Here is a 144,179-nt window from a genome sequence, read left to right as displayed (position 1 = left end):
TCTCTTTTTGACTTACTTCACTCTGTATGACAGTCTCTAGGTCCATCCACATCTCTACAAATGACCCAATTTCGTTCCTTTTTATGGCTGAGTAATACTCCATTGTATATATGTACCACATCTTCTTTATCCATTAGTCTGTCGATGGGCATTTAGGTTGCTTCCATGTCTTGGCTATTGTAAATAGTGCTGCAGTGAACATTGGGGTGCATGTGTTGTTTTGAATTATGGTTTTCTCTGGGTATATGCCCAGTAGTGGGATTGCTGGGTCATATGGTAATTCTATTTTTAGTTTTTTAAGGAACCTCCATACTGTTCTCCATAGTGGCTGTATCAATTTACATTCCCACCAACAGTGCAAGAGGGTTCCCTTTTCTCCACACCCTCTAGAATCCCAAGTCTTTCTTACTGGCTGCTGGAACCGCTAGTGACTTTGAGAAAGTGAATTGGCCTTTCTGAGCCTTAGTTTATCTTTATCATCTGCAAAGAAGAAGATAATATAACCTACTCCTGGGGATTGTTGTGAAGATTAAGTAAGATGCTGGCCGAGAGCACTGGTACATTCTAGGTGTTCAGTAATTGGTACCTCTTGTTGTTATTATCTTCCTGTGTGATGGCGAGGGGTGTCAGCATTGCTAACATGGGGCCTGTGACCAAGGGTTACCCGAGTCTGTGGAACAGATGTTTACAGTAGAGCTTTGCTCTGTGTTTAAGGATCATCTATAGGGGGCAGGGAGAAAGCATTGCTTAACCCAGCTCTGTGACCCAGGGCAAGTCACTTAGCCTTAGTAACCTCATTACTGAGGCCTTGCCTCCAGCTCCAGGGCACTGGGTCATCTCTGATATAGGGATCACAATAATCCCCATAGGGTTGACCTGGGGATCAGGTGAGATAATGTCTGTGAAAGTACTTGGTAAACTTGGAGCACAATCTAAATGCACTGCTGTGGATGTGAGGCAGAGGGAACATTTACTCTGTCCCATTCATGAGGTTCAAATATAAACTCTCCATTCCTCAGCATTCAGCAGAGAGCAAACACATTCTATTTGGCTTTGGCATTGAATGAAAAGTAAACAGTACCTTTTCAGTTGCTTTGCTTCCTCTCTTTGCCCTTCAAAACAAAGCCAGGCCCTTTAAGTGCTTCCTGCTGAGTTGAGAAAGAGACGCTGGATTACAAATCTAGCCCCAGGTCATAGGGCCTTGGAGGAGGGGAAAATTGGGATGTCAGAACAAGGACATCCAAAGACTCGTACACCTGGTTCTTAGTTAAGGGATTGGCCTTTTCTCAATCCCCAAACCAGGGCTAAGTACCCTCAAGACAATTGCCTTCTTCTTCCATGGGGGTAATGCCAGAACACATAGGAAAGCACTTGGACAATAGCACAGCTGGATTGTATCCAGTGTTACTATGAGGATGAGGCTGAGGTGCCCTGGGGCTGGCCTGGGAAGTTTGGTCCAGCAGCTTGACTTTGGATCATGCCTTTCAGGATTACTGTGAGAAGATTCCTAAGTGAATCCAAAGTCCTGTGAGTTTTGTCCTTGAAATGTCTGTCACTTCCCTTCTGTTGCCATTCTCCATCTGAGGACCTTCAGTCTCTTTCCTCCAATCTCACCAGTCCATCCTATGTGTCCTGAATACTGCCTTTGTGATGGGAATTAGGATCTTCACAATCTAGACTAGCCTACTTTTCCTGCCTAAGTCCCAAACAGACTCATGGCCCCATCACATCTGTGCCGTAGCTCTCACCGTCACTCCCTCTGGAGGTGCCCTTTTTTCTCTCTTACTGTTCACACCCTCACATCCTTCAGGACACTGTGTTTCCCTCCTCATGAAGCCTTTTGTGACACTTCAATCCCACTGCTCTTCCTGCCTTCCTTGGTGATCCTCCCAAACCATACACAAAATTGTGTATGTTTGTACATGTGCATTTTGGTGGGAAAATGTCCCTAGCTTCCATCAGATTTCAAAGAACTCCATGATTCAAAAACAATTCAGAACCACCATGAGACTTTTTTAATTCATTTAGTCATTCAACGATATTTACTGAATACCCACTATGTATGGGTCAAGAATTTTATACAGATAAACTCTGTCCCTCCCTGCCTTTAAGGAGTTTACAGTTAAGAGTCATGAGTAAAAAACTGCAGTGTGTTGTGAATTTGTGTGTTACCACAGTAATTACATACATCAGAGAGAAAGCTTGTTGTGTGAAGAAGAAAGCAGAAGATTCCTAGAGTGGAGGTGAACATGATAGAATCATTGCAGGGAAAAGAGTCAGGAATCTAGGACATAAATTTCCTGACTTTCATGTGTTACCGGCAGTCAGCTGCTCCATTGCTGGAGAAGACAGTGCGGGTTCTGCCCTGGACAGAAGTGCCTGCCGATGTGTGTGTGTGTGTGTGTGTGAGGGGTGGGATGGGGAGTGAGGAAATGCACCTGGCTCTCCCCTTACCAGGTGGAGCTCTGCCTACCTCGAGGGGCTCTTTCTTCTAATTTGCTCAAATGTTCTGTGCGTGCTGCCAGCCCCATGTGGTGCTGCTAGACAGTGTCAAATTTCCCTTTGGTAGTTTTGCTGTTAAACTTTAAAGTGGATCAGCTCGAGTCCTGAAAAAAAAGTGTGCTCTTTACTCCATTGATCTCTTAGTGGACGTGATCAAGATGACAGTTGGATTTCTGTGTTGACAGTGTTTTGAAAATAAAGAAGGTGTCTTCCAGGCAGTTAGCAAGGCGAATTGGAAAAATCCTGAAGCCGGAGGGGATTTGGGGTATTGTGTATCTCCGTCCTCTCATTTTATAGATGAAGACCCTGGGGCCCAGTTATGTGACTTCTCTGAGGTTCCGCGGCTGTTCCTCAAGCACGGGCTGCCATTGATAAATAAAGCAGCTACAGAGCGGGTGGCTCATGAAGGCACACTCTGGATGATTCACTCTCATGGCTGTGAGCGCTGAACAGTAGGAAAGGGCCTCTGTGCAGTCAATCCCATTTCTGCCGGCCCTGCCCACAGTGACCGGCTCCACCTGCCCCATCACATCTCGGGGGCCAGAGCCTGTGCATGTTTATTCTTTCCAATTCCGCACTTTGCTCTTTTATTTTTACTGGCCCTGCGGTTGTGTTTGTTCCTGGAGCTCTCTTCATACATATTGCAGGCGGCCCTGTGTTTACTTGAGCTCAGGACTAAATATAACCTCTGCTATCGCCAGAGACATCCTTACATGTCAGCCCCTTTCCAGTGTGTGTGCAAACGCCACTGCAGCCTGCAGACCCGGGACGGGTACAAATGCTGCTTTCATTTCACGGGAGTTCACTTTAAAATGGAAACTGTGACCGCAAACACGGATGGCCGGGTTCAGGAAGAAATTAGTTCTTATCACAGGCGGCTCTCATGCGTTGTCTCTCGTGTGCAGAAAGCCCAGTCTCCAAATCATAGGTGGGACAGGGCCCTCTTCTCCATGTAACAGCAGGGCAGGTGCCCCTTGTCCACCCTGTGGGCCCTTCAAAGGGAAATAGAAAGTGTCTGTAGCATCTGTCACATCCTTCCGTCCTTTAGGACCTTCTAAAGTATCCCTGGAAGAGCCTGGTTAGTGGCTTTCCATAGTGCCAGAGACCTGAGACCCAAGTTCTCAGGAAATCGCCACTGCAGTCCACGGAGCACCAGGACGAGCTTCCAACCCCACAGCTTCCCTCCGGGAAGCTCCCCCTCACTCTCCTATCAACCTTGCTCTCTGCCGTCTATAGCAATACTGTGCTGGTTAAAAGTTGTCTGTATGGTTCATAAATTATTTTGTGGTTTTAATCTGCAAAATGAGAGTGAAACTCATCAGAATTGTAGTCTGTGTCTCCTTACCTTTACCCATTCACTCTAGTCACTGCTGAGAAAACAGTTGCTTGCCAACTTCCCATCTTCTTGAGAACATGGAAGAAAATTCAAGCTGGCATTTCCCCTCTTCTCTGAACCTGGTAGAATCTGCTATAGCCTCCATTACAGGGCTGGTGAACTGTGGGCAAGAAGAGGTGGCCTCGAGTGACGGCAGGACCTCTTCTAAAATACACTTAGTGAGAGAAGAAAGAGGGCCCTGCTCAGCTGGTCGACCTAGGGACAGTGGATAACAGAACTGGAAACCACATTGCCTTCATATCCTCAAAGTGGGTCTGAAATCAGATCCTTTAAAATTTCTCCAAGGTTCATAATGTCAGAGATTCACTCCTTTGAAAGAATACTATATGCAGTGATATCATTTCCCAAACCAGCCTCCCTTCCTTCTAGCAGTTATTCAGCATCTACTATGTACAATGCCCTGGGTCAGCAAGGCAGGCCAACATGTACTTCTTCTACTCATGGCGTTTACTATCTAGGAGAAAAGACTTAACCACCAACATGTTAGAAGGACTTAGAAAGGACCATTACATAAGCTGTCTGGGCTGCTTCGGGGGTTGTCAGGAGAGCAATTTGGATGTTTAGAAGCAAAATACACTTTGGCAGGGGTTCAGGGAGAGTAAGAAAGTAGAGAAAGAAGATGGTTTTGTTTGTTTGGTTTTTGAGCTTGTTTCTACCCCAGGAAGGAAGCAAGTGGAGGAGGTAAGATTGCAGGTCCTGGAGAAGGCATGGGAGGGGCAGCAAATGTGATCCCCCCGGACAGAGAGAGAACACATGGGGGAGGGGCAGCACCGGCCACGCTTCGTGTGCTTCTCAGTCAGGATTATTCCTCATCGTCTTGGCTATAGATGGCTAACTAGCGAATTTTCTGCATGGCTGACCAGCCAGCTACTAAGCCTGTTCTTCAGAAGTTCTTCTCCATTTTTGTGTTCGCTGTGGGTGAGGAAGGGAAATCATTCTTGCTCTTTGCCCTCAGTTGTATTTACAGGGTCACCCTCCCTGCTATCAGGACCTGAATGAGGACACAGTGTCCCACACTGTTCATCAGAACAACCGTCTGGTCAGTGTGCATCTACCACTGGCTGCAGGGCTGTTGCTGGGGATACGGTGGGTGCTGATGGTCAGAACTGGAGAGTCTCTCTGGCTGTGACATCCAACAGCAGACAGTGGGCCTCAGGGGGCCTGAGGAGGGTGTCCTTAGGTGCCACTGAGAACACAGAGGACGGGAGCCTGTTGACAAGGAGGTGGGGCTGGCTGTGAGCTCAAGATGGGGCCTCTTGATTTTCAGTGATTCATTGTCAGAACCGGAATTTCAGGGTTCCTGTGGCCTGGGATCTACAGGCGTTTGAAAACTAGAATTACTGGGTCATTAGGTGGTATTCAGTGTGGCTATGTCCAGAGTGTGAAAGCTTTCCCCCAGAATACAAAGCAGGATCTTATCTCTACTGCATCAGTCAGACAAGATATTACACTGGCTGTAAGATAACAGCCCGCATCTCCCTTGGAAACAGGCAGAAATGTCTATAAACAATAAATGCAGATGAAAAATGCTCAGCTTGTGTTTTAAATCAGATTGAAGACCAATTCATTTTGTTCACCGGCATATAGTCTTTGTTATCCCACAGCCCACGTACAATGAGAAAACAGGAGTCGTGGGTAGCCGAGCACCTGGTAGATGCTTAGAAATGCTAGTTACCTCTTGACCCCCAACCCCATTTCGCTTGTTCCTGAAGGAAGAAAGTCTCAGCCCCATACACTTGGAGGCTTTTTTCACAACCCGCTTCCTTTTTTTGCGTTCAGTAAAACACCAATTATGTGCTAGGGGATGAGATGAAGTCCCCACCCTTGTGGAATTTAGATTCTAGTAGGAGAGAAAGTCAAGAAACAAAGTGTATAATGTCAGACAGTGAAAAGAACAATGGAAAAAAAAAAAAAAGAACAGGGTAAGGGGAGATAGCAACTGCTTTTATATCTTTATTGGGTGCATTTCAGCAATTTCTTTCCCCAGAAATGCTTCCTGACTCCCCTTACCCTTATCTCTCCCACCTTTGTTATGTTGTCATTGATTCAGATCTCATTGCTGTTTGGATTTTTCCATTTGGGTTCAATTTCCTTTGTAAAGTTCACCCTTTTCCTTGAGGGGCAGTGAGTAGTTACATTCTTCCAGTCTTTGTCTGACTGTATCTTTTTTATCTTTTGCTTAGTAGCTTAGACCTGTATAGATTCTAGATTAAAAGGGTTTTCCTGTGGCACTTGGAAATATTATTCCACTGTCTTCCACTGTCTCCCAAAGCTGGTGAGCAGCTTTTTATTAGGATAATTGCTGTCCTTTGCATAATTTGTCTTTTTCTCTCATTTTTTCTCTTCTCTTCCCTCTGTTTTTTTTTTCTACCTCACTTTTTCCTTTAGCTGCTTTGAAGTTTTTAAAAATTATGTGTGTGTGTGTGTTCTGTAGCTTCACCATGGGTCATGTTGGTATACGTTTATTTTTCTCTGTTCTGTTCGGGACTAATGACTTCATATCTTCAGATATGAATCCTTATTCGTTCTCCCAAAGCTTAAACTCCAATGAAATGTTGGTCCTTCTTTTCTTCTTTTATTTCTTTTAATACTCTAATATTTTCTACCTCTTTATCTCTCTGGCTTCATAGTTGGTAATCTATGCGTATCTATTTCCCAATTACAAATTACAGTGACCTATTTTACAATTCACATAGTCTCTCTTCAGTTTTGCTAATCTGCAATTAAACCGTACATTGCATTTTAATCTTAATGATGACATTTGTTCATTTTTAGAAAAAAAATTTCAAATCTTTTCCGTTTTTTCATAATGCCTAATATTTTCTTGGAGTTTTGGCCTTTTTTGGAGGGGTCTATATTTAGTCATTTCAAATATTTCTTTTAGAGTCTCTTTCAGATTGATGTTCTATGCTCTAATGCCTAATTCTTCATTTTGTTTTGTTTTCTCAGTCTCAAAAATGGTGGGTTGTTTCCTTATGTATTTTATAATATATATTTTAAATCTAATAGAGATTGTGTGTGTGTGAAAAGCTCCTGTGGCATGGATTTTGAGAACATCTTTCTCATGGTTGCCTCTGTTTCTGCCAAGGACTCTGGGTATCACTGGCCCAGAACCAGGTCTTTACATTAATTCCTGGACTTAGGGTTTTCTAGATCACACAGGTAAATTTGAATCCCTCATCTATGCAAGACACAGACTAGAGTTCCTGTTTTTCAGGGGAGACTTCATTTCCCCAACCAGAGTCCAGCCAGAAACAGAAAAACTTTCTTGTAGTATCTTGGTACTGATGGGTAGATTTTTCTAGTCTATCTTTTACCTGAGGAGGGAAGTCTATTAGGGTCCCGTCTTAATGCAGGAATTTCACTTCCCAGCTCCACATCTCTATCAGACTCAAAAAGCCTTGTTGAAGTCTAATACATTGGCTAAATATTTACTTTATAACCCAGTGCTGCACCAGGGACCTCCAGCAGCATCTTGGAGGTTGTTAGAAACACAGAATCTCAGTCTCACCCAGAGCTATAGAATCAGAATCTTCATTTTAACAAGATCCCAGGTGATTCATGTGCACATTGCAGTTTGAGAAGCACTGGATCACCATGTTATATAATGCTCCTTCTTCCAACCCCTCCCCTAGAGAAGGGACAGTGTCAGCTCATGTGTTTTCTGGTTTTGTTTTGTTTTGTTTTGTTTTGTTTTGTTTTGAATTTTCCTCCGCATTTTTGGGAAATGAGAATTTCACTGTCTTTCTTGGGAGCTCACCTATGCATTTAAAAACACTTGTGTTAAAACCTTCTTAGTCTGCCGTATCACCAGGCCTGGAAGGCCAATCCTACTGTCTTCACAGTCCGGCATTGAGTATTTCGCAGCTTCCTATTACCAGCCCCTTGCTTACTGCTTTTGTATGCAGACAATCAGTAACTGTAGCTGCCACATTCCAATGATAGGTTAGAACTGGTCTTTTGAAAGTTGCAGAGTAAAATGGATAATTTTTGCTTAGTTTTCTTCCCTTGCATGGTGGTCTCTTTTTTATATACTAATGCTTTTGAGACAGGCTGGGACCTGGGACCCTTTACTGCAGTGCCTGCACCTGGACAAACGTCTCCTTGAGCAACACAATACAAAGAAACTATAAGGGACTAAAAATAACCGTGTGCATGCGCAGTTGGGGCAAATTGTGAACAATAAGACACAAAAAGGCCAAAACCTAACTGCCACTTCTGAGGTGCCAGGAAGCAAAAGCAGGATCTTGTGCACAATCCCTGCACACAGCACCACCAAGGGGGTGGGCAGACCACCTAAGCACCCCTCTGGCCGGATCCATCTATCTGCTCCCACCCTCATCCCACTTAAGGAACCAGGTCACCCACTGCCTGGGGGAGTGAACAAGGGAAACTGTTACTTGTTTTCTCTCCCTCCAGTCCCAGTAAAGCCTTGCCTGAATTCCTCATCTGGCCTCTTATCAATTTCTGTTGGTTGATAAGTCCAAGAACCCAGGTCTGTAACACTTTGACCCATTACATCCTCTGGTCCTACTATGTACTTTTTTTTTTTTAAACTTATTTATTTTTGGCTGTGTTGGGTCTTCCTTGCTGCGCGCGTGCAGGCTTTCTCTAGTTGTGGTGAGCGGGGGCTGCTCTTCGCTGTGGTGCGCGGGCTTCTCATTGCAGTGGCTTTTCTTGTTGCAGAGCACGGGCTCTAGGTGCACAGGCTTCAGTAGTTGTGGCACATGGGCTCAGTAGTTGTGACTCGTGGGCTCTAGAGCGCAGGCTCAGTAGTTGTGGCGCACGGGCTTAGTTGCTCCAAGGCATGTGGGATCTTCCCGGACCAGGGCTCGAACCCGTGTCCCCTGCATTGGCAGGCGGATTCTCAACCACTGCACCGCCAGGGAAGCCCCCTACTATGTACTTTTTATAGAGCTGGGTCCGGCTCAAGGTTAGGCCCCCTCTCACGCACCATGGAGTCTCTGTAGTGAGAGAGGAGAAATCGGTTGTGCTCTCAGAGTCACAGACACCGAACTACACAGCAGGGGCCACTTTATCAGCAGACGCCCCTTTCAGAGCCCCAGTTGAACAGTGGGTTATCTCAGCCCGTGCCCAGTCAGCCTACATGTGCAGGCCAGTAAAAACAGCTGTGGAAGCAGCTCTCTCCAAATTCATTAACAGGCATTAATTATGCACTCGTCTATGGCATTGCAGTGTCTCACACTTTAGGGAAACCTGAAGGGGAGGAGGAAGCAGCCCCTGACTTTGGGCAGTTTATCATCATGCGGTAGTGAGGCATCCATACCCAAAAGAATGAGAAGAAAAATCTCGAGATGTTAGATAAGCAAGTGCCTCCTGGAGAGGTAGGGGCTGTACAGAAATGCTGAGGGAACCTCGATTAAGAGAAGGAACTGCAGAGGATGGCGCAGGGTGACATCATCCCTTCACTTATTAAATTGCCACTAAATCCTTATCCCCTGCCTGCTTCTTCTTGGAGAAGAAATCATTCTCCTTTGTTTCAGAGAGAAGTTAAGAGCACCTCTGCCCTCCCCTGCCTGGGTAATCCATCACATCAACCACAGAGACCTTGGCTTTCTAACACCATTTGGGGGGCTCTGCTTGGCATAAAAAAACATATCTTCCCTGCATGAGATGAGGAGAGATTTCTGCTTTCTTCCCACCTCCTGTAGGGTACATCTGGCCCACAGTCCCTGATCATTGTTTGCAGAGCTTTAATCCAAACGTGTACATTGTTTTTTGAATGGCAAAAGACTGGGCCAACAATAACCATAGGTCTTGATCTGCTCCGTTCATCTGGAGGGCAGGGTTATTATATGAAGCTCCCTTCCAGCCAGTCTGATGTGCTCTTTGTTTCCTGGGGAGCCAGGATCATTGCCTTTGAAACTTTGCTTACAGCGCACCCTCCCCTGGAATCCCTTACCCCATTCCTTTCCAAATCCTACCTGTTCTTGAATGCCCTCTTACACGGGTGACTTTGTATCTGCACTGATTTTTTGAAACTTCACTCATATTGAAGTTCATTAGGAATTGCTTTTTTTGTATCGTTAGGAATTGCTTTTTTGTCTTTCTAACTTATCTCCTGAAATGTATTTTAAGCTTTTTGAAGTCAGAGAACTTGTATCATGCAGCACAGTTGGCAGGCATAGAGCAAGTTCTCAAAGATCTCAAGAAAGTCTCTTGATTCCAAACTCATAAAATGACTCATTTTCAATATATACGATTATTCCCACGCTCCAATGAAACATTTCTATATGATGCCCAGGTTGTTGTGGAAATCATACCAAAGAGTGGCTAAGAACATAGGACTGTCTTGTTCATAATGGTTCTAGGAAATGAGCCAGGTTTTCCCTTGTAGGAAGTGGATTGCCTCACTAGTGCTTACCTAAACATAGTGCCCCCCTCCACCTGCCATCAACACTCCCTACCACCTTCTTTCTCATAATAAAATGAGAGATCATAAAATGTCCCATCTTCCTCATTTTATATATTTGGAAGCTCTGTTATTAGGTGCATACACATGGGTAATTGTTATGTCTTCCTGATAAATTGATACTTTTATCATTATGAAGTCAACTTCATCTGGTATTACTGCCACTTGGCCTTGTTATGCTTACTCTTTGCATGGTGTGTCTTTTTCCATTCTTTTACTTTACTTTTGCTTGCAACCTATCTATCTTTACAGTTACAGTGCCTCTCTTGTAGAAAGTGGGTATTTAGGTCTTGTTTTTTTTTAATCCATTATGACAACCCCTGCCTTTTAATTGGGATGTTCAGTCCATTAATACTTAATATAATTTTTCTTATGGTTGGGTTTAGGCCTACTATTTTCTACAGGCATACTTCAGAGATATTGTGGGTTGGGTTCCAGACCACTGCAATAAAGCAAATATCATAATAAAGTGAGTCACGCTAATGTTTTGGCTTGTGGATATAAAGGTTGTTTACACTATACTGTAGTCCATTAAGTATGCAGTAGCATTATGTCTAAAAAAACAATATATGTACATTAATTTAAAAAATACTTTATTGCTAAAAAATGCTAACCATCATCTGAGCTTTCAGTGAATCGTAGTATAACATCAGAGATCACTGATAACAGATCACTATAAGAAATATGATAATAATGAAAAAGTTTGAAATATTGCAAGAATTACCAAAATGTGACACAGAGATACAAAGTGAGCAAATACTGTTGGAAAAATGACACCTGTAGACTTGCTCAATGCAGGGTTGCCACAAACCTTCAATTTGTAAAAAGCACAATATTTGCAAAGTACAGTGAAGTGAAGCATAATAAAATGAGGTCTGCCTGTAATAATGACAGTTCATATATTCTTTGCTAGGCACAGTGCTAAATGTTCCATAAGCATGATCTCATTTAGCCCTCTCCAAAACCTTTAAATTCAGTATAACTATTACTCTCATTACGCAAGTGAATTAGCGAGACCTAAAATGATCAAGTGATTTGTCTCCAGTCACAGAGCTGAAAGTGTACGGAAGAAGGACTAAAGTCTGGATGTGCCTAAATTTAAGGCCTCTTTTCTTGTAAGCATAGAGTGGATATGGGTTTTACTTATCCTTCCCTGTAGACAAAACATGGTAGCATAGTTCGCCATGTAAATATATACCCTGAATATTTACTTTTCTGATTCCCTTGTCTCCTTCCTAAGTAGAGAGAATATCTAGGTCCAAGGGGCCCCTGCAGTGCCAGGAGCCCAAAAGGGAGGGAATCCCTGTGGATGGTGAAGACTTGCTTTCATCTGAGAGACGGGATCTGACTGCAGCCCTCATTGTTGCCAACTTCCGGTATGAGGTTGGGCAAGTCATCGTGCCTTTTTTTTTTTTTTTTTACCTCTGCTTCCTCATCAGTAAGTCTGGAGGAACTCTGAGATCTTTCCCAATACTACTTAGCCTAATTCTCAGGTTTATTTTTGGTGCCACGAACTAGATAGAAGACTCTTGGCAAAGTTTTGCTTGTGGACCATGAATTTAACAGTATCCATGGTAACTGTCCTTGATATCTTTAATACCCAGATATCTTCCAATAACTTAAATAATAAAACCAGGATCTCTCATTCTTAATATAGTATTTTTCAATCTCTGACTCCATCTAAAGCCTGCCTCCCCACCTGCATCTGTCATGTTCCACTTAGTGCTGTTGGCCTATCTGTCATTGCTTGGGAGAGCCAGGATCCTGGCTGGGTCACTTTTTGGTTTTCAGGCTCTAATTCTTACAGATGAAGCAAACTTAAGGGTGCAGTAGCCATCCATCTTGGTAGCCTGTGCTCTGGAGTTGAGTGGTTGACCTTTCCACCTAACAGAAAAAAATCCACCTGCTTAACCTACTCAGGATGGGCGGAAAAGGTTGTTTACTTTTTTCCAGTTCCCTCGTGGGGCTCAGTTTCCATGCCTGTACTTCAGTCACCACTTGCAGCCCTAGACTCACAACACAGTAGGCTGGATGTGGGGCCTGTTCTCCGAGGACTTCATCAATCTACAGGTATTCATTAAGTACATTAAAGAATTAAAGTCCTGACTGAAATGACTCCCTGTCACCAGCATTGTGTCAGTTTCTGGAATCAATAAGGCCCATCTCCCCCCTTCCTCACCCCCACGTTGCTTTTTTTTTTTTTTAAGATTTATTTGTTTTATTTATTTATCTGTTTATACTTATTTTTGGCTGTGTCGGGTCTTAGTTGCGGCACACAGGATCTTCACTGAAGCATGCGGGATCTTTCATTGCGGCGCACCGGCTTCTCTCTAGTTGTGGCGTGCGGGTTTTCTCTCTCCAGTTGTGGCGCGCAGGCTCCAGAGTGCGTGGGCTCTGTAGTTTGTGGCACACAGGCTCTCTAGTTGGGGAACGCGAGCTCGGTAGTTGTGGCATGGGGGCTTAGTTGCCCTGCGGCATGTGGGATCCTAGTTCCCTGACCAGGGATTGAACCCGCGTCCTCTGCATTGGAAGGCGGATTCTTTACCACTGGAAAACGACAGTTTGGGCAAGAGCTGGTGGAGGCCTTCGACTTCCTGATCTTTCCAGAAATGGTTCTCATAGGAGGAGTGTAAACCATACTTTCCTTTTGACTCACTGTGTAACTGTGGGAAATGAATTCAACCTTTCAGTGGTCCATGAGTGAATGATAGGTGCCCAGGTGTTGCCTCTCATAATTTTGTGACAGTGAAGACCCTTCAAATATTAGGAGAGTCTTAGAGAAAGAAAGTGACCTTACAAGGGTGACATTTCTGGTCACTGCTTAAAAGGATAACAATATTTAAATAGGACTTTCTGGTTTGTCATCAATTTATGGTCTCAATTTGCTCCGAGCCCGCACTCTCCAGGTCATTCTGGGGATGTCTAAATCAGATGTTGACATTTTACAGTCTGTGTGCCAGACATGGCAAGGACGGGACTTTCCCACACGAGGGGCCAGGTGTTGCCACTTTTGCTGATGACTTCTATTTGTCTTTTCCCTCTTCACACTTCTGCTGCTTCCCAGCTCTGCCACAGTTGCTAACCTAGACCTGCTGGGGGTTGGAGTCGCCAAACAAGAAGAGAAAGCCCTTATCTTGGCAAAACTTTTGAAAAGTTTCCACTTCCTTATCTAAAGAGGGAAAATATTCTTGCCTTAGAAGGAAGACTTAAGCTTTCCCAGGGCTGCTGAAGCAACCATCGGTGAATAATTAAATGCTGTCAAATTCTCACAGCAGGAATTTCCCAGAAGGGCAAAACGTATGCCATTTAACTTCTCTAGGCCTTAATTTTCTCATCCATAAAATGAGGCAATAGGAGGCACAGGGGGTCCAAGGTTCTTTCCTATCTCAACAGTCTGAGTCTGTCTTTTTACTATTATTGTGTTCAATTATCATTATCAAAGCTGGTGTTACTTAAAATTATTTATTTTATTACCTTTTTTTCCCCTAAACAAATTAATCTCCGAGCTCCTCTCCTTCCCCTTCTCACACTTTACTTTATAAAGTACTTTATAAAGTACTAAGATTAGTAAAAGCCCATGACTTCCGTCATGTTCTAGGTCAGCAGAAGACAGGAGGATTTCATCCTCCTAGGGAACTATTTCAGGCCTCATCACTGACTTGAGTTTTCCTTGGTATATATAGTATCGTGGGAGAATTTTTATTTCTAGCTAACACATCTCCTCTATGCTAAAGACCCACCCAAATATTCTAGCTTTATCTTCTCAGCAGAGTCCTATTCTTTTATTTCCAGCTTCCCATAGGAAATTTTCACTTAAGAAGAACATCTCACTCTAAGTCAATCAACAGGTATTTTTGAGCAGCTATTATAAATCCAACATTATGAGTAATCTAGAAGGTGCATTAGACATCACCCTTGCTCTTAAGGATCTTAAATTGAGACTGGGGAGAAAAAACTAAAGTACATCCAGTCAGGAAACACTTGTTGAGGGCCTCTTTGTGTGGGAAAACATGACGCCTGATGGGTAGTGTGGCAATATATCTCAATTTTCCAGGAACCGTCCTACTTATATATGTATTGGGATAATTATTAATTATTAATCAACCCTCTGACCTTCAGAAGCATCCTAGTTTGGGTGCAAAGTTATAAGCTTGCCTTAATGTTGGGGAATGACAGGGCCTTGGTATCCTCGCCCATGGGAGTTAGAACAACTGAGACGACTACCAAAGCAACTGAGAACTGTGAAGATTAGTGCTTTGTTAACAGAGGAAAGCCACTGTCACACCCTGGGCATTTTTTAGTTTGGATGAGGCAGTTCCTTTCATTACCTGAGATATTTGTATAGGCTATATTGTGTTGTTGGTTAATGTAATGCAAAAGGTTATTTTCTCCAGGTTAAAATTCTGATCAGCATTTATGTCTCTGAGATGGGCTTAACCTATTGCTGAGATGTGTCAGATCTTTTACTTATGGGAAATAGACCAAGAAGAAGCCTTAAGGAATGGGCAAGAAGTAAATGGCAGCAGCTTGTGTAGTCCACATAATGAAAAGGGGCCTGGGGTCTCATCAGCTCAGTTCAACACCATGCCCGAGTATCTACTCCAAGCCAAACACTGGCTTTTACTCAATAGGGCAGAAGGAATTTTATGAGCAAAGCCTAGAGGTAGGAGGTAGTGTGGGGAATGTGGGGACCGCCAGACAACTTGGCATCGGTGGGAGGTGAGTCAGCAGTTAGCAGGGAATGTGGCTATGGAGGTAGGCAGAAGCCAGATGCTGGAGAACCTACATCAAGAAGCAAAGTGCTTTTTAAGTTTGGAAATGAAATGTTACCTCAGATAGAGCTCCATCCCTAGGGCTCTCACTGCTCCGGCAGCCACCACATTTGCAGCAACGTGATCTGGTTTTCAGGGTTCCTGATGATCACTGAAAACCCTCTCTACCCGCTCCAGGGCTCTGTTCACATACATGCTGCTCATATTTTCAGACTTAACAGTGCTGATGAGATTGTTTCTGGAGATCCAGGACAAGCAATGCTAACCAGGAGGGAATAACCAGCCCGGGGCAGACAGCCCCATGTTTGATGTCACCTGCAAGTGCTACAGAGGAGCTGGAGCAGGAAGGACCATTGATTCACTGGGTCAAGGCAGTGGCGTTTGTGTTCTTCCTGAGTGTGCCACAGTTGCTGACAGTGCTGGGCTGGCACCGAGGATCCTGCTGGTTCTTCCATGGTTCCCCCAGTTGGTGGACGTGGATGGCCCCAAAGGCCATGTGACCCGGCATGGTGCACCACCCCCAAGCTGCTGGATCCTGGAGTCCCTCCCACTCTGAACTGCAGTGTACCAGTCAGATGATCATATTTACCCTGGCAACGCACGTTCTCAGCAGCAGAAGTGGAGCAGTATGGTTTGGTGCATAAACACAGGAAGTTAAAAAAAAGCTCACACCAGTTTGGACTGAGCCAGTAGAATCCACCGAAAAGGCGAAATGTAAAACTAGCAGGAAGAACTGACTCCAACCGTGTGAGAGAGACACGCCAACAGAAATTTTGTTCAAGTAATAGAGTTATTAACAAATAGACGACCAAGAACTTTTAAAATTGAATGCAGATGCTTGTTTTCCAGTTTGCTAGACACAAACACTAAGCATGGTATTTGTAAGAAACCTCCCTTTTAGGTACAGGGGAGGTTTTCCTTAAAGTTTTATGAAACTTTTTCCCTTCATTATTTCACTTAGACATGTTTCCTTAATTAGTATTTTTTCTTCTCCATTGCAAGAATCTAACCAGTGTTCATTTGGTGAAGAATTAGTGATGAACTATGGGAGTATAGAGAGGTGCTCCCTTCCTCTGAGGGCCATATGGATGCCAAGATGGAAACCATCCTGAACAGAGAAGGTCCATGAGGTTGTTGGTACTTGCAGCTTGCGCCGGGTCCCGTGGGTGCTGATCACTTTCATCCAGAATGTTTTGAGGAGTATATTCTGAACCGGACACTTGAGAATTATACGCTTATGACTATTTTTAACTGTGGCTCACAGGAGAGAACTCCAAGGTAACAGCCTGCTTTATGAAGTTTTCATCCATGTTTCACTGTCGCTATGACAGTCTCTGATGACATGAGGGGCTTGGTCCAGAATGTAAATCAACGTACTACTTCCTTCAAGGAGAAAGTCAGGCTTTGAAAAACCCATCAGCTGAACCACAGTGTGCTTTGCGAGGTGGTTGACGTGCAGTGTGGCGCAAGCCCCTTCTGATGTGGGAGGTAAAATCTGCAGAGTGCACTTGGACACGTGCTGACGTACACATTACTGTCACTTAGGTCACCATTTTTTTTTAATAAATGTATTTATTTATTTTTGGCTACTTTGGGTCTTCATTGCTGCATGTGGGCTTTCTCTAGTTGCATCGAGCAGGGGCTACTCTTTGTTGCCGTGCACAGGCTTCTCCTTGTGGTGGCTTCTCTTGTTGCAGAGCAGGGGCTCTAGTTGCGCGGGCTTCAGTAGTTGTGGCACGTGGGCTCAGTAGTTGTGGCTCGCAGGCTCTAGAGCTCAGGCTCAGTAGTTGTGGCCATGGGCTTAGTTGCTCCATGGCATGTGGGATCTTCCCAGACCAGGGCTCGAACCCGTCTCCTCTGCATTGACAGGCGGATTCTTAACCACTGCGCCACCAGGGAAGTCCCAGGTCATCTTTCTAATCTATAACTCTTAATCTGTCTTGATAGATTTTTTTGAAGTATAGTTGATTTACAATGTTGTGCCACTCTCTGCTGTACAGCAAAGTGACTCAGTTATACATGTATATACATTCTTTTTTAAAATATACTTTTCCGGGCTTCCCTGGTGGCGCAGTGGTTGAGAATCTGCCTGCTAATGCAGGGGACACGGGTTCGAGCCCTGGTCTGGGAAGATCACACATGCCGCGGAGCGGCTGGGCCCGTGAGCCACAATTGCTGAGCCTGCGCGTCTGGAGCCTGTGCCCCGCAGCGGGAGGGGCCGCGATAGAGAAAGGCCCGCGCACCGCGATGAAGAGCGGTCCCCGCACCGCGATGAAGAGTGGCCCCCGCTTGCCGCAACTGGAGAAAGCCCTCGCACGAACCGAAGACCCAACACAGCCAAAAATAAATAAAAATAAAATAAATAAATAAATAAATTAAAAAAAAAAAAAAAGTGACCTATTAATTAAAAAAAAAATAAATAAATAAAATAAAATATACTTTTCCATTATGGTTTATCCCAGGAGATTGGATATAGTTCCCTGTGCTGTACAGTGGGACCTTGTAGTTGATCCATTCTAAATGGAATAGTTTGCATCTGCTAATCCCAAACTCCCAGTCCATCCCTCTCACTCCCTGTAACTATTAATCTGTCTTAATTAAAAAAAATAAATTTTGTAACAATTTCAAACTTCAAAAAAGTTGCAAGAATAGAACAAAGAACTGTGTGTCTTTCACACAGACCTTTCCAAGTTTCACTCATAATGTGCTTGGTAGCAAACACACCAGTTCTCCACCACATGATCTAGTCTGTTTAGATCTTGAGTTTCATGCCCTTGACCTTTATGAAGATTACATTTCCTAGAATGACCCTTGGCTTAGGTTTATCCCGTGCTTCTTCATGATTAGCCCCAGGTTATGCACTTAGAGCAGGATTGTCATGAAAGTGACATTGTGTTCTTATTGTACCCTGTCAAATGGCCTGTGATGTCACTTTGTCCCGTTAACTTTGTGTCCCAGTGGTATCTCTGATCACTCGATTAAGAGAGTGTCTGTCCCATTTCTCCACTGGAAAGTTCCTTTTTTCTTTTGTAATTAATACATATCATGTAAATATCCCATTACTCATTCCACTTTCACATACTTGTTTTAGCACCCATTGATGTCTCTTGCCTGAATTTATTACCGTGATGTTTGCCAAATGGTAATTTTCTAATTGTATCCTTCTTACACACTGACTAGTTGGCATTCTATTGCAAGGAGGAATTCTCATCTCCCATTTGTAAATGTATCTGTTTATAAACAAATGAGTTATTATTCATTATAATCTAGTATTCAATGGGTTATTATCTGTTACTTTCATTAATTATTTTGATGCTCAAATTGACCCAGATTTTGACAGTAGGAGCTCTGCAAAACAGGCTTCTGTGTCATTTTGACATGGGCCCATCACTCTTGAGCACTGCCTTCACAACAAGCTGTTCCTGGCTTCTCTTGTACTTTCCCTGCCCCAGCTCTGGATCAGCCAGTTCTCTAAGGAAACTTGGTTCCTTTTCATGCAGAATATTTAGAAGCCAAGATCTGGGTGCTAAGTGTATGCAATGCTACTGGAGTGTTGCTTCTCCCAGGCCCTCCCAGTGGACAGAGCTAGGAAATATATGTTTTTGTTTTTGTTTTTTTAATATAGTTATTTATTTATTTATATTTATCTTTGGCTGTGTTGGGTCTTCTTTTCTGGGCGAGGGCTTTCTCCAGTTTCGGCGAGCGGGGGCCACTCTTCATCGCGGTGCACGGGCCTCTCACCGTCGTGGCCTCTCCCGTTGCGGAGCACAGGCTCCAGACGCGCAGGCTCAGTAGTTTTGGCTCACGGGCTTAGTCACTCTGTGGCATGTGGGATCTTCCCAGACCAGGGCTCGAACCCGTGTCCCCTGCATTGGCAGGCAGATTCTCAACCACTGCGCCACCAGGGAAGCCCAATATATGTATTTTTATACACACACTCAGGCATACACACATATGTATGTATGCATGCGTACCTTTACTTCTTTACTTCTGTCTGTTTCTCTGGGTCCCATTATCCTTAATATGCTTATTTGCTCAATCCGCTGTATGTAGCCATTCTCCCTAACTACATGAGGCTGCCTTTCCACGCTGCTCTGATACTATCCTTGTAAAGGTCATCATTCCTAGCTGTTGCAAGCCGCCCCTGTTACCTTGCTTTAATACCATCCTTGCCCAGGCCCTGTTAACCTCCTGCTTGTGCCTGCCCAATGACTGTTGGACTGAATTAGGAAGGAAGGGAAGAAAAGAAAATTTTTGTTTCTGTTTCTTTTTTTTTTTTAATTAAAAAAATTTTATTTATTTATTTGGCTGCACTGGGTTTTAGTTGCAGCACACAGGATCTTCGTTGCCGCGTGCAGGATCTTTAGTTGTGGCATGTGGGATCTTTAGTTGCGGCCTGTGGACTCTTAGTTGTGGCACACAGGATCTAGTTCCCTGACCGGGGATCGAACCCGGGCCCCTTGCATTGGGAGCATGGAGTCTGAACCACTGGACCACCAGGGAAGTCCCAAATTTTTGTTTCTTAATTAGAAGAAAAAGTAAGCAAAGGCTAAATGGAAATTATCTGCAATGGTTACTTTTTTGTTCGCTAGTACACTTCAGGATTTAAGCTGTAAGAAAGCCCATCTACCTTTATGGTATGACTATTGACATAAAAGGGTCTTAAATGCCTCTAAGTCTACTTCAGGACTGTAATTATGAGCAGGAGGCAGGGGAGAGGTAGGTGCTTGTGCCTTCTGTGCTGTATTTTGGCCTTGGCTGTAATAGCAGGGAAGGGGCTGTCAGCATAGAATGCTTGTCAGCTTGTCTAGACATGCATCATGCCTAATGAAAGAAGAAAAAAAAACGATTGATTTTTTCAGTGGTTCTCACCAAGAGGTTATACTTTTCACCTTCAAGGTGGCCTTGACCTCTGCTGAAATAAGCACCAGAAAAATGAACGTGTTCCCATAGTTGGTAATGACTGTTACCTAACTATGAGTTCACATTTCCTGTCACTTGGGCAATAAGTAATTGCCAGCCCTTCCAAGTTGATTGCAAGCTCCTTGAGGGTAAGGTGCAGGATGGTTACTTATGAAATCTCCCACAGAGACTTGCAGTTAGTGGCTGATTAGTAGTTGATGACTCAAGGTTTGATTCTCCCCACCCTCCACCCAGCCAGACCATTAACCATAATACTGGGCAAAGACTCACACCTATTTTTCTGTAGTGGTCTAGTCACCTCCATTGTTCACATGTTAGAGATTATTCAAATCTGTAAACTTCTGAACTGATTAGGGAGGCAAAAGCAGAAGTCAACCCTTTTTAATTTCATCTTCTCATCCTCCCTTCCTCCTTGCCTCCCTCCCTGCCCCTGATTCAAAGGCTGGCAGAAGTTGATGCAAGAATGACCTTGATCTAGGCAAGAAAATGGCTCCGCTGCTGAATTGTGCTTCTTCAAGTTCAGAGCCGGCCGAGTGGCAGGACATCCAGGCTTGGGACTGCAGTCGGAGCCCTGGTTGTAGGCTGGCTTCTGCTGGGAACGCTCTTGTTCAGCTTTCATCAGGTCTCCCAACCTCCCTGGGCCTCATTGTCTGCATCTGTAAAACTGGAGGTTGGATCTCATGATCTCTTTACAGCCTCTGGTTCTACAGTTGTCTTACTCGGGCCTTATGAAATACTGTGATTCATGGCCACATCCTGAACGATAGCACAAAGGTAGCAAAGTGACAAGGAAAACTGAGAGTGAAAGTGTAGTTTATGATAACACTAGAGAGACCATTCTCCGAAAACTCAAACCTAAACCTCTTTTTCTCAGTGTGTGTGTGTATATTTGCTTGCAATTACAGGAGGAACTATAGAAAGCCACTTACAGTTGCTGCTGGAGATTACTTTTTTTTTTTTTTAATTTTTTTTTATTCACATTTATTTATTATTTATTTATTTATTTATTTCTGTGTTGGGTCTTCGTTTCTGTGCGAGGGCTCTCTCTAGTTGTGGCGAGCAGGGGCCACTCTTCATCGCGGTGCGCGGGCCTCTCATTATCGCGGTCTCTCTTGTTGCGGAGCACAGGCTCCAGACGCGCAGGCTCAGTAGTTGTGGCTCACGGGCCTGGTTGCTCCACGGCATGTGGGATCTTCCCAGACCAGGGCTCGAACCCGTGTCCCCTGCATTGGCAGGCAGACTCTCAACCACTGCGCCACCAGGGAAGCCCTACTTTTTAATTTATATGGAAAACCAGTCCCTAGAATAGCTAAAACAATTGTGAAAAAGAATAACGTAGGAAGACTCACTACCTGGTATTAGGTCTGACCATACAGCTAGAGCGATCAAGGCTGTATGGTATTGGAGGAGGGATAGACAAATCCATCAGTGGAACAGAATAGAGAACCCAGAAATAAACCACACAAATATGCCCAACTGCTTTTCCATGAAGATGCAAATTAATTCAGTGGAGGGAAGAAAGCCTTTTCAGCCACTGGTGCTGAAACAAGTGGATATCTATAGGCAAAAAGAATGAACTTTGAGCTAAGCCTCTCATATAACAGTTAACTCAAAATGAATCATATATTTCAATTTAAAATGTGAAACTATAAAAATTTTAAAGGAAAACATAGGGGAAAATCTTTGGGATCTAGGGCTAGTCAGAGAATTCTTAGACTTGACCACCAAAAGCATGATTCCATAAAGGGGAAAACTGATAAACTGGTAAAAAGTAAAAAGTTTTGCTCTGGGAAAGTCCACGTGAAGAGGGTGAAAAGGCAACCTATAGATTAAGAGAAGATATTTTCAAACTACACATCTGACAAATAGTACCACCACCAAATCTGATAGGTTGTGGAGAAACTGGAAACGTCACCAGTGGCATTGTAAAATGGGGCAGCCGCTCTGGGAGACGCCTTGGCAGTTTCTCATAAAACCAAACACGGGACTACCATCTGACCCTGTAGTTTCAGTGGGCATTTACCCCAGATCAGTGAAAATTTATGTTCGCAGAAAAACCTGTACATGAATATTCATGACTGCTTTATTCCTAATAGTCCCAAATTAGAAACAACGGAAGTGCTCTTCAGTGTATTAATGGTTAACCAAACTGTGGGACATCTATACCATGGGATAATACTCAGCAATAAAAAGGAACACATTTGATCCATGGGACAAGTTGGCTGAATCTCCGGGGAAGTATGCTGAGTGGAAAAAGACAGTCCCCAAAGATTACATACTATATGATTCCATTTATACAACATTCTCGAAATGACAAAATTATAGAGAGGGAGAACAGAAGAGTGGTTGCCAGGGCCGAGGACCTGGGTTGGGTGGGAGGACGGGGTGGGAGGAGGCGGCATGCCTATAAAAGGACATGAGAGATCCTTGTGGTGGTGGAAAGGTTCTGTTTTGACTGCACCAATGTCAGCATCCTGAGTGGGACATTGTATTACAGTTTTGCCAGATGTTCCCATTGGGGGAAACTCAGTAAGAAGTAAATCGGCTCTCTCTATTATTTTTTAAAATTTCATGTGAATCTACAGTTATCTCAAAATAACAAAGTTTAATTTAAAATAAAGAAACATTGGCTTCTCTGTCTGGGCTCAGTTTGATACAAGTAAATGGAGTTAAAAATGTAGAATTTGGGGCTTCCCTGGTGGCGCAGTGGTTGAGAATCTGCCTACCAATGCAGGGGACCCGGGTTCGAGCCCTGGTCTGGGAAGATCCCACATGCTGCGGGGCAACTGGGCCCGTGAGCCACAATTACTGAGCCTGCGCGTCTGGAGCCTGTGCTCCGCAACAAGAGAGGCCGCGATGGTGAGAGGCCCGTGCACCGCGATGAAGAGTGGCCCCCGCTTGCCACAACTAGAGAAAGCCCTCGCACAGAAACGAAGACCCAACACAGCCATAAATAAATAAATAAACAAATACTTTAAAAAAAAATGTAGAATTTGGGAAAAGAAAAGACTAAAATAACCCTTGGAGGGATTGTAAATAGCTTGGTGACGGTGATATGTCTTTTTCTTTCTATATTCCCCAGAGTACTTGGCCCCAATCGTAAGCTTACCCATAGAAGCACTCAGTAATGTTGTTTTATGTATCACTGTTAGTATGGAGTAGAAGTTGCCTTGTCAAGCAGTTTAATTTTTGTATGTAAATGTTAAGACATGCACGTACCATAATAAGCAACTCAGATGTGGTTGGGTGTGAACAAGCCGATGATTTTTTGTGAAAGGTGATAATTAACCTTGATAACATAAACAAAACATAACTAAAGTCCTTTTGCATAATATGGAAGCAGGGGCAGTGTAACTCTGTGCTCTAAGGCAAAGGTTCTCGCCTCTATTTCTGGAGCCCAGGGCTCTTAGGAAGTGTCTCAGGAGTCTGGGGTTGGGGGAGATGGTTGTGGTCCCCTACTTCCAGCAGTATCCACCTTAGGCAGCTCTCTCTCTTGTCTATTTTGCAAATTGGGTTCTTGTAAGATTTGGTTTAAGAACCGATTCCGATGCTTTGTAAAACCTTTGAACCACCCGTCGTTTGCCGTTTTGCAGGGCTGAGGTTGCAGTTGGAACCCAGTGTCTCCAAATCCCCCTTCTGGGGAGATGGTGGAGAGGCTGAGCAGCTAAGGGTGAGGGTGCTGTGTAGGGGTGAAAGCACCAGTGGCATCTGGCATCACTCTTTCTCTCCTGCTGCAGTCACTGCCAGCAGTGTTGTGCATTCAGTGTTGCCTTTGCCCTGGCTGGGACACCACCACCTGCAGAAGCTCTGAGGCAGAAGCTCCCCATTTCAAAGCAGAAAAATGAACCAGTGTGAGAGGGAAGTTTGCAGAGAAAATACTTTTGGATTTTTCTTTTCAGTCTGTGTGTTGTGTATGTGCGTGTGTGTGTGTGTAGTAGTAGTAGTAGTAGTAGTAGTAGTAGTAGTAGTAGTAGTAGTAGTAGAAGTAACACACAAGTAACGTAAGTCATGAAGGACCCAAGGTGTGAGGTCATCGATCAGTTGATGAGAAAAGCAGCTGGGGACTGGAGAATTCAAACTAACAAATGCTTATTGCATGCGGAATGTGCAAAGCAGTGTGCAAAAAAGAATTTATGAAAATATTTGGGGGATATTTCAGTGTTTGTTTCAATAGGTAATTGATTAATGGCGAATAATTAATACTAAAATAAACTTTAGTAAAATGGTGTGATAAGAAGATCAGCAAAATGTCACTTGGCTAATTCCACATTCACATGGGACCAATATGTCCACCAGAGGGCAACTAACTCGGTGGCCCTGGGAGTGAGCCCAGCAGGTGGGGAGTCGCTTTCTGTCTGCAGTGCAGGTTGTGATGTGTGGTGTATCCATGTTCTCTGAAGAGGGATGAACCCGGGGAAGCTTAACCCACATCTGGTGGTGGAGAGCTCCCCTTGGATGTATCAGGGCTTCGTAAAACTTTTTCAAGTCGCTGCAGCACTAACACTGGGGTCCTCTCCACACTGCCGCCCCTCCTCCAGCACTGGGTGATGGTAAATGCCAGCCGTAGGAGGTGACAAAACTTAAAACGAAGAGCATGTGTGTCCACATCGCAAAGATGGCCATCAGGGAGGAAGAGGGGATCTTCAGGGCTGAGGCCTGGAGCGTTTTGGAGATGAATTTCTACTTCTTTGGTCTCCTGTGGTGCTTAAGGCCTTTTGAACTTGCTGGGCCGGAAAGAGATGAGCTGAGACCCTGTAGTTTGCAGAATTCCTGGGAGCACTGAAGTGGTACTTTCTGGGGACTGGGGCTTGGAATACTGCGAGATTCAGCCTGTGTCCCAGTCCACAATGAACAACTTTCTCTGGGAGCTTCGTGATGCCCTATTTTTGGGCACAAGGGTTGGGGTGGAGAGGTAGTAGGACATAAGCCCAAACCATTAATAACCCCTTTCCTTTTAAATTCTCTACTCTTAAGAGTGAATTGGCTGGGGTTTCCAGAGGGCTTTTGGCCATCAGCACTACAATTAGGAAGCAAAACCTAACCAACAAAAACACATCTAAACCACAGACAAAATCACCACTCTGTTATAACCCATCCACCCAGAAGCTCTACCCAGCCACAACTGATCCTGGCCCATGACTGGCCAGGGCTTTCTGAGCTCCCTGAGGGTCTAAGAAGATCCCACAGGCCCGGGACTGGTGAGCCCGACAGGCCCGGCACAGTAGGCTTGGCCCAGCTGCTGGCTTACACGGGTGTTCCAGGGTCATTCCGAGCGCCCCTAGTCATTCTCAAAAGCGTCCCAGTTTGGACGATAAATTATACGGTCTTTAAACAAACAAACTAAAAAGTGGACTCCAGGCCTCAGCTGAGGGTCTACAAGTCACCTCTGAAGTCTCACTCTTTCTATGTGACTCTTCAATCGGGGTCAGCAAACTATGGCCAGCAGGTCAAGTCCAGCCCTTGGCCTGTGTGTGTATGACCCACAGCAGAGAACGGTTTTTACATTAAAAAAATTTTTTTTTAAAAAAAGAAGAATATGTGACACGATCAAATATGATCTTCAAAGCCTAAAATATTTACTATCCGGCCCTTTACAGAAAAAGGTTGCCGAGCCCTGATCTAGCCGCCTGATCTTGCGTTTGGCGTAGAGGGCCAGGGGCCTGGATCATCATTGTCTTTGGCTCCAAAGAAAAGAGTATTATGTATCCCCATCCTACCTTGGCCAAACTCAAGTCCGGCAGAGGGCCTGGTGCCGGGGAAGTGCGTCAGTGTCTGTGGAATGAGTGTCAGCTACCAGAGAATCCCATGTGGACGAAGACCTCTGTTGAGATTCCCTGTCTCCTCTCCAAGGGTGGGTGATGGCAAAGCGGGAGGAACAAGGGTTGGGGCGTCCTGTGCTACAGGTGAAAGGCAGTGCTGGCCCCGCATCTAGCCCGTCTCCTCGAACACATGGGAAGCTACGGGGCCCTTTGGTGGTTTCCTTCCATCAATCACATCCTGCTGTCCAGCTGGGCCCTAGGATGCCCAAATCATTTAATGTTGACCTTTATGCTTTCGTGTCGTCAGTGGTCCTTGCCATGTGCCTTTTGTGTATAAAGATGCGTGTGTTCACCCCTCCCCTGGGGATCGCATCTTTCTAGCATGAGGAACTTCTTTTCAGAATCACCATTTTAGTCTCAGTTCTGTGAGAGAGACTCCACTTTGGGGTGACAGTTCTTGGAAAAAGAAAAGGAGACCCGCGTGTGTAGTCCTCTCAGCTTTGTCACCGACTGGCTCTGTGACTTCCGGGAAAACACCGAGTGCCTTCAACTCTTCACCCATAAAAAGTGCGCCCTGACAGCGCTTCCAGTGCGAACACTGATGGTTTTGTGAAGTCCAAGCTGTTGTCTGGAATGCTCTTCGTTCCTGTGATCCTTACAAAGAATGCAAATAGTGAATGTGGCACTTCTTACAAGTTTATATTTAGAACCATTTTAAAAACAAACACGTTGGCCAACTCTGAGAAGTACTCAGGGCACCGCCAGAGCCCCTAGTTACCTTATTCCCGCTGAAAACACTCAGAGCCCCGTCAGAGCAGTTGACAGGGGGTGGCAGGGTCAAGGCCAGAACCCAGGCTTTCTGACTGCTGATGCCTCTGGTAGCACCACCCACCACTTTACATGGCTCCCAGAGGACTCACCTAAAACATGACTGTCTCTTACAGGGTTGGGTAGAAACAGCACCTAGAAACAGCCTTGCGCACAAGCAATAAATGTTCCACTGAATTATTTGGATATTTGCTATTCTGGGGACATTGCTCTAGAAAAGTGGTTTGGTGGTTTTTTTGTTTTGTTTTGTTTCCTTTTTACTCCAGACATCTCTGGGATGTCTGTCTCACAAGTTAGAATTATGTAATGATTATGAAAACCACACTGAATTCTAAGTAGACATTCATAAAACCAGTGTTATTTTTTTTCCCCTTCCCATTTCTGTGGAGGCAAAAACGTGGGCAGTGTTTGCCAGGCTTGAGAAAGGCGGTCACGCATGTAGCTCACTTTGGGCGCTTATTGACCGGGTGCTAAGATTTTAAATGCTCTGACGTTCCACGGCAGAACCACCGCTGCCTTTCCCGGCGTGGCCGAGACTGATTGGCAGGAAACATCTGGCAGCAGTTTACCTCCCCTGCATCCCATCTTCTGAACTTGGAAATAAAACATCTCTGAAATCTTACTTAGGGTGAATGTCCTGTACCCAATGGAGACAGGGCCCCAACCGGGAGCTGCATGGTTTTGCCGGCTGCAGAGTTTGTCTGATCAAGCAGTGCAAAGCTACGATAGCTGCTTAGTGTTCCCACTGCTGCATACACACTAAGTCAGAAATATGCTTCAAGAGCAAGTGACACGGTAGGAAGAGACCTGCCCTTGGATCATTAAAAATGATTCAGAACAACACGGGCCCCTGTACCACTTCCCTGGCAATCACTCTCTTAGGTGTACTAAGCCTTGGCTGCTGTACAACTTAAGCAATTACCCCCCCTTCCTCTGAAACTTACAGCTTTTCTACTTAGCCATTAATTGTGTCCTGTCCCTTTTGGAAACCGGCATTCTAGATGTGGAAATACATAGACTGAAAATGTTCCTCCCCAGCCTTTAACTCTAAGAAGAGAGTCAGTTTTAAAATAGGACACTTTCAGTTTTGTTTTCAACCTTTATTACATTTTTGCATTTGAGATTCAAACCACTCTCTTATACCACACAAAAGGCATCCATTCTTGTGATTTTAAAGTGCATTTCCCCTTTAACTTTGTGTACAAAAATATGTATTTTTTTAAAACCTGTGGAACTTTCTCAACAAGGCACTTTTAGGCATGAAAATGAAGATGAGTCTCCGTTTCTACATTCACACACATAGAAGGAAGAGTGGACCACCACCATCACAGCTGCATTCTTGCTTGGAGTCTTCACGGGTCCAGCCGACTCGAGGAACTGATAAACAAGACTGTAAAAACATTCACAACCTTACAACCTGGGCTGCAACGCTTTACAACCATAACAAGGAAAAGCTGCCCGTCAGCACAGCTGTCCTTCCGCGTCCAGAGGTGTCCCACTTCAGGAAGCGAAGATACGCTGGCAAATCGTCTTCGATGACCCTGGGAGATCCCACTGTGTGTGTAACATCTTAGCGCCAATGTCAGTGATCATTTCGGGAGAGACAGGCCGTCAGGACCTCCCAGAGCCGACAGCCATGTGCTTTCTCCAGCACACCACATCCATTCGAGGGATTTAACATGAGGAAAACAGGAAAGACACCGAGGTTTCCACTCAGTGTCCATTGAGAGGGAAGACCTAGCCAACGGCGCTTCTGAAAAGTGAGCACTTTTTTGGTTTATAAACATATATATACAAGCCATTTAATGTCCCAGTGACTACAAGTAACGCTTGTTTTAAAAAAAGCAAATTATATGCAAAGATCAAAACCACAAAACATTCTTTTAGCAGTTCAAGATTTACATCTTTAAGAAACATTGAGAGAGTAATGTTTTGCCACCATTAAAATTAAATCTTAGAGAGAAATAAACTCTACCTTGACTCTGAAATTGTTTTCATTTCTGGAGAACTACATAACTCCATTGTTTCTCACCAGCTCTCCTATAACAAGAATACTTAAAAAAAGCAAACAAACTCACCCAAATGCTTCACATCTTCCAAGAAACACTGAAAGCTTATTGTTTAAAACCTGTCTTTAGATAGTCTAGCTTATTTATTGCACCTAATTTGCAAATGCTCCCCAGGACATATGGGGGAATAAATATGAAACAGAAATGGAGCTGCCTCCCCATCCATGGACAGCTGCACCAGCGGCAGAAGGCTGGTCCTTTGGGGGCAAGTTGGGAAGGGGGCCACGTGTCATCATAACCAAGAGCTGTCTGAGGGTCAAACCTACAGGTCAGGCTGCATTCGTATCTCCAACTAAGAAACCTGTCACTTTCCACGGGGAGGGGGAAGGGTAAGCTGGGACCAAGTGAGAGAGTGGCATGGACATATATACACTACCAAATGTAAAACAGATAGCTAGTGGGAAGCAGCTGCATAGCACAGGGAGATCAGCTTGGTGCTTTGTGTCCACCTAGAGGGGTGGGATAGGGAGGGTGGGAGGGAGACACAAGAGGGAGGACATACGGGATGTATGTATATGTAGAGCTGATTCACTATGTTATACAGCAGAACTAACACATCATTGTAAAGCAATTATACTCCAATAAAGATGTTAAAAAAAAAAAGGACAGCTGCAAAGCTCATTGGTGAGCCTATTTTTGGCTAGGTAAATGAATCATGGACACAAACAATATTAAAGTAATTCAGTTGAAAGAAAGCATACAACACACAAACTTGGGGGTAGAAAATGATTGTGGCCTTGAATTACCCACGTGCACAATCTCCTTTGCATGGAAAATTCCCTTTCTCCCTGCTCTTTGTCTGCTGTTGACCTGCTGTTATCAGTTCTGATTGGTTTTTTTCCCCACCTTTGTTTAGTACCAGTTGTAAGAATTATCAATTGAGTTTCAAGCTATTTCCACTGGAAGAAAAGAAAGCTGTATTTCTTAATTAAAATGGTGACATTATGACCTTGCAAGTGAGGAAAAAAAAAAAAAGAAACGGGTCACTTTCTGCAGTGTGTCACCTGTCTACTGCCGGTGAGCTAGGAACAAGGAGAAGGCCCGTAGGAGGAGCAGGTCCCGAGGCCATCTGCTGATTTCCTGGGACAGAACCACCCCAAAAGGAGACAGACTGATTGGTAAAGAGGAGACAGTATTTTTCAGACGCTGCAACCTCATTGCATTACGGTGCTGACGGGGAACTCGGGCGGGCACTTGCTTTAGTAGAGAAGGGTCTTTGCCAGCGGGTGAGGACTTGCCTGGTGGGGTGAGCAACCCAGGTGCACCGGCAGGGGGCTTGCAAGCAGTGCCCCTGGCAGAAAAGCAGGGGTCAGCTGGGAGGAAAGAGGGGTGGGGGAGCGTTTGTGGTGTGTTAAAAGACATACTTATCACTGAATTACCGTATTTCAAATTCTGACATAGGAATGCCTTAAGATCCTTATTACTGAAAACCATACAGAAGTCACTTGAGGCATTTTTCTTACGAACAGAGAACGATCTTGATACCTTTGGTCTGTTAATAGGGAAAGGACAGTACACCTTGTACCCTTCATAAACTGGAGGAGGAGGGTGGGGACTTCCTAAAGCAAAATAAATTCATGACCTATATAAGATCAGTTTTGCTCCCCATGGTGTAGATTTACACTATTATATAATAGTTCTGATCACCAGATTTGTAACACAGGGAGTACTGTCTGTGTACTTGATGTAAGACATGCTTAGATAAAACCCAGTTCTGCCCAATGTCAGCATAAAATAAAAAATGTGATTGTCCCATAAATTATCATGTAACCCCCAGTGCTGCCCACCTAGAGAGACATAAAAAATAAAGCAGTAGATTGCAGACTAGTCACAGCCAGATTTAGGAACAAGAACTCCGTGGAACACCACTTAAGAGCATTTAAAAAGTCAAAACTTTTTAAAGTTCAAAAAAGAAAAAACCCAACCACAAAACTCTAGGAGCCAAGACACTCCAGACCTGCTTGATACTAATTTACAAAGCCACAGAAGCTGGGAGGTCTCTTCCAACTGATCTGGATAATGCAAGCGAAAGAAGACTCTTTGCTTGCAGAGTCCAGGAGCTGTGCCCCCAAATCCAGGCAGTGGGGCATCCCTCTTCCTTCCTCCCTGAGGAAGACCTCACTTTAGTAAGGTCAGGCAAAAGAAAAATGAGGCAGTCATTTAGCTAAGCTCCAAAAACAAAAACAGAACAGAAAAAGACCCCAACCTTCTACAAATACACATGTAAAAATATTTTTAAACACCCCCAAGGACCAACCAATTTTGCCCAAGAAAAGTCACAGGGTTTGGGGGTCCATCTGACAAGGAAAGTCCCAGGAGTCTCACAACAGTATGAACAACAGACTTTTAATGCTTTAGTCCAATGTGGTTAAGAACAAATAATCTCTGGTATTTCAGAGTTGGCAAACAGCGAAAACGACATCTGAGAACTCGGTGAGGTTCTTCTCCCCTATCCCTTTACGTACCCACACACCATAGGTAAGAACAACCAAATCAAAGTCCGTGAGGGCTTGTAAGGTGCTGTTTACAACGTGGATATTGTAAATCACAGTCAAGATACAACCAAGCACTTCCTGAAGGTGCCGAGGATACACTTAATCTGCAAATCCAAACGTCCTGAGCACAGCGTAAAAGATGACTCTCCAGGAAAAGAGATCCTAAAATCCTTTTGTGAAGAAAGAGACACGGGCAAACCAGCTTGGCAAGTTACAGCAAGTCTTGTAATTGAGCCCTCGGGTGACTCAGGGTAAGTAAGAGTGCGTGCTTAGAAAGCTCCCCCCAGCGCCAAGAGGTGGAGCTAAAAGTGTCCCACTCCTGACTGTCCTGCCTGGCATCAGCCTGCCATGGGTGGTGACACCGCACAGGAGCCGGTTGACTTTTCATAGCTGGTGTGTTGTCCTCTGCTGGGATATCTAAGTGGGGTCAGAAAAAGGAAATGCTTGTCTCCGTCATGAGCTGATCTGCCTTTATTATCTTTTCCTGAACTGCAAATGAACTGTGGAAGAAAATCAAATGCACAGAGATAAAGTGTGAAGCCCACGTAGACACGGGGCAGCTGCAACAGGCAGGGAGGCCCTGGGTGGCCGGGGAAGACCACAAGAAGAGGGGGCTGGGGGCTTTCCAGGGGACTGACTTCCCACACCCGAGGGGAGAGGGGCTCCTCGTCACTGAGCCACCATCCTCCGGCCTGGCCAGCGCTGCCTGCAGGCCTGGGTCCTGTCCAGACCGTTTCCAGCACCATCCTGCTCAGACCCTCGCTGCCACCACGCGGGTGCCAAACAGACCGGCACACCCATCTCCTCTGAGTGTGAACCCAGTTCTGTGATCTAAGCCTGGCTGGCTTGGCTGCTTGAAGAAAAAAAGTGACTAGGATCCTTTCTTTTAGAAAACTGTGCCCGATGGCAGTTCAGCTTTTCTTTGGGCTTCCATCTCCATCCTGGGGTGATGCAGCTCGGCTCCATCCCAGGCCGTCACTAATAGTAGGGCCCCAGCTTCTCGTATCCTAAATAACTAGGCCACTCCGGAAACAGACCATAGGAACACCGAGGGCTTCCAAACTGGTCAAAGGCTATTCCAAAATCTGGTCCATTTGGTGGCTGGGCTGTTCCCTGGGTGGATTTCAACTCTGCCCGGATGATCCTATAGTTTTTGCCTTTATTGCTGTCCCAGTACGTCTGTCCGTTGCACTCATAGCACACGGCAAACTCCATCCTCTCATAAGACTGAATTTTTTCAGGCAAGCTGATTTCAAAGGAGAACGTGTCCTTGTCTGAACCTGCGTACGTGTCCTTCACGTACCAACAGGGAAAGTCTGTGAAGCTTTTCCAGGTGTCGAATGTCATTCTGACTTTCACCATTTTCTCGAATGCGAGGTTCTGCACCTTCACCGTGCCTGCAATGGCTCTGTCCTTCAAGACGCAGTTCTCCAGGCAGACGTGGTCGGTCCGAAGCCGATTTCTGAAGTCCAGGTAGTCTGCAGAGGGCTGTGAGAAATCCAGCACAAAGCTCTCGCTCTCTGCTGTTGTCAGACTCACAATGCTGTCCAGGAGCTCGGTGATGTTCAGTGGAATATCTAACGGGTCATCAAACTCGGAGAACACTTTGACCATTGTCAGGGCCAGCCCTTGGTTGTCTGCAAAGGACACCCGCTTCTTCACCTTCTTCTCCTGGACGGTCGGGGCCACCGTCCCACTGGCTTCATTCTTGCTGCTCAGCTGAATACAAGGCCTCAGGGGTTTGCTTGGCTTCGGAGAGATCTGGAAGGCAAACCGCTCTCTGCGCAAGGAGGGGGCCATGCAGCTGTACCTGCACTCAATGTCCACAGCCATCACGGGGTTAGAGCAGGCTAGAACCCTGGCCAAGGGGAAAGAAAGAAACAGCAAGGAGGTCAGAAAGATGTTCAGACTCATCCCAGGGACCAGCGAACTACGTTTGCCTTCATCGTTGCCCACGTGGCTACAGCTCAACATTAGCTCAAGTGTGGTCCAGTGTGACCTTGGTTTCAGGGGAGATTAAGAGTGTAAAGTGGGGGGCGGGGGGAAGAGGCCCAAGGTTAAAACAAACAAAGAAGTATGGAACCACTGGTTTTAAAACTAGTTCACGGGTTTCCCTGTCAGGACTTGTTGGGGCCTTCAGTATACTGATGGGCCATGGGGAATAATGAAAACAGCGTGCTGTTTGCAGAATTTCCTAAACTTATCCCAAACAAGGAAAGTCTTTTTTTTTTTCTGGTGGAGCACCTTGCTGAACGCAGTTTGGCAAATACTGCTTTCCTCCGATAAAAAGAAATTAATTCATCCCACAAATACTGATTGGTGTTTGCTATGTGCCAGGCATGGTGCCAGAGACTGGGAATCAGGAGTGAAGACAGACCCACACCTGCTTTCATTCAGTGTACAGTAGATTTTTAGATTCTAGTATATCTTACTTTTAAAAAGTGCCAGCAATTTAGTATTTTTAAATCTTTTATATCAGTGAATAATTGTGTTTTTCTACAGTGAAAATAGCCTCTATAAGAATAAAAAGCAAAGAGAATCATGCTAAAGATTAAATTAAATCTGACTTCATAGAAACAATGTTTTTCTATAAGTGAAAAGAATAAGTAAAACCAAAAAACCAAAGACTGGGAAAACATTTTCCAAAAAGCATAGCAGCAAACTGTTAATACTTTAATATATAAAGAGTTTTTATAAAATAATAACAAAGTCAAATATTCCATGTAGAAAAATGAGCAAGGAGCATGAATAGACAATTCATGAAAGAAATTTAAAAGTGCCTCATAAATATGCAAAATGTCCAGAATTACAAGTAATTTAAGAAATTCAGATTAAAAAACAATACCTGTTTTTACCTAGTGAGTTAGGAAAGAATTTTAAAAGATAATACAAATAGCTGTATTAGTCTTAATGGGCACAACCTTTCTAAATCATCATTTTGGGTTCTAATATCACATACAGGTATTAATCTTGGAAATAATTAAAATTGCACGAAGGTTAATGTACTAAAATGTTCAGTGCAACATTATGGGGGGAAAAGGGGTGAGAAAATAAACTAAATGACCAATAACAGGTATCCAATTAAATCAAGTACACCATATCCATGTGATACAATTTTATATCATCATTAAAACCATTATGTGGAAAAAGATTTAAATGGCATAAAAATTTATAATATATGATTAATATAGAAAATGGAGAAGATAAATTGTACATAGAGACTAGACTTCTAGGGGAAAATATTATGTATATGCACAGAAAAAAGACTAGTGATATAATTAAAACTGTCATAATTTTCCAGGTGATGGGATTTCAGGAAATTTCTGTTTTCCTGCTTTGTACTTTCTTGTATTTTCTAAAATAATAGACCTTCTCTAATCAAGAAAACAAAAGGAATCTAATAAAACACCTCAAATATTTTAAGATTTGCCAAAAACTCACCCAACACTATTGCCTCACTAAAGCCAAGCCATTTTTATTCTGATTACCATGGCAAATTGATATTCTGATTTGACAGTTCCAATGGGCTAACTGAAGAAGTCAGCGATGAAATCAGGATTAAAATCTCTAGTCTGAGAATCACAGAACACAGATCTGGATTAGCTGCCAAACACATCTCCCCTCACTACGGCAAAGGTGTCGGTGTGTGGTGGTGTGCTGGGGTACCAGCTCTCAGGCCTCCCGATCCCCCCCCTCCTGGGAGGTGCTGTGGGGTGATGGTGGTAGTTCAGGAGAAGGACAGGCAAAATGTCACTCATCATCTGACAAGAGTGGGGACCACTGGTCCAACAAATAATATCAGTCCAATAAATAATATCTCATTTTCAACTTCTGATTTCGTTTAATCAAATATATTTAAAAAATGAGAAAGGATGAAGACGTATTGGGCTTGATCTCATTTTCAAATAAAACCACCAAAAAACCCAGCACTTCTCCAAGATTCAGGAATCACTTAGTGATGACCAAGGTGGAGAAACACAGACATTCAGAGACAAAACAATAATAATACAAATACCTGTATTAGTCTGAAAAGGCCCAACCTTTCTAAATGTTCTTATCTTAATTTATAGCCATAATGTAGTTATCTAGACATGCATTTTAAAGGATATCTTATCCTTTAAATAAGGATATTTAAATATCCTTTAAAAATAAAGGATATTTGAGGATATTTAAAGGATAAGATATTTAAATATCCTTTAAATATCTTATCCTTTAAATATCCTTAAATAGCCTTATAGTTTCTCCTCTGACAAAGTTAAATGAGTAAAAATTTTAGGAGCAAATTGGCTATTATCTTTTCTTTTGTTTTTTAAATTTATCTATTCTTTTATTTATTTATTTTTGGCTGCGTTGGGTCTTCGTTGCTGCACGTGGGCTTTCTCTAGTTGCCACGAGCGGGGGCTACTCTTCGTTGCGGTGCGCGGGCTTCTCATTTCGGTGGCTTCTCTTGTTGCAAAGCATGGGCTATAGGTGCGTGTGCTTCAGTAGTTGTGGCACGTGGGCTCAGTAGTTGTGGCTTGCGGGCTCTAGAGCGCAGGCTCAGTAGTTGTGGTGCACGGGCCCAGTTGCTCCGTGGCATGTGGGATCTTCCTGGACCAGGGCTCAAACCCATGTCCCCTGCATTGGCAGGCGGATTCTTAACCACTGCGCCACCAAGGAAGTCCCTATTATCTTTTCTTATACCCATTCAATTGTTCTGGAAAGGAAAGTTCTGACTGAATTGGGCAAGAGAGATTTTAAAAAAAAAGTCAGTGGGTTCAACATAAAAAAACAAAACAAAAAACCTATACTTACAAAGTACTTGAATTTTTCTTTTCCCCGTTCATTGCAAAACTTTGTTAGAATGCATTGGAATCACACGTTCAGTTCTACTTTTAATACAGGTAGTTTTTGCTTTTTAAATTAAATGTTAATTAAAAATAACCAAACAGCAGGCAAAGCCTTGCATCCCAGCCCCTCCCATTCTGCCCACCCCTGACAACCTGGGTGTGAACTGAGGAAGGAGGGGTTCCTCCTCTGCCGTAGCCGCTTCCTCCCTGCCTGAGTCAGCACAAGGTCAACTGCAAGCTCTCTAAGAGTGTCCCGCAGGCCTGCAAACCACCCTCAGGCATGCTTTCCCACCACCTTAAAACAGCTCATTAGAAAATGACTGGGAAACTCGCAAGCTATTTTGGAAACAGAATTCTAAAACAAGGGGATCAGGCAAAGAATCTGCACACTTGCAGTCGACTACAGTCACTCTCAAGGTCTAATCCTGCAGGTTAGAAAGGCTTAGTTGAAGGCCTTGGTAAAGTTTCACTGTTTGGACCCAGCAGTATAAACGTGCCCCTGAGATCCCTTTTATCACCAAGCTTTAAGGACTGGGGGTGAGGAGGTGAAGCTGGAGTCGGAGCCAGAGGTAATTAAACAATTCCACTGGCACTTTCTGGAGCCGAATTGGTTTTGCAGCATTCTCCATGAAAGGCAAAAGGAAGGTGAACCACCTGGCGGCCCAGGCATTCTTCCCAGACTCCTGCTCCAGGCCCATTGCACAAGCACCCCTACCCAGAATCCCTTCACTTTTTTGGTGTCACCAGCACTGGCGGGGAGGTCACTAACCCCGATGGCTTCAGAAGAGGGTGCAATCTGACTCTTGGCTCCCTTGCCTATCCTCACAGGTAGATTCCAGCTTTTATTAACCAGATCGGTCTCCAAGAACTGGTGCACCGAAGTGCTGGTTTGGTGTAAGCCTTCCTGATCCTCTGCTCAGAAATTCCCACGTGGACCATCACAGGGACGACCAACACCCAGACGTACTCCTAGCCACGGAGACATGCAAGGTAATAGTTTCCTAAGTCGCTGAAAGGAAGGCACCTGGACGAGTGTTTTGTCCTCAAATGGCATGAAAATTATCAGTTCCAACACAGGACGCATCAGGCTGTACCTCAGGGCCCCTCTTGTGACAGACTCTTTGGCCACTCTGCCCTTTCCCACGCCCAAGCCAGGGAATATGAGTCACCAAGGTTGGTCTGGGAGAAAAACCAGAATGAGATGTGGACACACAGTTGAACCAGCACAGCATGACATGGGACCTGGATACCAGTTTGTTGCAGGACAGGGTCACGAGACTGTGAGTAGCTGTTACTCAGACCAGTATGGATTCTCAAAACCTTTGCTTCCAAATAGATGCCTAGGAGATCAATTTTGCCCCATGAGAGCCTGGACATGCCCAAGGGTAGATTTCAGTGTTTCTGGTCAAAAGAGGGCAAACCCTAACACGCCATACAAAAACAGAACATGGATAGTTTTGCATAAATGCTTTCCGTGTTCCTCTAGTGACAAACAACAGACCCTCTCAACCAGGATTAGATATTGTGGTGATTTTTCTCTAAAAACTATCAACTTGTACAGAAAATAACCCCATGACCTTCACAGTTCCAGGCGGCTGAGCTACTGACTCTCTGGCTGTGCCTTTTATAGGAAGCAAATCTTTCTCTTTTGTATTGAGGCCAACACATTGCCTCCTCCATTCTCTTGTACTCTGATAAGTAAAGACAGAAAAATCAGACGCACCAAGAACCCACCAGGAACACTGAAACAGCGTTAGGTAAGCGTTCGCAACCAGGTTACCAGGTATAATTTTTTAAAAGACAGGGCCACTTATCCCTTCGGCATTTCTTTATTCCCTCCAAAAAGGTTTGGCTGCCACAGTATGAGTAAAGTTGGCATCTTTCCCTTGGTACTCAGACCATGGGGCCCTTATTCACAGCCCTAGAAGCCACTTGGACTCCTCTATTCTGTCACCATCATCCAAAGCATCTTTGAGATAAATATCTGTGGATGAGGCTGCATATTATAGGAAAGAGATAAGTAAAATGGCAGTGTCTGCCATCTAAAAATGTCCAATGTGAGACACAGCGCACTGGCCTAGGAATGCCTGCACCTGGCTGTGCCACTTGGGGCAAGTCACTCAACCTCTCTGGGCTTGAGCTTTCTCCTCTGAGATCCCTTCCAGCTCTGACATTCCTGGTTGCTAATACTGCCTGATGGTTCTCTTCTCACTAACTTTTCCCTAAATACCTCAACTTTACTTTTGTGGTAAGTCCTCCAGCTGTCTTCACTTTAGTCTTGGCTCCTGGATAACCCTGCCAAGTGAACCATTTCCTCTTCTCTGCACCCCAGCCCCCAAAGCCCTAACACTCTCTTCTCCTGGACCCTGGGTCTCCCAAGGAGGCCTGACCACGCAGACCACAGGCTCCAACATCTTCTAGCAACTCTCCAAGTCCTCAAGTCTCTCCTCAACCTTCTCCTCCTCTGCGGGAAACAATACCAGGACAGAGCCCAAATCTTCTAGTATGTTCTGGGCCCCCTACCCCCTCTTTTGCACTGAGTCCCTTCCACACCCCTTTCTCTGGATTCAAAAGGGTGGCACGAACAGGACACAGGGGCAGACCAGAGCGTCCTGCCCTCTGTGTCCTGGTCCCACCAGGCCCGGGCTGCACCCCGCCCCCAACCCCTCCCCGAGGTCCTTCGCCTGTCCGGAACCCACCTGTTGGGCCGCGGGGAAGCCCCCTCTCCAGCTGTCTCGCTGCATCGGAAAGCCCGGAGGGAGGTGGCAGGGGAGGCTGCCGCTACCAGACTACGTGAGCCTCGGTGTGTCCGGGAGGCAGGCCTTGGGCTGGGTTCCCGGAGTTGTGACCGGCAGGGGGAGGAAGACGACGAGGAGGAGGAGCCCTAGTTATCACACCAGGGCGGGGCGGCAGGGCCACCCGAGGCGGAGCGGCGCCACGAGAGCGTCCCCGCGCGGCCACCTCGCCCCCGCTGGCCCGGGACAGCCCGTCTGGGGACCGGGAACCGGAGGTGGCTCTGCTCCGGGAGGCCCCGGCCGCCGCAGCGCCCTGTGTCCCGTCGCCCTCGGCGGCCTGCGAGATCACCAAGTGTGTTTCCCTACGTTGTACCGGGAAATCGAGGCCGGGGGAGCGACGAAGCGACTTTCCCTTGTGCTGAGACCCCATCGCTCAACTCCGGGGACACCCTCTAGAAGTGTCGGGTCCCAGGTGGAAAAGCCTTGTGTCAGGTTCGTACTCAGCACAATAGGGAGTAAGAGTATCTGAAGTCCCAGCCCCAGCCTCCGGGCCGCCCGTCGCGGCCGGGACCCCCACCTCGGTGCATCACGTGGGTCCGGCCAGGCTCCATCCCACCTCTGGTCCCTGGATTGCCCTCCCCACGTGGAAGCAACAGCCTCCTTGAGCCCTTCTAAAGTGTCCCACTCCCAGAGTGTAATTGCAAGTTGGACGGAGAAAGTGTAGGTGGCACGACCAAAGAGGGTCCCCGCTACGCGCCCTCGCCGCCGTTTCCGCGGCCGGGCAGCCGGCCTTGCGGGCTTGGGAGGGACGTACCTGGTACAGCTCATAAGCCCCGAGGTGCGGAGGCGCCAGCCCGCGGCAGCATCCGCGCCGGGGTGGCAGGGGCAGCGGCGGCGACGGCAGGAGCGGGGGCCGGGGCTCAGGTCGGCGCCCTTCACGGGCAGCCGCATCCGTCCGTGCGCGAGAGCTGCCCGCCCGCCTCCTCCCTGCGGCCCCTCACCCGGGACTCGGCCTCCCAGCCGCCGCGCGGCTCCCTTTAACTTTCCGACCACCTCTCCCCACTCGGGATGTTATCCCAGACCCCCTTTCACGTGAACGCCCCCCACAGCCAATGGGCGCGCCCGGGACGCGCGCCGTCGACCAATGGCCGTGGAGCCGCGGTCCTCCAGAGCACCGCCGCGCCACGTGATCGGCTGCGCGCCCGGAGTGATAGGGCTGGCGTCCAGGGCTTGCGAAGAGGGCGGTGGGTCACAATTTCATCAGAAGCCCGAGGACCGGCGCCAGGGGGCAGAGGCACTTTCCTACAGCCTAGCATCCCGTTACAGCAAGAGGGCTGGACGCCGGTGGCTGGCAGAGTTCCCTCTCCCTAGGCAAAGTTCTAGCCGGGCAAAGTCATCCTACACCCGCGGACCTGGTTGCGGTTGCATTCAGCCGTCCCGCCGCCCCGCCTTTGTCTTACACTTCAGCTACCGGGGGTTCGCAGATGACCGTTACTTCCCCCATCACACGTGGAGCCCAGAGGAGCCCCGAGAGAATGCCAAATGCGTTCCCCTCCGTTTTAGGTGGAGCCTTTTTGGGATCAGTATCCCCAGGTCCAGTGATAGTGTTGGAAGTAAGTAATTACTGAACGCTTGCTTTGTGCCCATCACGGTCCAGGTGTTACTGTGAAAGGAATACAGTAAAATCCTTTTTATGAAGTTGTTATTGGGGCAAAGGACCAATACCCATCTCACAGAATACCGCATATATAGTTGAGGGTTTCTCAGGTAGGTATATTTTCGAGGAAACTACCTGAATTGAATCTGTATGAACAGATTCAGCCTGTACCACAGGGCCTCAGTGATCTCTGTGCTATGCCTTGAGATCTGTAGAGAATGAGGAGCTTAGAAGAGAGCTTAGAAGCCCCTTGTCCCATATGAGATCAATTTAAATATGCATGTATATAGTCATATATATTATCTCCTTGGTGATCAGCTCTGTGCTAGCCACTTCAGGGATGAGAATCCCAGTTTTCCAGTTTTAATGAATTTTGGAAATTAACATAGGATTGCCAGCTTTCTAAAGTGCCAAGTAAAGACACTAAAACAAACAAATCCTACCATCTTCTGTTACCATCTTTTATTTTTAAAAGAAGTACTCTTTAACAGCAATAACAGTAAAATGCAGGAAGGGCATAATCTTGGAGTAGAGGCTAATCCTTCACATTGCATATGTTTAGCTTTATGAAAATTCATTACATTGACTATGGCATATGGGAATTTCTGCTGTAAGAGATTTTAAAGCAGCTTCTAATTTTACTAGGAATGTAAGACAAAAACGCTAGTCCATACAGTAATCCAGTCGAAGCCTTCAGCTCCGTGGAGAGCTTCCCCAGACTCAGTCTTCCCGTCTGAAGGGTGATCATTAGTCCTCTTCCTTCTCCTTCAATGGACAAATCTGATAAAGGACCACCTGTGAAATTAGCTATTGGTAGGCGATTGGCAAATAAAGTTTCTGTGCAATATTCCCTTTGCCAACTCTAAACCCCCTTTTATTAGCTGATGAGTAGGTTGAAGATTTATGATGCCAAGTGCTGGCTATGTTTCTCAAGTGGAGGGAGCATGCTGGAGGAGTGGGCAGAGATAAAGAGCCAACAGGTATTGCAAAACGTATGCAGGCAAAGGGCGATCTGAACCAAACTGGGAACGAGTTGGGACAAGTAAATACGATTTTATAGTGTTAGGTTTTGGAAGCATCTTCCTTACATAGATCTAGGAAATCATCCCTGTGGTTTAGGTGACTATTTCAGACCGGGAGAGTGGGGCTAAACTTAGTTGTGGCACACCACAGTCTTGGCAGGTAGGAGTGTAGCGTCTATGAGTTTGCAAAGAGCGCAGTCTTTGCTATCAGAATAGAGCTGGGATGCAAGCTCTGGAGAACTGTTCCAGTAGAATTCACAGCAGTCCCGAGTCCCAGAACCTGAGAGCTGGACTGGCCCTTAGACACAGTCTTGTTTCACCCTTTCATTTTATAGCAACAAAGAGGGAAACTGAAAATGGAAAATTTCAACCCTTTAGTCAATGCATACCAAGTTCCTTTTCTAATATGTGGCTTTGAATTGTAGCCTTAATTTCATTTAATAAGCCAACCCTCCTCCCCACAAAAACCAAGAAGCCTAACAGTGGCTAAGCATAGCTAATGATCATTTTGCCATAAGCTGTTCTTTTTCATGGCTGTTAGTAGCACTGTCTTCTTCTTGCGCTTGGGCTCATCTGTGACTTTTTCAGTTCTCTCTTACACATTTGTTCATTCATTCAACAGCACACTATTAACTACCGTAAACCTGGGTGCTGGAAATGGAAAAATGAGTGAAATATTATCTTACTCTCGAGAAGCTCTTAAGCTAATATATAATGATGTGGGATGAATGTGTGAAAGGCAAATCTCTCTTAGGGGAGCTAAGAGGAAGACTGTGCATGTCTGGCAGTGGGGCAGGGGAGGGGAAGGTCTGAGAAGGCTGACCTTTGAGAAGTGACCGTTGAGCAGGATCCTGAAGGGGGAGTTAGAGTTTAGGGGTAATGGGAAGAGAGCATGGCAGGAATTGGAAATGGCACAGAGTTCTATATGTTCCCCCAAAGAATTTCCACGCCATTGATTAAAAATTAGATCCTCTTTCTGGCTTAAATATTGGACGCTGCTTCCTTCTGCATGTGTAAACAGCAGCTTTTTTGCTCATCCAGAAAGTTTGAAAATATATTGTTAATGCCTTATCTCCTCCTCAACTGAACACATTTCAAAAACAGCTCAAATCATGCAAGATTCTGGAAGGGAAATCTTTTTCTTTCTTTTTTTCTTCTTCTTCTTCAAATTCTAACATTGCTTCTCTTTGAATGAAAGTGATTGCAAAGTGAATCTAAATAAAAATAACCAGCATCGAGTCAGAACTAAAGAAGAGAACATTCTTTTGCTAGATCAGAATAGAAAGTGGGAAAGACTGTTTCCAAACTGCTTAAATCCATTTATATTTAGACGAGTGGAGTTGTTTGCACCTGTCAGAGCTGCAGACGTGCTCTGGGTGCATCATGTTACCTGGGGCCCTCTGCCCCTCTTTCAGACTTGACTGAAAGGGACTTGCTAGGTCATGTTTTATGGGACAGGCGGAGGAATACGAGCCAAGGGATTCTGTAAGCTTCTGTCTATGGAGAATGTGTCCTTAGCATGGGGAGAAGAGCTCGAGTAATTTACATGTCAAAGCTCCTAGAGCCCATCAGTGATTTACATGGTTGAAGGCTTCTGAGTTTCTATATGCTGCTGATGTAGGGACCACTCCTTTAAAAGTTACATATACAGAGCAGCTTTTATTCCCTAGCTTTATATCTTGTGCAGTGCTTTGTATGATCCAGATATATCTTTAATTTGCATTGTGTATTATTCTTATGAATATAAAATGAATACAAGATCACTGTAGACACTGTATTTTGTGGAAAATACAGAAAAATATAGAGGTGAAAACAGAATCAGTACCACCCAGCCATAACTACCAATGTAACTCACTGTCTTTTCTTTCAGTATTTATTCTGTGCATAAAACAGGATCATAGTATTGATACATATAAAATTTAATATCTTAATTTTTTAATCATGACTGCTCATTTTGAGTGTATTAGTATTATTATAATTTTTCTGACATGCTTTTTAATGACTGCATAATATTCCTTCATATAAAGAGACTATAATTTATTTTCTTATTGTGGGATACTTAGATTTTTTTCCAAATTTTCTCTATTGTAAGTAAACTTTGATAAGAATCTTCATATTTAAATCTTTGTCCACATCCCTGATTATTTCTTATAAGTCTGTTTCTGACAGGGTACAGATATTCTTCAGACTCTTGACTTGTATTGCCAAATCATTTTTAGGAAGATCAGTATTGACTTTTTATTCACTACTGGAGCAGTTTAAGAGTTAAGTAATCCTAATTAGGTCTTGGTTTGTGGACTTTGGACAAATTATACCTCATCTTACAAAAAAGCCATATGAGAATTTTCACTAATGAATCATATACTCTGTGCCTGGGTGAAAATAGCTACACACTTGTAGCTTTGAGTCTCAAAATACACAGCCAATTTGTGTTATGAATGGGGACTTCATAACCCATATTATTGACTTAAATGATATTAAGTGGTGGCTGGTCAGAGAGAAAGGCAGAGGCTGAGAACGTGGGGTACCACTTTGCCGCAGGCTTAAAAGGAACTAGGCAGAACCCAGTATGTATTTATATTCTTTGCTGATTCATCCCCCGTTTGTGACTGGTATGATCATAAATTATATTTGAACATATAACTATATACATGTGATGCAACGTGTACCATCCAGAATATCATGACAAGTGGCATGCGCTTTTGTGAGAATGACATGTCAAGCTGCTTTGAGGGTTATGACAGGCTGTTTGGCCTTGTGTGCCTTGGATCTTCAGCCTGTTCGGCTGCATGCCTCTGCCTCAGATACTGCAAGCACTTGGGGCTTTTGTGTAAACGATTGTATTTTGGCTGGTTCCATCCTGATCTTTACAAAACTGGCCTGGATTGTCCTCTTAGAAACAGGCAATGATATAATTTGTATAAAGAAAACAATGACTCACTAGAGGGGTGAGGAAAAAAGACTATTTAGGTACAGTAATTTCTAAATGTACACACTATGTTTTCCCACAACTTTACATTTCTATCACTCCTCTTTTTCTTTGAAATTTAGAGTCAGAAGCTGAACTGACTTCATGGTTTTCCTTCTGATCATTTGATATCCTCTAGAGAATTACAACTTAGAGACTGCATTCTTCCTTCTCTAAACTCAGGGTAATGATCTCTCCACACAGAGCCACAGGCTGTCGGGGCAGTTAAAGCTAGGAAGTCACCACATGTTGAGCATATTCTGTCTCTGCCCTCTGCCTTGCTCGCGTTCCCAAGGAGGCACAAATCTCAGGGAGCAGTGGGAGAGCCATCGTCTAACGTTGTTATTTCACCTACTGCATAATAAAATGCAGGGGACAATAGTGCATTTGTTGTAAAGGCTACTCAAGCTTGTTATAAAATTACACTTCACCAAAAACAACAACCTGATAACTATTTGTATGTCTTACTTGGCAAGCAGCCAGGGCGATAAAATATACAAAGCCAAACTTTGACATCTAAGCCTTGGAAATTGATATGACCATATAGTAAACCTTAGCAAAGATATCTGGCATGATTCCTATTTTCTTCTGTTAATACTTTGGTCATCTTCAAATGCAGAGCCCCTTATAAGTAGGGTCTGTTGTTTCCTATTTTTCTTATTAATCCAAAATGTGTAATAACTTAAGCTTTCTTCCCTGATTTTGACCCCGGCTCTTTTTCCTTCCTTCTTTCTTTCTTTTTTGGTATTGCTTTTTAGTTTGTAAAAATCTAGAAATTTCTCTCTCCTAAGATTAGTCAAGAAGCATTTCTCTTTTTTATAAATCAGCATTATCCATCAACTTTCAGGAACAATCCAAAGTCATAGGTGATGAGAAGAAGGAACATATTACAAAATATAAGAGAAGGTTTCTGGCTTAACTTCCTGTAAAGATTCCTAGGAAGACACATAAAAATATAAAAACTCATATAACCCTCATGCCCTAGACACAGTAAAATGTAGTTGATTGAGAGCTCGGTCATCTGGTGGTCCTGGATTTGAATACTGACTCTGCCACAATGAGCCGTGGACCTTGGAAAAATTACTACCCAACTTTGTGCTTCTGTTTTCCTATCTGTAAAATGGGAATACTAATACCTGCCTGGCAGGGTTACTCGGAAGATTTCCCAGAACACTTTCTGTGTAACCAGGATGACTCGTTCCACAAAACCCAAGTGCAATGAAAGTCACATTTCTGGATTATTCTAAATACAGTAAAATCTGGATCTGAACCCTCTACTTACCAAGTCCAGTAAGAAGCTTAACATCGGTTGTTGTGTGCAGCTTCTCAAAACTGGGAACAGGCCCTTTGTTCTTAGGCTCTGCGGTCACTGCCTGCTCCTTTTGCAGCCCACCTGCTGTGGAGGTCACATCCTCACCACCCACCTACTGCAGCTGCTGCTCAGGCAGGCTTCGGTGAGGCCCCCTTGGCAGGCCTGGCATGAAGGTCCTGCACTCCCGGATCTCAGCTTTTTCCATGTGAGCAGGATGTCAGCTTCCATCACCTGTGGAAACTTCAGATCCCACAGCTCCCAGGCTCTGGGATTCACCTCCTCTTCAGGGTGGATCTTTCTGCAAACCCATAGAAGCACCAGGCACTATACCCTCCCAGTCTTAGACAGTTCTGAACCCTTTCTGTAGGAGCCAGAATTCCCAAACAAAGGGTTGTATGGGGGCTATTTCTGCAGATGCTCCTGAAACTTGAAGGAACTGTTAGCACCTTGTTAGGGCTAAGAGTCAAGACTTTAGGGAAAAAAAGACCTACCCTTTTCTCTGGTGCAAGGTGTTGGGATATGTTAGAATAAAGCACAAACATATATGCTGACATATTTGTAAACTACCAAGCACATGGTAGATATTCCAAGGACATCACTGATTTGCCAAATACTCCCTCATTTGAGGGTAGGTGAAGAGAAACTACTAAGATATAGCTTAGGAAAAGGGGAAAGGGATATTCCTAAAGACTTGGGAAAGGAGCAGACCTCTGAAACAGGCTTACTACAGGAAACAAAAGAAAAATTTAAGGTATCTTTGATTACAAAAAGACATGGTCTTTGTAAATTACATAAAAAACTCAGATGAAAAGTTAGCAAGCTGATTTTTTTAAAATGTGCATTTGTCCTGTATGGTTCATTGCTTTCTTAGATAGTTCTGCCATATAATAATTTTTGTAGTAAACCCTTAGTAAAGTATAGCATGCACTTTGAAAAGTCAACAAATTTTAAGTGTATAGATTAATAAATTCTCATTATATCCATCCTCTAGCACCACAGAAACCCCTTTTATTCCCAATTCTTCTCACTCTTCCCCACAGGGGTAAGAATTATACTGATTTCTAACACCATAGCAAGATGGTTTCTTACAAAGCTAAACATACTTTTATCATGCAATCCAGCAATCATGCTTCTTGGTATTTACCCAAAAAACTGAAAGTTGAAAAATTATGTCCACACAAAAACCTGCACACGATTTTTATAGCAGCTTTATTCATAATTGTCCAAACTTGGAAGCAACCAACATGTCCTTTAGTAGGTAAGCAGGTAAATAAACTATGGTACATCCAGGTAATGGAATATTATTCAGCACTTAAAAGAAATGAGCTATCAAGCCATGAAAAGACATAGTGGAAACTCAAATGCATGTTACTAGTGAAAGAAGCCAATCTGAAAAGGCTACATACTAGATGATTCCAACTATATATGACATTCTGGAAAGGAGAAGACTATGGAGACAATAGAAAGGTCAGTAGTTGCCATGGGTGGATCAGGTGAGATGAATAGACAGAGCACAGAGCATTTTTAGGGCAGTAAAAATACCCCGTATGATATTATAATAATGGTGGTATGTGATAACACATTTGTCTAAACCCATAGAATGTACAACACTAAGAGTGAACCCTAAGTTAAACACCCTATTCATTCTGGTTGATTGTACTATGTCAACATTGACAGTACTATGTCAAATGTACCAAAAATGGGACATTTTTTCATCGTTGGTAAAAAATGTACCATTCTGATGAGTGATGTTGATAATGGGGGAAGCTGTGCATGTGTGGGGCGGGGGTGTACGGGAGCTCTCTGTACTTTCGTCTCAATTTTGTTGTACACCTAAAAGTTCTTTAAAAAAATAAGGTTTTTAAAAAAGTTAATAACATGAGATATGAAGAGAGATGAGATATGAATGGATGGCAAAAATGCAATCAAACAGTTAAACTCCATTGTGGAAGTGGAAATAAGCAAAACTGACAGTGTAGAAGAGGGAATCAGTGAGGGACTTCCCTGGCAGTCCAGTGGTTAGGACTCTGCGCTTTCACTGCCGAGGGCCTGGGTTTGATCCCTGATTGGGGAACTAAGATCCCACAAGCCATGCGGCTCAGCCAAAGAAAAGAACAAAAAAGGAAAATCGAATCAGTGATTTGGAGGTTAATCTTGACAAGTCTACCAGAATGTATAGGAAAAGAACACTGCGTTAGAAATGATAAGAGAAAAAGGAAGAATTGTTGAAAAAAGAAATAGATACTATGAAAGAGAATGGGAATCCAATTGAAGAATTACAGCACTATTAATGAAAACCCCAGAACAGTAGAAAAAGAAGTTATAAAAACTTTTATTGAAGAAAACATTTCCAAGATGGAAAGAGACCATAGTATATAGATTGAATGGGCTCACATATTTCAGATAAAATCAATTTTAAAAGACCCACATTTTTGAATTCCAAGGACAAAAAAAAAAAAGGTGCTAGAAGTATCCAGGTAGGAAATAACACCCCGTGGAAAACAAATTATTGATGGAAGAAAAAACACCAGACTGACTTCTGACCTCTTTGTAGTAACAATACTAACTGTCAGAAAACCATGGAGAAGCATCTAAAAGAATTTTATACTCATATACATTTTTATATGTGTACATGACCTCTCTTCCTAACATTTCCCAATTTTCTTACCAGATTTTCCCTGACATTACAAAATATACCAATGAGACTGAGTAGTACTCAGAAAAAGTTCTAGCTTATCCACCATGCGGATTTAGTTCCTTGATGAGTTTCTCACACTACAGGTAAAAGTCTATTTTGTGCTCCTCACTTCTCCTTGGTTTTAATCATCATCTTACCTGGCAGTGGGAGTGTTATTTGCTGCTGAGAAAAGAGGTCTGTCTCCCAGTGACGTCTTGAGCCTCCCCTCTCCCACTCCAAGGGCGGCCTATTGTTTTCCTTACCAGTGGGAATTTACACTTTGTGGGCGTGGTGTTTGCTCAGGTGGAAGAGCTTCATGTAAGTCTTGGCTCCTGAATTTCACTCCAAATGCCAAGACTTTCATTTGTAAATTATACTGAAAAATCGTAGACTACTGGAGTTAAAAGGACTTTGTGTTTTCTAGTTCAGCACCCTCTGTTTACAGATGAGAAAGCAAAAAACCCAGAAAGGTGCCGTCGCTTGTGTAAAGTCATAGATTCAGCTCCTGTTTGAGTTGGGCGAACTAGGCTCCTGGTCTCTCTGCATCCGCCTCCAGGCAGACTGATGGGCAAGATCTATTGAAAGGCTCACGTGAGCGAGTCTTTACAATGAGGGAGGGGCTCCTGTAGGCCAGTGGTCAAAGCCCACGGAATGGCCAAGTGTGAAACTAATGCCCACTACTCAAAAGGCCAGTGAGTTTCCAACAATCAGTGGAGACACACCTTCAACATGGCACCTTGAAGTAACCAAAAACCAAAGGTATTCAGTACGGAAGAGTCTGAGGACACAGGCGACGTGCCTCCAGCCAGGTCTTCCGAGTTCTTCCAAGTTTTAACTTTTAAGGGCTGTAGTAACAAGAACATTTCCCTTCTAAACGAGCAGACTTGGCTCATGATACCTGACATCCTATCTTCAAACACTGACCAGAGTCAAGGGTCAGGATCAGAGCCTGCACTTGTGGATCCCATAGCCTTTCGATTTGGTACTTGGGTGAGTCAGGAACTCATTAGACTGCACAAGTGGGAAGCCCCACTCCAACTAGCTTAATCAAACCACAAAAAGAAGAAGTAAATTGGTTCATATAACCAAATACCAAGAGGGCAGGGGTGGGGTTGTTTCTAGGATAAACTCGGCATCGTGGGGAACATGCCTGCTGGCTTCTGGGGGCCAACACCAACCCCACTTAGAGTGCAGAGAGGAAGGAGGGAATCTCACCTGATGCCGGCATACAACTGTACACGGGAGGACCAACAACTCTAGTCAGAGAGGTGGCCCAGCCCGGCTCCGTGCCCACTTCTCTGTGGAGGAGCATTTTCTGTCACTAAATTAAAGAGAACGGGCAGGAAATAGGTACAAGGCTGATGTAAACAATAGCCATTGTTTCTATCATTACCCATAGCGGGTTTGAGAATGTGGAGAAGATAGCACGCGCTGTCTTTCTGATGTTACTGCCACCTTGGATTTCCAAGAAGGAAAGAAAGAAATGAATAATTCCCTTCCTTTGTCGTCCCCTTCACCACCATCACCAAGCGCGCTGCGGGAAGGTACAGGATGCTGTCTCCTGGTCAGGAAGCGCTGCTGAGGAGTGCAGGAGCTCAGCACCTGTGCTGGGTAATGAGCGTCTGCAGTGCTTTGGGGAGGATTTCTATCCGCTAGCAAGAGCCACTTCCAGGGGTCTTGGTGACGCTCTCTCCCCTCCCCCAGATAAGATATTTGCCAGCAGGGAGAGCAGGAGAACAGGTTTACTTGGTACCAGGCAAGAAACAGACTCAACGTGGGGTCGTTTCAGACAAGGCGGAGACATCCACGCTGGAGTTTCCGAGATGATGTCCTTCTGCCCTGTGTGGGTGGTGGTGCAGTCCCGGTGACCCGGGTTAACCCTTGGCTCCATCACCGTCCAGCTGGCTGGTGCAACTCTAGCAAAGTGACAGCTGTGACCTCCACGGGGGAAAGCCTTCTCGCCAGCTCCTCGGCTTCATTTCTGTTTTTTATACTCCACAGGCCCAATCTAAACAGTAAGGACTTTCCTTCATTGAGCATTCCCTCAGTACCAGGCACTTACATACTCTGTACCAGTGTCCCAAAAGGTAGGTAGTTCTGTTATCCCCTTTTTATAGGTAAGAGGCTCAGAGAAGTTAAGTAACTTGCCTAAGATCACACAGCAGCCAATAGCCGAGTCTTGATTCAAAGTCAAATCTGTCTGATTTCCAAAGTTCAGGCTCTTTCCAGCACACCAGGCTGCAGCTCACAGCAACCAGATGAAAGAGGCTGAGAGTCCCACCTCAGGGATTTCTTGTCTTGCTCCCCCAGTCTGCTAAATTGAATTTTAGGGTCTTCACCCGGGCCCCAGCAGAATAAATTGTGAATTTTGCAAGCATAGCCCTTAATTTAATTTGGCCGCCAGGACAACTCCCTCATTCACAGGCAGGCAGTGAGGAAGGGGTGATTGGATTACTGTGGCTGGAGGAGGAGAGGATTGCAGTTCCCCTGGCCAGCTACAGCACAGGGGCAGGAAGGAAATCTGGGGAGGTGGGGCAGGAAACCGTAGGGCTGGAGAAAAGAGAGGAAGAGAGGGGACACATGGGGAGGAAGGTTTCGGAGGCTTGTGCGGGGTAAAAGGGAAAGGCCACACAATGGAGGAACATATGCCAAAAATCCCTGTTTTTGGGAAAAAGCCAGACACAGAAAAAAGTTCTCCTACCCCAAACAATTCTCAAGTCCACCCCACATCCTGAGACAGCATACAAAAATAAGTAAATGAAACTACCTGCTAGAAATGCAGTGAAGGTAGAAAATTCCATAGTAACCAGGAAGGAGTTAAATCTATTCAACCCTGCTTTGTGACAGTTGTTCAGGCTGGGTGACTACCTCGGGGCAGGGCAGCTAGAAATCTGCCGGCCTTTCTGGCTTTGTCACAACCTGGGGACACAGGGCTGCAGTGGGTGAAAGGGGTGTCACACTTGGGTCTGTGGTGTGTGGTCGGGAGAGGAGGCTCCGGGTGACTGACCCCACCCTCTCATCTCTGGGCCCCCCTTCCATGGCTCCCAGCCAGGACTGGCACTTGTCACACTGCATCTGAAGTGAGTGACTCTTGCAAGACGTCAAGAGAGGGGTGGTCACTGGGGAGGGGGACAGTTTGCCAGTGGGTCGTCTTGGACATGAATTTTATGTTCTCCTGATCTTTGTGCCTTGAGGACTCCTGAGATCTGAAAATAGACCATTTTCTCAAGGCGGTCACATAGCCTTAAAGACACCCTGCCAAAACAAAAATTAACTTTAATTCTAATTCACTCCAATTTAAAACATGAATGGGTGCCATGTGGCATTTTTATGAATAAGAAGAAACGTTGTAGAAGCAAGTAATGAACATTTTAAGGCGCCAGAAAACACTGGGGAGTTATAAGTTAGGGCTATAAGGATTCTGGAAAAACCTTCACTGGGTTAAGTGTTTCTAGTGCTTTTCTGATCACTGCCGGCTGTGGCACAACATCACAGAGGCACTTCCAGACCCTACAGTCATGCTGCCTCCTGGCAGGGAAGCCCACCTCACCCTTTCCTGGGGAAGGCAGAACACAAACTGTGATCTCCCTCCTTATAACAGCACTCAGGGAGGGGCCTGAGATTTCCCAAGCTGCTTTCTCTATTTGCCAAACACTTAAAGGTATTTAATTTAATTTTAATTGCAAATGTGTTCAATACCTGTTTGTTTAAGTCAGACTTTTTGATTAAGGGACAGACAAAATTGGATAGAGGAAAAACCAGGAAAAGAAAATCATTTTATATTTAGGGAAGCATTGGTGAAAAAATGTGATAATGTAAAGAAACAAAGGAAAAACAACAAAGAAGTTATATACTATTGTTCCCCAAAGTGCCTTGGGTGAAACACTAGTCCCAAGAGAAAATCATCACTAAAAGGTTTCTGGGATCAAATAAATCTGGAGATTTTGACAAAGTGTCACCCTCTTTGGAGGTTCACAGTGCTTGGGAGCATATTGAAGGCTGACAAATCCCGCAGTGAGGAAATCTGGCTGTTTATTTAACCCGGCACTTCCCAAACTGCCCTGAGAACTCGTGTTTCCTGCAAAGTTGTATTTTACTGTATGGAAAGGAGTAAAGACAAAAAAAAAAAATGAACATAAGTGAGCATAACTGAAACTTTAGAAATTCTAACGGAATGGGAACATGTATTATGCATGATTTAATTCTATGTAATGTTAGCCCTCCATCTGGAGCAAGGACAGGAATAGTTCCAACAGACATGCACTGAACCCCTGTTCCTAGAACAGGACAATCAGGATGCCTTCTTTCACCCAAGCACAGAATCGAGTGACAGTGCAAGAAACAGAACCAAGTGGAAGAGATTAAATCAACCAGTTCAAGGCTTATCGGTAAGGAACGAAGGCTTACAATGCAGACACACAAAGACCGGACGCAGGCTTCCCTGGTGGCACAGTGGATAAGAATCCGCCTGCCAATGCAGGAGACACAGGTTCGATCTCTGGTCCGGGAAGATCCCACATGCCGCGGAGCAACTAAGCCTGTGCGCCACAACTACTGAGCCTGCGCTCTAGAGCCCGTGCTCCGCAGCAAGAGAAGCCACCGCAATGAGAAGCCTGCGCACCGCAACTAAGAGTGGCCCCCCTCGCCGCAACTAGAGAAAGCCCGTGTGCAGCAACGAAGACCCAACGCAGCCAAAAAAAAAAAAAGACGAGATGCAGTGCTTCACTTGAGATCAGCCCTAGTCCTAGAAATACAGCCACCCACATTAATGTTTTGTGTGGGTTTGAAAGGAAAAACTCTTATTTCTTTTAAAAATAGAGGATTGTGGACAGAAACATAGAAGAGAAGGCCATGTAAAGACAGAGGCAGATATTGGAGTGATGCAGCCACAAGTTCGGGAACACCTAGAGCCACCAGAAGCTGGAAGAGGCAGGGAAGGGTCCTCCCCTAGAGCCTTCAGAGGGAGCGTATAACAGCCGACACCTTGATTTTGGACTCTAGCCTCCAGAACTGTGAGAAAATAAATTTCTATTGCTTTAAGCCAAAAGAGAAAAATAGGGTAGTTTTTATCTTTGTAGGATCAAAATTCACTCATTCATTCATTCATTCACTTAGTACAGTTGATTGATTGCCTGTACGTGTCAGTCAGGGCTGAGGATGCAGGGTGAGCGAGTTGGGCTCCCTGCTGTGTTGGCTTTCACCATTGGGCAGAGGAGAGATGGAAACGACTACAGGCCAGTGGGATGGGTTCTTTGATAACGTGATGACTAGGGCTGCTGGACTGAACCCAGGATGCAATTTTAATTGAACCCAGCATATCCACTTTGATCCCTAGAGCAGTTAAATGGTGCTTTCTCAGTGGCTGAAACAACCCAACAGATGGTTGTTTGTAAAACCAAACATTAACTACTGCGCTTGGTAACATATCTCTTCTGCTACAGGCCCTGGAAGCAGATACCAGACAACACTCTGGAAGGTGCTAAAAAACATCCAAAGATAAAATGTGGAAATTAGGATTTCAGTTTTTTTTTTTTTTAATTTTTTAAAAATTGAAGTATAGTTGGTTTACAATGTTTCAGGTATACAGCAAAGTGATTTGGTTATACATATATGTATAGCCTTTTCCAGATTCTTTTCCATTATAGGTTATGACAAGGTACTGAATGTAGCTCCTTGTGCTATACAGTAGGTCCTTGTTGTTTATGTATTTTATAAATAGTAGTGAGTATATATTAACCACACATTCCCAATTTATCCCTCCCCCACTTTCCCCTTTGGTAACCATAAGTTTGTTTTCTGTGTCTATTTCTGTTTTGTAAATAAGTTCATTTGTATCATTTTTTTAGATTCCACATATAAGTGATATCATATGATATATGTCTTTCTCTGACTTACTTCACTTAGTATGATAATCTCTAGGTCCATCTATGTTGCCGCAGATGGCATTATTTCATTCTTTTTTTATGGCTGAGTAATATTCCAGTGTGTGTGTGTGTGTTGTACATACCACATCTTCTTTATCCATTGTCAATGGACACTCAGTTTGCTTCCATTTCTTGACTATTGTGAATAGTGCTGCTGTGAACACTGGGGTGTAACTTTGGCACTGCCCTGCTTCTTAACTTCTGTCAAATACGTTGGATGCCGAGGTTGTTTGTGTGGATCACAGGAGCACTGGCCGGAATGGCGAATGGCTTTCAATTGCTGATTATATAAATGGGAAAATAGAAAACTACTCACGAAACCCCTTTCTGGTGAAGGAAGATTTCTGTCAAGTTACCTGTTCAGCCAAAGATGTGTTTGGGGAATTCGACCCCTTCAGAAAGGGAACATATATAGTCTCCTTGTTCCTGGCCACATTTTAATGTTGGCTGCATTTTAGCCTGTAAAGGTTCTCTACACAAATCCGTGGGGATACAGAGGCAACTCAATGTTGCCTTTGAGGAGTTCATGGTCTAGTGGGGGAAACAGGCATTTAAACAGATAAATACAGTGATCTGCGCTGTAACAGAATCTGTACCGGGAACTGGGAGCACAGAGGAGGAAGCTCCTTTCTCCCCACCTGTGCCAAGGAGGTGGAATTTGAGCTGATCCTTGAAAGAGGACATGGAGTTTTCCAGGTGGAGAACATGGGGTGGATACTTTTAGACAGAGAAAGAAAAGCAGCTAGATGTGGGGGAATCTGGAATGTTGAGGGATGCACAGACGTTTCATGTGGATGAGATGTGAGGCATGGAGGAGAGCTATGCGGGGTGTGGGGAGTGGGAGACTGCACTAGGGGTTGGCCTGGTGGTGGGATCCCTCGTGTGCCGCGCCAGGAAGCTTGAGTCCCATCTTCTGGTCAATGGGAAGTCTCTGGAAAAGAACTGCATGACTAGATTTTGGGTTGTTTTACACACACATAGACAAATCTGGGTGGAAGAAAGTATCTAGATGAACACAGGAATGGAAAGTTGGCTTGATAACAGGTCATGAGAGATGCTCGGCCAAAGGAATCTAGACCAAGCATCCAGATCTCCAATACCTTCAGAGACCAGATAATAACAAATGTGTGAAGTCTCTGGGTTTGATTGTTCTGTCTAAAGAATTCAAATTCAAAATGTCAAGAATGCGCTTTGCCAAACCAATCACGTGAGTGGCTGATATGACTTTGTGAGCCTGTGATCCCTGCTGTGGAGGATGGGGCGTCGGAGATGGCTTTTCACAAGGGGAACTGTAGCAGATGCTGTTGGGGCTCTCTGCTCAGAGCCCATTGGTTCACCCTGGGGGTCGTCTGCAGATAGCTCCCTCCAAGCTGATGGCTTCCTGCCTCTTTCTGCCTGAGAGGATCCCCTGGCCAGGGAAGCATACCTGGCCACGTACGGGGCCAGTGAGAAGTGTCAGGGCATTACTGCCCCATGAACAACCTTCAACCAGTGAGGACAGGAGTAGCTAGATAAGCACCCCCCAATTCCTTGCTCCTTGATGGGCCAGTGCTGAAGTCTACACAGTTTCTCAAAGGGCCCCCAGCAGGACTTAGTCTCAATTGCCCATAGCAGTACTTCACTCATTAATGCCACTTCATTGGCTGTTTCAGGAGGGGTTACCTGGAACACAGACCCGGAAGTGGAGATCTGCCTGCAGGAAGTTTATTGGGGAATTCCCTTGAGACCAACACATATGAGGAAGAGAGGAGGCAGGATTGGGTAGAAGGAGGTGTTGAACTGCAGGGCACCTACAGCCTCAGAAGATCCCACAGGCAGCTCCAGAGCGAGGACAGCCCTTCAGAGTTGACCCACTTGAGATCAGGATGGAGGATGGGCCATTATATCCTCACATTGACTAGTCAGCGGATGTAGGCTGCCCCCAGGGGAGGATCGGGGTGCGGCTGCTCTCCTCTGCCCAGAGCAGTTCCCAGGGAGGGACTCAGCTAAGAGCCATCAGCTACCAATCCCCCTAGTAAGCTGGGAGGCTGAGCATCTCAGGCCTGAGGGGGGATCTGGGCAGAGAGCCACAGCGCCCACTATGTCCAGTGTCCTCCCTTCCCTGCCTTTCGTCTCACTCTCTCACCATCCTGAGGTCGTCTCCCAAATCAACCACCTGCACCCAGATTCATGTCTCAGGGTCTGCTTTGAGGAAAACCCAAACAAAGACAGGAATCGTAGGAGCTGCACATGTGTTTCCGAAACCCAATCTGGTAGCAGTGTGTAAAATAGGTTGGAGGGCTGAGAGACTGCCTACATGGACCAGAGGAAAGATGACATCAGTCATCCATGTGAGAGGGATTACATTAAGAGGATGCCTAAGGGAAACAAGCTCAGTGAAAGTGAAACTGGCTCAGTGAAAATAAAGTATGCAAAGAAAGGAATGGTATGCAGATGAGAGAAGTTAATTTGGTTTTGGAAATTTTGCACTCGAGCGGCTGGTGTGCTGTCTGAGTAACGTTGTTTATCAGGCGAGTAGATATTCAGGTCAGAAGAGATAAACAGAAGAGTTGGGTACATGGCAGTGGTGGTTGAACCAATGGAAGATATTGTTAAGGGAGAGAGTATAGACATAGAGAAACCAACTAACAATCTCTGAGCATATACAGTGTACCAGACACTATACTGCGGCGAAGTGCAGATCCGTAGAAAAGACCAACAGATACAAGATTAAAAAAAGGAGTCAGACAGTTGAGAATAGCACTCAGTGATGGCAAAATAGCAGCTCCACCAACCTCCACTCTTTCTCGCTCCACCTACTGCAGACATCACTCGTCGATCACCATGATTTTCTCCAGAGAGCTTGGATTTGCCTCAGCATCCTTCCCAACACCAGGAAGCAGCACTAATCGATCAGATTTGACCCTTGAGAGAAAAACTCTATGCTATCCTTGGCATCATGGAAGCCAAGAGAAGAAAGGCTTGCCCAAAGAAGAGGGTGGGTGGGAGCCATGTTCAGTACTAGAGAGGCAGATGAGAACAAAGCCTGAAAAAAGCCAGCTAAGTGAAGTGGAGGTCCTGAGACTGTGGAGAACAGTTTTAGGAGCAGCAGGACAGCGACCTGAGTTCAGGATTCAAGCAGACGCTAGCATTTCCATCTGTTCTCTGTTCAAGGGAACACTGCACTCGGAGCAGGAAATCATCGAGCTCCTAGTAACCCGCTGTGATGCTCTATTCTTTATCTTGAGAAATAAAAACAATTAGATTTCAGGAAGCAGTTAACAATTACATCTTCTGTCTGGATAAAATTTTACTTAATTCTCCAAACCTGTTTTAAGAATACAATACACCCCTTATTTCTCAGAGACATTAGATTGGCCCATAAGCTGTATGCATTTTGTTTGCATGTTCCACGATTGCAGTGGGTGGGTGTTGGAAAGGGTTTTAAAAAAATCCCTAGTGGCTGCTGATGTGGGAAAAGCATTTGTCAACGATATCTTCTGCTTTCTATATTTATGACATTTGACATAAAACACAGAAGATAAAACCAGAGACGGCGTGGAGATGGCTCGCAGGAGAAAACGAATAAGGGACTCAGCCCCAGGAATCGTCCCAGCTCTGGCTCTAATCTAGGTTTGACCTTGGGCCAGTTGCTTCACCTCTGTAGTCCTTTGTTTCTTCATCTAGAAAATGAGAGTCCCGGCCCTGGGCACTCTAGTTCAGAGAAAGACTATGATTCATCTCTGGCCAACCCACCTTTACCCCCAAATTCATCTGGTGGAGTCCTCATCAATAATTTATACACACCTGCAGGTCAGCTCTGCATTATCAAGTTTCTCCACCTTGTTCTGCTTTCAGTTGAATTAAAACTCCCTGTCCTCTGCCATCTGAAGACACCACCCAAAGTCTGCAATTTTACAGGTCAGAGTTGATGACATCTAAGGTGCTTTCAAAGTCCGACATTTCTAGGAAGGGGCCATCCATATTAATTAAGTGCTGGCAGATCTTAGGATTCCTCAGTATTCTAAAATATGGGTAAGCTCACTCATCTGTGTACGCACGAGGAATTTGGATATAACTGCAGATCTGGTTACTGTATCAATTGGGCTGCATCCAAAGGCCACAATGCTCTGCTGCCTGAAATTCAAGTGTGTTCTTACACAAAATGTTGATGAATACCTAAAGAATTAAACTCCTGGCCAAAACCATTAAAGTCATTGGGTAAACTTAAATGAAAGAACAGGGTATTATATTGTTGTTAATGATAAACCAGATGTCAGGGTTTCGTGCTGGCCCATGCATTTCTTTGAATCCTGTGCTATGAATCGCTGTGAAAGGATCCAGAGCAAGGAAAGCAGGGAAGCATCTAGACTCCCTCCAGAGATGCGCTTCCTTCAGAGCTGTGCCTTAGCCCAGGGACAGGTAAGCTCTCGACTCTTGGCTCTTGGACTTGTCTTCTGCTTCTCTGCCCTCTCTTTGCACTCTTGTTCCTAGGGTCTGCTTCCTCTGGCCATCCCTCAAAGGCTGGTTCCTTAGGATTCTGTCATCGCCCTCTTCCTTCATTACGGTGTTACTCTTCCAAGATGCACTCATTTTCTGGACTTAAAATGCCCGTGTTGCTGATGAGACCTGTACATCCTCCTGGTCCCCAAGCATCCCCACCGGGAACACAAGTGGAAAAGCATGAGTTCACCTGCCCTCCACACAACTTGAAATCTAAGCTCTGTGAATGGCATGACCCAGCCTTCCTATGTTCTGACCTAGAAACCTGAATCCACCTCAGACTTCTTCTCTCTTACCTCTAACCGGTGACCGGGTCCTTTCTGAGCCACTTCCCTTCTTCCCGCTGCCGTTTTCTCTCCACGTCAGCTGCTCCTGCCTTGCTTTGTGCTCTCATCATCCCTCAGCTGAGCTCTTTCATGGCACTGACTGACCTTGACCTTGCCACCACCACCACCCCGCCCCCCACCCTCTCCACTGGTCAGAGTGAGCTTTGTCAAAAGAAAATCAGATCGTGGTCTCCTCTCGCTGTGTCCTTCCTTGGCTCCACAGACAGGATCCTTCATTTCCACCCGCAGGAATGTCTTGCATCTTCCTGTGGCTGTTTCACACCTCTTCGCCTCATCTGCTGCTGCCTCTGCCTGGAGAGCCTGCTCCTTTGTCTGCCTGGTGGGCTGTTATTCATCCCTCAAGATGCAGCTCAAGTTGTACCTCTTCACCCAGCTTCACCGCAGCCCACCCTCTTCTCCACAAGCCACGCTGTCTCATTCTTGTCTCCAGCACGTACTGGGGGTCCTCATGTGATGGGACGCAGACAGTGGCTGCGACTGGAATCATCTGAAGACTTGCTCACCCCCATGTCTGGCACGTGGGCTGTGAGGTCTCTAACAGCTGGGGCTCCTCAGGAGGCCTCTCTCTCTCTCTCTTTCTCTGTGTTTCTCTGTGGGAAAGTAGTGTGACTTCTTACACGGCAGCTCAGAACTCAGAAGGTGTATGGAGAGAGACAGACAGAAAGAGAGAGAGAGCCAGGCAGAAGCCAGTGAGCCTTTGATGACCCACCCTCAGAAGCCTCACAGCATCACTTCTGCAACATTCCCTTGGTCCAAGCCGTCACGAAGACCTGCCCAGGGAAAGGGGAGATGACAGAGACTCCATCTCTTTTTTTTTTTTTTTTTTTATCCATTTATGGCTGTGTTGGGTCTTCGTTTCTGTGCGAGGGCTTTCTCTAGTTGCGGCAAGTGGGGGCCACTCTTCATTGCGGTGCGCGGGCCTCTCACTACCGCAGCCTCTCTTGTTGCGGAGCACAGGCTCCAGACGCGCAGGCTCAGTAATTGTAGCTCACGGGCTTAGTTGGCCTAGTTGCTCCGCGGCATGTGGGATCTTCCCAGACCAGGGCTCGAACCCGTGTCCCCTGCATTGGCAGGCAGATTCTCAACCACTGCGCCACCAGGGAAGCCCAAGACTCCATCTCTTGATGGGAGGATGGCAAGATTCTGGAAGAACACATGGGTCTGGAAATACGGTTGTCAGCATTTTTGGAAAGTACCATCTACCACACTCTGTTAACAAGACTTCTTCCTCCTGCGAGTTCTTCGTGGTTGGCATTCCTTTGAACAAACACCCTAGTCACTAACCCTTCTGCGTATCTATGACTGATGGACTTTGATGCTGGAAAATGCCATCCAGAGTCACTGTGAGATACCTGAATAACTGCTGAACCACCAGAGAGCCTGAGATTTTCAGAGTCACCCATGGATGCTATTCAGTTGCTCACCACTTGGAACTGAAAGAATTAGGGAGGCATTTTGGGTTCCCAGTGGATTTCGCCACAAAGCAACTCTATGGCCTTGGGCAGCCCGTGGGTTGTGGATTCCTCATGTAAAAACCGGAGCCTGACCTACATCCCGCCTGGAACCGATCTGTGGTTTGATCGGTATAAACGTGGTTCTACCAAGTCCCAACAGTTACCACAGAGACATTTTCCACTCTGTGGCTCTTGACCTGGATTGTATAAGCCCTTCTTTCCTTGTGGGAATCAAAGGAACGAGAGGCCTGCTAACCATGGACACCTGGCCTAGGCAGAGACAGGGAGCAACCAACCCAAGGGAGAGGAGCCACTGGAGGAAGAGGAAAGATAGGGAACAGGCAGACTGATGACAAGGTTGTTGAAATTGGCCTTGGCTTAGCATCACCAGGGCAGGTGACCTCAGCTGGTCTCGGTAGCAAGATAAGGAAACTTTAATAAACATGGCTTCAGCTTGTCTCTCTCTCTTTCTTTTTTCCCCCCAAGACAGGTGTTTCCCCCTCTTCTAGGGTATAGTATTTCACATAAATACACAAGGTTTGCCAAGCCAACTTCTCCCATGGAGGGGACCCTCAGGTGGTTGGAATTAAATCAGAATTTTTGTTGCTGACTTGGCTTGAGTTGATATTTGCCACATCTGGTTGAAACGAGAGGCAAATGTTTTCTGTTGTGCAAATGAATAATAATAACAAAAAAGCTGAAGAATCAAAAATCAACTTTTCATACAAACTTAGGTGGTTCAAAATTCCTGAAGGATTTTAGGAAAAAATTAATTTCTATGTTGTCACTTTAAGTAGCATCATGGTGTGTTCTTCAGGTTTTACCTTTTTACTGGACGAATGGCCAGGAAAATAATTATATAGAGAAAGAATCTAATGAAAATAGTTTTAGAAGAGGAGGAGCAGTCTTCTACCAAGTTGGGTTGATTCATCGAAGTGCTGTTGACAAGCCTGGTATCCTTATCTCTTCCTATGGATTATTCATTTCAATCAGCATATTTTTAAAAAAATTTGTTGGAGTATAGTTGATTTACAATGTTGTGTTAGTTTTAGGTGTACAGCAAAGTGATTCAGTTATACATATATTCATTCTTTTTCAGATTCTTTTCTCATATAGGTCATTACAGAGTATTGAGTAGAGTTCCCTGTGCTATACAGTAGGTCCTTGTTGGTTCTCTATCTTATATATAGTAGTGTGTGTATGTTGATCCCAAGCTCCTGATTTATCCTCAAACAGCATATTTGAATGCTTTCCAGTAGGCCAGGTACTGGGGATGGAACCACTAATAAAATGTTCTCCCCTCCCAAGTTTATTATGTCTCTTTTATATTATAAAATAACACATGTATATTAAAGAAAATTTGGGAAAAAAATCCCCATTCTAATGTAATTGCTGTTAGAACGTTGATGTATTTTCTTCCTGGGTACATAAAATATGTATGTGGTTGTAATAATACTGAATATAAAAAATGTTATCCTCCTTTTTCTGAAAAAGACCATTTTATTAACGCTAGCAACTAGGATGCTAAAAGGCAGAGGGAGAAGTTTCTAGGAACATTCCAGAGTCAGGAGCAGGTGGATAAACGAATGCAAATGAGGGTCTTGGGTGTTCTGCGAAATCACCTTCAGGGTTTTGTTTGTTTGTTATTGTAAGATGTTCACCACCCCTCTCCCTCATTCTCTGCAACATACACCCAAAGCAGTATTGTCCAGGGTGTCAGAACTGAGGAGATGCTAATAATTTAGAGGCTTACACCACCCCTTAGAGCTACATTATGGCCCCAAAGAGCTTATCTAACTTTTAATGTCTTGTCCCCTGGGCTGCCTGAACCCACGTGATGAGTAGCCCCTAACTCCGTGGTCTGAGGGAGGAGTTGGCCTGCTGTCTTGTCCTTTCCTGGCATCACTGCAAATTCCTTTTCCTGTTAGAACTCAGAACATTTATGGATTTAAACTTTACAGAGGTTCTGTCCCTTCAGGTGAGTTTCTGCTGAGATCCGCAGGTATTAAATGGGCTGGTATAAGTGAGGTGCTTGTAACAGTGCCCGGCACCTAGGAAGTATACATGTGTTTGTCATTATTCTTACTAATAGTCCAAGGGTGGCAGGGCTTGGTGATTCATAAAAAGGGCTTTCGATGGATTCCACATTCACCCATCGGCTCTGAGTTTTCTTTCCAACAAAGTGAGAACTATGCTTTTAAATGTCCATCCCCGAAGGGTGCAGAGCCCCAGAGGCTGACACCATATATTAACACACAGAACAAACAGTCCAAACAAATGGTCAGGAGTGGAGGTGGTGGTCTTTCAGAGAATCTCTGTTCTTGGCAACACAACCTAAGGTCTGTTCTATCAAGGCAATTCCTGTAGGTCTTACCCAGACATATAACATTTGAGATTTCCTCTCTGAGACGATCAGGCTTCTTTTAAACCTAGTGCAACACATTGATTGTAGCATTTACTGAGCTCCTACTGTGTGCAGGGCTGTGGGCTAGGGGACAGGTGAGGTATTTGAGATCATTGTAACAAGACCGAAATTACATGTATCCATTAAGTGCCAGCTCACTATACCATCAGCTAATTTTATGCTCAGAGCAGTCTTCAAGGTAGAAATGATTAACCCCATCATATAAAAGGAGAAACAGAATCAAAGAGGTTAAATAATTTTTCCAAGGTCATATAGTAATGGCTACCGAAGGTAGGATTCAAACCTTTATCCCCTGGTTTAAACTGCACTTTTCTTATTTTTTAAACCACTATAGATTTCTTCTCTATCCTTAAGGGGGATCATAGCCTTGGAGAAACAATCAATTGCTGTCTTGTTACTTCAGCATCCCTATGTGTCCTTAATTTGAAAGGTTTTGAATCAAAATAAGTAACTAGATGGTATTATTTCCTGGATTGAAAAGCAGATGGGATTATAGATATTTCTTTGTTATTTCCAATTGATTTCTACTGAAGAAGCAGTTGATGCTCATTGAAGAAAATCTTTCAAATGCAGAAATTTATTTATTTTTTTTTAAAGTTTTTTTTTTAAATTTATTGATTGATTGATTGCTTGATTGCTATGTTGGGTCTTCGTCTCTGTGGTAGGGCTTTCTCCAGTTGCAGCAAGCGGGGGCCACTCTTCATTGCGGTGCACGGGCCTCTATCGTGGCCTCTCTTGTTGCGGAGCACAGGCTCCAGACACGCAGGCTCAGTAGTTGTGCCTCACGGGCCTAGTTGCTCCGCGGCATGTGGGATCCTCCCAGACCAGGGCGCGAACCCGTGTCCCCTGTATTAGCAGGCAGATTCTCAACCGCTGCGCCACCAGGGAAGCCCCAGAAATTTATTAATACAAAAATAATTAGGTAGCCATAATTGGAGGTAATAATTATTAACATTTTGGTGTATACCTCATCTTATTTATGTCTGATAATTTGTTCATTAAGTTGATATCCTATTGCATTTTTTTCTAACTTAACATTATATCTTAAATATTACCCTGATATATCAATAGTTAAAGAATAGTTTGAATATTTAAATATTAAAATACCATTTTGATGGCTTCCTAATATTCCATCATATGGATAGACCATAATTTATTGATCTGTTCCTTAATTTCTTTACTTCTAGGGCCAAGGCCTTCATAGAGGAGTATACATTTTGGTTTTGCACCAGGGTTTCTGTCTGAGGTGGGGGGAGGCTGGAATCCAGCTGGCATTCAGCTCCTGAGGGCGTGTACCTGCACAGACTGCAGGGTGGGGTGGAGGAGGGGGAGTGAGGCCAGAGAACATCCTTCTCTAATTAGCACAAAGGCTTCAAGAGGCCAGCGGCAGCCTTGATGGTAAATAATACTCTGCTGAACTGAATACAGAAAGTTCTCGAGTATTATCTGCTATTGGCAGTTGCTCCCAGCAGAACTTTCTATCACCTGCATGAACATCTGTACCTCTTTTTTCAAATGAAAAAAATTAAAAGTTCATATTACTGCAATTGATTTTTTTACTACTAATTCGACTGCACCATTTTTTCCCAGAGCTAGTTACTCAGAATCATGGTTCTACAGGGAATGAGAGATTTTTCCATTCCCTTTTATTTCCAAAATGCAATGCCATAGGTACTTTAAATGTGATAAAAAATATACCCCCATTAAATATCATTTTTAGCAATGGCAATTATTATTGACTGAAAGTGTACTAAAAAGTATACACAATAATGCCAAATATTCAGGTTTCTGTAATTCCAGGGAATTGATGGGACTTCTGTACCTTTGAGAGATGTGATTGTAATGCTGAACAGTGCGGAACTTTCCCTAAAACTGGTATTGGCAAGGGCAGAGGTCATCCCAGTTTTAGAGTGTCCTGCTCCATTAGAGATGCTAATGCAGAATTGTAAAGGGGAAAACTAGTGGTGGTTATGATGATTCTTTTTAGATTAAGAATTGAAATGACATTTATCTTGGAAGTGTTTCTCTAGCTGCCTTCGCCACGAGAAACTTGTTGGACGATAAATCACCTAATACGTTTTACATGTCCCTGAGTTTTGGCTAATGTACCAATCTCTTTATTGAAACATCCATTTACATGATATAAATCAGCTCTGAGCACAGCTTGGAGACCAGACGCCCTGGTTGGGGTTACTGCCGCTGTCCAGCTGGCATCTGGGGGCGGACCTTGAATCCTCTGCTTGGAGCAGAGGCTGCAAGCATGCGGACAAGGGCTTGGTGCTTGCCTGGTGTCAGACTTGCATTTTCAACCAAGAAATGCCAGGGAAATAGAGATGAGTCATGACTTAATGGAAACGTTAAAAGTATGGACACTTGCCAGTAGACTGTAATGATAGCTACTTCATCTTCCTTTTCCACTAAGGAGTGTGAGTTTCAGACATTCCTAAAAGTTAAAGAAACACATGGCAGTAACAATAGTCTGAATCAGAGTGGCGTCATGTAGTGCTTTGAAGAACTTCAATTTTAATTCAATTTGCACTGCAAGAATAAACGTTGGCCTTCACATAGAAAATTGATGTAAGATAAGCATTCTGAGTACTGTTCAATTGTTTTAATAGTGAAGTGTGGTGTGTGTGTGTGGTGGGTCAGCCTCACTACAGCTTGTCAAGGGTTATAAGGAGCTTTCTGTATGTTTTCTTTCTTTTTATCTTTGTAAGGTTTACGTGTATGTGTCGTGAGCAGACCTGTGCCTAGGGTCTATTTTTCAAGCATTTGACAAGGCAGATAGAGGAAGCAGCAGAGTAAAATTTAGTGTCACTTATGAGTCAGGTGACTGTGATGAGTCACGTCAGCTCTTGAATGCAGTTTCTGCATCTGTAAAATAAGGATGCAAGTTATCAAAAGTATTAAAAGGTCAAAGTCCTACAGCAGTGTTGTTCACCACTAAATAGGGACAGGACATATCTCCATAACTTCCACAGGACAGGACTGGGAGTCGGTTCTTGTCCTCACACCCCAGCTCTCGCTGTTGTCACACATTACAGTCATAGAGCCAGGAACCTGGGGCTCTGTCGCTTCGTTACCACCTTAAGACTGAGAAATTCCTAAAACCCCAAGACCTACCGGGGCTCAGCTTTCTCAATAGTAAATGAGAGGGAGGGACTGGGCACTGTTCAGGGTCCTTCTGGAGACAAACTTCTGAGTCTGGAAATCAATGCAATAGAGCTAACAAATGGGATTCTGCTCCCTCACCTCTGGGGATCAAAAGAGATAATGACTTAGCACTTGGCATTTTGGCCAATTCTGCTGGCTTTTCCCCAGCCAGTGTTCTTCTCCTCTCTGGTTTTCCCCTTTCGATTTTGAGCTGTCAGACAGTTGATCAATGATATATACTTTGTATGTTTCGTTTTGTCAATAGAAGGTGATTTTAAAAGGCCACTTTTTCTTTTCCTGTAAACAAGCGCTTGCTTATGAGTCCAGAGAGGATTGATAGGAAGTATTGTGTTCTCTCAACATACACCACCCCCAATCCCCGTACCCACACACCAACAGTGATGATGTGCTTTGAAAGTCCAAGAAGGAAGATGAGTTTTATTTATTTCAAAACTGCCACTCAGGCCCTTGGGCAGGGTCACTGGGGCTAACTCCTCAGCCCATGGGGTGCTGGACCTTTTTCCCCTTTGCTGTATAAGGCTCTGATTCCATTTCAAACTTTCTGCCTTTAATGACGTCCAAGGGACCTATGCAAGGTTTCAATAGTGTGACTTTTCCAGTGCTTTGTCCTGGGTGCCTGTGATGGCCATGTTGTCCTTGCCTGGACTTTCTAGGGGTGGAAGGCAAGCATTCAAAGTACTGTTTTATTCTTTTAACAGTTAAGTGTGTGTGTGTGTGTGTGTGTGTGTGTGTGTGTGTGTGTGTGTGTATCTGTGTGCTTTTCCAATCACAGAAAGTAGAGACTAAGTAACTCACCTTGACTTCCTCCTAAAGTAAAGGTCATTTACTCATGATCAGGAGCAGAAAATCCTTTGTCTATTTCCTTCCTCTGTCCATGGACCTTGTTGCCATCTGATAGGACATTTCAGTTGCAATGGTATGTAAATAGCTTTTGCTCTGACCCTGTCCCATCCACGTGGGGATGCAGGAGAGCCAACTCCTATCCCAGAAGAGCCTCCTGGCCCAATGCGCTGCTTTCAGCTTGCCTTTGACCTTGGGAGCCAAGGGCAGTCTGCCTTCTTCCATGCCTCCAGGATCCAAGATGCTACAGTGTTTTCCCATCACCTGCTGCAATGTCGAATGGGAACTTGTGTTTTTGAAGTGATGGTTTGGAAGAAAATGTTATTTTCTCCAACCCTGAAAAGACCATCTGAGCATTCCTAAGCACTTAGAGATAATTGTGCGGATGAATATCAGTGTAAATACCGCGTCTCCAATCAAGTAAGAAATAAGGGCAGGGGAGTAAAAGATGAGAACATCTTTCCACATAATAAACATTTTAAAAAACCAAAAACTGTTTGAAAAAAAATGTAAAAAAGCAAGACTCACCTGCCTAGCTTCAAATCCAGGATTTGAGCTGGAAAATCAATGGTAAGTTTTCCCAGCAACCGTAAGTCAGCCTCCTTCATAAAACTCCTTAATCCAAAATGCCCCTTCTGCTCCTGCCTGTACCGTTTACAGTAAGACCTTTTATTACAATTATGAGCATAGGACACGGGAATGTGTCTTATGTTTGGCAAGCAAAACTGTAATACTGTACGCAAGAATTGTCTTATTAAAATGCACATGCACTCAGACCTGAGATTTATTGGTCTTTTTTCTGGTTGCATTAAGTTCTTAAGCTGATTTTTGATATTACTCCTGTGGCATTTTAAAGCTTTTGTGCTTAAACTGCACATTCTGCTCCAAGCACAGATATTTCAAGATGAAGTAGGCAGTGTTTCATGGAATTTCAAAGAGATAGGGTGGCTAGATGATGAATGAACGTATTTACCATGTAACAGAGGAATGAAATGGGCCAAGATTTTTCTCCTGAAACCAGGCTTTTTTACCCTCCAATAATATATTTTAATATTTCCTCTTCTTTGGGACAATGTATATATGGCAGACTGAGCTTTACTCTTTTATTTTTCTTGACTTAGGGTCAGAGGGACAACTCATATGAACAGGGTCACCAACCTCGGCTACTTGGCTTTCTGTGCCCTTTCCTGTCTGCTGGCATCTGTGTTACATTACTCCTGGGGACGTTTCAATGGCTTCGTTGAAGTTCTTCCTCTCCTTTTTGTTCAGTTTCCTTCCTTTAGCAGATCACTTGGTAATGGCTTTGAAATCTCTATGTTATTTGTTCTCATCCCTTGACCAGCCTGCAGTGTTTCCGGAGGTAATCTGATGAATTGACTTGAATAGCTCAATTTGGAGAACAGCTAACAGGCAAGGGAAGAGATGGGTATGACTAACAGAGATGGCGGAGGCCCCTCCTTAAATCAATATATACAGTGAGGGAGGGGCCGGGTGTCAGGAAACAGGGGGCCGCTAGGACTAATGTTGCTGGGTATTAAGTGTTGCCATTCTTAGAACTGAGGCAAGAAGAGGGAATGAGAATCCATGTTGCCGTCCCAGGCCGTCTTGTAGGGGGAGGGCTCTCCATTTATTGTTTCACTGTTATTACCCTTGGAAAGAGGAAGTGTTGTCTGTGCTTTGCCTGGTGCTGCAAAATCAAATTAACATTGACCTGAGCCCTGCTACAGGCTACAAGTGAAGTGGAGGTGCATCTAGGGGTGCAGGCGAGCACTAGCTCTGGGTAGAAGAGGTTTAGAAGCAATTGGTAACTGCAGTGGAATTTCTAACGCAAAGTAGCCTGTGATCAATTATCTGATAAATGTGACCTTGAACAGGCCTTCCGAGGTCATTGTCAGCAAGGAGGGGACAGAGCTGGGGCCCCAAGGATGGGAGGACTGAGATGGTGAAGGGGGGACTGAGACATTCTGGGTAAGAGGGTGGCAGCAGCAAAGTAGAAGGAGCCCCAGCCAGGGGTTAGGAGACCTGACTTTCACCTGTACTCCATGTCTGTGCTCCAGCGTCCTGTGTGGCACGGGGCAAGCTACAGACCTTTCTGAAGTTTTGTTTCCTTAACAGTAAATGGAGTAGTTAGGTGATTCATTCATTCAAGGGATATTTTTTGAGCACCTGCTGTGTATCAGACACCGTGCTAAGCACCAGGGGTACAAGAGTGAGCAACATTGATTCATGCCTTCAAAGCGGGTAGTCTTCTGGGGGAAAATCACAAGTCATCCGGCGCTCAGATTACTGGGAGTTAAGTCCCGTGACTGAGAACAGTAAGATACGATGGGAATACTAGGGGGAGAAGCCTCCCAGGGAGGAGGCATTAGAGCTGAGATTGAAACGTAGGTAGAGGTTGGGTAGCAAAGGTGAGATGGCGAAGGGTCTTCTGAACCCGGGAGCAACACTCCTGTTTGACGGGAACATAAAGTTCAAAATGGTAGAAGCACAGAGCTCTGGCGCTCTGGAGTGTGTGCAGGATATTGAGTATAGCTCCCTGTGCTATATAGTATGTCCTTGTGGTTAATCTAGTGTGTACAACATAGTGGACGCTGTGTAATGTTAAGAAGACCCAGCAAGTTCTACCATGAACAGAAGTGCTACTAACTAGCTGTGTGAACTTGAACATCTCTCTTTACCTCGTAAAACCTAGTTTCTTAGTCTGTAAAATGGGGTACTAATGGCATGTACCTCATTGGAATATTGTGGATTAAATTAGATGATGTAGGTTAAACTTTTAGCGTAGTGCCTGGAATGTAGCAAAGTTTTATAAATATTCATTGCTGAATTCTCATTGTCTTTATCCCTTCGGAGCTCCAGGGGTCCTGTGAGTCACCAGACGCCTTGCCCCTAGGGCCAGCTCACGACTTTCCCAATCACTGCAGCCCTCCCTGGGGAGTCGAAGTTCTCCATAATATCAGCTTAAGAAATTTCCGTGGGATTAATTCAGGAGCAGATGCTTGCACTGGCTTAGCTTTCCCCCCTGTTTCTAGGAGTTACTGATTTAGGTTCATTTTTCCCCAGTATTTTCTCTTGTATTATTGTACCTAGGCATTTTCTATGTGGAATCCAGATAAAATATTGGTATATGTAGTTCTATCCTTATGAATAATATGGGTTTCTATCTCTATTGTTTTGACACAATGACCAATGAATAATTAGAACAACTGGGAAGGCTTGGAAAAATAAGGTACTTTCTGCTGTTTAAAATTATTTTTGTCATCACTTTTCTCCTTGGCACTAAGGATAGAGTTATACCTGTATCTGCCTTCCCTCCCCCAAGTACAAATCTTACTTTTAGGTTGTTTGAAAGGTTAATTTGGCCTTTAAATGTGTTCCTTTAATTTTTTACTTCTACCACAAGTGATTGCTAAGATCGTCCTATCAGAGAAATGCAGCACTCTTAAAACTCTACTTTATTCTGGATAGACCACTTCCTATGTATTTGTGGAAAATGTGGCACAATTTTTAATCGAGTATGTACATTTTAAGGAACTGCAAACATGCTGTAAGTGTGAGCAGTTTTGAGAATCGAATCGTATTCAAAACTTAAGGACCCTCAAAGACATATTCAACGCTTTCTGGATTTCCCGGCCCTCCATACTCTGACCTTGAATAGTTCTTCCTTTACAGTTGACCCACGATCCAGCAGCAGCAGATGTATGAAATGTTGCAATAGCAAAAGGGATTTACAATGGTTTGTGCTCTTTATCAGTGACTTGAACAGCATTCATTCATAAGGATACACCAAAATTCAGTAATGCAGATCTGGAGGAAGCAGGAACTGAAACAGGCAGTTTTATCTGAGGCCAGGTGGCTCTGTCTAGAATTTAGACACACACGGGATTTCTTTAAATGTGGCGCATGTGGTTTGATACAATCCCCACTTTCTCCTCCATCCACGCCATGGCCTTCTAAATGACTTCGGTTAAGCACAGTCTACTGTTCCTTCAACAAGAAGAAAGGAAAGCAATGGAAAATCTGGCAAGATGAATTGAATATGAGTCAATGCTTGGACTACTGGAAGTGAAAGACATGTCCAGAAATTTAAAAAAACCCTTTCAGCAAATTGAGAGCATTGATTGAACTTTGCAAGGAAGTGTTTCTTTCGTATTTTTCTTTTTTGATAAATGTCAGAGGTATTGAAATCAAGAGAGTAAATAAAAAACATTGAGCAAGGATGATGGCTATGGATGGTGGCATTAAAAGTCTTACTTGTAACTGAGTGTGGAATAATCAGGGTAGAAGCCTATGGGGGGTGGTTCTCTTAGAATCCATCCTAATGGGAGCTAGGCTGGGGGCACGGGGCTGTGGGCTTTATAGGCACAAAACCACAGAGCTACGCCCCAGCTCGGAATCAGAGTTAACTTCTTCTTGTGGTTTGGTTTTCCGTTTCAGTGCCCATGCCCAGTTCCCACTGGTACCCACAGGATCGTCCCTTCTTATTGGCTTGGTTGCTTGCAGCAGGTCTGGCGCCCGGGACCAGCGGCCCCAGGTGGGAGTCTCGGCAGGTCTTTCTAGGAGGTGGTGCTTAGCTTTTCTTTGTTTTCAGTCTCCATCTTGATGAAAAGCTAGTAATGTTTTCACTATCAAAGAACACCTAGAGCCATGTGTTATAGACTGGTTCCATGTTCTAGCATGTTTTGAAAAGTTACACTTTTTTCTTCTGGAAGTTTGAAGGGTCACTGGGACATGGGTGTGCATGGGGCGTGTTCCCCTCCCCCATGTTATATTTAGAACCTGTGCTGTTAGTTCATTTCTACCCAAACCCTACAGGCAGTGTCCCTGATTCTGTTCCAAGTGACCTTAACAGTGTTCCCTAACAATTAGCTGCATTTGTGGCTAATTGCATCTCAGTGCTTGGAATAAACATTTCAGTTCACTTCTCAGGGGCTGACAAATGGGAGCTGCTGTACTCAGTTTCTTGTTTTATATTGTCATCAGCATTACCAGGCAGCTTTTTTGGAAGATGGACATGTACTTAGATACAGATCGCTTACCCTCTAGAAGATCGTTGTTTTAGAACTTCATACTTGGAATCCAACCTGGAGATTCTGATTCAGTGAATCTGGGATGGGGCCCAGGAATTTGTAGTTTTAACAAGTATCTTGGGTGATTCTTATCATCAGAGAAGCCTGGAAAACACTGCTTTATTGTATACTCGACTTTCCTGTTCTCTCTCCCACCTCAATCACATAGACCTGCGAAATATTTGCATGTTGTCTTTGTAATGAAGCTGTACGCTTCTATTTGGCAGCGTGAATATAACATGGCGATTTTGAGCCCTTGTGATTTTTTTAAAATGGAGTTTTACCAGATCAGTCTTCTTGACACATTTAATTCACTGCTCGCTCCTTTATGAACTTCGAGTTGTTAAACAACTCTGATGTCTTCGCTTCTGTTTTTGTTTTTTTAATCGGAAATTTAGTTCATTAGAAAAACCTGCTAAGGCAGCTGTTCAAAGTAGTGATTGATGTTCTTTTCAATTAAAAATTGGGGGGAAGGGAGAAAATGGGAAGTTGTTTCATTGCTATAGGGGTTCAGTTTTCCAAGATGAAAAGAGTTCTGGAGATTGATTGCACAACAACGCGAATATACTTAACACTACTGAAATGTACACTTAAAAATGGTTAAGATGGTACCTTTTATGTTATGTGGTTTTTTTACCACAATTAAAAAAGTTTTGGGGAAGTGAACACAGGTTTATTGTCCAGATAAAGGACAGAAAATGAACATGTGTACCTCTGATTTGGCCAGACACTGTGTTAAGACCTTTTCTACTTTTTCAGTTTATTATTTTAGTCTTTAAATGACCCTGTCCCAGTTACACAGATAAGGAAATAGAAGGTCACTGAACTCAAAGGCCAGGGTCACTCAGATGTAGAGCCCAGGGTTCTGCCCAGCTCTGCCCACCTCCACACTCATGCTCTTTCTGGTTGTAAACTTCTGCCCTACCTAGGTTCCCTGACTCTTTCTGGAGCTTCAGAGAAGCATGAGTCCTGTGCAGCACACCTAGGCTGGAGGGGACCTTCTTCAGACACATCTCTGTGCAGTGAGCTTCTCCAATGGATGTCCACTCTGGGTTCCCCAATCTTGTGAGCTGGTAAGATTTAATGTTGGCAAACTAGGAAAGTTTAAGGCTTACCTTTAACAATTCTTTAGCTATGAGCGACTCTCTAAAGGGATGAGTTGAGAATGACAGAAGCCCCAGTTTGGAATGATGTACGTACAGTTCACCAATCCCCTTGACCAGTCCTGGGTGCATAACCGATGCCCACCAAAGCTCCCTGGGATTCGCTGTAGTCCGGTGTTGGCTTCAGGCTCTGGGTACCACTGGGAAACCCTTAGCCCACAGTGGCTAAAGGCAATGTCTCTGTCATGTCCCATTGGGACCTTCCCTCCCTTGTCATGGTTTTCTGTCACTGCCACCCCTCCTCTCTCTCCCCTGCAGGTCAGAATCAGAATGCTCTCATTGACAGATCAAAGCTTTCCTACTATCTGCAAAAGCTTCTGTGCATCTGAGCGCAGTGGCATCAAGTTTAGAATTTAATGTCCTGGTTTCATTAACTATATTTCAATGACTCTAGGGACTGCCTTCCCTAATTATGCCTACTCAGCTCTGTGCCATTGCTGGAACTTCTCTTATGTATTTGCTGCAATATGAGTCTCTTTTTGTCTCCTTTCTCTTTGACGACCCCCCGCCCACTCCCGCCAATAAAAGAGAACAACTTTTAGGCTGAGGGCTTCCTGGAGAATCTATTCCATTGGACAGAAGGATTTGACAAGTCTGTGCTCACCATCAAACTTGACCTTCTGTTTCTATCCACTTAGGACCTGTATCCTGCCTGCCATCTGTTTTTCTACCATGATTTCATCTTTTATAAGTCACTTTACCTCTCTGGGTCCCACTTACTCATTTATTAAATGAAGGTCCCTTCTAGCCTGAGCATTCCAGGATTGCACTAATTTTTCTCTCTATTCCCAAGTTTATCACCCCTGGAATGCCTCTCTTTACTTGGAGCTCTGGTAACAGAGAACAGGCAGTGTTGACCCAGCCCACTCTTGGCTTCTCCTACTAGGACCCCAAAGACACTCTGGCACCTCCCGGGCTCTGGGGCCAAGATGACTTGACTCTTCTTGATGCAGGTGGAGGCTGGAGCTTTGTTTTAGGAAGTGGCTCAGAATGACTGAATCAGAGCTCAGGAAATTCCAGTACTGACCTCACAGTGACTGGTATCAGAGGAGCCCTAATGATACACGCTGCCTCAATGTCCTTATTCACATTCCTTTGCAAGTCCCTACTTGTAAAATGAGGTTACGATAATACCATGAAAACTTAAACTTACCTTCAATAACTTCTATCTTTTGCTGACAATCAATACTTTTCTTAAACAACTTTTCTTCAGTTCCAGCTGGTTTTGAGGAGTAGGGCTTTTCCCCCCACCCCCCCACAGAGTTTTAAGAAATGCTTCCTCAGCAAATTGAGAATAAGAAGGTATATAAAATGTTGTCTCTCACTATCTCCATGACTCGTTCCAAAGTGTTAGTTTAGAAACTTTTGTAATTCAGATGAAAGTTTCAGAAAAATGACAACATATAAAAAAGTCTGCAGGATCATTCCATAGTAGTCAAAACTGAAAACAGTCAGAACCAACATCTTTAAAGATGCCAGTAAAGTTGGTGATGGGTGTAGCTATGTCGTGGGTACCATGATCCATGGGAGAGACTCAGGAGTGTGTTCCTTCTCAGTTATGGACTATTAGAGACCACTCAGCCTTTACATGATAGGAGTGCTTGCAATGACAGAGCATAAATTTTTAAAGCAATCTTTTTTTTCCATTAATGTATTGGGTTAGCCAAAAGTTTCGTTCAGTTCTTTTTCCGTAAGATGGCTCTGGTAGCACTTAGTTGTCTTTAACTTCATTCGAAACAATTTTGTTAGATTGTGACAGCTGTCATATCAGCGTGCATTTAAAAAGAGGCTTATCAAAATCGGTGAATTTTTGTGTAGCCATTTTAATATTGAAGATGGAAGAAAAAAAGCAACATTTTTGGCCTGTTATGCTTTATTATTTCAAGAAAGGTAAAAATGCAAAAAAAGATTTGTGCAGTGTATGGAGAAGGTGCTGTGACTGAAGGTGTCAAAAGTGGTTTGCGAAGTTTTGTGCTGGAGATTTCTCGCTGGATGATGCTCCCGGTCGGGTAGACCAGTTGAAGTTGACAGCGATCAAATCAAGACATTAACTGAGAACGATCAATGTTATACCAGGCGGGAGATAGCCGACATACTCAAAATATCCAAATAAAGCACTGAAAATCATTAGCACCAGCTTGGTTATGTGAATCGCTTTGATGTTTGGGTTCCACATAAGTTAAGCGAAAAAAACCTTCTTGACCATATTTCCACATGCGATTCTCTACTTAAACGTAATGAAAACGTTCCATTTTAAAAACAAATTGTGACAGGCAATGAAAAGTGGATACTGTGCAACAATGTGGAACAAAAGAGATCGTGGGGCAAGCGAAATGAACCACCACCAACCACACCAAAGGCCGGTCTTCATCCAAAGAAGGTGATGTTGTGTATATGGTGGGATTGCAAGGGAGTCCTCTATTATGAGCTCCTTCCAGAAAACCAAACGATTAATTCCAGCAAGTACTGCTCCCAATTAGACCAACTGAAAGCAGCACTCGACGAAAAGCGTCCAGAATCAGTCAACAAAAAACACATAATCTTCTATCAGGATAACGCAAGACCCCATATTTCTTTGATGACCGGACAAAAACTGTTACAGCTTGGCTAGGAAGTTCTGATTCATCCCCTGTATTCACCAGACATTGCACCTTCGCATTTCCATTGATTTCGGTCTTTACAAAATTCTCTTAATGGAAAAAATTTCAATTCCCTGGAAGACTGTAAAAGGCACCTGGAACAGTTCTTTGCTCAGAAAGATAAAAAGTTTTGGGAAGATGGAATTATGAAGTTGCCTGAAAAATGGCAGAAGTTAGTGGAACAAAAGGGTGAATACGTTGTTCAATAAATTTCTTGGTGAAAATGAAAAATGTATCTTTTATTTTTACTTAAAAACCGAAGGCTATAACTGATTCACTTTGTTATAAAGCAGAAACTAACACACCACCGTAAAGCAATTATACTCCAATAAAAATGTTAAAAAAAAAAACCCAAAAAAACCGAAGGCACTTTTTGGCCAACCCACTATTTGTTAATGATTTCGTGTTGATTCTGTATTGATTTATTGATTATGAATTTCATTCATTCCTGTACTTATTCATTCAAACATCATCCCTGAATTCTACCTGCCATGTGTCAGACTCTGGATGGAGCTCTGGCATTAATTAGAGCACTGAACAAGGCAAGGAAGCTCTCTGACTTCACAGAGCTTGCATTTGAGAGGAGGGTTATAAACCGACTAGTAAATGAATTGAATAATAACAGATTTTGATAAATGCCACAAAACAATTAACATGGTATAACATTAATAGTCAAGCTAGAAATCACTGAAATCCTAATTTGCTTACCCCTTTGGTTTTCTGATTCTCTACTTTCTTTTCCATTGTTCCTTCAGACCAAGAGTTCCCTAACTCAAGTTCAAGTAACTAACGGTCAGAAAACAAGCAAGTAAATGCCTAAGGGAGCGGTTTTTGCGGTTGCAGATAAACAGGCCTCCTCACTAACCACTCCTATGTAGTACCTTTCTTGCATTTTGGGAATCTTCAAAGTAGGCCATTTTTAAAAAGTCACAGGATCCTCATTTAAAAAAAAAATTTTGATATATGTATAAAATTACGGTTCAAGACAGTTTAAAAAAAGGTTTATATTTGACATAGCTCCATTCAAATTCATGATGTTAATTTTCTGAAATAACATTGGCAAGAAAAGATGAGAAATAAAATCAACCAACACCTAAATTGTGGGCTTACAAAGAGCTTTATGATTTCACCATGGAAAAAAAAAACTTGTTCCACTGTTCCCCACCCTCTGTCCTTTGTTCTGGCCTGGTTTTCTGGAACTCCCAGTTCTGATCTGGGTTTTCCTACTGATTGGGGAACACCAGCAAAGCATTTACCTTCCGTGTCTGCTTATCTCGAATTTGTCTCATTTGTATACATGTTGCCTGGTTTAGATGAGTCCAACCTGTAACAATGCTCTCTCTATGGGTTTCTGTTATTGTTCTATATCTTAGAATATAAGTTAGAATTGCCTGTGTATTTTAGCACTATCTTCAATTTTTGTTTTTGCTTCAAAATAATTAAAAAATAATGAGATTTGTACAAATGAAATTTAACAATCACGCTTCTCACCATAAAGCCCTTGCCAAGGCAATAAATTATAACGAGTATTTAAAACAACCCGTCTGGTATTGAGGAAACCAAGCGGCTCTTTTCAAGTAGAAGAAAGACAGGAGAGGTTTTCTATATTAATGAGAACTCTACTTTAATTCTGTTGGGAGGGCTGCCGATGGCATACAAGGCTGTGTTTTATTGGGCTGAACATCTGTCACTGGCTTACAGAGCTGTTAATCATTCATTTCATATTCAGACTTATCAGTATTCATTAAAAACTCTCCATTTGAGCAAGTTTTTCCCAGAAGGAAAAAGTACCCTATTTCGGGGTCTTAGGTTTCTTTCTTTTCTTAAAAAAAAAGTTCAATTTTAAACACATTTTTCAGCCAGCAGCAAGCAGCAACTGGCAACAGGAGGTGGGAACTTGTCATACATGCAGATGACCAAGCAGCTTGTCCCTAGGGAAGGTTTAGTGTTGGTAGGAGCAGGATTCAAAATTAAAATTTAAAGTCACCAATTTCCATCTTGATTCCTCACCTCCAAGATAATTTCAAAGTCGGTGCAAATGGCATTCCATTAGCATCTCTCAAGAGTCTTGCATATTTTTCTTGGGAGGTTGTAGGAAGCCTGAGCCGAAGTCCCTGGATGGTTAGGGCAGCCCTCTCATGGCCTCACTTACTTGGGAATCCAGGCACACACACAGTGTCTGAAGGTCTAAACAGAAAATAGGATGTCCTGCTCCAGCAAAAATCGAATGATTTTCCATATTTGCAGCAGAAAACTAATCCAGCAGCGATTTCTTCCGCCAGACCCACTTTGCAGCTCTGGCGTGTATTGAAAATGCAAGAAATATGCACGGTGATCCATGGTTGCTTATTTCCCATTTATGAGACACGACTATTCCTAATGTTACCTGTATGGTCATTACCATACATCATCATACCCACAGTCTCTCAATGATTCAGAGAGGAATTAATGTACACTGCATTTTTTTCATTTAGGCAAGGATATTAGAATAAATCTATTAGGTTTAGTACAAAAGGAGCCCACAACCAAACAACCCATATCAAGAAAAACCAACCATTGGGTTTAGAGGAAACTATTTTCATTTAAATGGAATGAAAGACCAGGCCTTCTGTCTCTGAGGAATGAGGATATAAAGTATAAACTTCTGAAACCTCTAAATCCCAGCAGAAATGCAGTCTTGCAGGAGAATGTGGGCAGCAACCAGACGCCCTCGGAGGGAGAAGGTTTGGTCTCGGCTCTTGGGCGCTCTCCCTCAGCGCTCTTTCCTGCCTTTGAAGCCTCCATGGAGGTGAGCAGGAACCAGAATCAGTTTTATCCTGTACTGAAGGCAGATGCTTGGTCTCCTGTCACAGAACACCTGAGCGTTTATCTGTCCGAATACAGACTTTAGGCCAGCAGAATTTTTTCCAAGTGGGGGATGAGTGGCTGGGAGTCATATCCTGTCCCCCATCCCAGCCCAGCATCCGCAGGAGTCTCAACTCGTGGCCTGAACTTACTACCATAAGTGTCTTGTCAGGCTGTAGTTTAAAAAAATTTTTTTTTTTTAAATTTTGGCCGCACTGTGTGGCATGTGGGATCTTAGTTCCCCGACCAGGGATCGAACCCACGCCCCCTGCGTTTGAGGTGCAGAGTCTTAACCAGCTGGACCACCGGGGAAGTCCCCCAGGCTGTATTTTGAAGAGATTGGCCCTCATCTAGTTTTAGTTGCAGCCTAAAGCTGATGTGGCCAGAAAGCAAAAAGAAAATACAGTGAGGAAAAAAAGACAAGAATTTTGCTTGTCCCAGACTGCGTCTGTGCTGTGTATTACTTCGTCTGGACTCAGTCTTTGGGAGCCTAAACACATGGTTATAACTGCTGTAAGGTGTGGGGATCTCACAGCCCAGCAAATTCCCAAGTTCAAAACCACATGGAAAGGGCAAGAGGCAAGGATGTATTGCCTATCCACAGAAAAGTATTGCTGGGAGCATTTTTTTCCCGTTTTTAAACTCTTATTTTGAAATAATTTCAGGGTTTAAAAAATACAAAAAAGTACTGTATATCCTTCACCCAGAGTCCCCAAATTTAACATCTGACATGGTCACAGCTATGGAAGTATTTTAGTACAACGATCAAAATCAGGAGATTAAGCTTGATACAGTACTAAGATCTAATATTTAGACATTCAAACTTTGCCACTTGGCCCATTAATGTTCTTTTTCTGGTCCAAGATCCAATCAAGGATCTCACCTGGAATTTAATTTTCCTGTCCCCTTAGTTTCCTTTTATCTGCAATGTTTCCTCCATCTTTCTTTATCTTTCATGACCTTGACGCTTCTGGAGAGTACAGGCCAATTATTTTGTGGAATATCCCTCAGTTTGGGTTTGCCTGATGGATCCTTGTGATGAGATTCAGGTTGTGTATCTTTGGCACATGTATCAGAAATGTCCCATTATTGGTGAGGTGCACTTTGGTTGAGGTGGTGTCTCCTGGGCTCCTCCTTTATACAGTTTTCTTTTTTTATTGAGGCATAGCTGATGTACAATATTATATAAGTTTCAGGTATACAACATAGTGATTCACAATTTTAAAGGTTATATTCCATTTATAGTTATTATAAAATATTGGCTATATTCCCTGTTGTACAAGGTATCCTTGTAGCTTATTTACTTTATACTTAGTAGTTTGTAACTCTTAATCTCCTACCTCTGTCGTGCCCCTCCCTGCTTCCCTCTCCCCGCTGGTAACCACTAGTTTGTTCTCTATATCTGGGAGTCTGTGTCTTTCTTGTTATACTCACTAGTTTGCTTTATTTGTTAGATTCCACATATAAGTGATATCATACAGTATTTGCCTTTGTCTGACTTATTTCACTTAGACCCTCTAGGTCCATCCATGTGGTTGCAAATGGCAAAATTTCATTCTTTTTATCTAGTTATTTTTTTCCCTTTGTAAACACTAAGTCTCTTATGAAGAGATACTTTGAGACTAAATATCCTGTTTCTCGTCATACATTCACTTATTCCTTTTAGCATCCTTTGATGATTCTTACCTGAAGCAATTATTACTGTGGTGTTTTTCCAAATGGTGGGTTTCTATCATTCCTTCTATGTTTTTTAGTTGAAATTGTACAGTAAGGAAGAGCTTCCTTTTCTCTCATTTATTTATTTTAAAATTGTTCATATCAGTAAGGGCTCATGGATTCTTATTTTTTTTCTATGAGTTATCAATCCATTACTACCATCATTTATTTTCTTGTTCAAATTATCCCTGGGTTTGGCCATTAGGAGCCCCTTCAAAGAGGTTCCTGTGTCCCTTGTGACATGCCCCTATCATTCCTCGGGCACTTTTTTTTTTTTTTTTTTTAATTTTTATTTATTTATTTATGGCTGTGTTGGGTCTTCGTTTCTGTGCGAGGGCTTTCTCTAGTTGTGGCAAGTGGGGGCCACTCTTCATCGCGGTGCACGGGCCTCTCACTATCGCGGCCTCTCTTGTTGCGGAGCACAGGCTCCAGACACGCAAGCTCAGTAATTGTGGCTCACGGGCCCAGCCGCTCTGCGGCATGTGGGATCTTCCCAGACCAGGGCTCGAACCCGTGTCCCCCGCATTGGCAGGCAGATTCTCAACCACTGCGCCACCAGGGAAGCCCCCTCGGGCACTTTCTTTGTTACTTTCTGACGTATCAAGATGTTCCAAGCTCATCTGGTTCTTTCCCTGCTCCAGCCCTGGAATCAGCTATTTCTTCCAGAAAGACTGTTCCTTTTCTTGGAGAATGGTGTTTAGAGTCTAAGATCTTGGAGATGGTTGTTCTCATTGCCGTTGAAGTGTCATTACTTCTAGGCCTCTCAGTGGGCAGAGCTAAGAAATATATATTATAGACACATTTGTTTCTGTTAATATCTGTACATCTATTAAAAACCGTAAGTGCGTACTATCTCCAATTGCAATCCGAACCCATAGGGCTCCTTCTTTTTTTTTTTTTTAAGAAATTTATTTATTTATTTATTTTTGGCTGCATTGGATCTTTGTTGCTACACATGGGCTTTCTCTAGTTGCGGCTAGTGGGGGCTACTCTTTGTTGTGGTGCGCAGGCTTCTCATTGCAGTGGCTTCTCTCGTTGCAGAGCATGGGCTCTAGGGCACTTGGGCTTCAGTAGTTGTGGCCCACGGGCTTAGTTGCTCCGTGGCATGTGGGATCTTCCTGGACCAGGGCTTGAACCCGTGTCTCCTGCATTGGCAGGCGGATTCTCAACCACTGCGCCACCAGGGAAGCCCCATAGGGCTCCTTCTTACCTTCCTCCTTTCTCATTTGTAACTCCTTTCTCTGACAATGAGAACTCTAGTCCTCGTATATTTACCTACCTGTTCAATCCTAGAATATACATAAACTAGTTTAACATCTTACCTTAAGTGCCTGGACTTAGTTACACAAGTGAGAAATTACATGTGAATTTTAAAATGTCATTTAAAAAATCCTCACTTTTCCTTCTCATAACATCACCCTTAGTAACTTTCTATAGTAGTGCAAATTTTACCTTTTATTCTTCCAGAGACATCACAAGGCTGTCTTATTTCTTACTTAGGATTCCACATTTATTAGAGGCTTTCTTTTCAAGTAACTTTTACAGGAGGAGCGTTGGGAATGGAATAAAAAATATTTTATCTTTTCTTTCTCTGATTTTACTTAGAGTATTTCAAACAGAACAAAAGAGGATTGTTAGCCAATCCATCTGTTTTCTTTCAATACAGTCACCTTGTCTTTTCATCTAGTTTAATTTTCATATTAATAGAATAGGGAACCATCAGAGCTCTCAACATGCAAAGCACTGACTTCTGCCCAATTTCTGAAAAAGTTAGGATGATGAAGAATGCGAAGGGTTTCTGGAGACCTGGAGATTTATTGAGATTATCCTGAGCAAGGATGCCATCCCCTTGTTAAAGAAAGACAGAATTGACAAATGCAGCATTCTCAGTATTTCTCTGTACTCTAATACCCTAAAATCGTTGGCCTGGCCCTTTAAGACAAGCTATAGAACAACATTGCTGCCACAGCAGTCATCACTGCAGAGGAGCTGAGATGCATGGAAATATTGTAAACGTAGTTTTTGCCATGAGAACATGGCCCACAGACCTCTACTCTGTGCCTCTACTTCATTTGCGCATAGGATGCCAACAATAGATCAAAGTCGAGGCAGTTAACCCCTCACTTGCTTGCCGCCCAAATTCACCAAAATCCTACATTTGTTCAGTGCAAAGCTGATCATTTTCTTCAGGACCAGCTCTGGCTAAAATAGGAGACAGCAAGAAAAAATTTTATAGAATATATGAGCCCAAGCCCTCATCTGTCCAAGATATTTGTACTATATTTCTAACAGTTAGCTCAAGTAAGTGAAAGTAATCAACCTTAATAGGTTAAAATCCCTACCAAAACAAAGACTGTTTCAAAAACAATTTAGCTGCATAACTGTTACAAGGTTGTACCGTAAAAAATTCACAATAAGTTTTAAAATAAAGGAGTGGGAAAAGATATACTAGGAAAGCATAATAAAAATAGAGCAGGGTGGGGACTTCCCTGGTGGTGCAGTGGATAAGACTCTGCGCTACCAGTGCAGGGGGCCCGGGTTCAATCCCTGGTCAGGGAATTAGATTCCACATACATGCCAAAACTAAGAGTGCATATGCCAGAACTAAGGAGCCGGCCTGCCGCAGCTAACACCCAGTGCAACCAAATAAATAAATAAATACTGAAAAAACAACAACAACAAAAAACAGCAGGGTGGCAAGAATATCACACAAAGTAAAATTAAGAACAAAAGGATCTAAATGGGGCAAGATGATATTAAAAATGATAAAAAATACAGTAGACAAAACCTATAGTTATAAAACCTCATGCACTGATTAACATAGCTAAGATGTACATAAGGCAATAAAACTATTGGGAGGCTGATAATAATTTAATAGATCACAATATTAGTGGTAGATTTTAATATTACTTTTAATATTTTAAATTATTTTTTAAAAAGTAATATTTAAATTACTTTTAATACTAATACTTTTAGTATTAAAACAGATTGAGTAGTTTAAAGAAATTTATTTATTTATTTATTTTTGGCTGCATTGGATCTTCACTGCTGCGCGCGGGCTTTCTCTAGTTGCCGTGAGCGGGAGCTAGTCTTCGTTGCAGTGCACGGGCTTCTCATTGTGGTGGCTTCTCTTGTTGCGGAGCATGGGCTCTAGTAGCACGGGCTTCAGTAGTTGTGGCACACGGGCTTCAGTAGTTGTGGCTCACGCACTCTAGAGCACAGACTCAGTAGTTGTGGCGCACGGGCTTAGTCACTCCACGGCATGTGGGATCTTCCCAGACCAGGGCTCGAACCTGTGTCCCCTGCATTGGCAGGCGATTCTTAACCACTGCACTACCAGGGAAGTCCCCATAGAGGAATTTCTAAGAATAACGTGTCTGTCCTCTCTCTGTATCTTTCTCCCCTCGGAATGTCTGTTGAGTTTTTGAGAAAAGTCTGAGATTTCTTGGCTCTGCCCTTTCTGGTTTACATGTGCTTACTTGCGAGAGAGGCTCCTTTCTGGAATGCTTTCTTTCCATGTGGTATTGTATTTATCAGGGCAGCTGTGCCTCTGTGGAGGAGGTTTGCTGTTACCTGCCTTGACCCGGATGAGTTTATTTCCCAGGTGAAGAATTAGGAAGCCACCTGAATCCACAACGTCTACGCCACCTTGTCCAATTAGTCTTGCCAATTAAGCTGGTGTTTTGATCTGCTTCAGTCTGATTCTTGTGTTCAGAAAAGGTTCCAGACTCAAGGTGGGGAACAGATAGGGTGTTATTCACTGGTACCCTAAGACCCCCACTAATGCTAATAAAAATTCTCGGTATACTAGGAACCAAAGGAAGCTTCCTTACATAGCAGAAACCAATAGCAACTATCGTATTAAGTGGTGGATTAACAAAGGAATTCCTATAAAAGTCAGGAACAAGGCAAGAATGCCCCCCAATTATTGCCAGCATCCAACCTTGTTAGGAAGACTATAGTCAATGGGATGACACAAACATGATTATTTTCTAATGATATATTTTCATACATAGAAAATCTTAGAAAATCAGCTGAAAAAATATTGAAACCAATAAGTATGATCAATAAAATGTAGAGAAAGTTATGTACAAAAGCCAATTGCTTTTCATCGTATAGCAATTATCTGTTAGAAAATGTAATGGAAAAAAGATCCGTTCACACTAGGGATAAAACTATAAAATACCCAGAACATGCTTAAAAAGAAACGTGAAAAATCTCTTTGAAGAAATCTACAAAACTTCTCTGGTGGAAATAAAAGGAAGAAATGTCCTAAATCAATGGAGAGAGAACTAGCAGAGGTCAATGATAGCCTTATTCTAGTAGGACAATGTTTACTGTATTTCTCATTAGTTAAACAGAAAGGCAAATAAAAGCACTATAGGGTTCTTAAGGAAGTGACCAGAAAATATCATTAACATGGCATCAAAGTTCCATATTAAACAAGTTTCTGAGTTATTCAATACTATTCAACATTTTTTATAGTTTTGGGGATTTGGATGAGGCCTGTGTCACACATGGTCCCTGACAACATTGTCAGTCTCCGGTGATCCTTCCTCAACCCTAAGTGGCAGGACAGACTCATCGTCACTGAGAGCCTGGCACAAAGCAGGAATCATCTACTGCACGGATCTTCTTCTGCTGGAAAATGGCCATGTAGAATTACGTGTGCAGCAAAAAGGGAGTTAACTAGGTTCAGCAAGCAGCATTTTCTCCCAAAGCTGAAGATTGGTTCCTCCCATGGAGTCAGAAAGCTGATTAAGCATCTCTCCTTTGAGATGCATCACCTTGTGTGAATCACCAACAGCTTTGAACAGCCCTGAACTGCTCTATAGAGCCTGTGCCAGTTTGATTTGAGACTCCAGAAAGATTCCAATAATACATTTACTCCTCATTTTGTGGGTCTTTGAGCTCTCAGACCATAATCTCTACTTACTAGATTATCTATTTTTGGTGATGAATGTTTTTTTCCCATCAGCAGTGAATGTGGGACTTCCCTGGTGGTGCAGTGGTTAAGAATCCGCCTGCCAATGTAGGGGACATGGGTTCGAGTCCTGGTCCGGGAAGATCCCACGTGCCGCGAAGCAACAAAGCCCGTGCGCCACAACTACTGAGTCTGTGCTCTAGAGCCTGTGAGCTACAACTACTGAAGCCCATGTGCCACAACTACTGAAGCCCACGCGCCTAGAGCCCATACTCCTCAACAAGAGAAGCCACTGCAATAAGAAGCCCGCGCACCGCAACGAAGCGTAGCCCCTGCTCACGGTAACTAGAGAAAGCCCGCGCACAGTAACGAAGACCCAACGCAGCCATAAATAAATAAATTTAAAAAAAAAAAAGTGAATGTACCAAGACCTACACTTCAAGCAAGCAGATTCCATGATATGTGAAGGTTCTGTGGAAACCAAAATATATGATTAATCAGAGGTTCCAAACACATTCCACTGGAGTCATTGTGACTCTGCTCTTCGTCTCACTCTCCACTGCAAATCTCTAAGTCTATCCGGTAAGCCTTACCTTCAAGATCTATTCCGAGTTCCACTGCTTCTTCACTACTTCTGTCGCAGCCCAAACCACCATTATTTTTGCTTAGGTGACCACAGGAGTCTTCAGCTGATCTCCCTGCTTCCACCAGTGCCCCCCTTTTTTAAAAAAATGAAAGTCATAGCATGTTACTTCTTTGCTTTAAACCCTTCAGTGGCTTTTTCCTTTGCTCAGAGCAAAAGCCAAAACCCATATAATGGTCCATAAATAGAATGACCATATGATTTATCCTATAAACAGGGACATCTTTAGAATGAAAGGGGGAGGTATGACAGATTATCCCAGAACAATAGGCAGAGACAGGGCTATCTCAGGCAAATGAGATGTATGGTCACCCTGTCTATAAAGCCTTGTATGATCTGTCCACCCCCTGCATCCTATCAGCCCTCATCACCCACCAGTATCACCCTCTTTCTCTGCTCTGCCCAAAGAGGCCTCCTTGCTGTTCTTTGAACATGCTAAGTGTGCTCCCACCTCAGGACCTTTTGCACTTGCTCTTCCCTCTAAATGAAATGTTCTTCTCCCAGATAAGTGCATGTCTTATCCTTTCCTCTCTCGTGGACTCAGCTCAAATATCCCCTTATTAGGGAGACCCTCTTTGACCATCCCGTAAATTACAGCACTCTCAGCCCCTCTCCCACTTCCCCAGTGCTCCTTATCCCCCTCACCCTGCTGACTTTTTCTTCTACTTTCCTTATCACCATCTGTCATGTTAGATATTTATCTTTTATTGTTTATGGTGTGTTTTCTCCCGCAAGAATGTAAGCTCTGTGAGAACGGGGACTTTAATTTGCTCATGATTATATCTCCAGCCTCCAGAACTCTGCCCAGCATGTAGGGAGTACTGTGAATATCTATTGAAGGAATGAGTGAGTGGCTGAAGTGAAGAGACATGTGGAAATCATGGTGTTCCCTGGGGAATAGCGCGAAGTATTTATGTTTAATCCCATCATGTGAAGTAGGAATAATTTGTCAGCAGAAAATATGGCCGTATGATCTTCGTAACATAAAATCATAACCACAAAAGTCCACAAGCAACATCAACAAAAATGAAACCCAGCAAACTATTGAACTACGAAAGATGGTCTATTTCCAGGTTTTTACGTTCATATTTGCTTGCATCTTGTTAATTGATTTTGTCCTTTTACTCCTGCAAGTGCTGAAGTTCTTATAAGAGATACGTTGGAGAAAAACATATGATTTTGCACATTTTCTCCTTTAGCTTGACTGTTTCTAAGGAAAGAAAGCCACTGGTCACAGATGGTCATGGAACACCCTGGAGTGTTCTGCTGACTTGGGGCTTAGGAACTGGTGTAATAAATCACAATGAGTTCAACATAAATCGCCCTTGGAGAGCTTCCACATCCTTGCTAATACTGAGATCTGTATAAAATATCAGTCAATTTAATAAAGGAAAATTGGGATCTCATCTGTTATAATTTTGTTATAATTATCATTTTAATTAAATTACTAACTAGGGAGATTGAATATTTTTTCCATACATGTTTAATATTTATGTTTTTTCTTCTGTGGATTTCTATTAATCTCTTATGTCGATTTAGTTATTGTGATAGTCTTTTTATTCTTGAATTGTTCGAGCTCTCTCTGTATGTAAGACCTCTTATGTTGTCAGTGGTCATTTGCCTTGCACTTTTGTTTCTGGTTGCTTTTTGCTACATAGAAGATGGGTACATAAGTAATTTCCTGTATAATATTTTGCCTTTGGTTTTATATTTATAAAGCTTTCTACACCTATGTGTATGTGGAGGGTCAGGGGAAAGGAGTTGTATGTGCGTTAGTGTGTGTATGTGTATCTTTGTTCCTCTTGTTGTCATCAAGTGAGGCAAAAGTCCTGTGGGTAACAGTTTATTACACACACACCACCCTGTGTCTGTCAGTCAGTCAGTCAGGGAGTAAATCACACTGGCTTTCTTTGTGTATGTCAGATTGGTGTGAAACGCATGCTGTGGACCAGCAGGTGTCCTGCTGTGGCAGCCCTAGTCTTCTGTGCTGGGAGACAGTCTCAGAAACAGGAATGATGGGGTTCATCATTGTATGCTTTTCTGCCTTTCTTGTCCTTTCCCCTTATCCTTCCATTTTTCCATTCCAATTTCCTCTCCTTTGTAAGTTGCTGAACAAGTTTATAAGAACGAGGATTGATTTGTCTTAAGAAAAGGCAACTACAAATTACTCTGGAAGTTTCCCAAAGGCAGGACTATATTTTATTCATTTTTGAATCCTCAAAACCCAGAACACAATACATACACTCTGTATTTGAATTAGGTGGCATAATTTCAAACTTGAAGCAAATGAGGAATTTCTTTGAACATAGTAACAAGTATACACATGAAGTCATTGACCCAATTTTAATCAAAGTTGAGAGCGTTGAGTCAGACACAAAACAAAAGTAGAAAATAAACGGTAGAACAGTAACAGAGGGAAGTTTTGGAGTCTCTTTCTCTAAAATAAATAAAAGAAAATGGCTCTGTTGGAGAGCTTCTGCTTTTCTTATTGGTCTTTAGATGGGGCCTAGACCAGCTCCTTCTATAGGGTTCTCCTGGATTTCTGATGCTGTCAAATTTGGCCGGAAAAACTGAGTGAGGCAAGATGCATTACTAGTGGGCATTCAGTCTTTGCAGCGTCCTGTCCTTTTTCTGTCGGAGCATGTGGCCTCCATCTGGGAGCCTGGCCCTGCTGCTGTCCTTCCCCTGGCAATGACCTTGACATAGACAGCAGAGATGGAAGGTTCTAGTACTTATATCAAATCCATTTTTGCTGATGACCCTGCCTTCCTTTGTCCCAAGTCTGGTGACTGACATTTGCCCTGTTTTCTTTTCCTCTGCATCACTATCATGTAAATCCAGGGGTTCTGCAATCTCTTTAAAATCTGGACTCTGATTGGATTGAACTCCACAGGAGTCTTGAACTCCATCTTCTTCTCCATTCAAGGTTTGGGTCTATGCTTCCTGCTGCACTGCTTATCTAATGACTGTCTGCGGGGAGTCAGGACCCCCCCACCCCCGCCCCCAGCGTGTCTGGGGAAAGGATCCCATGCCTCATGTCAATCACAGGCAGCCTCAACACCAAGCACGCTGCTTGCTATGTTCTCTCTACCACACCAAGCTGTTTCCCCACACCTGCAGCAATTTCCCCTCCATCCCTCAGGGACCAGGTCCAGGCTGGTTGTGGCCCCTTCCAAACTGCTCCATGTGACCATGGCTAAGTGGATTGACTCAGCTATGTTCCAGGGTGCTGCAATGGTAAACAAACTAAAGGAGCATGACATCAGCAAACTCAAACTCCTGACTGAGAGGTTTCACAGTCGATAATGAGCAAGATGGTTGCCTTTGACTTTTACACTGAGCTCTTACCATTTGCCACCATCTTAAATACCACTCCTATCTTCTCCATTTCTGCATCAAAATCTGTTCCTCTTTCACTGCAGGTCTTCTAAGGAACAGCTCAGCAGAGTGGAAGGATAAGCAATTTAGAATGTGTAAAGGACACCAATTTCCTGGAGAGGCAGGGGGAGATAGATCATACAGGCTGGCTTCTGCAGCTGTGGAATCTCAACGTAGGATTTATCTCCTAGGCTGGATGAAGCCGGCTCTGTTTACCTGTGTATCTGCCCCTTCAGCACTTGGAAACAACTCACTTCAGTTATTGTAACAAGAAAAGGAACTTATTGGTAGAATATGGGGTAGCTCACAGAGTTAACAGCGAGGATGGAGAATCCGGCAAGCACCAAGGGAAGTTGGGTGGTTAGCACAGGCTAGAACACAACACAACAGGTACAGACTGGTGAGGGTGCTTCTTCCAGCACTACTGCTTGCATGGGTGCCCCTGGACCCTGAATGGTACCACCGGGATGAATTCTAAATTGTCGCTGCCCCTAGGAGTCATTGCTCTAGACTCAAATTATTAGGCAAGAGTCAATCATGGCTGTATTTTGGTTGTAACCTCATATCCTTGCTGCTTTCCATGAAGGCTCACACAAAGGCAGAACTTGAGAAGGGGGTTCAGATGCTGGATGGTCAAAAATATGGCAAATCCTTATTTCTCTTTTGACAACTTCCTTGAGAATACAAATCATATATCAATAGAGGTTCCCAAGAGCGTTGCTGATATTCATCCAGTTGGAAGACTAGCTCCCAATGGCCAAGAGGCAGGAAGTTGAAATGGAACGACCTGGAATCTGCCTCACACACACTCTTGGGCTTAGTGTCTGTCCTCCCCTGGATGGTTGACCCCATGAGGTCAGGGTCCCTGACTGTCTCGGTGGCATTACATCCCCAGTGCCTCTCAGAGGGTATTATAGGTTGAATTGTGTCCCTCTCAAATTCATATGTTGAAGTCCTAACCCATGTGAGTGTCACCTTATTTGGAAATAAGGTCATTGCAGCTGAATTAGTTAAGATGAGGTCATAGTGGAGTAGAGTGGGCCCCCTAATCTGTCTTGTGTCCTTATAAAAAGGGGAAATTTGGACACAGATCCATATACAGGGAGAAACGCCTTGTGAAGAGTGGAGTTATGCCACCACAGCTAAGGAGTTACCAGAACCTCGGAGAGAGGCTGGAAACAGATCCTTCCCTAGCGCCTTCAGAGGGAGCGTGGCCCTGCCTTGACCTCAGACTTGCAGCCTTCAGAACTATGAGACAATAAATTTCTGTTGTCTAAACCACATAGTTTGTGGTACTTTGATATGGCAACTCTAGGAAACTAACGTGAAGGGCCTAGCATAGAAAATGACAAACATTTGTTTGAAAGAAAGTATAAAGAATTGTCCTGTCCCTTACTAGCTGTGAGATTTTGATGAATGAATATTATTCCATGATACGAGATGGAAGAAATGTCTCACTCATTTTATTTCTTTAAATCAAATGTATTCTGCTCCCCATCCCACTGGGTTGGTAGTAAGTTTAATGTTACGATGGGTTCCCTTCTGCCCCATATCCCAGGCCATTGGGAAGGTTCTTGATGTCTTATATCATCCAATACCTTTGGAGAGGACTTTTGTTCCTTGAGCACATGAAGAACCCAGTTTGCACCCGCTGGGCTTCTCACTGAGGCTGGTACCCTGGCCTCCCCAAGAACACCTAAGAAGCAAGCTCCTATGAGTCTTGCCCTCCCTCCATGGTGTAGCAAGTTTCAGCTGATTCTCACAACTCTTGAGACCAGGTGTTCATCTCTCCTCGATGCCTCTCCCCCCAGATCGTCTTCCATTTTCAAGCTTGAGGAATAAAATCTCTCTCCTTAACTCTCACAGCTTCTTCCCTTCTCTTTCCAAGGCACTCACCTTTCTCCTCACCCCGTGCCCTCCAGAGACATCTCACTAGCTTTGGCTTTCTGAAATCCAAACCAGCAAGTTATGCTTGACCTTGGCAACACAAGCCCTTCTTGAGGCTAGTGAATGCAATGATTGGACTACCATCTTCATTGGGAACAGCAAAGTTCACTGTGAATGAAACACAAATTAATATATGTAGTAGATTGTGTTATTGTTCACAATGATTTACTCTCTCTTTCTACAAAAGGGTTAGACACCCCACCCACTGCTATGTGACTTGCCATGCTCCCTTGTGAAAAATATGTATTCCCTGCCCCCAGTGATTTCAGGCTTAGCTTTGGCCAATGGGAGATGAGCAGACAGGACATGATGATGTCTGAGCACTGTTTCCACTAGCCCCCTTACTTCTTCCCTTTGCTATGAAAATAGTATATTCCATACACAGGCGTATCTCAGAGATATCACAGATTTAGTTCCAGACCACTGCAATAAAGTGAATATTGCAATAAAGCGAGTCACACGAATTTTGGGGTTTCCCAGTGCATATAAAAGTTATGTTTACATTATACTGTAATCTATTAGTGTGCAATAGCATTATGTCTAAAAAATATATATACCTTAATTAAAAATACCTTCTGATAAAAAATGCTAACCATCATCTGAAACTTCAATGAATCTTTTTGCTGGTGGAGGGTTTGAAATATTGCAAGAATTACCAAAATGTGACACAGAGACACAAAGTAAGCAAATGCTGTTGGAAAATGGCACCAATAGACATCCTAGACACAGGGTTGCCGCAATTCTTCAATTTGTAAAAAATGCAGTATCTATGAAGTGCAATAAAGCAAGAATGATAAAACAAGGAATGCCCTAGAACTTTCAGCCTTGATTCTTGTGGAACAGACCCACAGCCAACTTGCAGTTTGTGCAGAGCCATAGTCTGGTGCTAACCCACAGGCAATGTGTAACACGAATGAGAAATAAATCTTTGTTATTGTAGTCTACCAAGATTTGGGGCCTAGGGTTGTTTGTAATCACAGGATTATCTAGCAAAATCTTACTAGTAAAATATCTAAATAATTATTCTTCCACATTGGGAAAGATTACTTCCCTTCTCTGAGCCTCAGTCTCATTACGTAGAGTTGATTGGCTGGACCAGGTGATATCTTCGATTCTTTCCAGTTCTAATCTTCTAGGATTCTAAATCAATATGAGGGCTTCCCCGGTGGTGCAGTGGTTAAGAATCTGCCTGTCAATGCATGGGACACGGGTTCAAGCCCTGGTCCGGGAAGATCCCACGTGCCTTGGAACAACTAAGCCCGTGCGCCACAACTACTGAGCCTGCCCCCTAGAGCCCGTGAGCCACAACTACTGAGCCCACGTGCTGCAGCTACTGAAGCCTGCGAGCCTAGAGTCCATGCTCTGCAACAAGAGAAGCCACTGCAATGAGAAGCCTGTGCACCGCAACAAAGAGTAGCCCCCGCATGCCGCAACTAGAGAAAGCCCGCATGCAGCAATGAAGACCCAATGCAGCCAAAAATAAATAAATTAAATAAATAAATAAATAAGACCAACTTCCTTCTGCATCCTGGGTCCACAGGGCTCATCCCTGAGGCATCTGCTAACCTCTTGCCCTCTCCTCCCCACTACAACCTTCATTCTAACCCAGAGGTATATGACCAAGCAGGTAGCCAGCATTGTAGCGTAGAAAGAACTAAGGCTTTGGAAACACGCAGACTCGGTTCTAATCCCAGTAACTAATTACTATCTGTTTGACTGTAAGCAAGAGTTAAGTTTACCTAACCTCTCTGAGCTTTCATTTTCCCATCTGTAAAATGGGAATAATGAGAGGATTGTGATGATGAAATAAGATAATATGTGTAAAGTTTCTAATACAGAACTTGTCACATATTAGGTATGCAATAAATGTTAATTCCCTTCTTCCTTTAAGGGTTTTCTTCACCTGAGAGGATTTGCAACACGTCCTAAGATAAAAGGAAGAAATTCTGAAAATTCATTTCAGATATCAGCTGTAGGTAGAGGAGGTGATGTTAGGAATTCTTTTTTTTTTTTTTTTTTTTTTAATTTTATAGCTACTTTATTTATTTATTTTTTTTGGCTGTGTTGGGTCTTCGGTTCGTGCGAGGGCTTTCTCTGGTTACGGCAAGTGGGGGCCACTCTTCATCGCGGTGCGCGGGCCTCTCACTATCGTGGCCTCTCTTGTTGCGGGGCACAGGCTCCAGACGCGCAGGCTCAGTAGTTGTGGCTCACGGGCCTAGTTGTTCCATAGCATGTGGGATCTTCCCAGACCAGGGCTCGAACCCGTGTCCCCTGCATTAGCAGGCAGATTCTTAACCACTGCGCCACCAGGGAAGCCCTAGGAATTCTTGAATCCCATACATTAAACACATGGAGGGATGTGGCCTCTATCTCTTCCACTTACTTTCCATGGTCAAGCTTGTTGTGTCTAGGTTGAGGGTGTATAATCCTCTCACAGGGATAAGCAGTGAATAGTTGGAACAATGGTACACCTACCACAAGGGGCCACACCCCTTTCTTAAAGAAGCCTAGGGAACAAAGTAAGTCAAGAAATAGGGGGTGGTGAGCTAGATTAAATGCTGTTGAGAGGCTGAGTAAGATGAGGTCAGAGAAGTGACCATTGGGTTTGGAAATACAGAGGCCTTTTGGAAATAAGTCATTGTTCTAGGCTGACATATTAAGTACCTATTAATGTGTACTTTCTGTTCTAGAAGCACGTGGTGGCAATACTCTTGTCAGCTTGCCCCCTGAAGAACAATCTCGCTACATCTATGCTCTGAAAGTGGAGCTGATTAAAGATCGGTGATGTGCTGGAGCAGCTTGCAGGTCCAATAACCAAAGGTATTTGACCACAGAAGTAGAAAATGTTAATAAAACAAGGGGGCCATTAGACTGAGATGGTTCTAATACTTTAGCAGTCTGCATGAACAAACAAAAACCTGACGCTGTAGATGCCTCAGGTTATCCAATCACAAACGGCCACCTCGGCTTTTCCACGTAAGACAAAGGCTTAAGCCACAGCCAGTCAATTAATTTCCTGCCTTTGCTTGTGCCTTTTCCCTGTAAAAGTCTTGCCCCTGGCTGCTCTTGGTGGAGTGCTCCTAACCACTTATGGTTTGGCCGTGTCGATTCCAACCGACGTTTGCTCAAAAAACTCTTAAAATTTCTAATATGCCTGTTTACTTTTGAACAAAGGTAACCTGAATTTTGATTTGCCCATAGTTATATGCATTCTTGGAGAGGAATCATTGGCTAAACAAATAGCAACTAGTAACCTTCTGACCAAATTAGTTTAAGGGTATTTTTCTGAAGACAAAAGAAAGCATTGACCAATAAGTTTGAGTTGCACGGAAGATTCTCTGCACTCAGAGAATTAGTCAGATTTTCCTGGACCATCCCTCACACTTCCCCCAGACTTAACTCTTTGCTTGTTTGCGGGGAGTCTGTGCAGGAGTTTATGGAGTTGGGGGCGGGGGTTGTGTTGGTGAAGAAATGGTAACGGGTGTGGAACTGAAGTGCTGACTCCAGGTATTTTTTTCCCCTCAACTTGCTTGCGGTTGAGGATGACCCTCAGTGTCATTTTGATATTTGGCAAGGTACCTGAAAAACCTGAAATTTCTCCATGTGATCTATATCTACTTTGACATTTTAAAAGAATGGCTCTTTTAAAATGTAAATTCTAACCTTTGAATTTTTTTTTTTTTTGGAGTTTAGAATATTAAGGTTGGTAAGGAGAGCTCCAAGTTTTGAGACTTAATCATTAAAAAAAAAAAAAAAAAAAAAGTGAGAATCTCTATAACCCTGACAAATTTAGCTGCCCTCTGCTTATATCTGGAGATGAGAGAGCTCATTGTCTCACTACCCAAGGGACAAAACCAATTTTCAACTAATGGAATTCTAATTTTCAGGAAGTCCTTTCTGATGCTTAATTAAAACTTGCCTCCTTAAAACTTCCTATCAAGTAATTTATGCTGGGAATAATGTAAGTGTGCATATTAGTCAGGCTTTTCTAGAAACAGAAAAAATAGGATATATAGAGACATAAATGTAAGGGAAGGTTTATTATACGAACTAGCTCATGCAGTTTTGGAGGCTGAGATGCCCCCTTCCGTCTACCTTCTGCAAGCTGGAGAACCAGGAAAGCCAGTGGTACAATTCAGTCCATGTCCAAAGGCCTGGGAACCAGGGATCTGCTGGTATAAGTCCCAGAGTCCAAAGGCCCGAGACCCGGGAGCTCTGATGTCCGAGGATAGGAGAGGATGAACATCCGTGCTCAAGAAGAGAGAGAAAATTCTCCCTTCCTCCACCTTTTTGTTCTATTGGGGTGCTCAAGGAATTGGATGATGCCAGCCCACATTGGTGAGGGTGGATCTTCTATACTCAGTCTACTGAGTCAAATGATTCTCTTCCAGAAACATCCTCACAGACAAACCCAGAAATAATGTTTTACCAGCTATCTGGACATCCCTTAGCCCAGTCAAGCTGACACATAAAATTAACCATCACAACATGGTATAATAATAAATACATTTGGTTTTTGTCCCTGGTGCCCTGGCACAGAGCTCCTAAAACCCCTGGAATTTCTTGAGTGAGAGGAGCGTCTTTTTTTTTTTTAATTGAAGTATAGTTGATTTACAATGTTGTGTTAATTTCTGCTGTACAACAGAGTGACTCAGTTATACATATACATATTCATACATACATGGATACATACATTCATATATACATATGCATTTTTCATATTCTTTTCCATTGTGGTTTATCACAGGACATTGAATATAGTTCCCTGTCCTATATAGTAGGACCTTGTTGTTTATCCATCCTATATATAATAGTTTGTGTCTACTAATCCCAAACTCCCATTCCTTCCCCCCCGTACTCCCCCTTCCCCTTGGCAGCCACAAGTGTGTTCTCTATGTCTGTGAGTCTGTTTCTGTTTTGTAGATAGGTTCATTTGTGCCATATTTTAGATGCCACACATAAGTGATATTACATATAATTTGTCTTTCTCTTTCTGACTAACTTCGCTTAGTATGATAATCTCTAGCTCCGTCCATGTTGCTGCAAATGGCATTATTTCATTCTTTTTTATGGTTGAGTAATATTCCATTGTATATATGTACCACATCTTCTTTATCCATTCATCTGTCAATGGACATTTAGATTGTTTCTATGTCTTAGCTATTGTAAATAGCACTGCTATGAACATAGGGGTGCATGTACCTTTTTGAATTATGGTTTTGTCCATACACATGCCCAGGAGTGGAATTGCTGGATCATATGGGAACTCTATTTTTAGTGTTTTGTGGAACCTCCATACTGTTCTCCATAGTGGCTGCACCAATTTACATTCCCACCAACAGTGTAGGAGGGTTCCCTTTTCAGAGGAGCGTCTTTTGTTATTCATTCTGAGCCCCTTTCTATCACACCTGAGTTTCTGCTAATGCGGTGACTTAAGGTAGGGCCCTGGATAGCTTCAGGATGGGAGCCAGTCAAAAACCAAGCCAACATTAGAGGGTTGGACTTTCAGCCCCACTGCCCTGGCCCCTGGGAGAGGAGAGTGGATGGAGATTGAATTCAGTCACCAATGACCAATGATTAATTAATCATGCCAAATAATGAAACCTCTATAAACACCCATAAATGACAGGGTTGGGGAGATACCAAGTTGGTGAGCACTTCCATGTGCTGGGAGGCTGGGGTACCCCAACTCCACAGAGACAGGCTTCTGCCCTCAGGAGCATTTCAGACCTCATCCTGTGTACCTCTTTGTCTAACTGGTCATTTGTGTCCTTTATAATAAGTTGTTATAATAAGTGTAGCATTTTCCTGAGTCCTGTGAGTCATTCTAGCAAATTATGGAAACTGGGGTGGGGGGCACAGGTGTGGAAACTTCTGAATTTTTAGCCAAAGTCAGACAGAAATTTGGGTCTTATGTTGGTGTCTGAAGTGAGGGCAGTCTTGTGGGAACTGAGATCCTTTAACTTGTGGGATTGGAAGCTAACTCCTGGTAGTTAGCGTCAGAATGGGATTGACTGTTGGACACCCAGTTGGTACCCAGAAAATCAGAGAATAGGGTAAATCTACTCCATCTTTTATGTGAGAATCCTTTGACTCTTCTTTAGTCTTCTCTTATGTCAAACCTCTTTCGTTCTTCAAACTCTCACATGAGGTAATTGACAAACTGCTCATCACCCATATCAACCTTCTCCATGACTCATCAGAAACTCTAGTTTGTAAAAGTCTATCTTAAAATGCTATACTTAAACTTCAGCACACTTCTCTAGCCATGGCCAAAAGAGGAGGCTATATGTACCCTAGGCAGGTTAATAATTTTATGCCTGTTCAAATGGACATGCCCTAAATATGTGTCTGTTACGTGGAGTGGGGCTGGAAAGGTTGGCCAGCAGCAATTCTTGGTCCTCTTTATTACCCTGATCAGTTCAGGTCTTGCCCAATCATGAACACCCTACCTAGCAAATACAAGTCCTATAGATAAGAGCACCCACCTCCTTGAAAGATCGTTAGTGACCCTCAATTATAGCTCAAACATGTCTTCAGAGAACTCAGTTCTCATGCCAGTGAGCTTATCAGAAAGTATCGGATTCAACCAAGAAATCTGGTAAATGAATTTTCTCCATCTTCTTACGCATCCTATGATAGTGAGCATCTTATAGTTTGGAGCCCTGGACACCAGCGTGGTTGACACACTCCTTAATTCAGCACTAGATCTGACCAATTATTTCCTGTATTCTGGGTTACTATATTGACTGGCAATTAAAAAAAAAATCCTATCACAGTGTGGGTCTTAGGAGATTGTGGCTAACTTAAACACACATTTTTTTTGCATGAATTGCCAAGCCAGTCTCCTTCTTCTATATTTATGTTTGACTTTTATGAGCCTGAATATAGAATTTTACATTTAGCCTAGTTGACATTCACTTTGTAAGAGTCAATGAACCATTTTAATTTGTCAAAACATTTTTGAATTTTATTCAAATATGTCAGTATAGGATATTTTAGGCAACTGGATTGCCTCATTAACAAAAACTTGGAGGTAGAAATTTGATCACTACATTAGGGAAATTTCTTTCTTTATGTTCTAGAGCTGTGCTAACTAAACAGTATTCACTAGCCTCATATGGCTTTTGAACACTTGAAATGTGGCTAGTACAAATTGAGATGTGCTCGAAGTGTAAAATACACACCAGATTTCAAAGGCTGAGTACAAAAAAAGTAAACTATCTCATTAATAATTTAAAAAAATATCAATTACATGTTGAAATGATATTTGGGATATATTGGATTAAATAAAATGTATTATTTAATTTTTGGGGGGGCCTGTTTCTTTTTACTTGTTAAAATGTGGCTAGGTGAAAATTTAAAATTATATTTGTGGCTCACATAATATTTGTATTAGACAGTGTAGCTCTAGGGGTGGAAGTGACTTCTAGCTTCCCTCTTCTGGAATTAGATAATTAGAGCAGACCTGGGTTGGGCAGGAGGCAGTGGAAATTTTGATGCCAGGCTCAATGTGTTGGCATGTGAATGGAGGTGAGAGTAGGAAGCAGTAGTGGGCAGCATGTGTATGTTGTGTATATGAGTAGGAGGCTTGCAAAGGGGCAGGAGATGAGAGATAGCGTCCAGCCAGGCAGGGAGAGGACACCCAAACTGAACAGCAATTGTTTACAATTCCCATGCAATACGATATCCCCGCTGTTGTCTGGGTTGAATGAGAGTTTATCCGTATTGCTCCCTGCACAGCTTTGCCCCCAGTCCACCCAATCAGGGAAGTCTAGGCTGCTCAGTCCAGCCTGGTACCTCCTCAGCTAAGCCCACCCATGCTTTGCCAGCAGAGGGAGGAAAAAAGGAGTGGAGACTCGTGCCCTGTTGTGTTCCCTCCTCTCCACCCAGGCAGAGCAGACATTCTCCATCTGTGAGCCCCGTGTGTGGTGAGCATGCATGTCTCTTATACAAACACAAAATTCAGAGTCAAGCTAGAGTTAATGTAGCTAAACCAGCACCCACACCTCTGTGTTGAAGGTAACCAGGTAGGCGCTCACACTAAATGCTCTACATGCTTCCATTAACTGTCAACTCCCATGCAAACAGGAGGTGTTAGTCCTCTCCAAGATGGCAGACGTCTCACACTGGCAGCCTGAAGGCTGAACGTAGCCCTCAGGTAAATTTTATCTGGCTTTCATAATGTTTTAAAAAGTTGAGCCAACCTTGGAAAATCAGAACATCTCACATTAAACTCTAGAGTCTGAGTTTCCCTCGAAAACTCCTAAGATATCACTGGGTCAGTGTTCCCACAGGGTAACAATGGGCTGGAGTAAAGTCACAGTAGCCCCATTACCCCAGGCCTGTGATCAACCCTGCCGGGATCCCTGGGCACATGCACAGACGCCACCAAATCCACACATTGGAGTTGTCTAGCTGGCCCCTGGAGTCATCTGCATTCACTACCCCTAGGTGTTCCTGATTGGAAAGCCAGGAGTATGCCATCAAGAAAGTGACATGACACAGGCTTTATCGTGATGGTTTTATTGCCAGGGAGGTACAAGAGTTAGGTGAAGGTAGAGGTTCTAGAAGGGAGAGAGTAGGATCCTGGACATTGCTCCTAACTGGATGTTTCCAGTAGAGCTGGGAACAAGGGAACCTAGTTAGCCACTAGCCAAAACCCATGCAACTGTTTCAGCTTCCTTACAGTATTGGACTTACCATTTAGAAGGATCAATTTTCCCTACTAATAAAAGGAAAAGACAGTGCAGCAACGGCCTGGGTTCTGTGTGGGTGGAACAGATTGCACAATGGTTTGCTGGTCTTGCCAGCTGGAAGGAGGAACACCCCGATCTCGGAGGGGTAAAGGGCAGGCCGATCACGCCCAGGTGTGCTCACACATTCTGAGGTCCAAAGAGCAGGTCGGTCCCATGCCTGTATGTGGAGGCCTGGGAAAGAGGATGGAGAAAAAGCCTTCCTTGTTTAAAACAGTCATCTCCTATGATATTCCATATACTAGGCTTTTATTTTAAAGTAACAGAATTTAAAAAAATAACAATATCAGAACAGGGATGGTAACCGAAACACAACAGCAGCTTTTTTTTTTTTTTTTAAAGCAAATTTGATAAAAAGATATTGCTTAAGAAAGACCTGAGTTTCATTCACATTCCTGAGGTAGACTCTAGATAGCTTTTATAAACTTGAGTCTACTCTGGTTGCTGATTTTGGCCTCGTTTCCTTTTAGAGAAAGAAAAGACTTTTGAAAGGCCCTCAGCCTGTGGTGTGTTTTCTCTCCTTAGCAATGTCTAATTCAGGAGGCCAATTTTAGCCACACTGGGCAGGTTCCTGAAGGAGGGTCAGGTCTCACATGTTCTGTAATGACCAGTTTATATTGAGGACCAAACTGGACCCTTTTAAATGACTGTGCCCTTAGCCAAGATCTAGTTTCCCACTGACAGGGATCGTAGTGTGAGCTGATCATTAAGTCATATGTTTGTTTGCCTGTTTGTTTGGAGTAGGGATGGGGCTGAAAGAAAGACCTGTTAGAAGCTGAGAGATTGACTGAAATTTGACTTACATTTTATTACAAACGTGTTCAGTGATTTTCCCCTGAATCCCAAATCTGATCCATGCAATCTAACACAAACCAGTGAAAAACAAACAAAAATGGCTAGTCCATTTTATCCCTGTTTTCCAGTTTTGAAGTTTCTCCTCTCCATTTTCCTTGCCCTGAGTCCAGTCTACCGGGATAGCTCTGAATTCACATTTATTGCAGCCTTTAGTTCTAGAAGGATTGAATTTTTTCCTTTAGGGCACTACATGGACATTTATAAACTATCACCCTATATCGCCCTATATCGCCTTTGCATTGCTTATAAGTTTCATGGTGTGGTTTATCTTTTTTGTTGTTGTTGAGGTTAATTTATTTTATTTTATTTTTTTAACATTTTTATTGGAGTATAATTTTTTACGATTACTTTACAATGGTGTATTAGTTTCTGCTTTATAACAAAGTGAATCAGTTATACATATACGTATATCCCCATATCTCTTCCCTCTTGCGTCTCGCTCCCACCCTCCCTATCCCACCCCTCTAGGTGGTCACAGAGAACCTAGCTGATCTCCCTGTGCTATGCGGCTGCTTCCCACTAGCTATCTGTTTTACATTTGGTAGTGTATATATGTCCATGCCACTCTCTCACTTCATCCCAGGTTACCCTTCCCCCTCCCCGTGTCCTCAAGTCCATTCTCTATGTCTGTGCCTTTATTCCTGTCCTGCCCCTAGGTTCTTCAGAACCATTTTTTTTTTTTTAGATCCCATATATATGTGTTAGCATACAGTATTTTTCTGTTTCTGACTTACTTCACTCTGTATGACAGACTCTAGGTCCATCCACCTCACTACAAATAACTCAATTTCATTTCTTTTTATGGCTGAGTAATATTCCATTGTATACATGTGCCACATCTTCTTTATTCATTCATCTGTTGATGGACACTTAGGTTGCTTTCATGTCCTGGCTATTGTAAATAGTGCTGCAATGAACATTGTGGTACATGACTCTTTTTGAATTATGATTTTCTCAGGGTATATGCCCAGTAGTGGGATTGCTGGGTCATATGGTAGTTCTATTTTTAGTTTTTTAAGGAACCTCCATACTGTTCTGTATAGTGACTGTATCAATTTACATTCCCACCAACAGTGCAAGAGGGTTCCCTTTTCTCCACACCCTCTCCAGCATTTATTGTTTGTAGATTTTTTGATGATGGCCATTCTGATGGGTGTGAGGTGATACCTCATTGTAGTTTTGATTTGCATTTCTCTAATAATTAGTGATGTTGAGCATCCTTTCATGTGTTTGTTGGCAATCTGTATATCTTCTTTGGAGAAATGTCTATTTAGGTCTTCTGCCCATTTTTGACTGGGTTGTTTGTTTTTTTGATATTGAGCTGCATGAGCTGCTTGTAAATTTTGGAGATTAATCCTTTGTCAGTTGCTTCATTTGCAAACATTTTCTCCCATTCTGAGAGTTGTCTTTTCGTCTTGTTTATGGTTTCCTTTGCTGTGCAAAAGCTTTTAAGTTTCATTAGGTCCCATTTGTTTATTTTTGCTTTTATTTCCATTTCTCTAGGAGGTGGGCCAAAAAGGATCTTGCTGTGATTTATGTCATAGAGTGTTCTGCCTATGTTTTCCTCTAAGAGTTTGATAGTGTCTGGCCTTACATTTAGGTCTTTAATCCATTTTGAGTTTATTTTTGTGTATGGTGTCAGGGAGTGTGTGCTTTATCTTTGACTTGTATGTGCATTGTCTGCGCAACTAAACTCCCAGCTCATTGAGAGTGGTGGGTATATCTTGTACCTCTTTGTGTTGGCCCTGGCTCTCTGGACAGTGCTATGCACATGATAGGTGCTCAGAAACAATTGCTGAAGGAACAGCACCGTGATTGATTTGGAGCATAGAATTCATACAAAATGGTTATTATCTTTGCTCCTGTTGTAGGTAAATTCAGGGGACCAGGAGATTCATTCAAACAGAAACTCAGAATAGAACATCACCTGTCTTGAGCAGGTATTCTAAACCCACAGCCCTAGTAGATAGTCTCCTCCATGACAGCAGCATGGCTTACACTGGCTTTTCTTGATTCTATTTTCCCTTATCTGTACACCCCTTACCACACACACACACACACACACACACGCACGCACGCACACACACACACACACACCACATACACGTACCTCTCTGTTTTGGTTCTATATTCTTCCTCAGCTTCGCTTCTCTAGAAACATTCAATTTTATAAAAACTAAACTGAGGGCCTAAGGTAAAACCTATTGAGGTGGTATTTCCCGGGAACCACACATTTAGGGAGTGGATTCTTAAGATCCCCAAATTTTTTTTTAGTATTTTTAACTAAACACATCTAGGATTTAAGAGCATCAAGGCTTCATGCATTGTATACATTGCTTTACCTTTTATGCAACTACAAATTTTATAAGCATTGGAAGAGCCAAGAAAGGAGAGACCTCTTGGGAAGGGAAAGTCTATTACACATGCTCCTACAGCACCCTGGGCTGTCTGGGGCATTCTGGACAACGGAGGCAGTTGAAGAATCCACATGAGTAGGCAATACCTTACATCTTTACAAGGCATCTCTGGAACACCCCAGCACTGTGCTTTCAGTTGGTCCTGAGACTTCCTTCCTCTGGCACAATCTTCCCGTCATAATGGGCCATGGTTCAAGATCTTTATGCTGCACATGCCCAGGCAACTTTTGAATTTATTCTCAATGTCTTTTTTTTTTTTTAATTAACATGTTCTAAAAGAAATTTTTGTCTCCCACCCAACAATAGCAACAGAAAAATACACTTTACTTCAAAGTACCTGTTATGGCCTGAATTGTGTCCCCTCCAAATTTATATGTTCAAGTCCAAACCCTGACTGCCTCCGAAGGTGACTGTGTTTGGGGAGAGGGTCTTTTATGAAGTAGTTAAAGTAAAATGAGGTCATGTGAGTGGACCTGAATCCAGTATGACTGGTGTCCTTATGAAAAGAAGAGATTAAGACACAGAGATGTATACAGGGAAGACCATATGAAGACACAAGGAGAAGACAGCCCATCTGTAAGCCAAGGAGAAAGGCCCCAGAAGAAACCAAACCTTCTGACAGGGCTTGTAACAGTCAGGCTTTGTAAAGTCCTATATATATAACACTTTTGTTTTCATTCTACAATTTTAAAAAATTGTTATTTGAAACAATAAACTTGATTCCTGTGGAACAGCAGTTCTCATCCCCAGCTTCACATTACAATCAACTAGAGAGATTTGGAGGAAAATTACTGATATCTGGGCTCTACCTCCAGAGTTTCTGGGTTACTGGTTTGCGGTGGGCGCCAGTACCCCACCCTGGGGTGATTCTAATGTTAGCTAGGGGTGAGGAAAACTGCTATAAAAATCAGTTGATTAGTAAACCTCGGAGAATTTACAAAGAGAATCACTCTATTTCAGTCTTTTAGAAGACTCAGATTTCATAAATCATTGTATGTTGTTCCACCAATATAAAAGAGATTTCTTCCTCCAAATATCTCTCCATCCTTTCAGTCCCCAAATCATTTTAGCGTTGCTATTGCACCATTTAGTGAGAACAGGAGCTATTTAGTAATTTCTTCATCATTGATCAATGCAAGTTACAAAATGGCAGCTAGCATTTCAGGGAGCATTTTTAAATCCTCGAGTTTCAGGAAGCATCTACACCTAGAAGAAACTCTATTGGGCTAGGGGTGCTCTGTATCACCCTAATTAGCAACACAGCAACACAAGCCCTATAGAGAACTGGCCTAATTTGATGGAGCTGGGTTGAGAGCCAGTTGCCTGGAACTTGGCAGTGAGTAGAAGTGCTATGGGTGCCAGTTAGCTGGAGTTGCCTTCAACCCCGAGCTGCTTAGTGGCAGCCTTTTAATGTTTGTTGGGTCTTCATTAAAGATTGATCTGACTCTGCAGATTTCTAATGTCCTTTTATTTGGTAGATCAATCCCAGTCTGGCAGTAACACATACAGAAGATGTTTTAAAAAGTCTTGGCAGAAAGTGACTTTCAAAATTCAACTCTATAATTCCGGAAGAGAAGGGGTGAAAAAAAAAAAGTGGTGGAGTGAGATGCAAGCCCCTCCCTCAAGGCTGTGGGACATCTGAGGGGGTGAGAGGCAGGGCTGCTCCCGGGCCCTGGGATGCGGAGGAGTGGAGAGGAGTGACAGGTCATCTTATGCAGTTTTCCCCAAAGGATAAAAATCTTAATGCTGTTTTCTACAATAGCTTTGAGGTTATTAACGTCGGGTCTTTAATGAAAGGAAAGTAAGTAAGCAAGTGGCTAATTTGGCCCGTCAGAGAAGGAAAGAGAAGTTACAATAGTACATTCAAGCTTCACTTTGACCTTCATTGACAGAAGCTACTGCAGCCGCCAGGGTAGACAAAAGTGCTTCAACTAGTTTCTTGAATATTCTGATTGGCTGGGCGATGTAACCGCTTAACCAATCAGATCGAGCCTCTCTGGGGCAACTCCAGACTAGTTGGAAACCGAACCTCACAATGGGCAAGATTCCCACCGCCGATTGATCTTGCGTCTAACGAAGTATCCCGACTATAATTTCTGGCAGAAGCTGAAAATGAGAGGACTTGCTAACAGCCTCATTGATAACTTGCCCCAAGTGGGACTATTCTTCGATCGGTTAGGACCAGTGTTCCTGCTGTGGAGAACTGGACTGCCTGGGGCTGATAATCTGAGTTGTATCACCTGAGCTATGGCCAAGGACACACAAAAATTTAAGACTGTCAGTCTAATCTTCTAAGGGCTGGGTAGAGCTTTGTTTAATATGGTTTATGTTCTTACAGCTTGAAAAGCCCTGCTCCCAGGGGTTCAAGAGCAGTGTTTGTTCATGCCAGCTTTGAATATCATGTCATATAGCGTATCATATCAATATCATATATATTGATATATACGTATACACACACACACATATATATATACTAGAAAAGTTAACAATAGTGTCTGTTAATGCCAGCCTTACTATATATATTATATATAATAAGCAGGACTTTTCAAGTTGAAATAAAGTCCTGCTCACAGGGGGTTAGTAACGATGTCTGTTAATGCCATAATTTACAGGGTATCTGTCTGCCATTCCCTCTGCCTGAAACGCGTTTCTCCAGATGTCTGTATAGCTCTCTCACCGACGTCTTCAGGTCTTTACTCACAGTCACCTTCTCCTTGATCATAAGATCTAAAATTTCAAAGCTCCCCCACTGCCCACATTTCATACAATTTTTTCTCCTTAGCACTTACACCATCTAAGGTACCATACGTTTTATTTATCTGTCTTTGTCTTCCCCCACTAGACGGTGAACTCCATGAGGACAGGGATTTTGTGTAGCTGACACATAGTAGGTAGTCAATAAATATTTGCTCAATGAATAAAAGAGTCATAGTTATTGGGGGTGTGCTGTGTTCAAGGCCCCGTGCTCTTTACTATGGGAGATACGAAAACCTCTAAAACAGCCTGTGCCTTCCAGGAGCTCACCCACCAGTAGGCAAGGAAATGAGAGCTGACAATATAAAACACTCTGGCAAGTGCCACATGAATGATCTGGATAATAAGATGAGCAGCCTTCAGAGAAGGGAGAGACCTGACCAGGTGGTCAGGGTGGGCCCTGTGGGTAAGGTGAGCCTTGAATTTGACCTTAGAAGAGGAAGGTGTTGGAAAAGTGTCGAACAAGTGGAAGGGTGTTGTTAGTGGCGGTTTTGCCTCCTTCAGTGACTTTGCTGATAAGACGCTCAGCCCTGCTAGTGCAAAAGCCACGAGGGGTCTCTGATTCATGCCCCAGCCTCCACATTGGGCTTGGTGCCATCTGGGCATCCTCAAGAAACATGTGCCGGTGCCTTCCGAGTGTCTTGCTCGCCTCCAGGCTGGGCAAGCGGTGTGATTCTTCCTTTGTCATCTAATGACGAAGGGGAGCACTCATGCTTCCCTAGTGCTGGCCTTCTGGGGTGAGGGTATTTTAGGAGATGGGCAGCCTCATTTAGACAAACAGTGCACACAACGCAGGCCAACTAATCCTGGGATTTTATCTCTATACATGAGGTAATGGTATCTCATTTAAAGGCATTTCTGGTATGAGTAATTAAGTATCGTGGAAGTTTACAGATAACTAAAGACTACTGCTTTTAAAACCAAGCTTTAGACCTATTGGGTGCATCACTTGTGGAACTGAAATATAAAAATACAGAGGAAATGACTCTGAGGTTATTAGGCAGTGAGTCACTCACGAAATGCCCTCTGAGCTCTATGGGTTTTTTAGTTGTACCTGTTTTACAGCCATTTTTTTGTCTCCATCATCGCTTTCAGCCTGTGGGTATCATTTTTCTTTTTTTTTGTTTTTTTCTTTTTTTGCCTCGCCGCACGGCATGTGGGATCTTAGTTCCCTGACCAGGGATCGAACCCACACCCCCTGCAGTGGAAGTGCAGAATCTTAACCCCTGGACCGCCAGGGAAGTCCCGATGTATCACTTTTCATTCTCAGCCTTGGTTTCTGATTGTCTGTGGACTGGAAATCCAAATTAAGCAAATTATTTTAGTTATTATTGAAAAAGAACATAGGCTTTGATCAAGGTCTTGGGACCTCTGTGTGTGTCTCTCAGTGCCCGGATATGGGTCATCTCTGTTTGCCACTCAGCGCTCATCTTCCCCTCTAGGTTAGCCACTCAGAAGGCCCTCTTCCATACATCCTGATATTGACCTGTGGTCAAGATGAGTGACCTATGGAGAGGGAAGAAATTCTAGAGGCTGAAGAGAAGGAAGACTGAGAAGTGAGGGGTGTGGACAGTGAAAGTGCACAAACACCCCACAAAGTGGGATCTCTGTATGAATATAAGTTTCTAGTCTAAAAAAAATTTATTGAGATATAATTGACATGTAACATTGTATTAGTTTTAGGTGTATAACATAATGGTTTGATATGTGTATATATTGCTAAATGATCACCACAGTTAATCTAATTAACATCCATCACCACACCTAGTTACAGGGTGAGTGCTTGTGATGAGAACTTTCAAGACGTACTATCCTAGCAACTTTCAAATACACAATATGATATTGTTAACTATAGTCACCATGCTATACGTTTTATCTCCAGAACTTATTTCTCTTCTAACTGGAAGTTTGTACCTTTTGGTCACGTTCACCCATTTTTGCCCACCCTCCACTCCCCACCTCTGTCAACCACCAGACTGTTCTCTGTATCTATCAGTTCATTTATAAAAATCATACAATATTTGTCTTTCTCAGTCTGACTTACTTCACTTAGCATAATGCCCTCAAGATCCATCCATGTTGTTGCAAAAGGCAGGATTTCCTTCTTTTTTGTGGCTGAATAATACCCCATTGTGTATATACACCACATCATCTTTATCCATTCATCTGCCAATGGATACTTAGAGGGTTTCCATGCCTTGGCTAATTGTAAATAATGCTGCAATGAACATGAGGGTGCAGGTGTCTTTTCAAGATAGTGTTTTTGTTTCCTTCAAATAAATGCCCAGAAGTGGGGTTGCTGGATCATATGGTAGTTCTATTTTTAATTTTTCAAAGAATCTCCATACTGTTTTCCATAGGGGCTACACCGATTTACATTGCCACCAGCAGTGCACAAGTGTCGCCTTTTTTCCACATCCTCATCAACACTTGTTACGTCTTATCTTGTTGATAATAGCCATTCTGATCAGATATATGATGCAAACATTTCTTCCATTATGTAGGTTGCCTTTTCATTTTGTCCGTCGTTCCTTTGCTGTACAGAAGCTTTTTAGTTTGATGTAGGCCCATTTGTTTATTTTTACTTTTGTTGCTTAGTTCTTATTTTTTGTTGTCTGCTTTTGCCACATTGTGACTGACTCTTCTTTTGTCCAAGAGACAGGACACTGGCTGGTTAATTATGAAAGTAACATTCGCCACAAACCCAGCAGAAAGATTGTGGGGAAAACCATTTCAGTTTAGGGTTAGACCCACCAGTTAGCGTTTCTCTTCACTTGCAGTTGAAAACACGTTAATATTGTGACAGATATTTAACAAGGATAAGATGATAGTGGGAGACTCCTTCCATACAAACGCAATCTCCCCTAGATTTGGAGTCTCAATTAGAAAAAATTAACTTCAAGAAAACAGTTTACCAAAAATGTTTAATTTCCTAGGTGAAAGAGGCTTTCTTACTCTTTTCTTTTTTTCTAGGCTCTGACCCCATGGAATAAAAGAGATCCTATTTAGGGACAGTTAGTTTTGCTGCCCAAAAGATTCTCTCTCTTCTTTGGTGGGCTCTTAGAAACCTTTGGGTTACTTGAATCCCAAACTAACCCATGTTGTGCAACATGTAATCAATTAGGGAGATTTTTCAATGGAAATCATCCAATTTTGTAAGAATTGGTTGACACTTTTCCCCTTTCTAATATGATACACTTCCATAGCCTCATTCATTCCTCTCCTAATACTCTCTCAAATAGAAGTTTCAAATCATTTGCCATGTAGCAAGTGTTTTCTCCTATCGTGTGATTTACTCCTGTAACATTTAAAGTAGACTCTACAGTTGACTGGAAGGTGTGACTATGATGCAAATTCAGCCCTCCTGGCCTGTTCACAGTGGAAGTTTTGCCGTAAAAGATGAATTACGATGTAATAGCTGAGTAGAACTAAAAAAGTCAATGCAATTGCCCTTTGGTGCATTTGGGGGCTAATGATATTTAAGTCAATATGGCTGAAAAAGAAAAATAAATGTCAAGCCAAATACCAAAGAATGAATAACCTACTGCAAGATTGCTAGAATCATAAGCAGTTACCGATGCTCTAAGATTGCTCTGAGAACCCCGTCAATACACTAGTCTCACGGTGATTAAAAAATTCGAAAAAGCCAATACTTATTTTGTCAAAGACACAAATGGAGATCCAACCAGGAATGTGAACAAATTAACACAGAGTTCTGATTGTGCTCAAGCTGGGGCAGTTAGCAATTATTCTTGAAAGAATATTTCTATCGAGAACTTTCTTCTAAAACTCAAAATACTAGAGAATCACACAAGCTGGAAAGGACTTAAGAAATTATCTAGTTGCTTCATTTTATATATTTGGAAGCTGTGGCTCAGAAAAGTTAAGTGACTTGTCCATGGTCACATTGCCATGTGACTGTGACTCTTGGCTGGCCCGGTGATCTTTAAATTTGCTTATCTTGAGGTCCTTGTCTTATGTATCATCCCAATTCTCTCTTCTATTGTAAAAGAGCTCCTCCTTTAAAAAATATTGTCTCTTTGGCATATTAATTATTTTAAGCTGGTTATTTTCTAGGAAACAACAGACATGGGAAAAATTCTGAAAACTAAGTAGGAGTTACCCTTTTGTAAGAAACGTTTATATTTGTAAGGGAAATCTCTATATGCAAGGGTGTCTCCTTCCATGTACCAGGAAGAGAAAGATGACCAAATCTCTAGAAATTCTTAACCATGAAGAAGGCAATGACTTAAATCTGCATAACGCCCTTACCATTGTTTACTGTGTTTTTCCTGATAACCTCCCGTTACTGACTCTCCCACCCTCAACATCCTCTTCTGTCTTTAGCTGAAGATGGTATTTAAGATGAGGGCTCAGTTCTCCTTTGTCTCTCCCTTTTGTTTGATTTTCTCCTGTTAATATGTCTCATGTCAATTTACTTCTTAGACCAGCCCCAAGAACTTAGAAGGGTAGAGGAAAATACCTTCCTCCTTGATACAATGTTATAATGTCAGTAAATGTTGAATGGATGTCCCCTTGGCTCTAACACATAAATAAGTAAGGTGAATTCTACAGAGAGATTAAAGGCCATAGGGCTTTCAGTGAGGCCAGACTGGCAGCTCCTCCGTAGGAGCTGGATAAGGGCTCACAGGTGTTCAGTGGAAAAGAGGCAATCCAACATCCACAGCCTACACAGGAATAAAAGAAACCAAGGAAATTTAGTATTCACAGCCCTTTTAAATAAGAAGGCCAGGCCCATATCAAAAGCCAGAGAACAGAGATGGAAGAACTTGAATACCAAAGACAGGAAAATGGACAAAGATATCAGAAGAATGAAGAAAGAGGGTGACATCAAAGATGACCAGATGTTGTCAAAAGGCTGGGAGTAAAAAGCAGGCACTTGATCCCAAGCTGGTGAGTAAACAGAATGGGCCAACTGGTAAACCTTTTGGCCCTAGGATTATGTTGGGTCTAGTGGAGAAATCTTGGTCTCAAAGTCGAGTCCCAACTCTAGCCATGCCTCCTTCATCCATTGATTCGTTCATTTAATATTTATGAACACACACTGTGTGCCAGGAGCTCTATTACATGCTAGGGGATAAATCCATGAATAAGACAGACATAGTTCCTGTCTTTACAGTCTATCAGAGAGACAGACATCACCTAAATCACTACACAAACAATCATTTATTTACCTTTGTGGCAAAAGTTACGAAAGGCAAGCACAGCATACAGTGAGAATTCATAAAAGGGGCATCTCACTTTGCTTGAAGACACGGGGAAATTGTGGTATCAGTTTTTAAAATGGAAACAAATATCTAATGGAAGGCAGGTAATTTGCATTTTACGTTTATAAACACACCAACCATTACTAAACAGTAATATCAAACAGAAGCGTATACCTGAACGGACCATGTGTACTAGAAACCCAGTGAGGAGGGGGAGAAAGGGATTCCACTGGGGAAGCCAGAGGACACAGGAGAAGTTGGGTCCCCAGCGCTGCTGGATGAAAGCAGAGGTGAGGCTCCTTCTCACTTTCACTTAGAACCGGAAATAGGTTGCTGAGCATGAATAAGGCTGCAGTGCAGCGAGTCAGTCTCTGTCTGAACTCAATGCCCCAGTTCTGGTTACCAACCCGCGTTTTGGTTTCTCTGGTACTGAGGACTGCCGTGCACCCTACTTCCTTCTCAGCCCGGTTAACCCAGCTTCTCTGAACTGTCCCCAGACTTCTGGATATTGCTCACCTATGTGCTGGATCTTTGCAGGTAAGAATCAGGACTGGACAAAGTCTGGGCTCTGACAAGGTGCTCAGCATGCCTTGCTGCTTGTAGACTGATCCTTCTGTTTTTGATGTATCTTTGAATTCATTCTCCCATGGCCAAACCCCACAGCACTACAGAATTCCAAGGATGTCCACCCCTGTAAGAACAGGTACTAGAACTCCAGATTCTGCTACTTCAACTGGATTCCTTGGAACCTCATGACTGTGTATGACTTGATCCACAGTCATGAGTCTTTTCCTAGGTAAAGTGAGTAAATCAATCAATCTGTATTTTAACAGATACCTTCTGAAAACATGCTTCAGCCAAAAGTGGAATTCTATTGGTAGACACGTGGGCATGGTGGGTTGTTAGAGCAGAGGTTTGTGGGTGGGGGACTTTGGGTACCTAAGTGGCGCACCACACGCTGGATCAACAACCCCATCCCTTACGGATACAGCAGACATGCCCTCCAAGAGCCAAAGTCTCCTCTCTCTGGGTGTGCAGAACGCATGCCCTAGAAAGGAAGAGAACTTGGTAATGGTTTCTTAGGAGAAATAAACCCCAAGTGGAAGTGGACATTTGAGCAGAGTTTTAAAAGAAAAGTCAGGCTGGCAAACCGGGAAGCCTCCTGGGGTGAGGTTGAACCTCTGCAAAGCTCTGGTTTCTCATTGACCATCTTGTTGTTCTCAGTTACAAATCAGTCTGGCCCTTCCCTGTTTTCTTTAATCATCCTCCATCCTTAGAGAGATCATCTCAGCCCAGAGACAAAAAACTATTATTCTGGCTTCTGGTTTGTATTTTGTTAACTGCCTGAGAAGATGTGCTGTCCGTCTCCTCGGGTATAAAATGGGGATAACACCCCTATCCTGGTATGGTTGTTATAAGGCTGGAACGTGAGGGGAATTAAACAAAGTTGGGTTCCTGCCCCCTTGCCAAAAGTACTTTGACTAATTTCGAATACTTTGTTCGTTCAGTGATTATTTATTGAGCACCTACTATGGGCCAGGCACTGTTCTGAGTACTGTAGAGGTAGCAGTGGATAAGATAAAGTTCCTGTCCTTGTAGGGCTGACTTTCTATTGGGAAGAAATAGGCAAGGACCTGATAAGCAAATAAATAATATAAACTCAGATCATCAGTGAAGATAACAAATAGGACAATAAAGTAAAGAATGACTGTGGGGTTGGGAGGATCACATACACATCTTTCCATGCTAAGCTAAGATTTTAAACCAGTGTGCTAAATTTTCCCATAAGTGATCAAACTGATAAATACAGTGATTAATACTCCAGGACTGACTACTACCAGATCATCTTCCAGACCGTGGGTCCTGAATTGGGGTTGCAGACCTTAGTCTCTACATTCAAGTTGTATTTGCATAGCAGGCTGATCAGAGGGCCCAGGTGTAACTTGCCATCTCAGTAGACCCTGACGTCCACAGAGGGACCACATGAGGTTAAACCCAGAACCAGGTATTTCAAGGGTGGCTGGCAGGGCTCTTTGCCTGGTTGTACACAGAACACCAAAAGTTAAACTAAGGTCTCTGACCCCTTAGATCCTTGGAGCTCTGGAGAGCCTACTGCTTTGTGTAGATGAAGCTAAAGCCAGAATCGTGACTGAATTACAACCAGGAAACCACGTGTGGCAGCTGAACTGCTGAAGGTGTTGAGCCAGGACAGAGCAGCTCGTAAGTTTCTGGGACGCCTGGATTTTCTCAGTGTCTAGGACTGATGTAGCCCAGCCCATCAGCTCTGCATCCTCAGGCGAAGGTGCTGGAAAAAGAAGCCATGTGCCACACTGGCATGTTTTCTGTGTGTGTATGTAAATGACCTTGCTTTAGGGATGAAAAAAATACCTCTGTGGTCACTTTTAGAGAAGAAGAGTCCTGTGGTTTGTTATTCAGGCCAAAGTCTCTCCTCTCCTTTTCTTATATAATCAAATCAAATAGAGTTTCATCCTGAAACTAGGGAAGAGGCAAAAAGCTGGAAAACTCTTTGGCCAGTTGTCAACTTTGGGATGAAATTTTTTAAAAAACACACAAATTCCAGTCTTTCATATGGAAATCTTGAGTTCCCTCTCTGAACTGTAGCTTTTCCAAGGTTATAGCATATCAGTTCTTTGAGAAGATTTACTTCTTATCTCCCACCCCCAGTGTATTTATTCACAGATTTATTTATGTTTTAATCTATTGACTGACTCATATATGTTTATAATGGCTGTTGGTTGTAGAGCAGAGTTCTTGGCCTTATTAAGTTTATGATCCAGAAGGGGACACCAAACCACTTCACTTACAGAACCATGGGCTATTGAAATTGGAGTCTTTGATGTTTCTGCTGCAAAGGAAGACCGAGAGAGAGAGAGAGAGAGAGAGAGAGAGAGAGAGAGAGAGAGAGAGCGAGCGAGCGAGCGAGAGACAGAGAGAGACAGAGAGAGAGGGACAGAGAACAGTATCTGGGAGAGTAGGCACTCAAACCTTTATCAGATGAAAGAATCAGAGCATTGTCTGGGCCTCAGCAGAGCCCACTGAGAAGGCATGGGCCCAGGTGGCTCTGCCAGGGTTGGCTGGCAGCAGTGAGGTACAGAAGAAAGGACGGCTCCTGGGAGTGAGAGACCTGGATTCTAGGTCTGCCCCTGTATTTCATAACAACTCCTAGAGCCCAGCTTTTCACCTGTGAAGTGAGAGACTCAGATGATGAGGAGGCCTTTCATTACTACGCTCTTCAGCCATGCTCATGGATGGAGTCACAGACTAACTCAGAACTCACTTTAATCAACATCCCACCCTCTAGCACTGGTGAGAAATGAGTTTTAATCTAGAAAGTTCTGTGGTTGGTTGAGTGGTACTATCTATGTCTTACACAGAGAACAGTTTACAAAGGATTAGAAAGCAATGCACAGGACTTTTAAAACTATAAGAATGTAAGCTAAGTTTCCCTTGATTCATGAAGCATTTCAGGGTCTAATAACTATTCCCATCGATTTAGGAAAGGCCGAGCAGCAAGTTACTGTACCTAGTTAGGCCTTTTGCTCCTGCTTGTTATGGAACTTAGGCCTTAAAAGAATCTCCATTATCATCCAAGCTCAGGTGAAGAAAAAGTTGAAGCAGCATTTCCAAGTTGACACAGCTAGTTAATGGAAAGCCAAGAAGGAGACGCCGTGCTCCCTGTTCTCAGGCCCTTTGTGTGCCTTGCTACTGTTTACAGACTTCACACAACAAATATGCTTTATGCTTTGCCATGGCCTGGCCCTGAGGCAAGAACCAGAGGGCTGTCATCCTTGTGGGGAAGATAGAAAATAAGTGGACAAGATCATTCCAGGTGGCCACACGTGCTATGAAGAAAGCCAATCACAAGAATGTGACAAAACACTGGGTAGTTGGTTTGTTTGTTTTGTTTTTTAGTTTTTATTGAAATACAGTTGATTTACAATACTGTGTTAGCTTCAAGGGCACAGCAAAGCGATTCAGTTCTATATATATATACATATATATATATACTTTTTTCAGATTCTTTTCCATTATAGGTTATTACAAGATATTGAGTATAGTTCCCTGTGCTATATACAGTAGGTCCTTCCTTGTTGGTTATCTATCTTATATATAGTAGTGTGTATCTGTTAATCCCAAACTCCTAATTTATCCATCCCCCCACTTTCCCCTTTGGGTAACCATAAGTTTGTTTTCTATGTCTGTGAGTCTATTTCTATTTTGTAAATAACTTCATTTGTATCATTTTTTTATATTCTACATAGAAGCGATATCATATATTTGTCTTTGTCTGACTTCACTTAGTATGATAATCTCTAGGTCCATCCACGTTGCTGCAAATGGCATCACTGCATTCTTTTATATGGCTGAGTAATATTGCATTGTGTATATGTACCACATCTTCTTTATAAACATTGGATAGTTTAGACTTGAGGTCAGAGAAGGCCTCTCTGCATAGATGCTCTTCAGCTGCGTTCATCGGTGAATTCTTAGACTCACTCGGAGCTCACTTAGGAAACATACTGCCATCCAGTGCTGTTCAAATCTGTAGCACGTTGTGATTTTCTAGATACCATCTGAGTTGAGGCATGAATGATGTGGAGCCAACCACGTGGATTCCTGCAGAAGAGTCTTCCAGGCCAAGGGAACAGCCAGTGCGGGGACCCACAGTTGAGGACAGCGAGGAGACAAAGTCTGGTGTGGCTGCAGTTTGGGGACCAAGTCAGAGAGTGGCATGTAACGAGGTCAGAAAAGTCAGCAGCGTCCAGAACTGCAGAGCCCTGCGAGCTATGGTACGGAGTTTGAGTTTTATTTCACGTGCAATCGGGAGACTTTGAAGGGCATTAAACAGGGTCGTCACGGGATCCAATATGTGTTTTCAAAAGATTGTTCTGGCTGTTGTGTGGAGAATGGACATGGAGGGGCAAAGAGAAATAGGGAGACCAGTTAGGAGGTGGGTGGGCGAGTACAAGTGAGGGTGATGGTGGCACGGATGAGGGAAGTGGAAATGGAGGTGGAGGTGAATGGAAGGATTTAGGGTACATGTGAGAAGTGGCACCGGCGGGACCTGCTGACGGGGTGTAAAGGAAAAGGAGAAATCAAGGAAGCCAGCGGATGCAAAGACCGGGGGGCAAACAGGTGTTTTAGCTGGAAATGACAAGTTCAGTTTTAAATACAGTAAGTTGACATTGCTTGTGAGACATATATTCCTTTAAACATTCTCTGATTTAGTCTAGTGTTTGCCCCTATTTGTCTGAATTAAATGAGCTTCCTGTGTCACGCTCTAGAAACTCCACTCAAGTTCCTGCCTGAGATTCTGGACAAGAGTTGGTTGTTCTTTAATGGCAACAGTGATGTCATAGACTTGAGAAGATGTCCTAATTTCCCATTTAGAGAGGCCCCTCCTGGTCTCTGGTTGTGCTCAGCTTTTCTTTCCCTTTATAGACCTCCCCGGGGCATCTGCATTGCAGATGGGAGAGGCAGTGGGGCAGGTAGACCAAGGACACCCAGAAGGCAGAGAGATAACTGGGTCATAGACCCCAACACGTGACCCTCAGTTACCCTGGATTGGGTGGTTAGCGTTTGGGCTTCTTTCTATTTAGGTTGGGGATAAACAGTGGATAATCAAAGAAAAAGAGAGCGTATGAGATGAGATGTTTAGTTTGCAGAAAATTGAGGTGGGAGAGAAAGCCAGCAGCCCGTCAAGAAAGAGGGGAGGGAGTCAGGATTGCCTGTGCATCTGATGGAAAGAACCCAGCGGAGGGTCTTGAAGAACCAAATAGATGAGCTCATTTCCTCGAGGACCAGGAATCTGGAGAAAGGATGCATTCTGACTTGAGTATGGAAGATACAGGTTACAACTATGAAGAGATGTGGGCTTCCCAGATAAGCAGGTAGCAGAAGATCTGGGCTGAGGGTAGAGGGTAGATTTCAAGGACTAAGCAATGCAGTCTAGCTTTGTTTTCAGTTTTTTGTTTTGTTTTGTTTTGTCTTTTTCTGTTCTTGTTTTTTAGTGCAAACTAAAGCAATCTCTAGAGGCAACTGACCTGAATGCTTAAGACCATATATGTGGTTTTTCCTCAAGGATCTTTATATCACTGATATTCCAACTGTCATTCCATGGCTGGAATTTAGTGTCTGCTCACTAATTTCAATTAGTGAAATGGTAAAGACCATGGCCACTGGAGCCAGAGAGCCTGGGTTTGAATCCTGACCCTGCCATCTACTATGAAATTGGACATGTTACTTAGACCCTCTGTATCTCAACTACTTCATCTTTAAAATGGGGTCAAGGGACTTCCCTGGCAGGCCAGTGGTTAAGACTCCATGCTTCCAATGCAGGGGACACAGGTTCAATCCCTGATCCCACATGCCTTGTGCCCCACTCCCCCCCCCCCACAAAATGGGAACCATGATAGTCCCTACCCAATAGGGCTGTGGTGAGGATAAAAGGAGTGAATGCATGTTAAGCCCTTGAAGTAGTTCCTGGCACACATTAAGCCCACTAAAATACCATTTCTTATAGGAAAAGAACAGAGGAGAAAACGGGCCAACAAGTTGTAGCTCCTTAGTCCCCGAAGTTTTCTGTGAGATCGAAGAAGAGGCCAAAGTAAACATAGGTGATTTATCACGTCATCTTGGCATGCTGGCATGAGTACCTGGGGACCCACTGGATCCTACATTAGAAGAAGAGGGTGACTACACTAGTCAATTACACAGCATGTGGAAAATATAAAAACAGCAGCACAATGTCCGAATCTGCCTCCTAAAAGCATTGTTAAGTAATTCACTGAGCCTGAGACATAGGCATATGGTGGGATCCCTTGAAACGCCCCTGTGAAATGTCTGGAGGCTTTCTAGATTAATAGCATTAGAAAAATGCTGTTAGAAAAATCCTGCATTAGAAACATCCAATGCTTGACTTTTACCACTATCCCCTTCAGTTTACGCCATCTCTCCCGAGGAAAGGAACTTTTAAAATTATTTTTAAATGTAAGAGGAGGAATTATCAATCCATTAAGGAAAACAAAACCATTCTAATTAACAGCCGTTCATGGGAGAAGAGCTTGCTGCTGCAGGACTAGATAAGTGCCAACCCAAAGCTACAGAAATTGAGCAAGCCACACAGTCAAGTTCAATTATATCTTCCTCACTCAGCCAAGTAATTGATATCTGATTATTTTGCCTGATGCGTGTTGATGGAGAGAGAGTGATTTCTCCCTGCACAGGACCAGCATCACGAGCAGCTCTGAACTGCTGCTCAAGGAACAAAAGAACAGACAGGGCAGGCTCACTGGGGAATCTGTCCCCAGATCAACCCACCTGAGGCAACGGAGACAGGGTCAGCCATCTCCTGGAATTCAAAGCAGAGATCACCCCCAGTCACCTGTCACCTTTTACTAAGCCTCTTTGACTTAGTAAAACCTTTCCATTCTGAATAGAGAACTTGCTGAAGCAACTTACTGCTTGGCAGGAAGAAACTAGGTGGTGATGTTTCCCCCTCCTGTTAGCAGAAGTAGTTATGATAATGACAATGAATGTTGCTTAAAAAAAAAAAAAAAAAAGCCTATCTTTAAAAGATTGATTGAGTCCTTTGTTTCATGACCTTGATAGCTAAATGGTTATTTAATGAAGGATTTGTAAGTGCTGTTACTTCATATTCAAGAATCGAGGGAAAGTATCCTTCAGATGCCCATCTCCACAGTGAAGTGGAGATAATCTCTGAACAGCCATTTGAATGATCAGGGAATTTAATCCCAGTCCAGGGACATAGGATTTCAGTACTAACCCGAAAAAAGAAGTGAATTATGCAGATAATTATCATCGCACAGGCAAATAAATTCCAGCCATTCAAATCTGCTTCCACTCAAAAGTGCTATTTGTTGAACTTAAATAATGCCTTAGGACTTACTGATATAAACATTCTTATTTGCTAGAAAAGCCATCATAGAAACAAAGCTCCAAGAGTCAAGCAAAGACTGAGACCAAGAAACATCAAAGAAACACCTCATTGTATTAGATATTTCCGTGGAGCCTTATTGGACAGCCGACAACTGTGGGTCTCTGTCTTGCTTTGATGACAGTTCAGCAGGCAGAACTCTTAGACACCTGCTATATCAGCAAACTGTTTTCTCCCAAGAGATAATACCATATATTGGTCAATAGAACCCATACTGTTAGGATGAAAAACACACTCATGTGTTTTTTAGAGTAAAAGGTGATGACCTTCTGGTCCAACCCAGAGAGGTTAAGACCCTGTGTGCTCTAGATCACACAGAGGCAGACCCAGGACATGAAACCACCACGTTTTCCGGACTGCTGATTCAGTGCTCTGTCTACTTCACTGAGCTGCCTCTTAGGGAACACATTTGAATCACTGGAGTTAAAAAAAATCAACAGAAATATTCAACTTGCTTTACACTTGAGATAGACAGCTCTCAAGTGCAAGAGAAAAAGAGGCTTCATCTCTCAGAGCCCACCTTGCCCCAGGTTTGGATGGAACTGCTGTGTCAGGGTGGGGTAAGGGGGGCAGGCAGCGATTTTGGCAAGTCTGAAAGCAGCCTGGAAGTGGCTTGAAAATGTCCTAGCGATCGTGAGAGTTTCAGGAAGTACTACTGGCTTGTGGCCCACAGACTACAGAAACTGAGCGATAAGGAGGACATATTCCAGGTGGGGGGACAAGGTAGGGGGGACACGTTCTCTCCAGGAGGGGAAATCCACAGAAAAGCGAACTCTGTGGGTGTGATTGTTTCACTGTATAGCACACATTTACTGAGTCTTTTCTATTGTGAAATGCATTGTATCTTTTCATGAAATGATTCTAAAAGGAGGTGTGGGTAGATGGAAGTGAGGATTGAAGACCTGGAGTTGTGCTTAGTATGAAAGTCACTTTACTTGCCTTGGAGTTCTATGTCAGGTACAACAGAAGACCCACCATGGGAACAGAGAGAACTATGGCACCTGGTTTCGGGTGGAAACAGGAGGCAAGGCCACTATCCGTGAATGTTTTCGATTATAAGTCACTGTAGAGGCAGAGAAAGAGCAGGAGGATGTTATCTGCTACTTAAAATTCCCAGCAACTTCCAGAAAAGTATTCTATGTCTTCTAGATACACAGGAAATATTTGTTGAGAAATGAACTGCTGAACTGGTGAAAGAATGACTAGTCATGTCTCATTTATTTTCACTCTTTGTGGAATTATGTTGAGTTGAATGATTTTTCCAGTTAACTAAGATTTCCTCCTATAGATGTGGTCACCTGCTTTTAAACATGTTATATGGTCATGTTTTTAGTGCTTCAGTCATGTTCCTTTCTTCTTAAATGTTTTTTTAAAATTAATTAATTAATTTATTTATTTTTGGCTGTGTTGGGTCTTCGTTTCTGTGCGAGGGCTTTCTCTAGTTGTGGCAAGCGGGGGCCACTCTTCATCGTGGTGCGCGGGCTTCTCACTATTGCGGCCTCTCTTGTTGCGGAGCACAGGCTCCAGACGCGCAGGCTCAGTAATTGCGGCTCACGGGCCTAGTTGCTACGTGGCATGTGGGATCTTCCCAGACCAGGGCTCGAACCCGTGTCCCCTGCATTGGCAGGTGGACTCTCAACCACTGCGCCACCTGGGAAGCCCTTAAATGTATTTTATGGAACATAATTTTGCCTTTTCATTGGTTATTTTACTGTGTACAACAGTGACTTTGAGGTTTGGAAGTGTGAGCTATTTGCCTTCACCCTACAGTGATTTTTTTTTTTTCGGGGCTTCTTCATTCTCCTTCCTTACCTTACCAATCATCACGAGTGTGCATTACCGTGAGCTAGACAGGCCCTAGGTACCTGGAAACAACAGTGAACAAGACGGATGCGGTTCCTTTACAAAGTTTCCAGCCTAATCTGGAATTCAAACAAACCAGGCAAAGAATTACAATCTGCGGTGAATTCTTTTTTTTTTTTTTTCTGGCCGTGCAGCCTGTGGGATCTTAGTTCCCTGACCAGGGATCGAACCCGTGCCCCCTGCATTGGAAGGGCGGAGTCTTAACCACTGGACCACCAGAGAAGTACCTGAGGTAAATTCTGTGAAGATAACTGCTAAGATAGAGAATAATATTAGAAAACAGGTGAGTATTCCTGTAGCACGGTGAGCCCTGAAGACCTTGCTCTGAAGGTGACAGTTAAGCCACATCCAGAAGGAGGAGGCCAGCCAACTGTGGGGAGAACGCCTGGCAACTGTTTCCACCCCGCTTTCCCCTCAATCTCGTTGCTAAAGTCGGCCAGCAAATATCAGAAACATACGTCTGTTAAATCATTAATCTCATGTTCATAGGAAATAGAGATGTTGCTCTTAAGGGGATTTCAGTCTTTCCTTAGGTGAAAATATATGTTTATGACAACTATTTTATTTACTCTTCATCCCACTTTGGAAAGACGTGCAAAGCACTGATCCCCAGGGGAATAAAAAATGAACGATGCATGGCCCCCCTCTGAGACCTTAGGAATTGTGTTAGTCAAGGTAAGTGAGGCTGCTTTGCAATAACAAGTAATCCCCAAATCTTGGTGGCTTAATGTACTAGTAGGTTATATCTCACTCACACAATTTCCAAAGTGGGTCAGCAGCTCTCCTGGGTAGCTCTCCTACAAGTTGTTACTCAGAAATCCAGGCTCCTTTCATCTTGTGATTCTGGCCTCTATCCACAGAAGGTGAAGAGTGCGCTGGAGGCTCATCAAGTATTTTAAAAGACCAGCCTTGCAAGTTGCCTACAATACTTCCACCCCATTCCTTCAGTCAGAACCCAAACATATAGTCTCACTCGAACAGCAAGGAAGACTGAAAAATGAGGTCTCCCTATGTTCCCAGAAAGAAGAAATGGGATTGATGAAGATATAGCTGGCCTCCATTGTAGGAAGCTCTTAATTTAGTGGCCCAGAAAGTCCAGCAGACACTAAAGTATCTTTAGGAGGGGCAACTGTTAAAAGCATTAAATAGAGGTGGAATCAAAGATGGGAGTCCGCAAGGATGAGATTGATCAATTTTGATTAATCAATAAGGGATAGCTGATAAGGGAAGTCTGCTAGAGGAACTGGGTTTAATCAGGGTCTTAAAGGATGAATAGGTATTTAAATGGTAGAAATAAAAAAGTGAAGTTAGACAAAGGCACAAAAATGTGAAAGTTCATACCAACCAGAAACGGTGAGGCATCTGGTAAGACTGGAGGAAACAAGAGTGGGGAAAAAAGAGGGACCACATTCCCAAGGGTGTTGGATGTGAAGTTAAATAGTTGGATTTTGTTCTGTGGGAAATAGGACATCATGAAAGCTTTTTGAATAGGTGGTAATATCATGAGATTTGTGTTTAAAAAAAGATACTTTCTTTCCCATGTTATTTGGTTGTTGGCTGAGGTTGGTGGGAAGCTTAATGAGTGATAATTAGGGATGTTGCTACTTCATAACAGGTAGTTCTTTTCTTCCAAGAATTGACAACACTTTATATGTGCTGGAGAAGCTCATTAATCCTCAATTTCTTCAAGAATAGCACAGATGAATTAAATATCACTCTGTGACCTACGTACTTTACCGAACTGAGAGAACCTCATGCTGGTGGCCCAAAAGACATATAAAAAATGTTACAGGTTGCATCATCTGTCAGCCTTGCAGAGAACTCTGTCCAAATTCTTTTGGGAGAAGCAGAGCCATGTGCCAGCTCCCCAGCGGAGCCCAGAATACTGACATACGAAGTCAGGGATTTTTGGCAACACTTTGGGTCTATTGTCATCAGTACGTTTGGGTTCCAGTTTTCAACTTGTTTCTGATCAGTTAATAACAGCCCATATCTTAAACTTTAACCTAAAAGATAAAGATCCATCTCTTCATGGATTCTCAATCCTACTGCTGTGTCGTAGTGTTGATAGTTAAATGTATTTCTCCATTACAGCATTTGTCTAAATGCATGGAAATTTCATTTAAGTCCTAACATAGTTGAAGTATCTTTAGTTTCTTTGTAGCTCCTCATCCAAGGTCCCAACCCTTTTCATTCCCACATCCCCAACCTGGAGAACAGTTGAAAATACAGAAACGTAAAAACCTTGATGCTAAGTGATCTTTCTCCAGAGAAGTTTAGCACACTTCACTTAAGTAGAAGTCTGTGTTGGTTCTGCATCCAATGGCCAGTTCTTTCCTTACTTACTCTTTGGTGTCAAAGCCATGATTTTGTCCAGATATCCTGGACTTTTCCCTAATCTGACTCAGGAATAAATCCAAATTAATCTAATCACAGCAATTTTGTGCCCCTTATCAGCGATGGATTTAGGGGTGACCCAGTGTAGACAATGATGCATGAGTACAGGTCTGCTTGGGGGTTGCTTGGAAATGTTGCCTTGATTTTGAAGAGCACCAATGCCAGTATTTGTTTCTCTTCACCCACCGTCAAGATACGGTACCGGGAACAACAGTGGCCACCTTGCAGCCCTGGGGAAGCCCAGCTGGAGCAATGCCAGTGCCCTGAGGATGACCGAGCAGGAGGACAAGAAAAGCTTAGGGCTCCGGTGGCATTGCAAAGTCACCGGCTTAACCAAACCCAAGGAGTTCTACCAGGGCCTCTTTTATGTGAGATGATTCATTTTCTTTACTGCTCTAAGCTGATCCGTTTGCACTTTGCTGTTACTTGCAGCAGAAGCACTGTAAGCAATAACAATGGCAGTTCACACCGTTTCTTACCGTCCCAGTGAGGAAAGCAGGTGCTCAGAGCAGAGCACTCACGTTACATCACTCTAAGCTATAATGTAATCAGTGCCCCTGGAGTTGCACAAAGCAGGTTCCGGAAAGCAGCCAAGTGAGCAAATGGCTTCATTTGAGTCACCGAGGGGATCAAGAAGAAAGCCAGGAAGAAGGCAGCCAAGACAGCGGCTTCCTCCTTGAAGGTCAGCTGGAGCGTGGAGCCTGGCTCAGCCAGCTCTGATTCCTTTTGCCCATAAACTTGGGCCACTTCACTCTACATCTCGAAGCTTCAGCTTTTCTCATCTGTAAGATATATGCCTCGCAGGTTGCTGTGAGAATACAAAATAATGCATGGTAATTCATGTAGTGTGGTGCTTACAGCCCATGCACTATGGGCATTCAGTAAAGGCAGCTATTATTTTAACAAGCGTGATGATTCCCAAACTTTTTCTGCCTCAGATCTTTGATGGTAGCAAAGAACCTCTGGGTCATTTACCCTCTTACTGTCACTTGACACCATAAATTCATAGCCCAGAAGGGAAGGAGAATGTTCCATGAATGAGACTCAATTTGCAGCTGTGATCAGTGAGTCATTACTTCATGCCTGAAACCCACATCCAAACAACTCCATCTCCATATGTGAAAACTCATATGCATCAGGAAAGATCCTGGGACCATACCTGAGAACACATTTTCTTTTTTTACCTCGGATTTATTGAGATATAATTGCCATATAACATTGTGTAAGTTTAAGGTGTACAATGTGTTGATCTGATACACTTATATATTGCAAAATGATTGCAACCGTAGCTAACACCTCCATCTCATCATATAATTACTAGTTCTTCTATTGTGGTGAGAACATTTAAGATCTACTCTCTTAGCAACTTTCAAGTATATAATACAGCATTATTAACTATAATCACCATGCTATACATTAGATCCTCAGAACTTATTCATCTTATAACTGGAAGTTTGTATCCTTTGACCAGCATCTCCCTATCCACCCCCCAAGACCCTGGTAACCACCATTCTAATCTCTGTTTCTATGAGTTCAGCATTTTTAGATTCCACATATAAATGATATCATATAATATTTTTCTTTCTCTGACTTATTTCACTTAGTGTGAAGGCCTCAAGATCTGCCTATGTTGTTACAAATAGCGGGATTTCCTTCTATCTTATGGCTGAATAGACATCTTTTTACGTATTCATCCATTGATAGACACTTAGGTTGTTTCCATATCTTGGCTATTGTGAATGAACACACAGTATAGATGTCTCTTGGAGATTCTGGTTTCATTTCCTTTGGATATGAAAAGGAAGTGGAGTTGCCGGATCATATGGTAGTTCTATTTTTAATTTTTTGAGGAACCCCTGTCCTGTTTTCCATAGTGGCTGCACCAGTTTACATTCCCACCAACAGTGCACAATGGTCCACAGAACCCATTTTCTTAAGCTATATTGCCACCTACAAACGGAGGAAAGCTGGGTTTGTAAGAGTCATTTCAACCGAGTGCCGTGCCACTTACAGATACGCCGCATTAATTTTTTTCATAACTACTTGTTAGCCTTCAGTTTGAGAGAAAGACAATTAAAAGAAACAAACAAACAACCCTGGAATGTTCTTGCTTGGAATGATAATTGCTCATTAGAACCCCATTTCATTATAATTGTATAACTCATTATGCTGAGCACTTCATTAGAAGTATTATAAAACTCCTGACAACTTGAATATTGAAATGAATCTGATTTAGAGCTTTACTGTTTCTTGAGGGCATTTTCTAATTAATGCAAGTCTGAGAAACCAGAAAAAGTGAGAGTCTTCATATTTTCTTGTGGGGGTCATTACTGGAGATGTGTTTTTTAAAATATCATTTTGAATTAGGAAGCTTTCTTTAACACAGAAAGAAAAAAATAGTCCATAAACCCGAAATAGTCACAGTGAGGCCACATCTGTCTTTACAGATACAGATAGCTCAGAATGATCCGCAATTAATGCTAAACCAAGTCTTTTTAGAGTGCTGTTAGGGACTTCAGGGTAAAGAGAGCGGATTGAACATTTTCGTTTATCGCTCTTTCCTCTTGAAAGCCCACTGAAATGACAGCAACGGAAGTTTAAAAAGGTTTAAAAACCCACAAGGACAAAGAAAATGAAGGGGAAGAACAGAGCAACAAAGTCCTGGCAGCTGCAGGCAGAAGGACAAGGACTATTGACTTTTCAGACCCAAGAACCAGAATCCGAAGCAGACAGAGTAGGAGGTGAGATGCAAACTCATTGCACTCAGCACCCCCGGATATGCAGGAATTAGTGGTTCCAGAAAGTGGAGCTAAAGGTGGGGCTCTAGGAGGATCAGCTGAGAGTCCGCTTGGGAAGCATTTGGATCCCCGGCAGAGGGACGGTCACTCGTCTCCACTGGTACAAGTCAAGAGGTTTTTCCCTCTGGAGAGGGTGGAACAGAGGGTCTCTGGAAGATTCTAGAAATGGTTGATGGCAAGTCTACCATAATACAACAGGGGGATCAGATGAAAACTTACACATCTAATGATGAGACCTTCCCTCCAAGCCCTCTTAGGTTAGCAAAATGCCAGCAGCAGGGCCTAGACCCTGAACATGAGATTGGAAGATGCTTCTTTGAGGAATCTGACCATCCCAAGGAGAAACAGCTAAAAATGGCTCTCTCAGGGAGTTCCCAAGAAAACAGCGGGTCAGGGCGGTGGCTCCCGAAGTGTGGTCTCCAAACCTGCAGTATCGGCATCACCTGGGAACCCACTAAAGATGCAAATTCTCACACCCTGCTCCAGACCTACAGAATAAGAACCACTGGGGTAGGACCCTGAGATCTACTTTAAGAAGTCCCCCACCTATTCACTAAAGTTGAGAACTACTGCTCTTCAGCAAAGCTCACCGTGGACACAAAATTTCCCTTCCTTATGAGCAGACAATCAAGGGTGAGCAGATATGTAAAGAAAGATGGAGAACAAAATAAATTGAAATATATAACAATCTTGGAGGAAAAAGAGACTTTTCAGGAAAAATTAAACTTGGAAAACAGCTAACATTAATACCCTTGGAGGGGTAAGAAAAGATATTTCATCCATGAAAACAAGAAGAGGTGACTATTTTTTTTAAGAAGGGGTCCTTTGAAAAACAATGAAAATGGGCTTTTGAAAAATTTTAAATATGGTAGTAGAAATGAAGAATTCAACCAAACACTAAAAAGTTAAGCAAAAAGTCAGAAAAAAAAAAATGGGGAGAAAAAGAGAAAAATCTGAAGATTAGTCTAGGAGAGTGATCCGGACAAAGGAAGCAGAAGGGAGATATAATGAAAGAATTGAGAATTGTTTCCCAGCGTTGAAGACCATACAGCCCTAGATGGGATCCACACCGTGTCCAGACATTGGATGAAAATAGATTTGTATCCAGACATGTCATTGTCAGATTTCAGAATGTGGGAATAAAGAGAAGATCCTGCAAGTTTCCAGAAAGAAAACCTAGGTGCATACTAAGGATTAAGAACCAGAATGGCTTCAAACGTTTCTGGAGCAACATTGGATCCTGGAGGACAATGGAGCAAAGAAGAGAGAGCCTGAAGGAAGATGGTGTCCAAAGTTGAATTTTATACCCTGGTAGACGATTAATCCTATGAGGAGACAGAATAAGTATCATCCAATGTAAGGGTAGAATACAGACATTTAAAAACAGGCTCAGGGACTTCCCTGGTGGCGCAGTGGTTAAGAATCCGCCTGCCAATGCAGGAGACACGGGATCGACCCCTGGTCCGGGAAGATCCCACATGCTGCGGAGCAACTAAGCCTGTGTGCCACAGCTACTGAGCCTGTGCTCTGCAACAAGAGAAGCCACTGCAATGAGAAGCCCGCACACCGCAACGAAGAGTAGCCCCTGCTCGCCACAACTAGAGAAAGCCCGCACGCAGCAACGAAGACCCAACGCAACCAATAAATAAATAAATAAATTTAAAAAATAAAAACAGGCTCAGTTTTCGAAGTTCTTCGATTGAGAGGTTAAATTTTATAATAAGAACTGGATAGTGGTCACTGTCAAAGTATTAACTTCTGATTTGCAGAGACACCTATCAGAGAAGTACTTAAACCAAGGACTTTGTGACGACTGCTGTTTGTCCTCTGCATCTATTCTCATCCCTCTTCCATCCAGACTCCACCTGTGGCCAGAAAGTTCTCTCTCCTGAAGACTTGTCTCTCCAGCCTTCGCCTACATCCTTAGGATACTAAGCAAACCCTTTTGTTCTCAATGAGGCTTCATCTTGCCTCAGTTCTAGAATTTCTATCTAGAGGGGGTTGGGTAGAAATCTAGATGAGGGGGGGTAGGAGGCCAGCCCTGGGGTCTTGTCTGCAAGCTGCATTCTTAAAAACTTAGATTTCATAGCACTTTAAATAAAACTTTTCAATGAGATTTTACTTACTCTAAATATAAGGTTAAGAAAATATTGCTTGCCCCATCAAATGTTATTTTTAATTGGGGTGGATTGGAGGACTGATAGAGATTGGGGCTGTAAGCTCAAGGCCCCCGCTTCAGCCATCCTTGGCCCTTCATCCTGGGATGATGGCAGGAACAGAGTCATTCTTCACAGTAGGTAACTTGGAGGCTGTTTGGATGCGCCTTCTCGTTCGTGGGAATGAATTACCTCAGGTCTGACCCACTCTTGCCGTGAACCTCCCTCTTAGAAGCTGCTCTCATAAGCTGCCCAGCTGGGCTCCTCCGAGCTGCAACACCGCTTTCTCAGACAACTACTCTTACAGAGATTTATTCAAAGATCCCTAGACTGGCCAGGGTAGGCATTCTGGGTAATAGCACAAGGACGCTCTCCTGCTTTCTCAGCTTCATTGGGCTGAGCCTTAAGGCAGGACCCAGGTCCACCAGGTTTTGGGTGAACTTTTTGTTTAGCATGGTGGTTAAGAGCCTGTCTTGGAGTGAGACAAAAATGGCTTCAAGTCCTGGCTCTGCAAACTATCTGGAGAATGGGACAAATGAACCTGTCTCAACTAGTGGTGGTGGATTCAACGAGCTGACGTTTGCAAGGATTAAGCACGTTAAATCCTCCATCAGTGACAGTTCAGTAACAAAATTACCCAGAACTCTCTAAGAGTTTCCTCTGAGGACAAAGCGCTGCAGAAATAGTCCCTCTGGGCTAAGGTATCTAGGAAATGAGACAAAAATCTCTAGGTTCTTTTATTTATATTCTCCCCTTCTCTTTTCCTTCCCTCCCCCAATATTGGCCCGGGGACACAGCTACAAATTAAGTCCAATCTCAGCACTAGTTCTAAAAACCCTATAACCTGAAATATAGAAAAACAGACATATTAGATGTTTAAAGAAAATTTAAAAGACAAAATGAAACACAATGTAAAGCTTTTCCTCCCCCCTTTTTTTCTAGAAGTGTGTTCCTATTTGTCTCTAACTTTCACCAGTGGGTAGAGTGATAATAATGCTAATTGGCGTTATTAGTCAAGAGCTTTCTATGTGCCAGAGTCTTTTCCAAGCATTTTACTAAGATTATCTCATTGAACCCTTATGGGACTCCTAGGAGGTAGGTACCTTTCTTATTCTTTTTTGGAGATACAAAGCTGGGGCTTAGAGATGATAAGTAACTTACGGGGAGGCATACAGCAGCTCACTGCGTGGAAGAACACCCCAACCGTTTGGGTTCCTGAAAGCATGGTGGTCAGCCTCGTACAGGAGGGACATCCATGAACTTCACCCTTCTTGTCCCTTATGGCTTCTAGGAAAAGTGTGGAAAAGGTCAGTTTTCTTCTTAGTCCCATGTAGCTAGCAGGGAACTTTCTGCATGTCCAGGGATATTTCTCTGTCCTCTGCCTCAACATACAGAGCTGTGCAGAAGGAGTTGGTCCATGAGAACTTAGAGGCAGAGACTGTCAGGGCTCAGTTCGACCCTCTGACTTGATTCCTATTCATCTCCCCACCCTCCAAACCCTTCAGAGGCCAGGACTGGGTCTCAGATACTCTTGCCTTCCCCAAAGGGGTGCATAGCAGAAGCAACTATTCTAGCTTTGCTACCCACATTTATTTACTTTTTTTCATAACTCTTCAGTTCCCTCTTGGTAAGATTATTCCCAACAGGTATATCAGGAGGAAACCTTGACTAGATGATCTGCAAAGTTCCAACAACTCTGAAATTCTGTCATTCTGTTGTTATATAACTTAATGTTCTATAAAAGAGAAAGCTATGCATCACAGGTGTTAAGGGCATCCAGAAACGTCACTGGATATTAGTGCTTTCTGGGAATCTCTTTTAGGCATTGACAGTTGGGGTCACATTTCCACTAGGGTAAGGAGAAATCAGAAGGGAAATGACCTTGAGCTGGCCTTGTGTGGGCCACTCTGTGGTCCGCTGAGAGCTCCTCTTTGACTGCTGCCATCCAGCCCAGCCCTGCAGGGTCCATGAAGAGTGGCTAAGGACCACCCTCAGAGGGTACATCGTGGGTAGAGAGTGAGCTTGGATATTAAACCCGCCAGGGTTCAACTCCCAGCTCTGCTACTGACTGGCAGTGTCACCCTAACCTCTCTGTTTTCTCATCTGAAAAATGCAGGTAATGCCACCCTCTTCCCTGGGCTGTGGTAATGCCCATCTCATGGTAAGCAGTGCATCATCAGTAGCTGTTAATAATAACATCACTAACTAGTCTAATTGCCCTTCCTGTTTTAAAGGCTCACAGCCTGTAATGCTGGGCTGGGGACCACTCTCACCGACATTGGGACTTTGAGTTTTGACTACCACTGATTTGCAAGAACTAAGCTAGGAGTAGTTACGGCTATCCCCACTATCATTTAAAAAAATCAGATTTAATTTTGTAAATTTGCATGTATTTTTAATTTGAGCTGCCTGTTATCATCAGTGACAAAGAATTTTCTGACAGGTAAAGTTAACCAAAGACGGACTGTTTGCTTCAGTGGTGGGAGGGCTCATCACCATAGCAGGGGTGGCTGAAGGGTGGGACAGAGGACCGCCTGGATGGAACGTATTAGAGGACATTGAAGGGCTGGTAATGGTTTTTGTTGATGACTTAAAGTTTTCTAAAATTCCACATGTGCCTCACAGCTCTCTGAACAGCCCTGGTAATCTGTCGTTTTTGCCTCAAGTTTCTTTGGTCTTCCAGACTACCCATCAAGTAATTGAGAAATTATAAATAAACGTTAGAAGCAAGCCCCTAATTGATCAACTTTCAGGTTTCCCTGGGTGAGTTTTCTTGAAACTTGGTTCCTGTGTATAATTTGATTCATGCATCTCTGGGGGAAAGACCTCTCCCCTGATCTTTGAGGAGGGTAGCAAATGGCTGCAAAGTCCAGGCAAGGAGGTGGTAGTGCTACATTTGCAGAGCTAACAGTCAAACCTACAAAACGAATACAGTTTCCATGCAAGGAGGAAGGAGGAGGACAAATGACTGCCAGACCTGTACATTTACCGAATCAACACCAGTCCCAGGCCACAGAGCCCCGTACTTAGATGCTTTGGCCAGATTGCTTGAGTACTGACATAGCCTTGTAAACTGAGACCCTTCAAAGGAGTGAAAAGAAAAAATAAGTTTAGAGGAACGTTTACATAGAGGTTTCACTTGGGTTCCAGCTGCCCAACTGAATTAGCATCAAACCATTGCCCTGGAAAAGGGTCATGAGAAGTGGTTTTCCTGGCCTCACACAATGAGCACAGTCAGTATGGAAGCTGCCTGGCTTTCATCTGGAAGAAATTTACATCTGATCCCACCCTTACCCCCAGACTTCTGCCTTCCTATCTGCTTCACCCTATCATTCTGAGGCCCATATATTTGCAAAAAGTGCCTCCACTGTCCTTTCTCCTGGTGACGTGGCTGTAAAATTCCTCTCCCTCAATCTTTCTTGCATCCCAAGCAAAACTCCCATTCTTGAGTTCAGACTAGTATCAATAAGGAGTTTGGAGTGAAAACGCTGAGTGAACTAATTCACACTAAAAAGCAAATAGCTGATAAATTCTTAGAGAGGTCCTAACACTTTTTATGAATTCAAGTATCTCAGTTATACAACTTCAGGGTTTAAAAGTTAACCTCTTGAATGGTGGCATCTCACTCACTAAGGTCAAGGGCAAAAAAAAGTTTTAACATCGTAAGAGTAACCTCCTTTCCTCCGTGTTGCTTAATCTGATACTAAGGAAATGTTGCATCTGGGAATAGCGGATGGTTAGCTCCCCAGTATTCAGAGATCCACCCTGAGAATAGATAAGAATCATGGAAGCCTCTTTGGACATACAAGAAAGGAAAAGCAAGCCCACACAGGGTCCTAGAATTACTGGTCCTTATCCTGGGTACCCCTGAGATAGGGATTCCCAGGGATGGGCCTCCCACCCCTATTATTTCTTTATTCTCCTTTCCTCCCTACTCGCAGTGCCAAATAAGGAGCGTCTTTGTCCTTTGGGAGTGCGGGCAGAAGGAGCACCCCTTGATGCTGGAGTTTTGACATTTAAATAATAAATGCTAAAACTTACCAAAGGGGCTTCCCTGGTGGTGCAGTGGTTAACAATCCGCCTGCCAATGCAGGGGAGGCAGGTTCGAGTCCTGGTCCAGGAAGATCCCACATGCCGCGGAGCAACTAAGCCCGTGCACCACAGCTACTGAGCCTGCGCTCTAGAGCCCGCGAGCCACAACTACTGAGCCTGCGCGCCTAGAGCCCGTGCTCCACAGCAAGAGAAGCCACTGCAGTGAGAAGCCCGCTCACCGCAACGAAGAGTAGCTCCCGATTGCTGTGACTAGAGAAAGCCCGCGCGTAGCAACGAAGACGCAACGCAGCCAAAAATAAATAAATAAAATAAATTAAAAAGAAAGAAAAAAGAAAACTTACCAAAGGCTTACTACGTGTTGCTACTGCTCTAAATGCTTTAATTCATTCATTTATTCAACAAGTATTTACTGAGTGCATCCTATGTGCTAGTCACTTCTAAATGCTGTGTATTCATTTATTCATCCAGTGCTTGACCTGTTATGTGTCAAGTAGTGTTGTAAATGCTTTTCATTCACTCCTTCATTCATTCATTCAACAAGTATTTATTGAGTGTATTCTATGTGCCAGTCACTTCTAAATTCTGTTTATTCATTTATTCATCCAGTGCTTGACCTCTTATGTGTCAAGTATTGTTATAAAGGCTTTTCATTCATTTATTCATTCATTCAACAAGTATTTACCAAGAGCCTCCTGTGTGTCAGGCACTGATCTAGGGTCTATAGTGGTGAGCCAAACAAAGCTTCTGCCTTTACAGAGATGATACTTTATTGAGGGTTGCCAGGCAATGCACAAATAAACAAGAAAACATACAGTGTATCAGGTGATTTGAAGTCCTACAGAGAAAAATCAGCTGAGGCAAACGGTCAGAGTGCCGGGTAGATGTTGCTATATTTAGGTCTCATTGATGAGGTGGCACTTGAGCAGAGAGCGAGCAAACATGACAAAATCAATCACAGGAAACACCAGTACATAGACCCTGAGGTGGGCGTGTGCTTGGCCTACCTGAGAAAAATCAAGGGAGAAAGGGGTGACGGGAGCAAGGGGGAGAGGGGTGAACAAGGTCAGACGGAGCTGGGAGGGAAACTGAGCAGGGCCTCACAGGCTCTGTTGGACGGGGAACACAGTAGAGTGCTTTGACCATGGGAATGACTTGTTTTAAAAGCATCCTCCAGCTGCTGTGCTGAAAATAGACTAGGACATCAGGGTGAAAATCAGGGGGCCAATTAAATGGCTAGTGCCGAATCCAGGCTGGAGGGGCTGGTGGCTTGGGCTGTGGCAGCTACGCTGGAGGTGGTGAGAAGTGGTCAGTCGCCGGCTGTCTCTGAAGGTAGAGCCCACGGGATTCGCTGGTGGACTGGATGTGGTACGTGAGGGGAAGAGGGAAGTCAGAGATGATCCCAAGGATTTTGTCCTGAGCAACTTCAAGGGTAGAGTTGACATTTCCTGAGACAGTGAAACTGCCGGAGGAGTTGTCTAGAGGAAGAGCTCGAATGGGGAGTTCAGTTTGGGATATTCGTAAGTTTGAGATGCTCATGACGATCTCAGTAAAGAACTCGAGGCGGGCATTTCGGTGTTAGTCTGCCGTTCCAGGGAGGCGTCCAGACTAAGAATATAAAAGTGGGCAGAGATGGTGTTGAAAAATCACAGACCAGACACATGAACTGAACGTGTATGAGGTTAGAAGAAAAGTCCCAGCACAGAGTTATAGGGCACGCCAAGGTCTAGAAAAGGAGGCAGGATCCAGGCGGGAGATGAAGATGTAACCAGTGAGATGGAAGGAAAACCAGAATCAATGGTTATTCTGGAAACCAAGCCAGGAGGCGCTCGAGAAAGAGGGAACCATCAACCACGTCAAGTGCTTTGGGTAAGTCAGACCAGATGAGGCGTGACCAGTGTCCACTGGGAAGGTGCCCGAGGCCCTAACTGGAGCTGTTCAGAGGAGGGATGAGGAGGGATGCCCCCTCAGGGCATGTCAGGAACAACGGTGTTTATATTTAATTCCATGAGGGATATTGTTATATTTCTGTTCTACAAATGAGAGAACTGAGGCACAAGAGAGGGTTGAACACAGCTGGATTGGAAGTCAGACAGTCTACTAGCTCCAGAGGACATGCCCTTCAAAGCCTGGTGTGCTTGGAACTTGAAGGCTCTCAAATCACCAGGGGCAGTGGAGAGCCGGGAGAAGCCTGCTGGCATCTTAGGACAGCAATCACTAGGTAAAGGGGACAAGAGAAGAACAGAGAATATGACCTCACACCCCACACCATCCGCCGCTGCCTCAAATTCATCTTAGCTTTTGGAGAGAAATGCTGGTTAAGATGGGCTGGGCAGGAAAGGTACCCTTTGCTTTTTTAATGGTATTTTATGTTTCTAGAAATTAATTCAGAATCCTTAGAGCACGCTAAATCTTCTAATAGTTAGAAGGTGTGGCATTAAATTGTCATTGGTAGTGAAGATGACAGTGGCTAAGGGTTGGTGCGACATAGGGGTGTCTTGCTGTGAACTCCGTGCTCACCAAAATTTATCCGCGAACTGATGGCAGTCTCTGTGTGATGAGCGGCAGCAAACTCGTGTTTTCGGTTTTGTCTTGTTTTTGCTGGATAAACGTTCTTGTTAGAGGCGTGTTTCCACGTCCGTGAACAGAATCCGGGGGCCTCTGAGCTAGAACGGGCTTGGAGGAGGGTGGAGGGCAGGTTACTGCACAGGAGCCAGGCTGGAAGGTCAGTGCTCCAGAGCGACCCTGTGGTCGTTCCTGGAGTGGGACCGAGGGAGGGGGCAGCTGGGAATATTCTTCTTCCTGTCGCTCCAGTGTCAGGGCTCCTTTCCTGCGGACCTGGCAGGCTGTCCTCCAGCAGTTACTCTGTAAACCCTGGTCAGCCAAGCCTCCGTTACGTTTTCTTGGGATTGGGGTGTGATTGGGGTGGTGATGGCAATCCGGATTCCTGTCCTTGACGTTAGGAAGACGACCAGGTGGCTGATGGGGCCCCTGGAGGGGGCGCCGAGAGGGGATGGGAGAGCCCCAAAGACCTGCGTCCCTGTTTCGCGTTTTGAGGCTGGTCTTTCCAGCCGGACAGATGGCAGGGATGGGCTCTAGCTGAAGTCTGCAATGACCTCAGTAAGGCTCTTGTTCTCCTGTTCCTTCCAGAGGATTCTCCATCTTGCTTCTTTGGAGCCAGGGGAAAGCAGGAGGAGCCAGCATGCAGGCGACCATTTTCCAGGCCTGGGAGAGAGAAAAATCAGGTGACGCAAGGCCCTGGGCCCTCAGCACTCATGAGCTGACATCCTAGAATCAATGAGTTCTCCTTGGTGTTAAACTTTCAGCATTTTGGACAATTTCAACAGGATCTCCCAGTGGTTACATGGCTTTCTCTTTACAACTGTTTGTTCAACTGTACTTATTTTTCTCTATGTGTATCACACACACACACACACAGGTAAAGTATCTCTCTTTCCCCCTCATCTCATCTCCTTCAAGAGAAAACCTCTCTGAAAGGGGCCACAGTTTTGCAAATGAATTTTCAAAGCTGAGTACACAAACCGTCCTTGTGGTCAAGGTCCGTATAAACTTGGGAGCTTCATTTTAGCCAGTAGAGCACTTCTGGCTAAAGCCAAACTTTCTCTTTTGTCCTTATCTGCAAACTCAAAGTATTACCATTGTCCTAAGGAGGGTCTCAAGCCCCCTTCCCAAGCATCCCAAACCAGAGCACTTTAACATCCCTAATGCACAAGAAAGAGCCACGGTTATGCTGCTAATCCTGTGGTCGTAACACTGAGCTGTAAGTCTAGCCCCTGCATTGGCAAAGAAAGAAGCCAAGGCTCAGAGAGGCAGCGAGATTTGCTCTCTATCACACAGCTACTTTGAGGGGAAACCATTTCTCCTCACTCAAAGAGATTTGCTTTTGCAGTCATGCCCTCCAGGTAATGCCCAATGGTTCCCATGTACGAATTCAAGTCATGAACTAATGGGAGGGCCAGAAGTTCAAGCCACCAGCATCAAAGGGATGAGAGCTGACATGTACATCCAGGAAATTTGATATGATTGGAGCCATGTGTAGATCTACTTTCTGGGGATAGAGAGAACTGAAAAGCTTGTTTAAATTATTAAGAAAATATGAATCTAATCTTTATCTGCAGTAAGCAAGGTGGGGAGCTGGGGAACGGAGCACCAGGGGAAGCTAGGTGATCTGTTTCAAGACAATGTTCCCCTGACAAAATGATGCTTGGAGAGAAATCTCCTGGAAGTACGGAATGTCTTCCTGCTATCTAGAATTCCTTGATTATTTCTTCTAAAAGATATTGGTTCTATGGTAGGTCATACATATTTGGAACTCAGAACTTAAATATTTGTTGCTTATTCCATGCCCAGGGTCTCAGAGGCACTCGAGTTTTTGTTGAATGAATGCAAGATGATTTGTGCTAAATGAATACACTGATGATACATTTAAATGTTTGAAAACTGCTAACTGATGTATTATGCTGAAATTAATAAGCTAAAATATAACAGGAGCGAATGTACAGCCATGTATTCAGTCTCCAAAAAATCAACAGGGACAAGAGGGAGGATATTTGTTTCAACAGCAGTTCAAATGAAACAGACATGAGAGCTTTAGTTTACAACTTCGTAAGAGCCAAAGGTATGAAGCACGTACTGAAGAGCTGACGTGATATTAGACTGTTTCCATAAAAGAATGGTTTCTAGGTCAAGGCTGGACATCACTACACTGTGCTCTTAGGTGATTCAACCTTACCTGGAGTATTGGAGTTGATAATTAGTTGTCACATCTTAAGAGGGACATGGATAAACTTAGACCATGTTCAGAGGATAGAGGGCATGGGGGCTAAAAGTCTAAATGCCATGATTTATTATGCCCTGAAAGAACTCAGAATGTTTGGCTAGAAGAAACAACCAAAAGTGACACCAAGATTGATTAGATGATACTCTAAAATTCATAAAAATTTTATGACTGTGAAGCAATATCCATAATTTATCACCAAAGGACCTGGGGTAGTTAAAGGTGGCATCCCCAACAAGGAAGTCTCTGCTCGCATCGCCTGAAAAGTATTTCAGGTATAAATTAAAATGCTCTACGAGACATTGTTTTCCATAAACAAGGGGTTTAAATTATCCTGACCCACAAATAAAGATCCATATGTTATTTACTCAAATAACCATAGTCTTGTCCGAAATGTTAGATCATTCCACCAATAGATTTTTTTCTATTGCTCCAAATCATTAATAAGAATTTTGACGGCAGTAAAAGCAATAAAATAAATCAATCCTTAATAAATAATATATATATGCTCCTCTTCTTTCAGCAATGATTTATTAATATCCACTCACAGAGCTGCTTATTCTCTATCGAGGCAGGTTTTTAATCACGTATGAATTTGCCAAACCATCTTTCATTCAATTACTGTACTTCTATCTGTTTTTAAAGAACTTTAACAAATGCTTTACTCTATCTATGATTCCCCTTACGTGCTAGAATGTGAACGCTGTGAAAAATAATGAGGTTAGTATTGCACGACTTCTTTTGTGAACGCTTAGCTCATTTTCTAAGAAGCTTCACTTCTTCCACTTAATATTCAATTGTCAAATTGTGCCAAGAAATAACAAGCCTCCTGCTCCCATGTTTGAAATTCATCTTTTTGAAATTTGGAAGATCCTGTTCCCCAAAGAACGTCTCAAAGATTATGACCAGGGTTCTGGGATCTTTCCAGACTCTGTGAGACCTCGTCCGGACTAGGGAGGGGGAAACTGGCGTAGAAGAGGCAGCTTCACGGGGGCAGACAGGTTCACTTGGGGGTGATTGCCCGAGGGAGGCACCGTGCTGGCAGGATCCTTAAACCTTGTCCAGTCTCGGCAGGAAGTCATGCCATCACACCACGGCCATGTCTCTCACTGACCCCCATGAGAGGAGTGTTTGTGTGGGAACTCAGTATTTCCCATCTAGAGCTAGGTGTTTTCTTACTATTTCTTTACCATTCTAAGCTTTATTTTCCTTCAATGCATCTTTGTTTTACTTTTTTCATTTTGAAGACTTTTCGTATTAAGGGATAAAATTGAAGAAAAATTGGAGGTAATTAGTTCTGTTGTTTATTAGTTCTTGTCACTTTGGACAAGTTGCTTAACCCTACTTTATGGTGTTCAGTTTCATTCTTCCTTAGGCTAATCTTATGTAGCAGTGACTGTCTATATCATCTCTGTCTTCTTAAGTTCTCTTTCTGTCCATGGATTCAATCAAAGGCACTTACTACCCTTTTAAAAAATTTTATTGCCGCAGCTTATTTTTTCCCAGTTTTACTGAGATACAGTTGATATATAACATTGTGTTAGTCCAAAGTGTAAAATGTAATGACTTGATGTATGTATATATTGCAACATGACTACCACAGTACGTTTAGTTAACATCAGTCACCTCACACAGATAACAAGTGCTGGAGAGGGTGTGGAGGAAAGGGAACCCTCCTGCACTGTTGGTGGAATGTAAATTGATACAGCCACTATGGAGAACAGTATGGATGTTCCTCAAAAAACTAAAAATAGAGCTACCATACGATCCAGCAATTTCACTCCTTGGTATTTATCCAAAGGAAACAAAATCACTACCCTGAAGAGATATCAGCACCCCCATGTTCATTGCAGCTCTATTTACAACAGCCAAGACATGGAAATAACTAACCTAAGTGTCCATCAACAGATGAATAGATACCCATTTAAAAAATTTTAAAGGTTCCTTTCTTTAAAAATTTCTCCAGACTCACTCACTCTCACAGTCTCATGCAGCCAAATCTTTGCTTCAGATTTTGATGCCTACCTCACCCCTTGGACTGGAAACCTTGGGTCGTCCTGCGGTTCCCTGCACACCTTTTGCCAGGAACATAGCTGGGAGTTCCCTGTGCTTTCTGCCTGCACTCTCAGGCCAACCCCTGTTCACTCCTGTCCTGTCCTTTTCCTGACACCCTCACCCAGGCTGGACAGCACAGCTGCCTAGGGCCAGGAGGTCAGAGAGTAGCACTGGACTTGAAAGCAATCACTCAAGTGAGAGCACTGAAAAACCCATAAAACCTCTAGACAGCTCTATCATTACAAAATGTTCTCAGTCCTAAAATGCGATATGTTTGAAGGCAGCATCAGTTCAAAAAGCTTTTTTAGGGAAAAAATAATAGATGTGCGCTGGGATTTACAAGGGATTGGATTTCAGAAGTATTTTAATGTTAAAAAGAAAAAGCGTGTCTTAGGATCGGGGAAACGCAGTGTTGTTCTTAGCGTTCGGCGCCTGCCCACACTTCCTAGTGTAACGGGTTATTGAACAGGCTGGAGTGAAATCAGGAAAGAGCTTTGGGTTTCCCCACCGCAGTCGCCCTCAAACCCATCCTGTCAGCTCCTCCCCCCGCCACCACCAGGCCTTAGTGTCGTCTTGGGCAGATTTTAGAATGCCCTGGTCCCCTTCAAGCCTCAGAAAATCCAGTATAATCCAAATCAATACTTCACTCCTCCTCCAACAGAAGCTTCTCCCTCCTCTCGCAGCCCCACCTCGGCTCGGGTCAGACCTGCCCTTCTTCCTGCCCCTCCCCTGCTCTCTCTGCTGCTACCAGGTCCCCGAGGGCCAGAGCCGGGCAGGGAAAGGCCTCCGCACTGTGTAATGTTCCCTCTCACTGCGGATGCACATATATTGGAGAATTGCTCTGGGCGCCTTCTGTGGGTTGGTTAGGCGAACCTCCCCACCGCTCTCACCTCACCATCACCGCCCACCCTCCCTCAGACGCACGTCAAGGCTGCACGAGGACCCCAGTCCCCACCGGGGAAGAGGCACTTGGAGATGCCCTCTTAGGAGGCCCCTCGGCTCTTCCTCTCTGCGCTTTGCTACTGGGCTCCCTTCCCCCAAGCCGCCAGCCCTCTTGGCTGTGGTCCTTCCAAACTGGGGCCTTGCAGGTATGCCTCCCTCTGGCCTCTCTCCTCTCCCAGTCCTCAGCGGGGAGCTTCAGCCAGCACCCTCCTTCAGGCTGCTTCGGCAGAGAGTCAGGCCCCAAGTCTCACGACCAGCAAACCCAAGGGCCACATTTCAAGGCCCTCCCAGGAACCCTCCCGTGCCCCTCCAGCCACAGCAAGGGGAAGGCTGGAGAGTTTGAGGAGACCAGCCAGCACCTGGCCAGCGAGGGGGCTGTCCACCCCCCTATCCTGAAAATCACTCGAATCTCCGCCAGTGGTTCTTTAAGGTCCCTCTTCATTTATCCTGGAGGCAGTGGGAGGTGGGGGAGAGTTGGGGGAACCACAAGGCTCTCCCTGGTCCTACCATCCTCTCCAAAGAATCCTTCTTCTCTCCTAAAAGCCGTGAGCCTCTTCAGATGCCTAGGAGGTTGCTGGGTCGCTTGGCCTCCTCTGTCTAACCTCAAAATGGACATGGTCGGCCCCTCCCTTTAGAAGGTGGATGGTACTTATCCTTGTCTTTGGTTTGGAGGCTTTGGCAAAAATAGGACACAGGAGGAGTCTCGATCTACCTGTTACTCTTGTTCAACTCAGTTTAACAAACTTGGAGTGTATGTTGCTTGCCAGGCATTGATCTAAGTGCTGGGATTACAAGGTGAGCAGAATGTAATCCACATCCTCAAAGGATCAGAGCAAAGCGGATGGACTCGCAGAGGGGCAGATGGGGGGCGGGTGCTTCAGGGCGCAGTCTCTGCAGCCTGGGTGCCTGAGTCTGAATTCTTACCAGCTGCCTGCCATTGGGCAAGTTGCTTTAACTCTCTGCACCTCTGTTTCCCCACTTGTAAAGTGGGATAATCATAGTATAGTTACTGTGATGATCAAACTAGTACAAATATAAGTACATAGAACAGAGCCTAGCACGCAGTGCAGTTATTTGCGTTAAACACAAAACACTGTGCTGTCCTTACTGCTTCAGAAGCTTCGGCTCATCCTGGCCTTTACTTTTCCTTCTACTTGCCTTCCAGGTTCAGCCTCCTCCTCTGCATGAGACTCCGGACATTGTCTTCTCTTTCTAGCTTGCTGTCACGTCCTTGTAGCCCCCAACTTGACTGAATCCACACCCCAGTCACGTTATAACTCTGTTTTTCAGAGCGCCTCCTAACCCGTCCCCCATTTTAGTTTCTCACCGTGGGTTAATTTGAAACATAACTTGCCCCTTTGAAGTCTCCTTCCTAAAAGCATAAGGCACACGTCTAATTATACCCAGTGTTCCCTTCAGAACACTCATACTGAGTTCAGAGCACTGGTCCTCGTGTTGCTTCCTTGCTCTTACGAGAAATAAATCCAGGAGTTAAAGCAAGTCAACGTTTAGCACAATTAGATTTCTTGAAGCTCTCCAACCAAAAATGACTTTTCAGTACCTTTATGACAGTTTCCTAAGTAGTTACTGTAATGGGATATTCACATGATACTCCTCCCGTATGGAAATTTGGGTGAGACCCCCAAGCTGAGAACTACCCTCAGAGGGTGTTAGATCATCTGTGGAGAGCTGGCACACGGGTGGTCCAAAACTTGTTCTGTCATCCACCTCAAGAGCTTAAAAGAGGAGGCTAGGAATTTGTTAGGAGTTTGAAGCAGCCAGTGGCAAGGATTAGTTTGAAGAGAGTTGGCAGGAGTTGTGCATTCCCACCACTCCATCCCCAGCCCATCCACCCCCTGCTTTGGAGGAAGGGGGTGGATATTTCCCCATCACCTTAAGCAAAGTGAGAGACATAAGAAACCGCTCAGAGAGCTTTATCTGTGAGACTCAGAATTGGGTGGGTGCAGACTGGTAGCTGCCTACCATCCGCAAAGCCCAAAGAAAAGATGTGATTGCAACTGCTCCTGCCAGGGAGCAGAGTAAAGAGACAGGGCTTGGGAGGGCAGGCACCCTGACTTAGGGGTGCACTAGGGACTGTGGGCTAAGGGGGGAGTGGCCAGCTGGATGCGACTCTGGCTTCATTAAAAGAACTGCAGGTTGGAGACTCCCATGACGTTGGGCGAGGTGCCAAGGGAAGACCCTCAAAGAACCCATGAAAGTGCTAAGTAGGAGAAAGAAGGATCCTGACACCAGGCTGCAATGGTCTCAACTAAGTGAGCCCATTCTCGCTCCCACCCTTTCCTTCACTCTCCTCCTGTTCTGGGGGAGCCTGAATCGAGAAGGAGTTTAAACAGTGATGGAGCAAACCAGCTCCTACACCACCGCCAGCTCCTAATCTTGTATCCAGGCCAAACTGGCAGGAAGAGAGGAGTCTAAATTGTATGACAAACTTGAATTCTGGATTGAACTGGACATTTTTATTATCTGAAAAATGGGGCTATTTGTTAATTCCATAGGAGCTGCCTGAGATTTCATCCAGGAGCAAAGAAGAAGCATTCGACTTAGCACAGAAAAAATAGTATAATCGCTTTCCGCTTGCACTCTTCTGAGTCCAGCTCATTTAAGGAAACGGTGACTCAGTAACAAGAAAGCAGAAGCCATATCCTCTAGGGTCTAGATGGTCTGTGGACACAGAGGATGATTTGGTTGGAGTCTTGGAAGCATGATCCTCACATTAAGAAGTTCTTGTGCATTAGGAACCCACGCCCTGAGTGATGGCCCTTTAATCCTTTCTCCTTTTAGTTTCATCCATATGCTTTGATCGTCCTTCATCATGAATAAAAGATGCTGTAGGACCAGGGGGAATTCCTGTTGCCATCCTCAGGAAGGAGCTGAGCGCAAGGGCACGACAGACATAGGAAACATTTGGCAAAAGACTGAACCCAAGGAGTGAGAGGGAAGCTTAGCCTCCAAGGCGGGACACAGGGTCTCTCTGGTGGGAGCACCTGTCCACAAGTTCAGCGCTTCCCAATGGCTGAGTGTGGGTGAGGGCTGTGGAAGCCAGCAGGTGAGTAAGAGCTCAGGGTGTGGGGCCCCCAAAAGACGGGGGGAAGTTGAGGGTGAAGAGAGGGAAGGAGGAGTGGGTGGAAGAGGAGGTCTGAGGAAGTTAGAAGGGCTCTGGCAGCGGGTTGCCAGACTTAGCAAATAAAAATACGAGACCTCCAGTCCTTTGTTTTAGGTCATTCTACTCTAGAGACTGTTGGACCAGGGGAGTGAGAATCAATATCCTTAGCATTTGCTATTGCGGCCAATGGAGTCATCCACAGTTAAAGAGAGTGAAACAGTGTGGAAATAGAGTGTTCTCCATGTGAATCAGAGACAGGGCAAACGTTAGAAATACTAAGATGCATCAACTATCGTCACCAGGAAACAGAGTCATATGGAAGACACATTGCTTGCTTTGGTGATGTAAAAGACACTAGAGAGAGCAAATTTACATTACCTGCTTTAAAGAAATACGACTTAGATATAAATGACTCTAAGGGAAGTCACATAACAACGTAAAACATATTAAAAAGTAAGTACCTTCAGCCTTTAATTTTGAGTCAAATAATTGGGTTAAATGTATTCTTTGTGCAATGCATAATTTCAATCTTTTATTTTGCATTTCTGACAATTCAAATTGTGAGAGTATGTTGGCACAATTAATTTTAATGATATTTACTGTCTGCTGGATATTCCTAAAAGGCAGAACATCTTGAAAAATGTGTTCAAGTTATTTCAAAC

At 43.6% G+C, this 144,179-nt stretch overlaps 1 protein-coding gene and 1 long non-coding RNA gene across 3 annotated transcripts; one reads left to right on the top strand and one right to left on the bottom strand.

The window, feature by feature from the left end:
• Positions 1-27,698: 27,698 nt before the first annotated feature.
• PPP1R3B (protein phosphatase 1 regulatory subunit 3B) lies at positions 27,699-39,783 on the bottom strand. Of its 2 annotated transcripts, none has more exons than XM_007174049.2 (2): positions 39,556-39,783; positions 27,699-33,035 (listed from the first exon to the last, which is right to left on the bottom strand). In XM_007174049.2, the coding sequence occupies exons 1-2, from the start codon at positions 39,690-39,692 to the stop codon at positions 32,156-32,158; spliced, it is 1,017 nt and encodes a 338-aa protein (XP_007174111.2). In that variant the 5' UTR covers positions 39,693-39,783; the 3' UTR covers positions 27,699-32,155. The 2 variants fall into 2 exon arrangements, with proteins under 2 accessions (XP_007174111.2, XP_007174112.1); XM_007174050.2 differs by lacking the exon at positions 39,556-39,783 and adding an exon at positions 38,706-38,866.
• On the top strand, positions 38,936-94,113 carry LOC130706112 (uncharacterized). The gene is made up of 3 exons (XR_009006513.1): positions 38,936-39,233; positions 73,022-73,165; positions 94,037-94,113. It is a non-coding gene; the product is annotated as an uncharacterized LOC130706112 (long non-coding RNA).
• Positions 94,114-144,179: the final 50,066 nt, after the last annotated feature.

Source organism: Balaenoptera acutorostrata, chromosome 21, assembly GCF_949987535.1.
Source record: "Balaenoptera acutorostrata chromosome 21, mBalAcu1.1, whole genome shotgun sequence".
NCBI lineage: Eukaryota > Metazoa > Chordata > Mammalia > Artiodactyla > Balaenopteridae > Balaenoptera > Balaenoptera acutorostrata.
Note: the sequence above shows the minus strand (reverse complement) of the source record. Positions and strands in the feature narration are given on the sequence as shown.

Bases quoted from the DNA above. Each gene is read 5' to 3' on its own strand.
- PPP1R3B (XM_007174049.2), bottom strand. From the start codon at position 39,692: ATGCGGCTGCCCGTGAAGGGCGCCGACCTGAGCCCCGGCCCCCGCTCC. The intron at 33,036-39,555 runs GTACGTCCCTCC...CCCCTTGGCCAG, and splicing joins GGGCTTATGAGCTGTACCAG to GGTTCTAGCCTGCTCTAACC.